This window comes from Aethalodelphis obliquidens, unplaced genomic scaffold, assembly GCF_003676395.1.
Source record: "Aethalodelphis obliquidens isolate GAN/ISIS:26980383/991018 unplaced genomic scaffold, ASM367639v1 scaffold2, whole genome shotgun sequence".
NCBI lineage: Eukaryota > Metazoa > Chordata > Mammalia > Artiodactyla > Delphinidae > Aethalodelphis > Aethalodelphis obliquidens.
This window is the reverse complement of record NW_020837946.1, coordinates 906,892-1,042,904: the sequence shown is the minus strand read 5'-3', so window position 1 is coordinate 1,042,904 and position 136,013 is coordinate 906,892. Positions and strand designations below refer to the sequence as shown.

The 136,013-nt window shown below is 61.2% G+C and overlaps 4 protein-coding genes and 2 long non-coding RNA genes across 22 annotated transcripts; 4 read left to right on the top strand and 2 right to left on the bottom strand.

Moving 5' to 3' along the window:
• Nucleotides 1–40,771: 40,771 nt before the first annotated feature.
• GPC1 (glypican 1) lies at nucleotides 40,772–70,163 on the top strand. Its single transcript, XM_027116766.1, has 9 exons — nucleotides 40,772–41,349; nucleotides 62,838–62,996; nucleotides 65,058–65,449; nucleotides 66,055–66,220; nucleotides 66,936–67,066; nucleotides 67,153–67,272; nucleotides 67,372–67,505; nucleotides 67,864–68,039; nucleotides 68,401–70,163. Exons 1-9 carry the CDS (start codon nucleotides 41,184–41,186, stop codon nucleotides 68,634–68,636), a joined length of 1,680 nt encoding a protein of 559 aa, XP_026972567.1. The 5' UTR covers nucleotides 40,772–41,183; the 3' UTR covers nucleotides 68,637–70,163.
• A 12,272-nt stretch (nucleotides 70,164–82,435) lies between these two features.
• Nucleotides 82,436–103,061, bottom strand: LOC113625787 (uncharacterized). 7 transcript variants are annotated; one of them, XR_003434869.1, is made up of 5 exons: nucleotides 102,315–103,061; nucleotides 101,687–102,025; nucleotides 96,249–96,691; nucleotides 94,979–95,189; nucleotides 82,450–92,436 (listed from the first exon to the last, which is right to left on the bottom strand). It is a non-coding gene; the product is annotated as an uncharacterized LOC113625787 (long non-coding RNA). The 7 variants fall into 7 exon arrangements; XR_003434868.1 differs by lacking the exons at nucleotides 101,687–102,025; nucleotides 102,315–103,061 and having other exon boundaries at nucleotides 82,436–87,188; nucleotides 87,278–92,436; nucleotides 96,249–97,508; XR_003434857.1 differs by having other exon boundaries at nucleotides 101,687–103,051.
• DUSP28 (dual specificity phosphatase 28) lies at nucleotides 97,881–99,580 on the top strand. Its single transcript, XM_027116717.1, has 2 exons — nucleotides 97,881–98,299; nucleotides 98,513–99,580. Exons 1-2 carry the CDS (start codon nucleotides 97,907–97,909, stop codon nucleotides 98,639–98,641), a joined length of 522 nt encoding a protein of 173 aa, XP_026972518.1. The 5' UTR covers nucleotides 97,881–97,906; the 3' UTR covers nucleotides 98,642–99,580.
• Nucleotides 103,062–103,437: 376 nt separating the features above from the next.
• On the top strand, nucleotides 103,438–113,561 carry RNPEPL1 (arginyl aminopeptidase like 1). Of its 3 annotated transcripts, none has more exons than XM_027116632.1 (11): nucleotides 103,438–104,083; nucleotides 107,467–107,607; nucleotides 108,134–108,285; nucleotides 108,809–108,925; nucleotides 109,105–109,340; nucleotides 109,567–109,680; nucleotides 110,062–110,174; nucleotides 110,566–110,674; nucleotides 111,610–111,840; nucleotides 111,913–112,055; nucleotides 112,588–113,561. In XM_027116632.1, the coding sequence occupies exons 1-11, from the start codon at nucleotides 103,556–103,558 to the stop codon at nucleotides 112,873–112,875; spliced, it is 2,172 nt and encodes a 723-aa protein (XP_026972433.1). In that variant the 5' UTR covers nucleotides 103,438–103,555; the 3' UTR covers nucleotides 112,876–113,561. The 3 variants fall into 3 exon arrangements, with proteins under 3 accessions (XP_026972433.1, XP_026972427.1, XP_026972439.1); XM_027116626.1 differs by having other exon boundaries at nucleotides 103,460–104,083; nucleotides 110,563–110,674; XM_027116638.1 differs by lacking the exon at nucleotides 103,438–104,083 and adding an exon at nucleotides 105,908–106,543 and having other exon boundaries at nucleotides 110,563–110,674.
• Nucleotides 113,562–116,648: 3,087 nt separating this feature from the next.
• LOC113625799 (uncharacterized) lies at nucleotides 116,649–120,551 on the bottom strand. 3 transcript variants are annotated; one of them, XR_003434876.1, is made up of 3 exons: nucleotides 118,497–120,551; nucleotides 117,683–117,834; nucleotides 116,649–117,384 (listed from the first exon to the last, which is right to left on the bottom strand). It is a non-coding gene; the product is annotated as an uncharacterized LOC113625799 (long non-coding RNA). The 3 variants fall into 3 exon arrangements; XR_003434875.1 differs by having other exon boundaries at nucleotides 116,649–117,834; nucleotides 118,497–118,649; nucleotides 119,161–120,551; XR_003434872.1 differs by having other exon boundaries at nucleotides 116,649–117,834.
• A 126-nt stretch (nucleotides 120,552–120,677) lies between these two features.
• CAPN10 (calpain 10) lies at nucleotides 120,678–132,021 on the top strand. Of its 7 annotated transcripts, XM_027116668.1 has the most exons (13): nucleotides 120,678–120,944; nucleotides 123,504–123,635; nucleotides 124,010–124,206; nucleotides 124,993–125,210; nucleotides 126,715–126,856; nucleotides 127,353–127,519; nucleotides 127,778–127,998; nucleotides 128,775–128,977; nucleotides 129,063–129,318; nucleotides 130,013–130,103; nucleotides 130,891–131,090; nucleotides 131,339–131,384; nucleotides 131,665–132,021. In XM_027116668.1, the coding sequence occupies exons 1-13, from the start codon at nucleotides 120,819–120,821 to the stop codon at nucleotides 131,700–131,702; spliced, it is 2,037 nt and encodes a 678-aa protein (XP_026972469.1). In that variant the 5' UTR covers nucleotides 120,678–120,818; the 3' UTR covers nucleotides 131,703–132,021. The 7 variants fall into 7 exon arrangements, 6 of the variants coding, with proteins under 6 accessions (XP_026972469.1, XP_026972495.1, XP_026972479.1 ...); XM_027116694.1 differs by lacking the exon at nucleotides 130,013–130,103; XM_027116678.1 differs by lacking the exon at nucleotides 130,013–130,103 and having other exon boundaries at nucleotides 129,063–129,351.
• The last annotated feature ends 3,992 nt before the right edge of the window (nucleotides 132,022–136,013 follow it).

Here is a 136,013-nt window from a genome sequence, read left to right as displayed (position 1 = left end):
CTCCTAGGTACTGGACCAGGAGAGGCTTCAGGGCCGTGGGACAGCAGAGCCCGCGAGGGGCCAGCTGGAGGTGTTGCCCTCCCCGGGTGCTGGCTGGAGGGCAGGAGCCCGGCCTCTGCTCAAGGCACCCATTCAGGGAAGGCTGAGCACCTCGACCCCCTTTCCCGCCCGGCCCGGCCCCAGAACTCAGTCTCCACGGGACTGGGCCAAATGGTTCTCCTGAGGGGAGGCAGAGCCGTGGGCCTCGCGGGCTCTGCGGGTTAGGAGGAGGGAAGTAACCAGGCTGGTGCTCATGAGAAACACATGAAACATGTGAACTTCCCCACTGGCATAAACAAATACTTGGGGAAACAAATACTTGTTTAAAAAGGAGAAGAGGGAGAAATAGATGGGACTAGATTAACAGGCAAATTTAAAAGCTCGCGTCTTCTCTGGAAGATCAAAAAGGCCAAAACCAGCAGATGGAAATCAGCAAAGTGCAAAAAAAATATGCCGAATGGAGCGCGCCGTACACCCCCTCCCCCCGCCCCGGCTTGGAGAGCCCAGCGCAGGTGTAGAGGGACGTGCAGCTGAGGGCAGGGACCCTGCTGCGGAGAGCGGACGGAGGGACCCCCAGAGGGGTCAGACAGGGGCACCCTGGCGAGGGGTAGGATTGGGGTGGGCCCCAGGGGACAGGAGGAGCCATGACAACGCCCTAGGGAGGTGGCAGGGTCCAAGAGGAACGGCCAACCCCACACCCACGGGCAGTCCCGGCGGCCCCTCCCGGGGCACTTGGAGATCACCAGGCCAAGTGGACCTGACCCCGCGTGTGTCCACACCAACCATGGGGACTGAAGACATGGCCGAGGTTCTGGGCGGGGAGAGACCCTGGGGACCCCAAGTGACTGGGACAGGCCGGGGAGGTGCCCAGGGATGCCTGACAGGCGTGTTCCCGCCCGGCAACGGCCTTCGATTTAGGTAAAACAAAACGATGTTCTTGCCCTTGAGTTTTGTCCAGAAAAGCCCCTTTACCCCCCCAAATAGAAAAGATTTCACTAATGGAATTTAACGCAACTGAAAGCGTGCCTACAGGAACATAAAACTTTACAATGTTACATACTTATATTTCAGATGTGTAACCCATGCTGAGCTCCACAGTCAGTGAACACACCTTCTTTGCCAGCACCCATACGCTTTCTAAAAACAGTCGTGTATCAGGACACGATGAGCATCTTGATAAATTCTATAAAAATCACTTTATATCAAAGAACTCGTATTGCACCGATTATTTTGTTTCTTGCTTCTTTTCTAAATACTCTGTTTTTTAATTAATAAATTTTATTTTTTTAGAGCAGTTTTAAGTTCATAGCAAGATTGAGAGGAAGGTACAGAGATTTCCCTTCTACTTCCGGCCCCCACACAGGCAGAGCCTCCCCTATTATCAACATCCCCCCGGATGGTGTATTTGTTACAACTGATGAACCTACACGGACATGGCGTCATCACCCAGAATCCGTCATCTGCACTAGGGTTCACTATGGGTGGTGTACGTTCTGTGGGTCTGGACGAATGCATGATGTCATGTGTCCACCATTACAGCACCATATAGAGTATTTTCACTGCCCGAAAAATCCCCTGTGCCCCCCCATTCATGCCTCCCCCTCCCCCAGCCTCTGACAACCAGGGATCTTCCTACTGTCTCCACAGTTTTGCCTTTTCCAGAATGGCATCTAGTCGGAATCACACACATAGCCTTTTCAGACTGGCTTCTCTCACTTAGTCATATGCATTTAGGGTTCCTCCATGTCTTTTCATGGCTTGAAGACTCATTTCTTTTCAGCGCTGAGTAATAGTCCGCTGTCTGGATGTCTCATAGTTTATTTATCCATCACTGAAAGACATCGTGGTTGCTTCCAGTCTTGGCCATTATGAATAAAACTGCTATAAACATCTGTGTGCAGGGACAACTCATTTTTTTAAATGGGCAAAAGACTTGAAAAGGCACTCATGAGAGAGTAAATAAACGTGGAAAAACAGTGCTCAATGTCATTTGTCATCATGGAAATGCAACGTTCAAACCACAATGATCACCAGAATGGCTAAAATTAAAAGGACGGACAAAACCAGGGGTTCTCACCAATGCAAGAAAGGGAAGCGATGCTTTGGGTGAGAGTGTAAACTGGTGCTGTAACTTAGAAAACAGTTCAGCAGCATCTTCTAAAGTTGGAAATACACATAGTCCACAGCCCAGTGATTCCATCCCCAGAAATGCTTGTATATATTCACAAAAGAACACCGGCATGGAGGCAGGGCAACGGTATTCATCAGAGCCCTAAACCACAAACATAACTGTCCATTGACAATACCATAGAGAAATACTTCCAAACAATTATATAGTCATCCAGTTGAATACAACAGTGAAAAGAAGAATGAACTTCTGACCGTAATAACCTGGAGAAATCTCACAACTAAAAGTTGAGCAAAAGAAACCAGATACAAAAAAGAGCACGTACTGTATGATTTCATTTCTGCCAAGTTCAAACCCAGATGGAGCTCACTGATGGTAATGGAAGGCAGAATAGTGGTTCTCTCTGAGGGGGTCAGCAACGGGGAGCTCTGTGCCTTTGTCTGGGTGGTGGTCTCATGGGTGTGCTCACTCTTTTAAATGCATCGAGCTGCACGTTTACAGTTTGTGAACTTTTCTGTACGTATATTACTCTTCAGTGAAAAGGTTTCTGAAAAAACCTTGTGCAGGTTTCTGAAAAAAACGTATGTGCAGCCTTTGAACTTCAGGGGTAATCTGCTCGCTGCAGGTGCTGCTGTGTTTCACCCAGAAATGATTTGCTGCCGGTAGAGACGGTCTCTCCAAACCTGCTGGAGGAGCCCATGGGCCCGGGAGATGCATGGGTCTGAATCCTGCGTTTATCAGCCTATCCTCACCAGTGCCTTGGAGATAAGAGAATTAAAAGGCTTGGAAGATTTTTCACATGCTGTTCTTGGCTTTTAAAATTCACAGTTTATATCCCCCGTAAGTTAGCTCTGGAAAGCAAGCTTTGCCCCGCGAGGATGAATCCGTCCTTTGGCTCCACGCTCCGATGAACCTGAAGATGAATCACCCTCAAGATCAACGCGTCTTGTTTGCAACCGCAGCCGGTTCTCGGAGACCACGTGCTGGCTCACGGGCCAGCTCCAAGCGGGGCGTGTGTGTCGCAAGCATCCTTATGGAGAAGCAGGGCGGCTGGCACGAGGGGGCTGAGACGTGGGGCGGGCGGGGGAGCCGTAGATGGGCACAGGGCAGCCAGGCTGCCCGAGGGCCTGCCATCCGTAGCAGCCCCTCACCCCCCAGGCCAGGCACCCTCAGGCCTGCAGTCGGTCAGCCTCTGGCCCTCTCAGCCTGTCTTTAGGTCACCATCCGGCCCTTCTCATAGCCAATCCCCACCTAACGTCAGGAAAGGGAGCCTCCCTGGGCACGTCTGGCTTCCTCCCCCTCCCGCTGCTGCGGCCCCACACCCGTCTCCAGAAAGCCACACGCTCACTGCTGCCGGGTCCCGGGACGCGGGGCTGCAGGGGTCGGTGTGGCTGGCCAGCAAGGCGGCGTCTGGGAGAGACTTGGTCGCCAGGAACAGAGCTCACTCACATGGCGTGAGTCAAGGAGACTTGAATGCAGGCAAGGGCCCTAGGAAGGTCCAGCGTCCCAGGAGGAGGCCTCTGTGTCCTGGCCTGGAAAATCGGCCGCACCACCTCCGCTGCCCCGGCAGGTTGCCCTGAACACGCTGTCTCTTTCTCCCTTCTGTTTTTCTTTCCTGTTTATGTCTCTCAGCTACCTGTGAGTCCCTGAGGACAGAGCCTGTCCAGCCACCCCTGGACCCGGCACCAGAGCCCAGCACTCCCCGGACGTTTCCAGATGAATGAACGAAGGGGTGAGAGAACGAATGAGCAGACGAAGGGCACGCCCAGCTCTGCCCCGCTCCTGGATCAGGCTGGGCCGCCGTGGGGTCCCTCCAGGTCACCCCTGTGAACAGCAGCGTGGAAACGGCCAGGAGAGCCCAGCTGGACACGCGGCACCTGGGTCTGGCAGCCGCTCCCCACCCCCGCCGTGCCCCCTGCAGGCTGCCCTGCCCGGTGGTCACGGGTGGGTCTCAGAGTCTCCCGGGCCTGTGGCAGCCCCTGCTCTGTGTGCTGCGGCCCCGGCATGGGGCCCAGCCCTCCACAGGGTGGACCGGGTCTGACAGGGGAGGCCCCATCCTCAGGGCCCAGGGCCCAGGGCCCAGGGCCCAGCTTGCAGCAGGCCCAGGGTCAGGGCCACCCAAGGGCCCTCCCAGTGCCCACCTCCTGTAGGGTGCGTCCTTCCCCTCCCCCTCCAGCACGGCCTGCAGCCTGTGAGGACTTGGGGCAGGCACTGCTCTGGGGGGACCCTGACCGCACCCTGATTTTCGGTAACTCAGTTAATTTGGCAGCATGCGGCCTCATGCTGAGCAGTGGGCTCTCACGGGGGACAGGCTGCTTTGCCCCGATTGCCAGTCTCTGTGCTACAAACACGCCCATCATGGCTGGTGCAGAAGTGGAAGGAGACGTGCAGTGGGCACCGCAGAGGGCAGGTGCTGACCTGAGGGCTGTACCAACAGACGCCTATGATGTGCTGCACGTCCCACCACCAGCCTTGACCCAGCACCGGGCCCTGCCTCCCGTGCCAGTTCTGGGTCAGGCCCTCAGCTGCACAGCCTGGTGAGGCCTCTTAGCTCTGCCCCCGGCCCCACGTGCGCTTCCCTGACGGCCCAGCTCCAGCCCACAAAGCACGTCCTCCTGTAGGAGAAGAACAGGACTTGGGCTGGGCTGGGCTGGGCTGGTCCGGGCTGGGCTGGGCTGGGCCGAGCTGGGTTGAGCTGGGCTGGGCTGGGCTGGGCTGGGCTGGGCCGGGCTGGGCCGGCCTGGGCTGAGCTGGGCTGGGCTGGGCTGGGCCGGGCCGGGCTGGGCTGGGCTGGGCTGGGGCTGCCACTTTACACCGCCTGAGCTTATGGGCTGGAAAAGTTCAAAGGACTTCAAAGGAAAAGTTCAAAAGTTCAAAGGCTGGCACGCTCCAAAGGCCACTGTGGGCCTGAAGAAGCTGGTGGCCGTGGGGGATGAAGAGGACTCGGGTCTGTAGGGCCTCAGTGGCACTCGCAAGTGTCACCCACAAGCAGGACGCTGCCTGCTGGGGTCTGCTGGCCCTGGGGCCCAGCAGAGGCCACAGGAATGTGATGACACTGAGTGGCTTCCACCAAGTGCTGTGGGGGACAAGGCCAGCCCAGAGGCAAAGGGAGCAGGAAGGAGACCCCAGCCCTGAAGGGAGAAGCAACAAAGGAGCTCTTGGAAGAGCTGGGCGGTGGAGGGCGCTCTTCGGAGACAACCCCCTGCATATTCCATGTGCTCAGGGAAAGCAGGCAGCCTTGAAGCCCACATCGACACGATACGTCCGGAACGGGCAAGTGTGCAGAGAGGGACAGCAGACGTGTGGTGGCCCGGGGCTGGGGAAGCGGGGGGAGTAGCAGCCGCCAGCCGTGGGGTCTCCTTCTGGGGTGACGAGGTGCTCTGGAATTGGACAGTGGTGAAGGTTGGCAACTGCGTGAACATACTTAAAAACCAGTGACTTGCACACCGTACTTGAGTGAGTTACATGGCACGTGAGTCATTTCTCAACAAAGCTGTTATTACAACAACACAGCAAACGCTTTCCCTGCCCCAGACCTGGACTCGGCCATTTCAGCAAGGATCCCTGAGGGTTCCCATTGGTGGGGCTCTGTCCAGACGCACATGTGGGCGCGTGTGCTCCCGCCGTCAGCTGTCACGGCTTCCCGCCCTTTCTGGGCAGTGAGCTGGGAAACACATCTGTTTGAAAAGAGAAAAGGATGAGTTCATCCTGATACGACTCAAGCCTGATAGTGCGGACTTTACTCAACTTCTTTTCTGCTTGCGTCTCTCGTCTTTTACACTAAACATCTTTGCTCCTAATCACTGAACCACTCTTGCATTCTTCTACGGCAGAAGTATAAAAACACGCACGTACCTGATAAACATTAACATATTACTTCTAGCAATTAAACTAAGATTCCTGTGCAGCTCTGTTACCCTTAGAACAGTCAAATAACCTGATGTCACAGATAAATGTAATCTTGGCGTTTCAGTCAATATTCAAATTTCAGTCGTATCTGGGTATTATGAATAAAGGAGGTTTAATATCCATTTGAGCATTTCGAGATTGATGAATCAGGACTTTAAAATATTTGAGTCATGCAATCGAAAATGGCTAAATTATAAATCTCACAGCTGCTGACTCATCTTCAATTGCTGAGTCACGATGTCCCCAATTCCAGAACCCCAGAGCTGGAAGGGACCCCAGAGGTCTTCTCCACTGGAGAAAGCTTGTCCAGAGGCTTCTGACCGAGACAGCTCCCACGCTCCTGTTGGCTGTGGTCCGACTGGGGAGGCGGGGGCTGGGGGGGCGCCCAGAGTGGGAGCCCTAAGGAGCACCTCCTGACGCACTGCCATCCGGGCTCCTCTGCATCCGCTGGGGCCCTGGGCACTATGCCCCTTTTGAACACACAATAGGAGCCTTCCTCGGGCTCAGGGAACGATGGGGCAGGGCACGAGCCCCAGAAGGTCAGGAGTACCTGTTTCTCCTATGGGACGTGGGCCCCTCCCAGCAGGGGCTGCTGGCCGACCTCCCCTTCACACCCTTTCACCCAGCCCACAGGCAGATCCTCCTGGGATCGAAGACGTGACCAAAGGCAGCCAGAGCTGCGCACCTTCCACAGACCACACCCCAGCACGGCCAGCTCCATCCACCCCGGAAAACAGCTAGCAAAACAGGGTTCTGGTCCCCTCAGCGGACACACAGGAAACCGGAGGCAGGCAGAGGGACAGACTCGCCCAGACCTCCCGTGGGGATGTCAGAGCCATGACCTGGAAGCTCAGCGCCGAGCAAGGCCCAGCCACCAAACCACCAACGAGGAGTGTGGTGTTCGCCGGGCCAGGGCAGCCCCGAGTGGTCCACGGCACCTCAGACGAGGGTGGGGGGTCAGGAGGTCAGGCTGCGCTGGCCCGGGTCACGAAGGGTCAAACTGGGCTCCATCCTGAGGGTGACCCAGGCCCAGGACTCAGCATATTTGGGGAGGACCTGTGTGGCCACAGCGTAGAGAGGGCCGGGGGCAGGGCCAGCCCGGGGGCTAAGCAGCGAACACACAGAGACGACCCGGCCTACATGAGGCAGGAGCTGGGGCCAGACGGGGGGAGGGCTCCTCTGGGGTCCCGGGGGTGCTGGGGAGAAAGCCTGGCAGCCACCAGGGAGATGTGTGGACAGCTAGGGAGTCCCCAGCCTCAGGCTGTCCTGGAGGCCGTCGGGGAGGGAGGGCTTGCCCAGGAGAGGGGCCCCCGAGGGACCAAGTGTAGCCCAGAGACCAGGCCTGGCTGCCTGCTGAGCACAGAGGCCTTGGTGTGGCCAGACAGAACGCACGGGATAAGCACCCTCCATCCTCATAGATCGCAGGGCCCCCCGCTTCCTCGGGGTGCCGGTCAGAGCTCCCCAGCCCCCCAGTTGCAACCAGGGAAGGGAGCTTGGAGAGCCAGCAGACTTGTTCTGTAAGACCGAGGCCCACAGGGTTGGGGGAGGAGACCCGCTAAGCGCTGCCCGACTCCATGGCTCTGAGCCGCTGTCCGGGCCTGGGAGACCCCCACACTATGTGGTCTGACGTCGGTGAGCCGCTGTGAGGGCTCTGGGTGGGGGCTTGTCTCTGGGGAAGGACCTCGGCTGCGGGAATGCTGAGCAGGGCGGGCCGGGGGGAGCCAGCCCCCTGCCATCTCCGGGTGGGTCCTGCAGAGTCCATCCCCGCCAGCCCACCAGGCGTCCAGACACCGGAGGAAGGAATCCTTGAGCACAGGAACAGCATCCTCAGGGAGACGAGCCTCTCAGTGTCCGGGACAGGCCTGAGCAGCTGGGGGGAGGGGGCTTTCCGGAAGGTTCTGTCTGCTGTGGTCACCCGAGGGAGGGTCAAGGGGGCGTCCAGTTCCTTGCCGGTGGCTCTCACCCGACCAGAGGCCACAGGGCTGCGGCATCACAAGTACCCCCAGGGCAGCGTCGCCACCGTTAGAAATTGCCTCATAAAAGGTCTAAACTGTACAGCATCTGGTCCCACAGCCATGTGTTCCTGAGTCCCAGAATCTGACGTCCTGTGGACGGAATGTATTTTATCCAGATCTTTCGTCTTGAACAGCTTAACGGATCTGAAAGTTATGCTGCGGAGCCGGAGACTGCAGAGCGGGAAAGGGCCGTTTCCCCTTCAGTTTAGGGAACAGACCGAGGCCACAGGCGACTCCAGGCCTGAGGTGTGTTAGGAAGGGGGCTTCCTGGGGCGAGGCCCTCCCACCCCCTCCGAGGGCCGGTGGGGTCTACACTGGACGTGTGACGGGCGCTGGGACTCTAGAGTTTGCTTTAATTCTAGAGCCCACGCTGAGCAACCAGGGGGCTGCTGAGGCCGGGGGTCTCGCCCCTCCCCAGCGACACCGACTTCTGCAGCCTCAGTGACTGGGGGTGACGTGCTGAGGGGCCCTAACACGGGTCCTGGGTCTTCTGACCCTCAGCGCCACCCTAGGGACACGCCGGAGTGACCCGGGCAGCTCATCGATGGGATCGCATCCTCCACCCACAAAAGGGACACACAGAGTGCAGAGAGCTGACGAGACCCGACGCCCCAGCCCCTGGGGACGTGCAGCCAGCCGTGTCCAGGAGCACCTGGCCGTGCCGCAGGCTACGATGTGGCCCCGCCGGACTGGACTCTGCACGTGCTGCCCGGACGCCCCTTCAGGGCCCGAGGGTGGGGAGGGAACCCAGCCCCGGCCCCGGGGCTCCCGGCTGAGGGCGACGGGCTCCCTGCGGGAGGCGCCTCCCCGCAGGTGGTCTCCTTGTTTGAGGCCCTTCCCTGGCCGGGCCCGACCCACCCACTCATCCATCCCCACCCAGGGAGGCCACGGAAGCGCAGAGGAAGCAGCTCCCTGCACACTGCTGCCCCTTCCCCTCCCCTCTGCTCCCTGCCCTTCACTCCTGAGCCAGCCTAGCTGAGCCAGGCCTTCTACAAGGCTACCCTGGCCCCAGGAGCTGCAGACGCATCTGTGGGTGGAGCAGGAAGGTGCCAGAGAGTACCTCCTCTCACCCTCAAGTATGTAGGCAGGGGCGGGGGCGTGCTGAGCTGTCTGCCGGAAAGGACACAGAAGACGCAGTAACACAGGGCCTGGAGCGGGGGGGTGGGGCGGGGTGCAGTGGCTGCCTGGGGACTCTAGAGCTGGGACCCCAGGGACCAGCAGGAGTGGCTCTGCAGAATCCCGAAGGGGGCAGGGACGTACACAGTGTGGGTGACCATGAGCTGGGGACGAGGCTGGCCCAGCGCAGCCCCAGCGAGGGGGCAGCGGCACCTCCTTGGGTCCAGGGAGCTGAGTGGCCTCCTGCTGGGTGGCCCTTTCATCCACCTCCGCCCATCGCGCATCTCCGCAGGGAACCTTCCCAGCCGCACAGCCAGCCCTGGCTGTTCCCTGCAGGGCCTCGAGTGGCTCCCCTGCCTGCCCGGGCCCCCGGTGGCCGCATCCCCGGCTCCAGACCTCACACCCCGTGGCCCACAACCCAGATACTGACCTCTGACCCCGGTTGCAGCAGGAGGCCCTTGAGCCCCCTTGCTTGGGTGGGAATCCTTGAACTCGGCTTCCAGGGTTCCAGGTGAAGGCAAGGTCTCTGGGCTTTCCTCTGGCTCCAGGTGAGTCAGGGATCTTCTCGCTGCCTTGATTCTGCCCCAAGCCGCCCCGAGGTCACATAGCCACCAGGGTTTGGGGAGGTGACTTACCGCTCACCCGGCAGGCAGCTTGGTCTCACACGTGACACTCATTTCTCCATTGCTGAGCTCCTCTGAGCTGGATTTCTGTCTTCAGGCAAAGATCCTTGGTCCTGCTGCAGACACAGGGGTGCAGGACAGAGGCCCGGCCCAGGCCCGGCCCTGCGGCAGACTGGGGGCTCCACAGAACCGCCCTGGGGAGACGTGAGGCCAGGGGTGCTGCCCCTCCGCAGAGGGGCCTTGGGGCCAGTTTACGAAGGTGGAGTCAGGGGAGGTTTCGTCCGAAGCGATGGAGGGCGTGCAGGGCTCCGGGGCAGAATCAAGTTTGGGGGCAGAACGTGGTCAGGGACGGTTCACAGTCTCTCCCTCCCCTGGACATCAGCTCTGAGGAGGCCAGCCAGTGCCTGGGCCCTCAGACCTGCCGTCTCTGTCTCCGGGGTCGAGGACCCTCACCCCAGGGGGACGGGCTGGGCAAACCCCGGACAGCTGATGGGGTACCCCCGCCCCATACGAGCGAGAGCAGGGCTGGGCCTACTGGATCTTGGGCACCCCCTGCTCAGCCTCGCAGCCCAAGGCCTCACAGGGCCTCAGGGGAAGGAGGGGTGTGGGTCCCAGCACCCCAGGCCACGGGGGCTCAGCCCAGGCAGGCAGCACCCGGGCTCTGCGGCTCCGCCCTCACACCTTCTAGAAGCAGGGCTGCCCGGGAGTGAGCGCACTCAGGGCCCAGCAGCAGGAGGGCCGTGGGCCAGGGCCGCAGTGACAAGGTCCAGGCTGGAACTTCCCTGCCCCGGGGCCACACCCGCTTCCAGAACAGGCCCCCTCACCCCCCGGACACCCGCACCTTGAGGCACCCCTCCAGCGGCAGCCCCCCTAGAATTCCCCCAGGCAGGAGCTGGGGCAGAAGCATGCAGTGGTGGACGGATTTCATTAGGAAACTGGTTTTTCTTCTTATTTCTGCCCACCTGTTCTCTCTCCTGCCTCCAGTGAGCGACGAAGGAGAGAAGGAGCTGGGGGCACTCACCCTGAAGCCCTCACCCTCCGAAGGATCTGCAATGCTGCCCTTACCATCTTTGGGGGGGGTGGTGTTGAGAGCTGGCGGCAGGGCGGGGGCTGGCAGGGCCATTAGGGCACAGGGCTGTCTTCACGGGCAGTGAGAGTGGGCAATCCCCTGGGGGGCTCTGCGCCTGCGCCCACCCGCCTGCCCACAGCGCTATCTCTACTTCCCATGGCGCCGTCCTGCCCAGTCCGCTCGTAGGCCCGGGTCCCACCTGGGAGGGGACCCCACCTTTGTGACCGCATCAGCTCAGTGAAAGGAGGAACCACGTGTGTGTAGCTGTTGACAGCACCCAGCACAAGGCGGGTTTGCTGAACTGCGGCAGAGTGGGGGCAGCTGCTGGAAGAGCCTCTGGGGCACCTCTCCTGGCAGCCCCGTCCCCATCTGGGCAGCTGGGAAGGTGACCGATCAGGTGCAAGTGCCCCAGGGCTAGCACCCTCCCGGCCTGGGTCAGGGGTGACCGTGGGAGAGGGGGCAGCTGAGGTAACTGACAGACTCTTGGGGAGACCCAGGTGCAGGTAGGGGTCTGGGAAATCATCACCAGCAGGCCCCAGGAGGGCGCCCAGAGGGTGGCCGTCGCCACAGCGGGGGCTCCCAGCTGGCCAGGAGGGAGCGCTCTCCCGTCTGGGGCTCCCCGCCCGAAGGCCCCACAGGGCAACGTCCCCCCTGCTGGTCCCCACCAGGCCCTTCCTGGGTGCGCAGCTCCTCCCCTGCCCTGCCCATTCCAGCTCAGAGGCCAGACAGGCTCAGGGCCCTCGGCCCGCGCCCACAGTCCATCCTTTGTTTGCACATCTTCAAAGCAAGCACAGGAAATGCCAGCCCCGCGCCCCTCCCTAACCCCCTGACATCTTGAACCACTTGGGGGATTCCAGCCCATCACTCACATTCACTCCCTGAAGCCCCAGCTCCCCGCGAGCTGCTAAAAATAGGGTGTGACCAGCCAGACCTGGATGGGTCCTGGGCTCTGTCCACCGACGCTGAGGAAGGAGGCCTCGGAGCTGTGCTGGGCCCGTCACCCACAGGAGCAGAATAAAGGAGCCTTGTCAGGGCGAAGGCCCAGTGGTAAAAATACCCCCAAGTGCAGCCCTGCTGGTGCCAGGCTGCTTGTTTTTCTCTTCTGTCTTTTCCAGATGTTCTGTAGCCGTGTTTGTGTCACTGCTACAACAGACAGGGGTACAGAAACACACACAGCACTGCAGCGCTGAAGGGACACCACCGGTGGAGGCCTGGCATCGCCTGGGGCACAGGAGGAGGCTGGGTGGGGAGGCTCAGAGCGCGCGGGGCCAGCTCTGCTGAGGGACGTCGGGGAGCCAAGGCCAAAAGACAGGTTTCCCGAGGGTCAGGGCCGGGCCAGCCAGGCCAGGGCATGGCCCACATCACGTAGCCCTGGGCCCGCTCCGTGCGCGCCCTGTGAGACCTCGGGCAGGCAGGCCAGGCGGGCACCCCCCTCCACTTGTGTCCAGATGTCCACCTGACAGGCCCTCCAGCCCCGGCCGCTCAGTCCTCCACAGACCCCTAGGAGACCCAGGCACTGTCCTCCAGCCACCTCTGCTCAGCCCTTGGGAGCCGGGAGCTCCAGCCGCGGCCTGCTCCCCAGATGCCCACCCCGCAGGGGCAGGACAGCTGGTGGCCTCAGGCCCCACCCTTGCCTGGGGCCCAGAAGGGGAGGCAGACTCGCCCAATGTCCCCTCCAAGTCTGCCGAAGGGCGGGGGCAGCCAGGCTGGGACTCTGCTGAGAGCCCCTCTTCAGAGCCGTGGTCATGGTCAACAGTGGGCAGAGGGGGCGGGGAGGCTGTGGCGAGAGCTGCACGTGGTGTCAGGCCGGCTGGGGAGATGCCAGCTCATTACTTTCCAGGTGGATGGCTCAGGCCAGAAGCTGGACCTCTCCAAATCCCAGCTGTGTCACGCAGCGGACAGCACTGCTGGCTCTCGGGATCTAGTGAGGACTAAAGGAGTCGCTGTGTGCAAAGCCCCGCTCCCTCCCCAGCACCCGTGGCCCCGGGAGGCCACCACCATCCTGGCAGGCTGCACCCACCGCGTCCCTCAGAGTCCTGACAGCCCGCCACGCCCAGCGCTGCGTGGGGCGCCTCGCAGGTGATAATAGCAGCTGTACAGACGCTGCTCACTGCCCCCCACACCCACCCTCCCTCCACCCTCAGTATAGCACTCTGATTTTATGGGGCAGCAATGTAAAGGCAGCTCCCAGCCTCCTTGCAGCTCGAGGGACCCAACAAGATGGAAGCAAAAGTCATGCCGAAGGGCTTCCAGGAGAGTTCCAGAGAGAAGGCCAGCTCAACCCAGAAGGCCCCCATTGCCCTGGGCCTGTCCCTTCCTCTTACCTGGAATGCAGGCGTGAAGGACGGAGCCCCAGCAGCCGTTTTCAACCATGGGGGCAGCCACGAGCCTGGAAGCTCTGTGCTCAGGATGGCAGAGCAGCCCCACAGAGGAGCCCCGGCCGCTGATGAGAGCTTGGAACTGCCACACGATCCCCAGCTTCTGCTTGAGAAAATCATCTCTGAATGTTTTTGTCACTGTCGTCAGAGGTCCGTTACTAGCAGCCACGTGCAATTCCTAATGGATTCACTGTCTGAGAAGCCCTGACCCCAGGCCAGGCACAGCACCCCCTTTTCTCACTTGTACACATCATCCAATTGCCACTACCTCCTGAGACAGTGGATGTTACCAACTGCTTCTACAGAGGAGGAAAGGGAAGTTCAGGTCCTGCGACTTGCCAGTGAGCCACAGCCAGGAGAGGGGCCAGCCCAGCCCGGGACTGTGGACCCCAGCTCTTGGCCGAGTGCACGCCAGGGGGAAGTCGCAGCTAGAGTCGGGTTCCCAGTACCTCGGGGTCCCCCTGGCCAGGCCATGCCCGGCCTTAGACACACAGGCTCCGCAGCACGAGGTTGATCCTAAGTCTGAGGGACATGCAGGAGTGTGAGAATCTGTGGGTGACAGTGGTGGAAGGGGCTCGGGCTTCGGAGCCCCGGGGGGGATTCTGGGCCTGAGCCCACGTGCGATCACACCTGGCCCACAGGAGGTGCTCCCCACACGTTCCCAGGCCCTTTGGTCCACAGACTCGCAGCTCAGACGGTGCCAGGGGACAGGCAGACACACCTCGCCCCACATGTGCCCTACCTCCTTTCTCTGGTTTTAAAGCAAATACAGGAAATATAGAAATTACAAAAATGTATAATAGCAGAAAAAAGGATTAAAAGCCTCCAGAAATCGCTGTTAATACAATTTGGAATATCTGTGATGATTCTAGTTAAAAATGAGACTGCACCATTTCTCACGCTGACGGCCGCTGGCACTCCTCCTGTGTGGACTCTGCCTGCGTCCGTCCCCGTTGCTGAAACACGGTGTGACTCTCCCTGTAGGACCCACTGCCTACAGTTCCTTCAGGCCGCAAGTGTCCTTTCCCACTGGCAGTGACCTCGTTCTGCTGACTTGTTTTCTGAAATACACATGTTTATTAGAACATGTGGGTTTTCTAATCTAACTTCTTTGTCTCCCAGTTTCTTTAATTTTATGAAGTACTTTAGAAGTCCTTCCAGAAGTTTAAATGTTGCATTTCACGTCACCGCTAACACACATGTGGAAGCACAGAGACACAGAAATGGGAGGAGACTCAGACCCACCTCCCAAACCCTGAGCCATAGGAAGTGTCCCCCGACCTCCCAACACAGGGCAGCCAGGGCGTGATGAAGCGGGACCTGGCCAGGCCAGCCCTGTGTCCTGGGCTTGAGGACGGAGCCCTCGTTCACACCCTCCGAACGTCCTGCTGCGACAAAGTGGTCACTGCACATGCCGGCCTCCCGCCCCCCCCCCCGAGGCTCTGGCCACCGCGCAGCCGCGGGGCACGGCCAGCTGCACGGGCTGTGGGGCTGAGATCGCTGTCCCTGCATCCTTTCTCAGGGTCGTGGCTCCGAGGTCTGGAAGATGAGGGGTGACCAGGCCGGTTTGGACAGCAGACACTGATGCCCGCCAACCCCCTGGGGAGGGTGGCCCCACTCAGGGGACAGTCTCACTTCCAGCACTACTCAGAGTTGGAAGCTCGACGAGACGCCAGCGCCCGCAGCTCCTCCCTCCAGAGCCCAGCACCTGGCTTCAGTGGACACCACACTCCGTGAGATGCTCCCCTTCCTGGTACAAGCCGTGCTTGGGCACCGCCCGGACAGCTGGCCTCGCGGACAGGAGAGGAGAGGGAGTGGCAGGAAGAACCAGGCGTGCTGTCCCCCAGGTGAGGCCACAGGAGCCGGAGACCCCTGCCCCAGGCCCCTTGCCCACTCTCCACACGTGAGTTCCCTTCTTTGGCCTCCGTTTCTCCATCTGAGGACCGAGGGCAGTGGGTGGACGGACTCAAGATCAGAGGAGACGAGGGTCTGAATTGGTGGGAGCGGAGGCTAAGGCCAGGCAACGGGCAGGAGGCCCAGCCCTGGTCCCTGCAGGGCTGCACCCACACCCCTGCCCTCCGGACCCACAGCCCGAAGGTAGGGCTGTCGTGCCTGCCCAGACAGGGCCCCGCCCGGCCAGGCCTAGGACGCAGGCATCAAAGGGGCCGGGCTGCGGGTGAGGGAGAAAGGCTGCAGCGGGGGCTGAGCTGCCCTGCAAGAGCTTGGCTGCTGTCAGGCAACAAGCCTGCCCCCGAGAGGGAGGGCGCCCAGCCCCCAGCACCACCCCTGCTCAGGCCCACAGGCTGGAGGAGGTGCAGAGACCCTCCCTGGGGCGGGGGGCGCGTGCTTCCTCAGGGCGCTGAGCCACTGCTGGGGCGGGGCAGGGGGTGGGTTGCCAGCCCGTCTGAGTGGACTGAGTGCTCCCAGGAGCACACGCGGGGCCTCAAGTACACGTTTCAGGGAGTGGCCAGGGGACCCTGTGCCTGCCCCGGAGGGGCCCCGTGTGTGTGGATGTGGACGCCCCCCAGCCCTGACCACACACACACACACGGCCGCGTGGGGACAGCCACAGGCGCACCATATGTGCTCGTCTGACTGCAGCACCCAAGGGTCTCTGAGACCCCCGCCCACGGCCCCTCATCTGTAGACAAGGACCTGAGGTGGCTGGGGTCCCTGGTTGGGTGAGTCCTGGGCCTCTGTCTGACTGCCCAGGGCAGGGCAATCACCTGCCATCTGGACGCCCTGCCTTGTGCGCAGCAGGGAGGCCAGAGGCTAACCCTGGGGGTGTGGAAGGGCTGGGAGGGAGGGGACACCGGGAGGGGCAGAGGCCTGGGCAGCAGGATGTCTGGGCGCCAGAGTCCCAGCCTCCAGCCTTAGAGAGGCTCAGGCCTGGAAGCTGAACATACACAGGCCTTTGATCCAGCCGTTCTACCCGCAGGGTGTCGCCAGCAGACAGCAGCACGCGTGTCCCCCGTGCAGGGGCAAGAAGACACTGGTAGCAGCCCCCAAGGGTGACAGGATACTGCCCCTGAGACACGCGCGTCCTAAGCCCCAGAACCTGTGACTGTGGCCCCTTACTGGAGAAAGGACATTGCCAATGGGATTAAGTGGAGGTCCTTGAGGTCCCGCTGTTACCACGTGGGTCCTTGTAAGAGGGAGGCCGCTGGGTCAGAGAAGGAATCAGACGTGGGGTGAGGAGGCCACGAGCCAAGGGATGCAGGTGCCTCTAGAAACTGGAAACGGCCAGGAACGGATTCTCCCCTGGAGCTTCCAGAAGGAACCAGTCCTGCAGACCTCTGACCTCCAGAACTGGGAGAGAGCGAAAGCGTGTTGTTTTAGCCACTGACCTGGCGGGATTTGTCAGAGTAGGTGAGATGGAGGAGAAGCCAAAAGCTGGTGCTGTTTGTTTTTAATTTATTTATTTAATTTATTTATTTTTGGCTGCACTGGGTCTTCGTTGCTGCGCGCGGGCTTTATCTAGTTGCAGCGAGTGGGGCCTCCTCTTCGTTGTGGTGCGCGGGCTTCCCATTGCAGTGGCTTCTCTTGTTGCAGAGCACGGGCTCTAGGCGCACGGGCTTCAGTAGCTGTGGCTCGCGGGCCCTAGAGCGCAGGCTCAGTAGTTGTGGTGCACAGGCTTAGTTGCTCCGCGGCATGTGGGATCTTCCCGGACCAGGGCTCGAACCCGTGTCTCCTGCATTGGCAGGTGGATTCTTAACCACTGCGCCACCGGGGAAGCCCGAGAGCTGGTGCTATTTGCTTCCCCTAAGTAAGTGCAGCCCAGAGAGCGGCGCACACCCCTGGGGGCCGGGGCGGCATCACCCGCGGGGGGCGGGGCGTGCCTGGGAAGGGCTCAGCTGTGTTTAGCATCTCAATCTGGGTGCTGGTCTCACGGGTGTTTCCTGCTTGTGAAAACTCACCCACGGGACACGTCAATTTCACACCTCAGGAAAAGTGAGCGGAAGTTCAAGGCCAGAGAGGGCTGGGGGGGCCGGGGGTGGGCGCAGGGGGCAGCTCAGCATGGTTTCTGACGGCCGGGAGGCTGACTAGGCACCTGGAGTCCGGGCACACCCCAGCTCCGCAAGGGCGCCCACTGCAGATGGACACAGGCTCCCACTTTGCGCCTGCACGGCCTCCTGGACCACGAGGGACACATCCCCACCCTCAGTCAGGGACCCCGAGGCGCCGGCCCGCGGTACAGCCCGGAGCCCGTGGGCAGGGGGCCTGGCTACCTCCCAGAGGCCGCCCTGGGCACAGGCGTTTAATCAGAGCCGGGGGGTCAGACGAGCCAAGTGGCTCAGGCAGAGTCTCCCCAGCAAAAGCGGGCTCCACCCCTCACACCCCAGGGGCCCTCTGTGGGCAAGGCAGGGGTCCCAGGCCGAGGAGAAGGAGCTCCCCGAAAATGCGGCCCCCCACCCCACGCACCTGGGTCTCCCCTCTTCCAGAACCCCTCACCCTCAGCCTCACCTTTCAGCCTCACACCCGCGCGAGCCCACCTTCACCCGTCCTCCCTGGTCTCCCCGCCCTCCTGCCTCTTTGCAGCCTCCGCAGAGGGCATCCCTTGTCCTGGGCTGGCTCAGCACCCCAGCCTCCGCACCCCCCCTCGCCCCAGCTCTCAGGAAAGGGGGAGCCGGTGGGCAGCGCCTGGAGGGAACGGGCAGCGTGGACGCAGCGCTGTGCGTGTGAGCCCCCTGCGTGCACAACCACGGCTGGGACACGACAGAGCGAGCACCTGAGATACAACTGGGGAGGGAGAAGAATCGTGCCATGACGTCCTTTGCTCTGTTATAAACTTCCTTCCAAAACGTGGAGCCCTCACGAGGCGGTGCACCTTGGGCACTCAGGAGCCGCGCGTCGAGCTGATAAGATTTCTCTCTGCGCCATTTTCAAGGAAGATTAAAATGACAGCTATTTCCAAAACACACAAAGTCGAAGTGACCCTGAGTAATTAAAGCGTCTGAGAGGTGGGAAACAATTCCCCATATCAAAGACGGAAAAAATTGGAGAAGAGATTTACAAAGTGGCGTTTTAACACCCAATGTGATCTCTTGCTATGAAACTGCTCTTTTCTGTCAGATGCTGTGTTTTCTAAGCAAAATTCAGACTGGCTACGCACAGTTACTAATGCTTGCCCAGAGTACCTCCACACACTGGGAGCTGTGACAGACTTCCTGGAGGACTTCTGGAAACGTGCGTCCAAAGTTAAAATAGGCAGACCTCTGACCCTGCATTTCTGAGAATTTTTTTCTAAGGAAATAGTTGTGCAAGGATGTATATGGCAGGAACCTTTGTCATAATGGTGAAAAACTAGCAGAAAAGCCACCGGAACCTGGCTGGTAGAGTGAATAAACGGTCCCCCCGTAGGGTGGGGTAGGCTCGGCCTGTGCACGTCTCCAGAGGAAGCTGCCCCTTGGTTCCAGAAGTTACAGCAAGATCTCAGTTGTGTTAGGACGTAGCAGCAGCTCTCAGCCAGGGACGGGTTCCCACCCAGCTCGCACAACCTGGGGACACGGCCACGTGTCCAGACAGCTGTGGATGTCACGATGTGACACGTGTGACTGTCACGACTCGGGTGCTCCTGGCGTCTGCTGGGCGGAGGGCAGGGGATCTGCTCACCACCCCGGGAAGCACAGGTCGTCCCTACACAGAGAACGTCGACAGTGCCAAGGTTGAGAAACCCCAGAATGCAGCCTTCTGAGTATCTGAAAGTCTGCCCGTCACACCGTTAACGAAGTTGAAACCTGAGGTGCAGGGCTGAGGGTGGAGGATTACGATGGGCCTGACTCTCTATATATTCGTTTGCATTTTCAATAAATTATGTTACGAGATTTGTCTCCAAAACGCCACTTTGAGTCCATCTCCCTCAAGGTTCCTAGTCGGTCACAGAGCACTTTGTTTCAAATGAGCCCTTACACCCTCTGCCCCCGGCTTGTCTCTGCCTGTCGGGATGATAAGAACGTGTGCTGAGGCCGGTTACTCTCCCCCCACCCCCGACTCTAATGGCTTTATTGAGCTATAATTTACATACCGTAACATACCCACAGCGTTGTGCAACCAATGCCACCGTGTAACTGTAGGACACCGTCACCCTCCCCCAAAGAAACCTCGAGCCCATTCGCAGCCGCTCCACACACTCCCCACCCCCCAGCCCTCGGCAGCCACAATCTGCTCCCCGTCTCCTTAGATTTGCCTGTTGTGGATACTTCATGTAAATGGAATCACATGACATGCGGTCTCGTGCGACTGGCTTCTTTCACTTAGCGTAGTGCTTTCCAGGTTCATCATGTTGTAACGCGGATCAGAACTCCAGTCCTTTTTGTGGCCGAATAATATTCCGTTGTATGGACAGACCGCGCTGTGTTCGTCCATCCGTCCGTCACGGGACTCTCACGTTGTTTCCACCTTCCGGCTGCGGTGAGTAATGCTGCTGTAGTCACCCACGTACGAGCTTCCGGAGGAACATGTGATTTCACGTCTCCTGAGTATATACTCGAGTGGAGTGGAATTGCCGGCTCATGTGGTAGCTCTATGTTTAACCTTTGAATGAACTACCGGACTTTTCCAAAGCGGCTGCAGCCGTTTCACTCCCCCACCGGCAGTGCACGAGACCCCCGTCTCCCCACCTCAGACGAGTCCTTCTACTTTTAAAGAGGAACCTTCCAGGAGCGCGGCCACTTGAGAGCAGCGGCCCTGCAGTCCCAGCAAGGGGAAATCACTTGCTACCTTCTCAAACTCTATGCAAATAAATGTGGAAAATGGATAACATGAGCCCTATCCTAGGAAACATAATTTGCTAAAACGAACAAGGGTGAGGGAGAGACCTAAATAGAACAATTGCCAAAAGAAAAGGAGAAGTGTGTCAAGCAGCTATGTTCCAAAAAAGTACGAGACCCGGGCAGTGTAACCAAGAAATTCTGCCCAACCCCCTCCAAGAAAAACAGATCATTCCAACATCATTCACACAGCGTTAGAGCACAGACACAGACAGGTTCTGATTGTATCCAAGGTAAACGTGATACTGATGTCAAAACCCAACGTATATTGTACATAAAGATGGGTCTCTTCTATGAAGACCCGTGCAAAGATCCTAAGTGAAGCGCGAGCAAACAGGTTCTAGCCTGTTCGCACTTCAGGAGCGTCAGACTCCATGAGAAGCAGGGCCTACTTCAGGGGGCAGTTACTGACGCAATTCGTGGATTTGATGAAGATGTTTCATGAAATGCAGCATTCATTCTCATTTAAAGTTTAAAAAGGTAACGAAATAGAAATAGGTGGAAACCTCCCTCACATGATAAAGACACCTCCACCCCACACAAGCATCATGCTTGATGGGGAAATATAGATATCTTCGTCCCTAAGACCAAAGCCAGACAAACCCACCATCCGCCCTAATGTTTGGCATTGCTGCACAGGTGAGAAAAGGAAAGAAACCAGGGGCATTCAAACTGAAAAAAGAAAGGTAAAATTAACACTATTTTCAGAGTATATGATTGCATACTTGGAAAAACAAATAAAATCAACTAAACGTTGTTATAAGCCAAAGGAGAATTCTGCATGATGACTAAGTACAAAAATAATATATAGAAACCTGTAGCTTTCATCAATACCCCTAATAATAAATTGTAGAAGATAGAAGAGAAGATCCCACTTGAAATAGCAACAAGCCTGATAAAATCCGAAGGAATAAACTCTGCATGAAGAAAATGTTTACACAGATATGTTTTGAATGAATGAAAAGTCAGACTATGCCCTTGCGTAGACAGATTCAACATCATAAAGATGTCAGTTCTCCAGAGCTTCATCTAAAACATTAATGTGATTCCAATAAAAACACCAAGAAGACATTTTAAATAGAAAAGGAAAAGTTTAAAGTAAAGCATCATAATTACAATGAGGTGGTACCGTCACGCGTGTAAGTAGGTAAATGCTGGACGAGGCGTTCCTGGTATCAACCCAAACACGCGGACCACGTCCTGTGTGGGGAGACCTGGGTTGTTCGGTGTATGATAGGCGATGTTGGGACACCTAGAGCTGGCTGGGGGAAAGCTTAGCTATAGATCTCACATTTGACACCAGAAAAGTCAAAGATATAAATACAATGAAAGCATGAATGTTCAAAGGATCCGTGGGAGACCATTACATTTCCTTATCTCAGGGTAAGGAGGGCCTCTCTACACAAGACAAAATCTGAAGCCGTAAAAACATGGTACAAAGTAGCTGCTTAGGGGGACTTTTCTTCTGCTTAGGATGGAAGAAGCGACAAGAGAATGTCACTCCCACCGTGACATGAATAAGACTTCAGAATCATCATTTTGGGGCCACTGGAGGAGCTGAGGTGGAAGGACAGCCCCGGGAGCTGAAATCCAGCCGACAAGACGTACAGCTGCCCCCAAGCTGGGAAGCAGAAATCAGCAGCATTTTGACAAGTTCTCAGGACCCCATGGGGCTGACGTGGCGGTTTGGAAGCCCCGGGAGTCCTGACACAGGGGTCCTGATTGCTTAGGCCACGCCGTGTCCGGGGAGCCGCCCCGGGGGCTTGGAGAGCCGCTCTGTGGTGCAGGGCACGAGGTGCCCATCTGGTGGTGATGGAGGGGCAGGTGGGCCAGGAGAAACCACCTGTGCCCCTGATTCTGTCTGATGCCAGGCAGGTGTCCTCTGCGTCAGGGGACAGTGACCAGCCTGCCTTCGGGACACCAAAAATGAGGCTGGGAGTGCTGCCTTTGGGAGTGGGGTGGGACTGCACGTAAACCCTGCACTGGGTACCATGGGGCGAAGGAGGGAAGGCAGCAGAGGGAACCCTGGAGGCCCAGCATGTTCCGTCCCGGGGAGCATGTCCTGTGTGTGTCGTTTAGTCAGTAGGATCCACCAGGGTAATTGTCAGTGTGGACAAAGGTGCTGTACCTTGCAGCATGTCAGCCCCGGGGGCAGCGGGGTGAAGGGCCTCCTGGAACTCTTCAGTAAGTCTGCAATCACTTCAAGATAAAAGTTGAAGAAAAACGACAGCAACTGAGAAGCAGTTTGCATGCTCTTTCCTTTCTGCATCCTCTATCCAGGGGGTGTCACGGTGAAACCTCGGCCCAAAGTTCCACCCTGCCCGTCAGGAGGGAATCCCTCTGCCAGCCCTGTGTGCCTGTGAAATGACCTGGGGCTGAGGGCTCTGGGCCCAAAAAACGGGAACACCCGCATGTCCACACGTCTCCGTGCGCACGGGACATACCGCGCACTGGGGCGAAAGTGTGCAGGGAACCGCAGTTGGGGCAGCCGTGTGCAGAGCTCCACGTGTGTGTGTCCTGGCTGCAAGTCCAGGTCTAGGTGTGCCCCACTACAGACGCACAAACCCTCAAGAGGACCCCAGGAGGGGGGACACCAGCGGAAGGAGGCGTGGCCCTGCACAAGCCCCGGCACCTCTGAACTCTGACCCGGGGATTTACTGTTTACTCAGAAACGCTACCTGTACACGTTTTAAATAATGCTTAGTGGTTCCTGGGGAGAGCAGGTTCCGGCTGGGGGACTCTCCTGGGGTTCACAGCACCTGGCACAGAGCAGGAGTCAGATAATGCTGGATGAATGAATGAAAGAAAGAATGAACCGGTAAAGAAACAATGGAAGGTCCCCAGTTCCCCCTCGAGCTCCCCAACCTGCCCCCTGCCCCGCCTTCTGCCACCCATCCTAGTGGCGCTCCTGGGCTCACCTCACTGGCCCCCCAGGGCAGGAACCAGCTCTCCTCATCTCCAGAGACAGAGCAGTACTCTCCCACCCACTCTTTCCTCTCCCACCCCCTTTCTTCCCTCCTTGCAGCCACCTTGGGCCCGGCTGGCCCTGGGGCCACATGCACACGTTTTGCCCTTGGGCCCAGGAACCCCAGCCCGTCTTTGTTGTGGGAAGCAGAGACCTGGGAACCAGGGACCCCAATTCTGTCCAGGCCATCCTGGTGGTCCCCCTGTAACCTCCTGCCCCTCCCAGGGTGCCCCTGAAGGGTCTGTTAGCTGGCATCTCCCCACCACCATCCGACCCCAGGAGAAGGCAGGGCAAGTGGGGTGCATAAGCCGCGGCTTGGGGCCCAGACACTCTGGCAGGGCTGGGAGCGCTGAGATGCTGCCCCGTGGAGGGGAGGGGTCTGTTCACCTTCTCCGGAAACGCAGCAAAGGCTGAGGCTGTGCAGCACGAGGGGACGGCCCTGCTCAACAGTGGACACCTGTGCACAGCTTAGTGCTGGGATGCTGTCCCCGCTTGTTGACCTTCAGGCGCTCAGGGGCACTAGCCTCCATGACCCCCAACCCCCAGCCCTACCCCGCTGCCTCCAAGCTGCATTTCTAGCCCCCCGGCTCTGGTCCGCGCCCCCCCCAGGTCCACCCAGAGACCTTCTCCGCAGACCCCCCACACAGCTCTACACGGTGCTCCTGGCTGGAGAAAGAGGGGTGGCCCTTCCGGGAGGGGAAGGGCAGGTCAGACCTGGGAGGGACAAAGGGCCCACAGGCCCTGCCCTGGGAGACTGTGGCCTGTTCAGACCTTCTTGTCCAGCTGCAGGTCCCAGGCCAGCCGGGAGGGGTTGGGGGAGCAGGGCACTGAGCCCCACTGGAGTCCGCCATGCTCCGAGGCCACACGAGGGCCATGGCATCCCAGACCCTCCACGGTGGCCACGTGTGCCTACCTCCCCCATCAGCACCCCACGGGGGCGCCCCTGTCCTCCCACATTTCTCCCCTTCCTCGTCCCCCGCTGGGTACGGTTCTCTGCAACCTGACGGAGGGAAGGCAGCCTGCCTCACCAGAGGTCTTCCTGGGCCGCCCACCGGAGCGCCCCTCGCCCCAGCCTCACGGCCGTCATGTATGAGACACGGGGTGGCCTCTCCTTCTCACCAGGCCGCAGGCTGTGGAGGGGCAGGCGGGCAGGCGGGAAGGTAGGTCCCAGCGGGGAGGGCGTCTCCCACAGCTGCAGCCACCCCTGATTCCCACCGAGCGCAGGCCCTGGCTTTGGGGCCCAGCCTCAGACAGTCTCCTGAGGGCCCTGGCCTGCCGCCCAGCCCTTCTCCTCACGGCGTGACCACCCCCCACCTCCCACGCAGGATGTGGCCTGTATCCGCGTCCCCTGCGTGTGTGAGGGGGAGGGGGGGCTATGTCAGGAACCCCCTGGAGTTCAGAACCTTGCTGCAGCCCTTCTCCACCATCAAGTTCCCAAGGGCCCAGGGGCCACGAGGTCATAGCAGTCGTCCCCACGAGACCTCGGAGTCGCAGGCACTGTCCTCGCCCTGCAGACTCTCCCCTTCCCACCGGGGCGCAGAGAGAGCTGAGGCCCAGCTGCATCTGCTCGCCAGCCCCCAGGGCAGGAGAAGCTCAGGGAGAGGCCGAGACCAGCTCACCAGGGATGGATGCCGGGTCCAAGAGGGGAGAGGGAGGGGCCCACGAGAGCAGAGCTTGGCTCCCTCGTGGTCGGCAGGGTGGGCAGCAGCTGGAAGGACTCGGGCTGAGTCTGAACCCTGCACCCCAGCCTTGCCCTCGCCTGCCCAGCCATGTGACCAGGTGGTGGCCTCACGTGGAAGGCGACGACACACAGGCCTCTGCCCTGGGATGTCTGCCATGGGCAGGTTTCGAGGTTCAGAGCCCTCTGGGGGCCGTGGGCCTTTGGGTCCAGTGTGGGGTGAGCCCCAGGTCACGCCACCGTGCCAGGGAGAGGCTCTCAAGACACGTCCTGGGCCGGCAGGGACTTGCATGGACCTCCACCCATCCCTTCTCTCTCTGTTATCACCGGGGACTGCTCCCCCGTGTGAGAGCTGAGGCTCCTGGAGGAGGGCCTGGTGGGGCGAGGGTCCCGGGCAGAGCCCCGAACAAGCATGGGGCCAGGGTGTGCCCAGTCCTCCCCCGGTCCTACGGTCTCAGTAAGCGGGGACGCCGTGGCTGTGGAGAGCAGAGGCGTCTGCAGGTGGTCCTGCTGCTCCGGAGCCTGGGCGTCCCGAGGGCAGTGGTCAGTTTACGGGACCCTCAGCTGAGCTTTGGTGCCAGTGACCCAATCGCACAGGAATCTAGGTGCTGCTGGGAAGCCGGCTGTAGATGGGCCAGCATCCGAGTCAGCTGGCTTCAGTAACGGACGTGACGCCCGTGACCCGGGCAGGCCCCCAGACATCTCCTGACTGATGGTAAAGGTGCTGTTGGTTCCAGCTCTCTGGCACGGCGGGGCTGCAAGGGCGGGGTGAGGGCCGCCTTCCTGCAACAGCCCGAAGAGCTTCGGGCCTGTCCGTTTTACAGACTGAGCTGGGGTCCAGGTAAGCTCTCCTTTCAATTAAGCATCTTCCGCTAAAAGTAAAGTTTGCCAACCACTGACGGAGCCAAGCCTCATGAACGCCCCGAAGGAGGCAGTGCAGCCAGGGGAGGAAGAGACCGGGCCGGTCAAGGGCAAAGCCAGTTGGGCGCAGGCCCACAACCCCTGCGGCCTCAGCCTCTCCCTGTCTGGGTCTGGCGCTTTGGGCCAGGGTGGGAGAGGGACCTGGCAGGGAGCCCCCTGCAGCCGGGCCAGGCAGCCCGGCCCCTCTCCCGGCATCGATCACTGGCAGGGCAGCCCCAGGTCTGTCATCAATCACCCAGGGTTGATGGGGCCTCTCTTCTGGAAGATTCCGGAACAGTCTGCTTCACCGCTCCCATTCTTTCTCCAGAAGCGGGGTGGCGTCAGGGAGCTGTTGGTGGCCTCCTCTTCCCCCGCCCTGCGCCGACCTGGGGTGGGGCTCCAGGCCATTCTCCTGAGGCTGAGCCCCACCTCCATCGCTGTGCATTTGGGACCCTGGGTAGGAGGGTTGGCTGTGGTGGTCTCAGGGCGTAGGGGGTGCTGCCTGCCCGCCGCCCCGCTGATGCAGAGTTGGACGCCACGGCCAGTCCTAGAGATAGGCCAACCCCAAACCAGGCCAAGGCCCCTGGGGCTTTGGAGCCCCCCGCACGCAGGCCCCCAGGGGTCTGTTCCCCACTCCCCATCCAGGGAACCCCTTGGAGGGTGGCCCCAGAGAAGGATTGGGGTGACAAGATGGAAAGACACAGGAGGCGGAGATGCCTCCGGAAAAAGCATGCTGGTCCGGACAGGAATCCCTCAGATGTGCCCCAGCGCAGGCCCGGGTAGCAGGTCTGGCCACGGCCCTGGCTTCCAGGAGGTGAGCCCTGAGCCCTTGGAAGGTACCACCTAGTGGGGGTGTCTTTGTTCACCTGGCGACCTCGGTGACAAATGTGATGTGAGGTGCAGTCTTGGGGTCATGTGGTATCAATTGACCTCAGGAGGGGCTGGACGCTGAGGTCAGCCACTTGGCCAATCCTGAATCAATCGATGAATTGTGCTCCCGTAGCGGAGCTCCCGGAGCAGCTCCAGACTCGGGCTGCAGTGAGCCCACGACTGGCTGTGCTCCAGGCCCTGATCTCACGTGGATGTGGGGAGGCCGGCCGTCCTACCTCCAAGAGAGGACAGTGGAAGCTTCCTGTCTGGCGTTTCTCCCAGGTTCTGCGCTCAGCTTCTCCCCATGGCTGCCTTTAACATGTCTCCTTTCCCGGGAAACACCATAACCCTGAGTGTAGCAGCTCGGGTGTGTCCTGAGAGGCTTTCTAGTGAATTACAGAACGTGAGGCTGGTCTCAGGGACCGCAGACTTGTCACTGATGTCAGAAACAGTCTTGTGTGGATTTTCCCTCCCGCCTGTGCCGGGTAAACTCTGCACCCCACCTCCCAGAGCTGCTGCGGGGAGACTGGTCCTGCTGTCCCGGGGGGCCCCCGACATGTGGAGGAGGTGCTGGAGGTCACCCACTTGCTCCTCTGAACACAAACGGCTGTGCTGGCAGGGCAGTGAAGATGGAGAAGGGTCTGTAAACATCTAAACAAGCTCTGGCCACTAGCCCTCTGGGACTCAGGTTCCTTAGCTGGAGAACGGCACAGCGGGGTCCGCCTACTGAGGGCCACACTGCAGCCACACGGGGGGCCGGGCCAAGGCTCCACCCCCGCCCAGCGGGCCATCTGCACAGACCTCAATTTCAAACAGAATCAAAGTCTTTTTAGAGTTTGGGCAAAAATCTTGTGATTTTTCTTCTTTTCAAATAGTTTGGGCTTGGCAAGTCCCAAACTATACTTTGCCAAGCTCTCCTTCCTCCTGTAATTTAAAGAAGAAAAAAAACAAGACGCCAAACCACTGTGCATTTCAAGGGAAACCCGGCCTGTGTGCCGCTTCTGCCGCGTCATCAAATTCACGGTTTGGAGAATTGACGTCGGGTCCAGCAGCCTCACAGAGCCTCTCCCCGAGTTTGGTCATTTTCTATTTTATCGTTTTATTTTTAATCCGTCCACAAGGTGCTGTCTCTGCAGGGATCTGGGAGCCGGCCAGGCCACAGCTGGCCAGGTGATCCGTGCCGAGAACCCCTCCCCAGGGCTGCCAGGCCTGAGGGCCGGTACCCGGGAGCCGGTGGGCCAGACCCCAGCTGTGGGCGGAAGCGGGACAGCCGGTGAGGGGTCCTGGGTTGTGAGCTGCCGCCCTCCGCCCTGCCCGTCCACTTCAGAGGCTAGGGACCCAATACCATCTCCCGACTCTGTGTGCCAGGACAGACAGACTTGCTGACACCACCCACAGGGCCCAGAGGGCCTCGGGGGCCTCTGCTCCATGCTCCGGGGGCTAACAGGGAGGGGCTGCTCTACCATGGCGGGGTCTGGGGAAGGATGAGGGCCTCGGGATCAGGGCTGCTGCTTGACCTGCACCTTGCCCTCTGGGGGTTCCCTGGGGAAACAAAGGATAGAAGGGTGGCCTCCTGGGTGAGCAGACCCCAGGCAGTGCCCTCAGCGGAGGAGGGATGCTGCAGGGCCTACGCCCTCTGCAGATGGGCGGGTGCCATGCCCCAGGGAGCCGCCGAGCCACACGCCTCTGTGTGATGACAAGGCACCAGCCCACTTACGGGGCCGGGAGCCAAGTGTCCACAGCTTTGAGCAGTGGTTTCTGCTGGATTAAGGGATGCGCATCTCCACTTCCACCACATGACCCGTTCTGCAGATCTGCCCGGGGGCACCAGCCTGCTGGGGACACCAGGCCCACAGAGTCAGGCGCAGGTTCCAGCCCTGGCACGGCGCTCAGCCGTGCGCCCCCAAGCTCAAAATTCCAAAGGACCTACTGTACAAAGATGTGCGGGGAGAGGCTGCAGACCCCTGGGTCTCAGCTGCTGGGCCCGGGGGGTTCCGGGGTGGGTGACTCCACCCATTTCCAGGCAGCCCCGGAAAGGCCACACCTGCCTCCCCAAGGCAGGACGGCGCCACCGTGAGCACGGGCGATGATGACTGGGGACACTAAGCACGGACAGCCCGGGGCAGGACAGGAGGGGGCCAGGGTTCTACAGCGAACTTTCCAGACTGTGGGACACACAGCACCAGAAGCTGCGTAAGGCAGGCCGGGCCCGGCAGGTGCTGCCCGTCACACCCTGGCTGAACAGCAGCCAGAGGTACACGGGGGCCAGAGCCACTGACGCCCCTCTGACCCCACAGTCACAGCGATGTGGCCGCCTGCCCCGAGCCCGGCAGGGAGCCCCGGGGCAGGAGAAGTCACCCGGACCAGCAGAACTGGAGGGCTTGGGGGCTGACTCAGCAAACCACAGCCAGGACGGGGTTGAAAACGCCTGCATCTCACGGAGGGTTTAATCCTGGGACAGAGGGACGGCTCGGCATCAGTAAATCTATAAATATAACCCACTGTGTGAAGAAGTGAGGAGAAAAAAACATGATCATCTTAAAGGTGTTGAAAGCATTTCATATCCTTTCCTACTAAAGTAAAGAATGGAGCAAACCTCCCTAACATGATAAAGATTTCTTCTAGAAACCTTCAGCCAAAGTCATGATTAACGGTAAAACTTTAAAAGCACCCCCCTTACAGTCAGGAGAACACACAAAGGTCTCCATCGTTACCAATATATTTTTTTAATAAAGTTATTTATTTATTTTTATTTTTGGCTGTGCTGGGTCTTCGTTGTTGCGCACAGGCTTTCTCTAGTTGCGGCGAGCGGGGGCTACTCTTTGTCACGGTGCACGGACTTCTCCTTACCGTGGCTTCTCCTCTTGCTGAGCGTGGGCTCCAGGCACACGGGCTTCAGCAGTTGTGGCTCACGGGCTCCGGAGCGCAGGCTCAGTAGTTGTGGTGCACGTGCTTAGTTGCTCTGCGGCATGTGGGATCTTCCCGGCCCAGGGATCGAACTCGTGTCCCCTGCATTGGCAGGCAGATTCTTAACCACTGCACCACCAGGGAAGTCCCACCAATATTTTTACAACATTTCATCTTTTACCAGTATTACACTAGAGATCATAGGCAAGGCAGTAATATATATACTTTAAAAAAAGAACTGAAAGCCATAAATATTTGAAAATAAAAAGATCAAGCCATGATTAACTGTAGGTGCTATCAAGAAGTCAGAAGGGGGCCAACTGAAAAGCTGAATTCCCTGGGGGTCCAGGGGTTAAGACTTGGCACTTTCACTGCCGAGGGCCCAGGTTCGATCCTTGGTCAGGGAACTAAGATCCCACAAGCAGCGCAGTACAGCCAAAAAAAAAAAAAAAAATATATATATATATATATAAAAATATTAAAACTAGTTAGATAATTCAGTCAAGTTGTGAGGTCACAAAGCAACATTCAATAGTCACTAACTTTCCTGTACAAGTCATGACTGAGGAAAATACATTGCCAAAAATGTCACAAGAGCCAAAACAATCCAAAAATAAATCCAATAAAATGTAAAAGGCCTAGATCAGGGGTCCCCACCCCCCGGGCCACGGACCACTACCAGTCCATCGCCTGTTAGGAACCGGGCCGCACAGCAGGAGGTGGACAGGGGGCGAGCGAGCGAAGCTTCATCCGTATTTACAGCCGCTCCTCATGGCTCGCGTTACCGCCTGAGCTCCGCCTCCTGTCAGCATTATGGGGAGCTGTATAATTATTTCATTATGTATTACAATGTAATAATAATAGAAATAAAGTGCCCAACAAATGTACTTGAGTCATCCCGAAACCATCCCTCCACCCCCAGCCCATGGAAAAATTGTTTTCCACATAACTGGTCCCTGGTGCCAAAAAGGTTGAGGACCGCTGGCCCACATGATAAAAATTATAAAACTTCATTGAAAAGAAATTTAAAAAAAAACTGAATAAAGGGAGAAATTTGAAATACGTAAGATTCTCAATTTTGAGAAAAGAAATCAATTCTCCCAAAACTAGCCTACACATTCAGGGCAATTCATGAGACTTAAGGTCGAGCCCAAAGTTCTTACAGAGGAGAACATTTGAAAGAATAGCCAAGAAATTTTGAAAATTAAGAAAAATGTGTCCTATTAAACTATGGTATTTGAAACCGTGAGCTTTTGGTCCAGACGGAAACCTGTGCAGAGATGGGAGGATGGGAGTCCGGAAGCCACCTGCGTGGGTTAGAATTCATGTGGACTGACTCACACGGCTGCGGGCGAGGTGGAATCTGCAACGGAGACTCCAGGTGAGACACCTGTCTTTGATCCATAGAGAGCTCCTCAGATATCATTACAGAAAGACCAACAACAAAGGTGGGAGATGGCAAAGGGCTCGGATAGATGGGCCCCAGGAAACACGCAAGGTGCCACGAACTTATGAGAACATCTCAACCTCCCAGTCCTAGGGAAGCACAGATGGAAACACTCGTGAGATTCACCTGTCGTCCAGGTGGGCACATGACAAGGGGCTTCACCTGGCCCGGTGTTTCGGAAGGACAATTTGGCCATGTTTATTTAAAATATTGAAGTGCACACCCCATAACTCAGCAGACGTGTTTCTGATCATCTGTTCTATAGAAGAACTCATGTGTGATCACATAGACTCACTGGTGGGGTTTAATGTCGATTTGTCTGAAATAACAGGACTCTCGAGCAGAGGCGTGGTTAAACAGGAGGAGAATGCAGCCGCCTTTCAGAATAAAGAGGAAACAGAAAGGACAGGGCGACCTGGACACACGAATGTGAAATGACCACCAGGACTCAGGGTTCAGTTCAAAACGCTCCACAACAATATGCCTGATAGACCTGAACTATTAGGGTCTCTCAGATGCCCAGCTAAGACCCAGAGAAAGTTCTAGAAGGGCATGCCTGCAGTGTTTCCTCCATTCTGGATGGAGGGTGTGATCTGGGGTGTGAACAGGAACTTTATTTTTCATCACACACTTCTGAATTTGGAGTTATAACAACCACGTGTACATGCGCTACTAGAGAATGTTTTAAAGTTTTTGGGAAGCTTTCGATTCTGGCTGCTGGTCACGCTCACTGCAGCTCGGCTGACAGCAGTGGGCTTCGGCCTGCTCGGCCACCTCTCACCCCAGCACCTCCGCCCACTCCAGCAGGGGCTGCAGCAAACAGTCCCCCTACCCGAGGCCCTGCGGTAGACCCTCCTTGGTTCGGACAGGTGGACCCACCTGTCCAAACCAAGCATGTCACCTGTAAGTCCCAAGATCCCGGGCCCTCCTTCTACCCCGTACATAGCTGCACTCCCGGCGCCGGGGGCACCCAACCCAGCTCCTGCCTGGTGTCCCCGGGTGTTTCTGACCACTGCGGGGGGTGGGCAGGGGGCTGGCAAGGTCTCTGGTTTTGAAGTGCATTTTCCACAATTGCAGTTAAGTCAGAATACCCAATCTGGACAGCCTGAAGGTGCAGACGTAGAAATGGTCATTTGGTGAGACTAGCTCCTTCCAGAGAATCTGCAGGGTGGGAAGGAACCTGAGGCTGGGGGTCTCTCTGAGGCAACAGGAGGGTCAGCAAGCAGGCTGGCTGGCGACCACCGCTCTGAGCCTCATTCTGAATGCGGTCCTGAGGGGCGTGTCCCATCCCCACAGGACAGGCCCCTGAGGATGAAGAAGCAGGACATCGGGGGTCTTCGTGGCCTGGACCAGGGCATGAGGGACATGTGCAGGGTGTGAACACTCAGGTGAGGGCCAGCCTGTGCTGGTCAGAGCAAAGGCGACTATCTCCCCGGGAGTCCCTGAGCCAGGGAGCCTGAGGTGGAGGGTCAGGGGAGGGGGTGTCGGGGAGCAGCCTCACTCACCTGTGGATGAAGGATGGACGCGCCAGTTCCTGTTGTGAGCTCCGTGGCCTGCTCTCCTGACCTGGCGGTGACGCGTCAGTGGCACACGGAGAAGCCTCTATGGGCACCTGACATTGCGACGACATTGCTCTTGTCTGCTGTAAAAGGGCAGATCCATTCCCAGTGGGTGGGAAACTAAAGACTCAGAGCTTGAGAAGCGCTGCTCTTGCCACGCACTTCCCCTCGCCACCCCTTCCCTCCCTCCCAGGGGACCTGCCTTCGAGCTGACAAATGCAGGTCCCCACCAGGGCTGGAGTCAGAGGAGGAAGCACTGCCCGCTTGCCTCCTTCCCTGTAACTCTGGTGTTCCTCGCTGTCCCCGCTCTGGAAGGAACTGTCACAACAGCTTATCACAAGAACGTCCCAGGAGGATCGCTCACGCCAGGTGTGCTCCTAGGCTCCACTCAAATTAATCAGACTTACAAAGAATGACAGCCCTGGTTCTTTTTGGTGGGGAGCGGGTTACGTAAAATTCACGTGGCATAAAATTAACCATTTTAAAGCATACAGTTCGGTGACATGTGGTACCTTCACAACGTTGTGCAGGCACCACCTCTCTCTGGTTCTAACACGTTCTCGTCACCCCAGGAGGAAGCCTCGCCTATTGGCAGTCACTCCACATTCACCGCCCGCCCCAGCCCCTGGCTACTACCAACCTGCTTTCTGCCCCTGTGGATTTCTCTCCTCCAGACATTTCGTATAGAGGAATCAGACAATGCGCGGCTTCTGCGACCGGCTCCGTTCACTGAGCGCAGTGATTTCGAGGTTCATCCAGGTTGTGGGCTGTGTCAGCACCTCATTCCTTTTCATGGGTGAATACTACTCCATCGTGTGGACAGACCACACGTGCTTTATCCACTCATTAGCTGGTGGACATTGGGGTTGTTTCCGCATTTTATCTGCTGTGAATGATGCTGCTATGAACATTCGTGTACAAGTTCTTGTTTGACTGCCTGTTGTCAGTTCTTTGGGGTATATATACCTAGGAGTAAAATAGCTAGGTCAAAGGGTAATTCTCTTTTTCTTTTTAAGGACCCACCAAACTGTTCTGCCCAGGGGCTGCACCATTTTACATTCCCATCAGCAATGTACGGCAGTTCCAGATTCTCCACATCCTGGCCAACATTTGTTATTTTCCATCTTTTTTATTATATCCATCCTAGTGGGTATGAAATGGTACTTCCTTGTGTTTTTTTTTTTTTTTTTTTTTTGCGGTACGCGGGCCTCTCACTGTTGTGACCTCACTGTTTCGAGGAAGTCCAATGTATCAATTTTTTCTTTTGTTGCCTGTGCTTTTGGTGTCCTAGCTAAAAGCTCATCGCCAAATCCAAGGTCATGAAGATCGACCCCTGTTTTCTTCTAAGAGTTTTATAGCTTTAGCTCTTCCCATTTAGGTCTTTGAGCCATTCTGAGTTAATTTTTGTGTATGGTGTGAGCTAGGGCTCTAACTTCATTATCCCAGCACCATTGGTCGAAGGGACTATTCTCTCTCTCAGTGAATGGTCTCCACACCCTTGTTGAAAACCAGTTGACCATAGACATGCACGGGCTTACTTCTATTCCATTGGTCTGTGTCTTCACGCCAGTATCACGCCATCTGATTACTGTAGCTTTGTAGTGGGTTTTGAAATCGAGAAATGTGCCTCCTTCAACTTTGTTGTCCCTTTTGAAGGTTATTTGGCTATTCAGGGAACAACCTTGCATCGCGCCCATTTTTCCTATGCGATAAGGCAGAAAGCAAAAGATGCAGTGCCCTCCTGGGGTGGCTCAGCTGTGTTGGAGGGGATGAGGGGAGAGGTCTCGGGGCGAGGCAAGGGCACTGGGGCTGCGGGCCGGGGGCTGAGGGCACAGTGGGCAGGCACCTCAGGCCACCCTCCCCGGCTCCAGCCCCAGCCTCAGGCCTGGGGAGCCCTTTGATCTGGGGCCCTCGGGAAGGGCTAGGCTGGCCCGTCTGTCCCCATCTCGGGGACAGCTTTGCCAGATTCTCACTGAAGGGCAGGCGCCAAGGTGACAGGCAAACTGGTCAACGTCACCATCCGGTCTAAGCCACCAGCTGCCTACGCGGAGGGGACACTTGACCTCCAGTGCCCCCCGCCTCCCAGCAAAGGTGGGCCATGGCCACGTCCTGCTCACCCAGAGCTGGCCCAGGTCTGGGACACTCAGGCTGAGCTTGGCTGTAGGAACAACCCAACAGGCCAGGTCATGGCTGCAGCTGTGGTCACCAGCCTCCCCTTTCTCACCCAACTCCTCAGCCGTGTTGCTCCAGCCGGTGCCTCCTTTATCCGTGGGGATGTCCCTGCTGTGCTGGGGGACAGGGGCCTGTAGCCTCCCGTGCGCAGGGCCAGGGACAGAACCCTCCCTCACCTTGGGTTGCACCCAGGACAGCAGGGCAGGACGAGGCCGAACCGCTCCCCACGCCGTCCTTCCCAGCAGCGCACCCCTGACTCTGGAAGCAGCCTGCCCCTTGACTACCCCTTCCTCCCACCTTCCGCCCGTTTCCAGGGGTAGGGGTCCCTGGTTCAGCGTCAGGTGTCCCCTCCCACCCAGGAGGCTTTTACTCCTGCACAGAGAGTCAGAGCCCGGCAGTGTCACTGGCAGACCACGGCGGCTCGAGTCTTCTCTCAGCCCCACCTGCCAGTGCCTCCCCTCGGGGTCCGGAAGACGCGAGTTCCCACCCTGGGACTCGGTGCACTGCCAAGGTTGCAAGACCTGCTCCTTGGACCCTGCAGGGCCCCCCAGGAGAAAGCGCTTCCCTGTGGGCCCACACTCCGTCCCCTGCCTGGCTCTGCCCCGGCCCCAGCTTCACATAGCGCATGGTGGGCTGAGCGTTGGGTGGCTGGGCCGGGTCCTGACCACACAGGCTGGGGGCCTCCTCAGCCCGGCGTACAGGCCCCGCCCCCAGCCCGTGGGCTGCCCACCAAGGCCGCTGAGGCCAGAGCCACCTGCCCACTGTTCTCTGCTCCTGCCGGGCTGGCCGACAGGGGCCCCAGCCTGGCCACCTCTCCCGTCCTCCCTGCCGACTCAGGCGGACTCCCTGGGGAAGACCCTCAGACCGACGGCCCTGCAGCCCGGGGCACCTTCGTCAGGAGCAGCAAAGATTGGGACAGCCAGTCAGAGAGAGGTCCGCTCCTGGAGCCCCACTCAGCGGCCGCGTGGTGCAGAGGAATCATCGTGTCCTGGGCATGCTGGGATCCTGGCCCACGAGGCGAGCACGGGGCCCACGCCTACAGGAGCTCAGGGAGCATCTAGGTGAGTGAGCAAGGTGACGCCTTGTAGATGCCGATCTGCCTCTTCCTGAAAATGACAACTGGAATCTGGGTCCACCTTCGGCCACGTGGCGGACCCTGGTGCTTCTGGGCCAGCTCCTCCCAGGGGCGAGTCCTCCACGGGGTTCTCAGAGGATGCCTCGAGCCTGACCGAGCCCTGGAAACTGCTCTTTGCTTTGGGGACCCAGCCCAAGGGCTCTCCGGGTGATGAAGGAATGCTGGAAGGCCTCAAGTGCGGAAGACCGACTTCCCTTGAGGTTCCGCGAGGTCTCAGGTGCTGCATCTGCGTGGACACATATGTCCTCGGCCCCAAACCTCTGGGGCTGGAAGCAACCTCAGACCTGCCCCAAGACGAGTGGAAGATTCCGGGAGTGAAGAGCCAGGCTTGTCTGGGGCGGAGGGTGCGGCCTGGCTTGGTTTAACGTGACGGTCAGCGGTCAGCCGCAAAGTGCATGGCCGGGGGCTCTCTGGCATCACCCTGCAGGCAGAGTCTTTGCGGGCTTTGGGTAGAAGCTGGTTCTAGAACCAGCAGCCCGGCCATATGGACTGGAGAGAGAAAAGATGAGAAGCCAGCGATGGTCCAGGAGGGAAGAGGTGCGGAGGGGCCCACGGAACCAGGCAGGGAGGGAGCCAGCCAGCCCAGCCGGAACGCAGCAAGCTTCCGGTGGCCTGGGCCGGGAGAGCTTCGCCCCAACACGTCAGGCTTACCCCTTCCCCGGGGACGGGCCAAGGAGCTGGGGCGAGGAAGGCGGCACAGGGAAGCGTGCGCCAGGCGGGCCCAGGGCTGAGGGTGGGGCCTTCTCCTCCAGTGGGTGCGCAGACCCCAGACTCGGCCGCCCCACCCGCGCAGCTCCTCCCCAGCGAGCCCCGCGTGCACGAGAGGCCTGCCCAGGCTGCTGGCGGATCAAAGGGCCCCGCAGAGCTGAGCAGGCTGCCAACAAGTGTGCCTTAAAGTCTGAGCCGGGCAGGGGGACAGGTAGGACCACCTTGCGGAACAAGAGAACCCGTGTTTCGTCTGACCTGCTGACCCCACGGTGCTCAGCAAGGGTCTCCTCCCGAGGCAGCCCCTGCCCCGGCTTGGGGAGCAGCTCGGTCTCAGAGCAGAGTCAGTCTTCTGGGGGGTGGGGACGAGGCCCGCGTCTGGGGGGCCTCCAGAGTCCCACTGAGTGTCTGGGCAGAGCTGGGGCCAACTTTGGGTCTCCACACTGGGGCGATCCCGGGGTGGCCTTGGGCCGAGACCCTGTATAAGGACAAAGACACATTCCCGAGCTGACGAGTGAGGGACTCTGAGTGTTCTCCCACCTCCCCACAGAGGCAAGGAGCTGCAGGAAGCCAGTGGCATCCACGAGGCCCACAGGGTGGCTCCCCCTCCCACCCCCAGGCTCTGGGGGCTCTGTCAGGGACCCTGATTCCGTCTGCAGACGCCCCGCCTGGCGGAGCCCCTGCTCAGCCAGTGTCACACTCCCCTCTATCAGCCACACCCCGTGGCATCTACGTCCTCTCTCAGGCTGCTGCCTGGGGCCCCCGTGCCCTACAGAGGCGGGCGGACCCTGTGTCCTCCACTGACTCCCAGGGCATCACAACACCTCCGGGGCCCCCGTGGGTCAGGGTGTGGCAGCCTAGCTGTCCTGCCCAGTGCCCTCTGACCCCGTGCCTTACTGCCAACAAGATGGGGCCCTCGTCAGGGACACGGCTGGCAGTGGCGGTCGTCAGCAGACACGTGGATGGAATTGCTCAGTCTATCGGAAAACTTGCTCTGGGGGCTCCCCTGTTGCTCCGCAGTAGCTGGGGAAGGGGAGCACGGGCCCGTGGGGATCCAGAGGTGGAGGCCAGCGGGCCGGCAGCCCTAATGTGTGGATCCGGCAACCCGCTCACTCCCCGTCCTCTGAGCAGCCGGGGCCCACCATGCCCTGACCCCGCCCTGGCCGGAGAAAGGAAGTGGGGGGCAGGGTGCTGCCCTTCAGGACTCGGGGTCACTCCTCGAGAAGACGGAGACGTGGGAGAGCACAGGCCCCCTTCCGAGATGACTCTAAATGGTCCCTTTCTTGTCAGCCCTCCCTTGGTGTAAGCACAGGGCAAGTCCACCACACACCCACTCGTTCAGGGACGATGCCACTTCCTTTTCACGAGTAAACCACTCACACCTTCCTCCCTTCCTTCCATTGCACGTCTGTGCCCGCACGCCTGGCAGACCAGGGCCCCAAAGCAGGAGGTGGTGGTCTTGGCTGGAGCCACAGCAGCCACGTGTGGGCTCACGAGGCCCTCCCCAGTGTGACCCGGCCCTGGCTCCCGAAGCCCAGGCGGTGTGGGGATCCCTCACCCTGGGCTGCCCCGGACGGGCACTAGATCTGAACGGCAGGGCCGGGGCAGTAAGCGGGGGCCTGGCAGAGGCAGCTGTGCCTCAGGAACGGCGGAGTCCCGGCAGCTGGCACTGGGGCAGCTCATCTGGGCTTCACGACCTGGGACGGGCCCCTTCCCTCGCCCAGTAACAGTGTCCACGTCTGTACAACATAAGCACTCCCCTGGGCGGGGCAGCAAGGAAGGGGGCTCTGCGGGCCGGGCAACTGGATGGAAGAGGTGAAGGAACACTGCAGGTGCACAGGCATCTCCTCTCCAGGTCCCCGAAGCCCCGTGACCTGGCGGAGCCGCCTCGAGCCGTGACCACCTAGCAGTCAGCTGCCTCCGCACCCGGCCTTCCAGCTCCTTGTCAGCAAGGCCCTCTGGCAGGCGCCGGGCCCTCCAGAGCCGGAAGGATGGTCCCGCCTGGCATCCCACTGGGCCACAGGCCAACACCGTGGCAGGGCCTTCATTACTGCCTCCTCCCAGGCCCTGAGAATGGGCCCCCAGGAGCTGGGTCCACGCTGGGCCACAGCAGCAGCATCCCCCCCGCACAGGCACAGACCTCCCTCCTAGATCCTCACAGAGGAAACAAGGAAACTGAGCTGAGTGCCACGTCCAGAATCACGCTGCGGACAAGTGGGAGGGCCGGGATTTGAACTCGGGTCTGTTCCGTTCGCTCCGGGACAGGACCAGGGAGCCAGCCAGGGCCGGATACCACGACGATGCATCTCCTTTCCTCACGGAGGCCTTCTGTCACTTTCAGTCATCAAGTGTCCTGATGATGGAAAACTGGCAAGAAACTGCACCTGGTGGGGAGGCACGCCTGTGCCCTGGGAAGAATCTCCGCCCCAGCCTGGCCCCTGGCCTCCCCTCGGCCCCCTCAAGTGCACAGAGGCTGAGCACCCACGAAGCCACCCGACGTGGAGGAGACCAAGAGGAACACAGCCAGAGCCCCGCACCCCCGGGGAGGGGAGGGTGCCCGGCTGCCACTCCCAGTTCTCCTTACAGCCATTCTCCAAAGGGACACTGCGCCCCTCACTTACCCGCCTCCCCTCGACGTCAGGGAAATGAGAGCTCGGATCCAGCTGGGGGCGTGTCTCCTCACTAGGGGACACTTGGGGAAGGGCCCTGGCCGCGAGGGTCGTGACCTCTGGAGGGGAATGACACAGGGACCTTGCAGGCAGCGGTGAGGATTTCTCTAGGGGATGGAGTCATCGTACACCTGGGAGGGGCGTGTGTAGGGGCCGTGCCCGTGACCACCATGTCCTGAAAACTGGCCACGCGAGCACGGCACGTGGACATTCTGGCCACACCCCTGTCTGGAGGCCCAGAAACGCACTGGACGCCGACGCCACCCTGAGAAATCTCCCCGTCTGGCCAGATTAAGAGGAGGCGACAGACCCGCATAACAACGCAGTAAGCGTGTGTGACTCCATCGAGCCTCCGGCCGTCTGGCTCCTGCCTGACCCGGAAGCACGTGGCTGGAGGCGAGCTCCTAAAGAGAAGGCGGGGGCAGGGGCCCGGCGGGCACGGGGGAGGCATCCAGGCAGCTGCACCGGGCACGGGCAAGCAGGGACGGGCTGGCCTGAGCGCTGCACGGGATCTGGGAGTCACCAGCGGGACCGGGCGGCAGGTGCGTGAGCAGGGCCGGGGCCAGCACGCTGGGGTAGGGGCCTCCCAGCCCCTCTCACACGATGACTCAGTGTCTCTGGGCGAGGGGGTAGAAGGCTGCAAGGCCCCTCTGAGGCTGCTGAGCCCAGCACTCAGGGAACCCCAGGGGAGGCGTGGGGCCCTCCTTCCTGCCCTGCCGTGAGGTGAAACCATTAGCCCCCAGGTTCGAGGTCTGGGCACCCTTATTGGCACAGGGTGGTTACCCTGGGGTCCTCTTCCAAGGGTGCCTATTTACTGCATTTCGCCCCATTTCAACCAATCAGGCACCCGGGGTCATGGCCTGGTGGTCTCTGGGGCCTTTGCACACGTATCAGGAGAGCAGGAACGGGGTGGGGGAGTGCAGCAGCCGGCAAGGAAGAAACGGAGGCGCCCTCAGCTCCCGTCCGCCCGCCCCGGTCGCTCACCTCACTTCCCGCGGCCCGCATCCCCATCCTCTGCGGCTACCAGCACTGTCCACCCGCCCTGCACGGTCCCCCGCCGCCTCACTCACTGTCACGCTCTCCTCAGCCCCCAGCGATCTGACCTGTTGTCGGCCCGACGCCATCCCTTCCCCAAGAGGTCACCTGCCACCGCCCAGCGGCCCAAGCCAACGGACAAGCTTCTGCCCCCCTCGCTCGCTTCTCGAGCATCCAAACCATCACGTGGAGGGGACACAAAACCCGCTGACGAGCTCCAACAACTAACTCGTTGGTTTTGCCTCTACGCAGGAACGGGCGCGCGCGAGGTCTAGACTCTTGGCTAGTTTCCCACGTACAGCCCCCCACTCTCCTCCACATTAAAAATCAAGTGTGAGCTGGAGCCGCGGGAGAGGAGGCTGAAATGGGCGCGGGGCGAGGGGCCGTAAAGGCGTGCAGGCCAGGTGCGGGCGGGGGACAAAGGGGACCAAGGCTGTGGAAGCGGACGCGCGAGGCACGCGGCCAGGGTGCAGGAAGGCACGGCCTGATCCGAGGAGAGAGAAAACGGGAGGGATGCCGACTTCGGCTGGGGGCGGGGAAGCCCCTGATAGGCGCGCGGAAGGCGTGATGTCACGTCCGGCGGGGGAAGCCCTGCCTCAGCACCCCCGCCCCCGCCCCCACAGGTGGTGCCGCCGCCCCGGGCGCTGGGAGTGGAGGGCCCGCCCTCGGGGACCCCGGACACGGCCCGCGCGCTCCGGGCCACCCCGCTTCCCTCCAGCAGTCAACAGATCCGCGCGAGCCGGGCGGCCCCGGGAGCAGGACGGGCGCCCCGTGCGCCTCGGATCGCGCCCCCGCGCCGCGCCCCGCCCCGCCCCTGCGCGCCCCGCCCCGCGCGCCCCTCCCCGCCCCTCTCCCGGGCCGCCGAGGGGCCGGGCCGGGACTGCGCGCTCGCCTGCCGCGCTCTGGGCCGCCGGAGAGAGCGGCCGGACCTCGCGCCCTGCGCGCCCCGCGCCCAACCGCCGCCGGCTTTTGTTGTCTCCGCCTCCCCTGCCGCCGGCGCCTCCGGACCGCGAGCCGAGTGCGCCGGGACCTTGGCTCTGCCCTTCGCGGGCGGGGGCTGCACGGGCCCGGCCGGGGGCGCCGCCGGCCCCGCCATGGAGCTCCGGGCCCGAGGCTGGTGGCTGCTGTGCGTGGCCGTCGCACTGGCCGCCTGCGCCCACGGGGACCCTGCCAGCAAGAGTCGGAGCTGCGGCGAAGTCCGCCACATCTACGGGACCAAGGGCTTCAGCCTGAGCGACGTGCCCCAGGCGGAGATCTCGGGTGAGTGACCCGGCGCTCCCGGGTCTCCCCTGCGCCCCCTTTTCTCTCCCGTTCTGCCCTCGTCCGCCCTGCGCCTCCGCGCCCCGAGCCGCCCTCCCTCCGCCCGGGTCTCCTCTGCTCCGCTCGGCCGCCCCCGGCCCCCAACACGCACACCGGCCCCTTCCCGGCGGAGCTCTCCTCGCCGGGCGGCGGACCGGGCGGTCCCCGGCTCGGTGCGTCCTCCGGGACAGGCAGGGCTGAGCTGCGGGGCCGGCTGTCGGGGCGCAGCCGACGGCGGCCATGGGCTGGGGACTCCCACCGGCTGTGCGGCCCTCTCCGGGAGGCGCCTCGGGTCGGCCCGGGGATTCCCGGGGGTCCCCGGCAGAGGCAGCCTAGGGGCCCCGGGGAGGTCGGGAGCGAACTGTGCGCTCGGGGAGGGGCGGGGGCGAGGGTGGAGAGGCTCGACCTCTGCCACCGGGAAGGGAACATCACCTCGCAGGGATTCCTGCCCGGGGAACTTGTGCTCGCCCGGCACTCAGGGCCGCCTCGGGCGGGGAGTCCAGCTGCAGGTGGTCGGCGCCTTGGATCCCGCCCAGGGGCCGTGTCATTTCTTTGTAAGAGCATCGCCGTCTCAGGCGGCCTCAGCCTGCAGCTGCCCGCAGTCCTGCCCACACCCTCCCTGCAGGCCTCTAAGGAGCTCTGGGGACTGGAGTGAGGGTGGAGGTCTAAGGATTTCACAGACACCCCCCAGGCTTTTTCCTCCAACTGCGAATGTGTCCAGAACCACCGTGGGTCTGCGCGTCTGTTCAGGGGGCCTGGGACACGGTGGATGAGAGCGGAGCAGACCAGCTTCCTGCCCTGGGGAACTCCTCCCAAACTGGGGCGGGGGTGGGGAGGGGGCATTCGAGTAGTGACACGGGGGACATGGAATGACCACAGCCACAGGAGTTCTGAGCGAGAGAGGAGTGTGAGGGGCAAGTCCATGGCCGTGTCTTGCTGGGGAATGGGAGGGGGCAGCCAGGCCCTGGACCCTGGCCCCCAGCAGGGCAGGACCCACAGAAGCCTCTGCCTTGATACCTTGACAGCCCCCTGCCCCGGGTTCAAGTCCCCCAAGGTAGGCCTTCCTGTGCCTCTGTCTGCTGGCAAAGCCCTGTCATTGTCAGGGCTGCCACCCTCCCTAGGGGACAGGTTTTGGGGGGCACATCTGGGTGCCTGGGGCCAGCACACGTTGGTTCATAAGCCCCGCCACCCGCCGTGCAAACAGAGGAGCTAATGCCCGGGAATCCCTGGCCTTTCGGTTGAATCCCTTCCCCTGGACACCAGGGTCTCAGGGCAGCTGAGCAGCTGCCCTCACCCAGCCCCGATCTTAGACGGCACTCCAAGGTCCCCTCGCCCCACAGCTCTCCTTCACACGTCCACTCCCACTCGGCCGCTGTGTCCTCGGGACCATCCTAAACTTGATCGCATCCACAGGCCTCTGTCCCAGTTAGGCTGAGAGACAGAGTGGCAGAGTCTGGGCAGCCGTCGAGGGCTAGGAGAGAGCAGGGCAGGCTGGAGAAGGTGAGGCGGGGCCGGCGGGGGGCTGGGTCTTGGCCTCCTTGGGCTGGGGCTGCAGTGGGTTGGGGACCCGGGACCAGCAGAGTGCCTTGCTGTGCACATGACCGGGGGGGGGGGGGCGTGGTGCGGCCGCCCAGCAGCTGTCCAAGCACCGTGCCAGCCAGGGCTTCAGGTGCTGCCCCCCCGGGGCCTGGACTGCGCCCCCTCCTGACCAGTGCCCGTGGCTTCTCCGTCCCAGGTCCAGGGGCTTCTGGGAAGCTGCTCTCCCCGACCCCCTATGGCTTCAGCCTCCCCCGTAAGCACCTGAACTGGAGAGTGCCCTGCAGCGCCCAGGCCCCGAGGAGAGTGCCGGTGCCACGTGGGGTGAAGGAAACAGGGTGACCTCCCAAGGCAGCGGCCAGTCCTGTCCTCTCCTGCTCGAGCAACTTGGCCGGGCTCCGTGGAACGGGCGCCCTCTGGTGGCCCCGTGGTGACACGCTGCTCTCGGGGATCCGGGCCTTTGGTCTCCTGTCCTGCCAGCCGGCAGGCAGACTTCTCCAGCCTGGGGAGCCCCCGGGGTGGACGCCTGGGCTGGCTGGTGGGGTAGAGACTCAACGCTTGCTAGTCGTTGGAAGGGAGGGAGGGCGGCCCTGGGTCTTTGGGTGGGCTTTCCGGCCTGTGCTGCCCGGGAGAGCAGAAATGGTGTGTGGTCACGAAGGAGGGACCATCAGTGCGCACGGGGCTCCCGCTCGTGACTGTGTGTAGCGTTTTGGATGGACAGCCAGGCGTGGCCGTGATGAGGACGATGGTCACATCCCCTCTTACGGGCTGCACAGCGCAGGTAGCCCTCCCTCCGGCCAGAGCGCTGTGTGGAAGGTGAGGGGGAACTACCTCTCTAGCTGGCTCCCTCTGCAACACTGGGGAAAAGCCCAGCCCCGGGCTGCATCTCACGCACGCACATGCACACACGCGCGTGCACACGCACACACGCGCGCACACACGCGCGCACGCACACGGGCCGGCCATCTTCTGTCTGCCTGTGGGGTGGCTTCTGGTCCCCAGATGTCTCCTGAGCATCTGCTCGGCCTCCTGACACTTGACACGGTTTGCCGTGTGTCTCTCTGGCCCTTCGCTGAGGCCCTGGGGGCAGAGGCCACCTCTGTCTGTGCTGTTATCTAGTAGCCACGGAGCCTGGCGCGGTTCCTGGCACAAAGTAGGTTCTCAGTCACAACTTGCTGGAGACCCGCACACGGCCTGCTGTAGGCCAGCCCTGGTGGGTGGGCAGTGGGAGACGGAGGGCCTGGGCACAGGAGAAGGGGCCTGGACTTTGGGGATGGAGGTCAGAGGGGAGCGTGGGCCTGTCAGTGCAACACGGACTGGTGGGCAGCCCCTCTGCTCCTGGACCCCGGCTGCCTGTGGATTCCCCACCGAGGACCACCCCTTAGCCGCCCAGCAGAAACCGCTGCTTCTCTGCGCCGTCCTGCCCGAGGCTGAGAGCCCTCCGAGTCTGTCCCTCGGCCGTGAGGCTCTCGCAGGCCGTCTGCATACAGCCCGGCCCCACACCAGACGGTTGTGCGCACGCTGCCTGTTCAGAGGGCAGAGGCCCCCGTGTGCCTGGCTTGGGGCCCCAGGGTGGTCCGTGGCCTCCAGCTGCTGCTGTCCCTTCACCACTAGAGCAGCTGAGGTTTCATCATCCCCAGTGTGAGGGCAGGATACGCCCCCCCCCCCCCGCTGTGGGGAGAACCACAAGTAGGGGGGCCACCTGCACGATGTGGCGGCCTGGCCCTTGCTGGTGCCGGACACGCCGCGTGCTCCTCCGAGGGGCGGGACGTCCTCCATGGGCCTGGGCTCAGAGGCCAGCCCTGCCGCGTCAGCCTCCCCGCCGCCACCACCCCCGACCTGGCTTCTCTGTGCCTCTGTTTCTTCACGTGTGACAACGGGAATAGTCACGACCACCGGAAGGCTGTAGGAGGGGTGCATGCGGACGCCAGGCACTCTGCGGCTGCCTCAGGCATGTCCTCCCTTCTGCCCCCCCGCCCTAGAGGCCCCTGGAGGGCCTGCAGGCAGTGGTGTCTGGAACTTGGGAGCCCTCAGCGTGGGTCCCTCCGCGTGACTGTCTAGCTGGTACAGCAGATGAGGAGGGATCTTTGCAGACCTGCTTCACAGAAAAGTAACTGAGGCCGAGAAGCCCCACAGCTTTCTTCAGGGGCCTCGGCCCACGTGGAGCTCTGAGGTCTAGAGCCCAGTCTGTTGACTCCAAAGCCGGTGGCATTAACTGCTGAACAGTCCTGGGCTCTGTGTCCTCTGGAAGCCTCGTGCCACCCCAGCCTGGAGGCCTGAAATGGGGCCTCGAGGGCAGGCCCTTATGGGCCACCAGCTGCCTTCTGGTCATAGACTCCACTGCTTAGGCCGGGTTAGAGCTCCTCTTAACTGGATCGCCTCCTGCGCCTTCTCCGGGGCCGCCCTGCCTCCACCCCGACTGCTGCCAGTGACTCGGCCTTCCATGTGGCCGGGCCTCACCCTGAGCTGGTCCCGGGAGCCTGTCCGGTGAAGGCCTGCCGCTCCTGCCCTGCTAGAGAGGGCTGTTCCAGGGGCGTGAATCAGGCAGCCCTGCCCGGGGTGTACACGGAGGATGGACCAGCTGTGTCCTGCTGGCCGACCCTAAGAGCAGCCCCTGGCGTGTCCCCAGCACCATGCTGGGCCAGGTCCCCCAGGAGTCATGGACAGATGCCCCATCCAGGGGTAGGTGAGTCCAGAAGACAAGGCAGGCCGGTCTTGGTAGACTGGTTCCATGCCGGTCCTAATAAGGGACAGCGTGAGCCCGTGGTGGACAGGGCTGCAGGGCCACTGAGGCCTCCCAGGAGAGGGACTGAGGACACTCCCGCCAGGCGGCAGGTGGGCTTCGGAGCCGCGAGGAGAGCAGAGGGTGTGTGGGTGCTCCGGGCCTGTGCTAGGCCACCCACGTGCACGGGGGGCAGGTGTCAGCCTGGCTGGTCCTGGACAGGGAGACAGGCCAGGAGAGGGGCTCACCCAAGGCCATGCCGGTATCAACTCGGGCCCAGGCCTGGACACGCCCAGGTGGTGAGAGGTTGGTCAGCTCTCCTATAAGCCAGACCCTCCTCCCTGAGTCCTGGCTTGGTTCAGGAAGATTTCAGACCAAGACTCAGGGCCCAGGCCTTGCCTGTCTGATGTCTCTGCCTGGTCCCTGGCACCAGCTGTGACCACATCTAGCCGTCAGCACAGCCCTGTGGGGTCAGGTCATCACCCACATTTGGGAGAGGACACAGGCTCAGGAGGGTGAGGGCTCCAGCCCGGGGCACCTACCCCGTGCCAGTTGGCGGCATTCTTGCCACGTGTCTCTAGGAACAGGCCTGGGCAGGTGCTCTGAGCTGCCTGAAGGCTCTGGGCGGATGGTTCAGGCGGAGGTGCTGCCGTCCTCCCCAACCCCAGGCCCTACGCCCTGTCCCCAGCTGTGGGGTGGGGGCTGTCCTGTCCTCCCAGCCGTGACCCCTGCAGTGGGGGCAGGGCCGGGGCTTCCAGCTTTCTCGACTGCTCTTGGTCCCGCCGTGGGTGCGAGGGGAGCTCTGGGTGTGAGGGGTGCACACTGGCTTTCCTGGCAGGAATCTTGGACTCCCGGGTAGATTTAGGAGCCCCTGGGGGGCCAGGCCATACCCACCCCACCCCTCGTCTGCCTGTGGCCTCAGCGTTGGCTCCCACCAGCTCCTGGCTGGCTCACCTTCCTGGCACACGCGCTCCCTCCTGCCAGGTCGGCCCTCCCCACACCCACCCTTAGCACACGCCCATCACCATCCTCCCTCCGGGGCTTGGCCCTGCTGCTCAGCTTCCCAGGCATCCCCAACACACCCACTGCTCTCCAGGGCTCTCCCTGTTTTCCCGGGGTGCTCCCCAAGTCAGGGCAACCTCAGCAGTAAGTACGCTGAGTGCTGCCCGTGTGGTGCCGGGCTGGGCTGGGTGCTGGGGGTCAGGCGTGTGTCCGCTTCTCCCAGCTGCTGGCACAGGTGCAGCAGGCTAGGCGGCCTCACAGCGGGAGTTTATTGTCTAGCAGTTCAGAGGCTAGAAGTCCAAGATCACAGGGCTAGGACCTCCTGAGGCCGTGAGAGAGAAGCTGTTCCAGGGCCTCTCCTGGCTCCTGGGGGTTGCAGGCGATCCTTGGGGGCCCTTGGTCTGTAGTCTCTGGGTTTGTCGTTATGAGTAGGTGTCCCTGTGCTGGTCTGCTTCTGAATTTCACTTTATGGAAATGAGGACACCAATCCTATCAAGTTAGGGGCCCAACCAGTTACACTTGCAAAGACCCCACACGCAAATGAGCTCACGTCCTGAAGTCCTGGGGGGCATATGTCAGCGTCCTGGGGGTTCATATGTCAGAGTCCTGGGGACTCTGACTTACGAACGAGGGCCAGGGTTCAGCCCACTGCAGGCGTGGCTCCTCACTCTCGGGTGCGTGCTGCCCAGGGCGGGGATCCTGGGCTCTGGGTATTTCGGTGGGCGGCTCCTCAGGACAGGCCCATGCCACAGGCTCAGGGTCTCGGCCCCGACGTGCACCGGGGCCTTGGTGCTGGAGTGACGGTGTCAGACCATTCTCACCTCCACCAGCCTGCAGGCTTCTCAGGAAAATGGCCAGAGCTCTGCACCCTGTAGGCCTTAACTTCTCCAACTCCAGCTGAGTCCGAGAGGAGGGCCGGGGGCCACTCATTCTGACATTCAGAGTCTGGTAACTGCCGACCCGCTGACGCATCTCACTGTGGCACGTCCCAGAGCCTGGCTGGGCAGTGAGGGGCTCAGCTGATGACCTTCGTGGGGGTCAGGGGCACCCGTTGGGAGAGTTGTGGCTCGCTGGCAGCAGCTTGCCGTGGACAGGCTGGGGGTCCCCCCACAACAAGTGCGAGGGCCCCTGAGCAGGGCACACAGCGTGCGGGGCAGGGTGTGGGGAGGGGAGGTGGGCGGGCCGCTGGCTTCTGGCTCCGGGGCCCAGCCGAGGACGCTGGCTGCCGATTTGTACGCAGTGCTCCCTGGGTTCTAGAGGCTTGGCTGGAGGACAGGCCAGGCCCGGCGGGCTCCATCCACCCTGCTCCCTCACCATCTGCCCTGACCTCGGGCCCCTGGAGGCCCAGCGCCCTGCCTGCCGCCCCTGCTGCATCTTGGAGGAGGAGAGCTGTGCGGGCTCGGGCTCCCGCGGGGGGAGGCCAGGCAGTTTGTGACCTGGTCGAGTCCGGGGCTGCGGGGAGGCAGGAGATGGAAGATGGGGTCCAGCATCAGGTGAGGACCAGCCAGCAGCACCGTGAGGCAGGCCTCCCATCAGCTCGCGCGTCTGCAGTGTGGCGGAGCCCAGGGCCCTACAGGTGGACAGGATGGACAGGGTGGCCACAGCCGGGCCTGGGGCCAAGGAGAGCACCTGGGCTGGAGCAGGCCAGCAAGCGGAGGCCCTGCGGGCCCCGCCTTCCTCACCATTCCTTCCCACCCACTGAAGTGTCCAGGAGCCAGCCCCGGCCTCGGTCCAAGGCCCTGCGTCCTTAAGCCGTGCCCTGGCCTCCACTGGCCCGTTGCCTGGCAACCCCTCCCAGCCTCCCAGAGCGGGCAGGACGGGGTGCCTGCAGGGCAGGCCGAGTACCACCTAGTGCAACCACTTAGTGTGCAGGTGGGGAAGCTGGGTCCCAGAAAGGGGTCCCCAGTGCTCAGAGCCCTGTCCCTGGAGTAGCTTCTCCTCCGTGGCCTTGCTGCCCTGGCCCAGGTTTGTCCCAGGTATCTGGTGTGGGCACCGGGCAATGGTGCCACCCATTGAGGGGGTGCCCCAGAGAGGAGGAGGTCAGGGCGAGCCCACGCAAGCCTGCCTCGTTGGGGCGCTGGGGGGCATCCGTGTGGCCCTGTCCTTAGGTGCTGGGCGTGCGTTCCAGGCTGCAGGGGTGAGGTCGGCCAGAGGACAGAGCTGGCGGGGAGGCCACAGAGCTCCCACAGGTACAAGGAAAGACGGGCCCTGGCAGGCCCCAGAGAACTGAGGGGCTCCAAGGCTAGGACAGGTGGGCGAGCCCCAGGAGGGGCTGGGTGGAGTGTCCGGGAGAGGAGCCGGCCTAAGAGAGGTGCACGTGAGGACTCGGGCTGCAGGAGGGCCCGGCCAGCCGGCCGGCAGGAGAAGACAAGGTCAGGCTCCGCTCAACTCTAGCCCAAACTCTGCCAGCCCACCACCTCAAGGAGGGCCTCCTAAGCTCAGAGCTGGTCCTGCCGACGGGCACCAAACGCCCGCGCCCCGCCGCCCCGCCTGCTTGGAAGGGACGAGGAGAGGCTGGCCAGGCAGGAGGCAAGGCCCTTCACCCTCCTACCCGTCCATCCATTCATCCGCTCTGTGCTTACCCTCAAGCTATGGGCCCCACCCCCGGAAGTTCAGGGTCTAGTGAGAAACCCCGCAGTCCGGAGCCAGGCAGCCACTGGCCGTATCCTGAGCCGCGTCTGCGACCCGGCTGTTGGCCCTGGGGGTGGATTAGGCTGCAGTGCTCCCAGCAGCCTGAGGGATAGGCCAACACGTCTCCCTCTCAGGCGGGCAGCCAGGCCCTGGACAGGTGCACCTGGCAGCGACTGTGGCCCCGTGTCTCCCTGGCGGGGACATTTCTTGGGCCCGCCATCAGCACCAGAACCTGTGGAGGTCTGTGGCCTGTGCACACCTTCGGACAGCATCCCCAGTGCTGAGGCCCACTCTCTGAGCCTGAGGGTGGCCGTACGGGCTCGTCTGTGTGTCTAAGCGCATCCTGGGGCCACCTGTGGACATCTGGGCCCTGTGGTGAGCCACGTGTGACGTCTGTGTGCGTCCTCGAGTGTCTGGGGCTACGGAGAGTACATCCCACCCACTGGGACCATCTGCAGGCCCTGGGGAGACAGGTGATGCCACCTGCTTCAGGACCGGCTGAGGTGTTCACTCCCACCTCCCTTCATCATGGAGTTCGGGACACACCGGACCCATAGGGGTATTTTAAAGGGACGAGGCTCTTAAAACGTTAAGCCCCGCCGTCCCTGACCCCCGTCCCCTGGCCTGGCAGTGGCCGCCCACAGGACACTCCAGGCGCCTTGCCGGTCTCCCTTCCAGTGACCTAACGCCCAGGGACTGCCACCTCCCCGTCACTGTATGTTTGGGAGCTGCTGCAGGTCAGACACACAGCTGACCGCCCCAGGATAAAGTGGGTGTTCCCAGCCGGGAGCCGTTCCCGGGGGACGTTTTTGGTTGTCACAGCATTTAGGGGAGGGGACAGGGAGGCCAGGGACCCCATGAAGTGCAGGACTCTCCTGAACAGGTGGGAGGTGGCTTCCCGAAACGCCAGTCCCACCCCATGAGAAGCCCTTGAACCGAAGCTCTAGGCAGGATCGAGCCAGCAGGGGAGGGGGCAGAGGGGAGGGGGCACCCCTCTGCTTTGGGGCCAGGATGGCCTTGCAGGGATGGTGGTGGAGTCAGCTCCAAAAGGATGGGCAAACTGGGGTGGACAGACGTGGGTGTGCAGGCAGGTCATTTGAGGCTGGGGTCCTTCACCAGGGTGCACCGGAGAGGCCCAGGTTTAGGGGTCAGGGAGTTCATGAACTTGACTGAGAAAGAAATTAATCTCCTTTTTTGCTAACCTTTAGCATTTATTGTTACTGTGAACAAGGCGACGATGACATTCTAGAATCTGGGACTTGGTCACCAGTGGAAACTGCTGATTTTTTCATGTCCCTTTACGTTTGTAGCAAATATCTCAAAGTACCGTTTCCACTCACCACAGCTCTGAGTCTCTGATGGGCATCAGGCCTGCAAGATGTCATAGGAAAGCGCATGGGCACCACCTCACGCACCTGTTTATAATGTTCCGACGGCTGCAGCACTGCAGCTAGCTTCCTTCATGATCCTCTGCGTAATTTTTTACTTCATTACTTCTTTATTCTGAGAACGGGTCTGCAGTCTTCGGCCAGCGGCCAAGGAGGCCCAGGGCCCAGAGAAGAGGAGGCCTCTGGGCGGCGGGCTGGGCCCCCAGCCAAGGCGGGAGGGCCGGTGGAGCGCCACGTCTGCCCCAGGAGAGCCAGCGGGCCGTCCGGGAACTGGGGCAGAGCGGGGGCCCGGCCAGCTGCCTGCGGGTGAGGGTGATAGGGACACAGAGATCAGTCTCTCTGAGTCACTCGGTAGTGTTCCTTGAGCTCCTACTGTGTGCCGGGCGCTGTCCTCGGTGCTGAAATGCGGCTGCAGTGCCATCGAGCGGGGACTGGAAGGGTGTCAGGCTTCACGTGAACTGCAGCTTTGCTGGGCACGGTGACCACGTGTTACTTTTGTAAGTTATAAGTAACGAGAAATAACGTGCGGGTTTAGACACACGCATGTGGTTTGGAACCATACATGTCCCCCTTGACCGCACAGCGAAGACCCCTCCCAGCCTGGGGCGGCCCCTGGCCCACGTGCCGCTCGGCCACTCGCTGGGAGCCGTGGCCTTCTCGCCCCATCCTCCCTGAGGGCTTGAGGCACTCGCTCGGACACAGCTCCCCTCCTGGCCCGAGGGTCCCACGCTGCTCTTGCAGGGCTCTTGCCTTGGGCCCCCCACCCCAGGCATTCCTCCTCTGCTACCTAGAGTTTTCAAGGCCACCCCCCGGCCCAGGGCCAGTGTCCTTTGGATCCAGTGGCCATTCCCAGTGGCGTGTGTCTTAGGAAGCAGGTGGAGCCCTAGCAGAAGCCAAAACCTGGTCTCCTGGACCCGGCCACCCAGCTGCCAGGTTTCAAGTCTGGCGCCGTGCTCCCTCGCTGTGTGACCTTGGGCCAATTACTGAACCTCTCTGTGCCTCAGAATCCTTTTCTGTAAAATGGGGATGGTAGCAACACCTGCTGTGTGGAGTGGTTGTGAAACTGGGTTCTCGTGTGGAGTGCTCAGCACGGGGCTGTGTCCTGGGGGGGCATCACGGCAGGCGGGGGAGCCTGTTGGAGAGACAGGCCCATCCTTTCTCCAGAGGTGGCTGTGGGGAAGAGTGCCCCCTGGTGGGGAGGGAGGCCAGCCTGTGCTGGCCAGGCCCAGGGATCGACCCCACCCCACACTGGGGGTCTGAGGGATCGGGCTGGAGAGGAGGGGCTCCCTGGTCACTACTGCTGCTTCCTGGGTGGCGCTGTCTCGTGGTGTCCCGTGTTCCCCCTTGGCTGGCCCTAGTCCTGAGAAATTGGGAACTGCAAGAAGAGTTGGCTGCAGGCCCCTGCTGGAGGGGCAGCCCGCGATGGAGGAGTGCTGCCCCAGCACAGGGCCGTGCCACCAGCCAGGAGGGCAGCCTGGGAGGGTGGCAGGTGGTATTCAGACATGAATCCCAAGCAGAGGCCCAGGGGCCCTGCAGGCTCTGCAGAGACGTCGGAGGGTGGGGGGAAGACAGCGCCAGCAGGACCCCACTCACGGCCAGCCCACGGCCAGCCTAGGGGCCTGGCAGCCCGCATCAGAAGGGACCTCTCCTTGCCCAGGTCATGTGGGGCCTGTCCCGCCCCTTTGACCCCTCTCTGGGGATGGCGCTGACTGCCCTGGGCGGGACCGTCCCACCTCGCCTGCTGGGTGTGGCTGAACAGAGCGGAGACCAAGACCCTGGGTGCCTGAGGGAGCAGAATTCCCGGGCTGCGTAGACACCTGGCCCTTCCCTGACCGATGCGTCAGCTCAACCACCCTGCAGAAACTGAGCTGGAGAGGTCAGGAGGTAGGCTGGCCCACCCGTTCCCACAGCCCCCAGGCCCCACAGGAGGTCAGGGTCCGTCTCTGGGGAGCCGGGAAGCGGGCAAATGCCGAGGTCACCCGGCTGCCCAGGTTGGGAGCCCTCCGTGTGCTTGGGTGGTGGGGGCCCTTTCTGGTGGGTTTGTGCTGCTGCGGGAGTGTCCCGGCAGGTGTCCCTCCCGTGCGGGGCTTGGGCGTGGCCGCTGGCCCCGTGGGCTCCTGCCCAGCTGCCTGACGGTGTTCTAGGTCTCAGCAGCTCCTGGCCACTGACGGGGTGGTGCAGGCTAGCAGGGTGGCCAGGCCACCACTCTGCCCTCATCTTCCAGGAGCCTTCATCTCCGTACCTGGGACCTCTGGGCTGCTGGTGGGCCCCCAGGTGCCCAGCACTTTCATTTCCTTCCCTTCAGTGAAGACAGGGAGGCACTCGGGCCAGTGGAAGGAGACCAGCACTAGGCAACACGTTTGAGACATTGAGCAAGTCTCAGAACCCTCCCAGCCTCAGTCTTCCCATCTGTGAGATGGGGATAACTGTATCTTCCTGTTGACTGAGACGGTGAGGCCCACCGTTCTCCAAGGAGGTGGGGGCTGTGGGAAGGCAGACCCTGCTCTGACGTCAACCTCTGCCCTCCTGCCGCTGGCATGGGCAGGGTCTGAGGCCCTTTTCCAGGGAGCCTGGAAGGCAGTGCACGTGTGAGCGTGCCCACGCGTGGCGGGGAGTTGCCGGTGGGGAGCCTGAGTGACTTCGGTCCGGCTTCTCCCCACGCCCCACAGAGGGCCGGGCCGCCAGACTTAGCAGATAAAACTACAGGAGACCCAGTGAAATTGCTATTTCAGATAGTTAATAGTTTCGTAGCGTGTGTCCTGAGTATTTAGGTTTCAAATAAACAACGAACACATTTGTAATATGAGTCCACTCCACATGTTTAGTATAAGCATGTCCCAGATACTGGGGAGCGGGACTGTGTGCTTTCTTGGTGGTAAAAGACGCATAATAAAATTTCCCGCTTTAATGACTTTCATGTGCACGTTCAGCGGTGTGAAGCTCACTCACACTGCTGTGCAGCCGTCACCACCATCCACCCGCAGAATTTCATCTTCCCCCACTTCGTACCCATTAAGCACTCACCGGCCCCCGCCACCCCGCTCTCTTCAGTGCCTGGGAATCACCATTCTACTGTCTATATGAATTTGACTCCTCTGGGGACCTCACTTAAGTGGAATCATAACAGTATGTGTCGTTTCGAGACGGGCTTCTCGCGCTCAGCGTATGTTTTCAGGGTACGTCCACGTGGTGGTGCGTGTCGGCCCTTCGTGACTCGGGGCTGAATGGTGCCCGTTGTGTGGCTGTGCCCCGTTTCGTTTATGTGTTCAGCCATCAGTGGACGCTTGGGCTGTTTCCACCTTTTGGCTCCTGCAAATAATGCTGCTGTGAACCGGGGTGGAAAAGATTCTGTTCAAGTCCCTGTTTTCAGTTCTTTGGGGCCAGATACTTTTATTCTGAAAAATAATGCATCGTTTCTCTGAGGTGCACAGTTAGCTGTGTCCTGGCTGTATCTGCGCGCAGGCCCTCCCAATCGTGCCTTTGGGGCTGGGCTCGGTGCCCCGACACCGGCGAGCTGGGTGTGTGCTGCGCACGGAGGTGCTGCCTGGGCGGACGTGCTGAGTCAGCAGCTGGGGACCATCGCACCTGAGAACTCCCAGGGCCCTCCGGGTGGCCGTCTGCATATCGCCTGCGGGCAGAGCGTGTCTGTTCCTGCTTCAGCCGCCACCCTCCTGCTCAGGAATTCCCCTGGGACTGGAATCAAGGGAGGTCTTGCGATGGGAGAGGCAGGGGAGGCCAGGATGCTTCTGTGTCTCTTGCAGCGCTCCAAGCTGAGTCGCCTGGGCATGTCACTCTAGCTCCCTGTGTGGCGCCGCCGGCAGCAGTAGAATGGGAGAGAGCAGTTGTCGGGAAGAGGAAAGGATTCTCAAACCCGGAAATGGCTGAGACCCTTGCAGACACCCAGTGAGAGCTCCATCTCATCAGGAGGTGGCCGGGGCCTCTGGAAGAATAAGGGAGTCCTTGTGGACTGTGACGTCACCCCGCGGCCCCCTCGCACCAGCGTGCAGATGGCTGTCATGCCGCCTCTGGGGAGGGGTCGGGAGGGGGAGGTCTGAGGCTGCGGCTCTGGGGCAGCGCTGCTGCGAAGCCCCTTTCCCTGGATGCCGGCGCTACACAGAGACCCTTTCTGTGTACGTTTGCCACTCAGTGCCAGGTCCAGCCTGGACGCTGGGCAGAGAGGCGAGAGGAGAGGAGGCGAGAGGAGAGGAGGCGAGAGGAGAGGAGGCGAGAGGAGAGGAGGCGAGAGGAGAGGAGGCGAGAGGAGAGGAGGCTCCCACCAGCAGGCCGAGCAGCTCTGCTGCTGCTGCTGAGAAGGGGGGCCAGTCGGAAAGCCCCCAGGGAGGGCTGCGCACGGTCGGGGAGGTTAGAGGCTAGGCAGGTGCTTCTGCCCAGAGGGACCTGGAGGGCTTCCTGGAGGAAGGGAGAGGTGAGTGGGCCTTGAAAGAGAGCAGGGCAGGGGAGAAGGGTGCGTGAGACCAAGGGGTTAGTGGAAGCAGCAGGTCAGAGCGGATGCCAGCAGGGATGGCCGTGACCTCAGAGAGGCTGCCAGGCTTTGTGGGGAGGTGAGCGGCTGAGCCCCTCTGTTCCTTCCCCTCTGCATTTATGGAGCCGGTGCTGGGCATGGGCCTGGGCCTAAGCCTGTCCCCGAGGGCTCCCTCAGTGGCACTCAGGGGTCTGCTCTATGTTCCGGCCCAGCTGAGCGTCTGTGCCCTCTGCCCGTTCAGCCTTCCCAGTGTGGATGGATGGCCTGTGTTGGGTCTTTGGGGGAAGCTGGCTGAGAGGACCCCTGGGCCGCAGGGTCCCCTCCTGCTATTCCAGGATCTCCTCGGTGGACACGGCAGAGGCAGGCGGCATCGGTCCATCTCCTAGGCTGCCCCCCCTGGCCCAGAGGTTGGGTGGACGGGCAAGCTAAATGGGAGAGCTGTACGGAGCCCAGAGCTCCCCCCGGGCCCCTGTCAGGGACGGCTGTGTAGAGTCCTGGGGGAGTGTCCTCTGCAGATGGGCTTGGGCCAAGGATGAGGAATCAGCGCTGAGCCTGGCCTGGTGGGTGAGGCTTCCAGGGAGCATCTCACTCCCAGGCCCCACGAGAGGCCTCCTGTCCTGCAACCAAGACCTGGGGTCGCGGGCACAGAAGACGCGCCTTCATCCCCAGTTTGTTCTGAGGCCCGGTGTGAGCCCTGAACCCTGAAGCACTGTGGGGAGGCCAGTGGGAAGAGGCCTGGCCTCTGAGCCAGAGCTGCTTCCAGGCCCACCTCCGGGGGGCCCACCGCCTCGCCAAGGCACCGCCAAGCCCGGTGCCTGCCGGCAGGGTGGCCTACTCAAGGGGGGGGTCCCTGAGCAGGAACCAGACAGCAGAGAGCGGCCTTGTGAGCTACCTAGTGGAACCCCCTTCTTCGGGGGCCCTCGGTGTTCTGGGCCGCCTTGGAGAGGGTACTTCGCTCCAGAGCTACCTGTGCGGCGCGTGTCTCCGTGTCCCTGTGCGGGCTGGCCGGGGTGGGGGCGGGGGAGGGGGGGACCCGGCGCGGCGGCACTGCGGGAAGGGGGACTCAGTGGGTGGTTTCTCCAGTGGGTCTGGCAGGCACGGCGGAGGCAAGGAGCAGGGCTGGGGCTGCAGCGAGTGGAGGGGATTGGTCCTGGGTGTGGGAGGGTGAGCCAGGAGGAGGAGGTGGCTGAGCCAGAGGAGGGCGTGGCCAGGCGCGGTCTGATATTTCCTAGGGAAGCAGATCAGGACGTTAGGACGGAGGCCCAGGTCCCTGAGGCCAGAGGCTGGGGGCTGGAGAGGGCGGGGAGAGGATACGGGAGTGACCGATGGTGGCCCTTGAGTGCCCAGACAGCAGTAGGGATCTGGTCGTTGTCATGCGGAGAGGGGACTCTCAGGCAGTGGGCTGTCACTCTCCTTCGGAGGAGAGAGCTGACGCCCCTCCCATCACCATTCTGGGATGGGCCCTGGCTCCCCTGCCCACCAGACTCCAAATGGGGCGCAGCCCCCCGTAGGGCAGGGCGGCAGGAGCCTGGCGGGCGCCGGGTGGGCCTCTGGCCGTGGGAAGCTCGGGGGCTGAGCGCGGCTGCCGAGCCGGCGGCAGGAGGGGTGCGGGGCGGCCGCGGCGGTTTCCTGGGAGACGGGGGCGGTGCCGAGCGCAGCGGGGCGGGGGCAGCGGGAGGAGGCGCGTCGCCGCGCGGGGAGCCGCCGCCCTCCACGGTGCGCGCCAGTGCGGCTGTAGTGCCGCCCTGGGAGGCGGCCGCGGAGTCCTCCAGCCGGTCCCGCTCGGCTGCTGTTCCGCGCACCTCCTCCAAGCTCTCCAACCCGATCCTGCTCATCCGCCTTTCCACGGGCGGACCCCGAGCCCCCCACGGGCTCGCACCCGGCGTCGCGCGCCGCCCGCCCGGACCGCCGCCGCCGCCGCCACCACCGCAGCTGGGGACGCCGCCGCCGGAGCCGCCGCCGAGAAGGGGTTTCGGGCTAAGCCCGGGCGGCGTCCGCGGAGCTGGGATCCAAGCCGGTGACCCCGCCCGGGCCCAGCCGGCCGCCCGCCCTATACCCATTTCCATCTCCGCCGGCCCACCGCATCTCCATCCGCAGGCCCACTACCCTCACCTCCACTCCCTCCTCCTAGCCATCTTCATCTCCAGCGCTGTCGTCCCCCATCACCACCGCCAGAACCCCACCTTCAGTCCATGCTACCCCGCCCTCACCCTCACCCTCACCCTCACCACAAGCCCTCGTCTGCGTCCTCATCCATTTCTCCATCCCCTTCCCATCATGAGCCCCCTCGCCAGTCTCCATGTCCACCCCATCGATCCCTCATCCTCAGTGCGCCCATCACCAACCCACCTCTCCTCCCCTCAGTTCCCCACCTTCACCCCATCTTCGCGTGCCTCCCGCTGTATCCCCGCAGCGCCCCTGCCACCCCTCCCCGCCCCCATCTCTTCCTGCAGCAAGCCCCCCTTCCTCTTCCGTCAAACCCATTCCCCTCCCCTTCGCTTGCGGCAGCCCCTGCGAGCCCCCTCTCCTGCCACCCCCGCCAGGGCCTGCCGCGCCCACTGCGGCAAGCCCCTTCCCCGCCAATCGCGTCGCCCTCCTGCCCGCCCCCCTTCGCCTGCCGCAGGCCCCGGCGGCGCGGCCCCCCTGCTCTCTGCGCGGCCGCGCCCACTGCGCCAGCGCCCCCTGCTCGCTGCGCCAGGAGCCAGGAGCTCGGCCGCCGCTCCAGACCCCCGCGCGCCGGCTCCTGCGCCGCGCCGTGGGGCCCTCGGTCCTTGGCCGGCAGCGACTGGCGCCCGGGCGCTCGGTCTTTGTCCCGCCGCCAGCGACGCAGCCCCTGGGCAGCGGGACCCGTGGCGAGCCTGAGGGGCGGGCCCCTCCCGCCGAGCGCAGAGGTGTCGCAGCCGAGACCCCTCAGTTTCGGTCCCCGTGCGTGACGGAGGCTCCGCAGCGGCGGCAGAGGGCCGCCTTGGTGATGCTGTCACGTGGCCGGAATGGTGGAGGGGCTTAGGGCCGGCGGAGAGGTGGCCGGTGAGGGGTAGAGAAGCGCGCTGGGAGCGGGGCAGGAGGGGTTACGGGTTTTGTTGCCGCGTTAGGAGCGGGGGAGGATGGTGGTTGAAATGTCCCGTCTGAGGTGGGTCTGAGGCTGCCCCCCTGCATGGACTCTAGGTGCTCGGGGTAACCCTGCGACAGAGACTGGCCAGGGACAAACGCTTCTTGGTCGGGGCCGGGGCGGGGGCGTGGGGCGGAGTGAGGAGATGAGGAAAGAAGTTCCGGAGCTCGGGTTGTGGGCGGTGCCCAGGGGACCTCGGGTTATTTGTCCAGTGCCCCCCCCCCCCGCAGCAGGGTCGTGCAGCGCCCACTGGAGCTGGAAGGGGTCCAGGAGCAGGAGTGGGCATGGGCAGTTGTCCCAAGAAGGGTCACGTGCTTGGGGAGAGCCTTCTGCACGCCCCACCCCCTCAGCAGGCCGGCTGGGGTCCAGAGCTGAGAAGAAGGGAGGGGTAGGGACGCAGCCCCCTAACTGCTTTTCCAGACCTGGGCCTCTCCCTCGTGTTTTGGAGGCCAGGGTACCTAGAACTGGCCACAGAGCTGCCTTCCAGCACCGTCCTGGGAGGCCAGGGCGGCTAATTGCCTGCACCGAATTGCCGAGAGTATTCTAGGGGCGGCAGGATTTGTCGGTGCAGAGCATCTGGGATGTGGCTTTAAAGGCAAGTTGAGCAGGCGGTCTGCGTACCCCCGTGTGAGCTGCAGAAGCTTCTGGAGAGACGGGCTTGGTGTCGCGCCATCTTCCCTCTGCAGCCTTCTGGGAGGGCTCTGGGGCCACCAGTCAGGAGCGGCTGCCAGGCTGGGCCCGGACAGATGAGGTCTGCATCCAGCACTGGTGATGGGGATCCCTGTTGGGGTGGGGTCTTGGGCTAAAGCACTGGGTCTGCAGAGCCGGTGGGGGGCCTGCTGGGTGGGAACGCCATCAGGAGGCTGCTTGTGCCCTTAGGAGGGCTGGGAACTGCGGCTGTGTCAGCAGGTGGCAGGAGGTGTGAGGCTTAAAGGTGTTTAAGCCATAGGCTGATGGGACTTGCTGAGGAGAAGCCGGAATCTGGGGTGCCCCCCGGAGGTCTGAGTATGGGGGAAGAAGGCGGATACGTGGTCTGCCATCCAGCAAGAAAAGGAACTGCTGGGGGGGCGGGGTAGGAAGCGAGTGCAGGTGTTTTAACCTGGGGAGGGCGGCTGGGGGTTTGGAGACTTGGGACCTAGGGGCCAGGCCTAGAGGAGAGGCTCTAAAGAGACTGGGGATGGGGGAGCAAACCTGCCATGAAAGAGCTTCCCCTCTTCCTCCCAAAAAACCTGGGATCTCGAGAGGAGGTGTCCCAAAGGCTGAGGGAAGGGAGAGTTCTAGAAGGATGTAGTCTGCTGTTGAAAAAGCAGCAACAGACTGAGGAAGGAAGGAGGGGCCGCCACTGGCCAGCTGGGGGAGAAGCCTCAGTGCAGATGGGAGGGGGCAGTGGGAAGAGGGACCAGGCTGATGCCTCCCAGTGGGGAGGGGAAAGGGCGGGGGGGGTGTGACCGGAGGGTGGGACTGGGCAGCTCTAAGATGGACAGGATGCCAGCCATGCCCTCCTGCCTGGCCCGAGTGCCCCCCTTTCTCCAGAGGTGAGGGTTTGGGGGTGGAGGTGTGAAATGACGAGAGGGGGATTTTATCAGTCTGCCTTGCACACTTCCAGGGTCAGGGAGCTCACCTCCCCTCTGGCAGGCCCCACCCCCCTCCAACCGTGCGGCTTAGATCAGGGAGCAGACTTGCTTTTTGGGAAGGTGCCCTGCAGAGCCCACCTCTGCCCGGCTGATGTCCAGGACCGACAGATGACCCGCGGGCCCAGGCCGAGCTGGGCCAGGGCCTTGCCCACCGACTAGCAGCGGCCACCGCGTCTGCCCTGCCGCGGGCTCGGGGAGCCTCAGCCCAGCCTGCCCGGGGCCTCAGGCCGGCGCCCGGGCTCTGGCTCCGTGTCTTCACTCCCGTGTGTGTCCGAGGAGGGAGGGAGGGACGGGGGCTGTGCTGGGGCGGCCGGAACAGCGCAGGTCACCGGGCTGGCTGGACGAGGTGGCCAGGCGGGGCTGAGGGGGCGCCGCAGGGAGGCGGCGGGGGCGGGGGAGGGGCGGGGGGGGGCGAGGGGGGGCGGCTCACGGCTGTGAGCGGTGGGTGGGCCCGACACTGCCAAGGAGCCGGCCTGAGAAAAGGGGGTCCTGGGTGTTTTGTCCTCGCCTCTCTCCTGCCTGCAGGAATGGAAGGTTCAGGAGGGAGGGCGGCCAGCCGGGGAGGCCACCTCGACAGCCTGCACCCTCCTGCCTCTCCTGCCTGCCCGCTGCTGCCCTGTGACCCATCCAACCTGGCCTGGGTGCCTGTCACAGCTGAGCCTAGGCTGGCACCTGCAGCCGCTCCCAGCCCCAGGGCACGTACCCAGTTCAGCCCCCGACCCCCAGCCCGGCACCACCACGGCCCGCTGGTCCCAAGCAGCAGGGGAGGGTCCTCGCCAAGGGTGCTCTCCCGGCCCCTGCCAGGGGGAAGGCGGTCAGGGCCCAGGCCCCTCCTGGCTGGGTGCACACGGCCCTGTTGCACAGCCTCCACCATCAGGGAGACGGGTCCACTGTCTGCCCGGCTCTACCAGCTGGGACGACGCCAGGTGGGGGACCCTCGTCCTGGTCTGTGAGCTGCCCCCTGCTGGCGATGGTGCAGGGCCACTGGTCAGCGTCAGCAAGGGCAGCCGAGAGGAAGAACTGTCTCTGGGGACGTCCTCGGGTCCCAGCCCTCCCCACCCCCCGAAGGAAGGAGGGCAGGGATGGGGGTGCTTACTCTCTGCCAGGCCCTGGGGAGCCAGGCTCTGTCCCTCCACCCCAGCTGGTTCCCGGGAGACCCGCACGTGGCCAGAAAGGCCTGACTCAACCCGGGGCAGGGGGCAGATCCCAGACCCCTGACTCCCCACCCCGCGGGCCTGGGGCTCTGCAGGGCATAGGCACACGAGCTCCGACATCTACCCCACAGTCAGCCCTGTTCCAGGGTGGAGACCACAGCGCCCCTTAGACAGCAGGCCCTGGGGGCAGGTTTGTGAGGGAAAAGGGGGAAGGAGCTGCGCTTCCTGCCTCTGCCCCCCGCCCTCCTTCCTCCCCACCGAGCCTCTTTCACGTCCCTCGAGTGCCACCGGAGTGTGCAGCACCCTTCTGCCCCCTCCCACCGCGCCTGGGGCACCGCTGCCCTCTCCTGGCTGTTACACTGATGGGCACAGAGCTGCAGACAGGCCATAGGGTGACTCTGTCCTCTGCACCTGTCCCTGCTTCCCCGGGGCGTGTGCAGGAGAGGAGGACGCTCAGACTTAAGTGTGACCTAAGCACCTCCCCCCCCCTCCCGCAGGCTCTCCAGGGTTAATTCAGCCTGCGGAGAATGACTTGGTCTTACCCACCCCTCTCCCCCGGGCAAGGCCTCCGCTGGAGGCCGCTGCCCACCCTGCAGGCCCCCCCCACTTAGGGCAGCCTCGGGACCCAGAGAGCTCTGCCCAGGCTGCTCCATGACCCCCTGCAACTGTGCCGGCCACACCAGGCGAGCCCTCGACTCCAGCCCCACACAGCCCCTGTCCGGGCCAGACCCCTGCGTCCACTTCCCTCCATGCCCTGCCCCGCTTAGAGTCAGGAATTGCGGCCTGTGGGGAGTGGGCCTGGGGGGCTGTGAGGCAGCCCAGTGGCCATGGGGGCCTGAAATTGAGCGGCCTGAGCCACTCGGCCCCTGACTGTGTGACTTCAGACAGGAACCGGCGTCTCTGCCAGCCTCAGTTTCCTGGTCTGTAAAGTGGGTTCACAGCACCCACCTCAGAACGGGGACCAGCACAGTTTCAAAGGTGCGCCCTGCACCACGAGAGTGGGGGAAGCGACCTCAGTCACGTCCCAGCGCTGCTGTAAGCAGTGCTGCCGGGAGCCCGCGCCCGGGCGGCGGCACGGGGGTGATGGGGGCTTTGAGGGTACAGAGGAGGGTGCGCACACCCGAGGGGGCTCGGTGTGTCCTGCCAGGTGGGTGCGGGTCTCACAGCAGGGCCCCAGCAGACCTGTGCCCGGGCTGTCCTGACGGGTGGGCCTCGGCCTGAGGGGCCACTGCCTCTGGCCGGCCCGGAGCTGTGGGTGGGTGGCCTGCAGGGGCTGCTGTCCTCAGTGGGAGCTGGCACCCCGCACTGGGGTCAGGGAGGGGCGCCGGGCAGGCCTGGGCACTTCCGCTGTGAGCCTCGAACCTGGCAGCCCCCCGTGCCCCCCCCACAGGACCTGAGGCCTCTCTGTGCTGAGGTCCAGGCGTGAGCTGAGCTGCTCAGGGCCCCTGGGGCGGCCCTCCTCACACGCAGGGGGCGTGGAGGAGGGCTCAGCCTTCCGCACTCCTGCTCTACACCCATCCCCACCGGGGCTTGCCCCAGGAGACCTGGAGGTGGGATTCTGCAGAGGAAGCCCTGCTCCTGTGCCCTGTGCTGAGGGCTGAGCGGCCCACCCCAGGCGCTGCCCCGAGCCGGGCCTGCCTTCCCCCCACCCTGGCAGGCAGCCCCACCCGCGTGCCGATCACGTCCCCTCTCTGCAGGAGAGCCCACCGGCTGCGAGGCCCGTTCTCCTGGTGCCCCGCCCCCCAGCCTCCCATAGCCCTCCTCTCCCTCACGCCAGCCCCTCCCCACAGGTGAGCACCTGCGGATCTGCCCCCAGGGCTACACCTGCTGCACCAGCGAGATGGAGGAGAACCTGGCCAACCGCAGCCGGGCCGAGCTGGAGACGGCGCTCCTGGACAGCGGCCGGGCCCTGCAGGCCACGCTGGCCACCCAGCTGCGGGGCTTTGACGGTGAGGGGCTCCGGGGCCGCAGGACACTCACAGCGGGGGGCTGGGCACTTGGGGACCTCTCGCAGTGAGGCAGGGTCAGAGGGGACGTAGTAGCAGAGCACTGGCCGCGTGCAGGGGTCTGAGCAGGGATCCGTGAACTGGGGGTCACCTGCAGGTCTCCGTGCACCCCAAGGCATGCACGTTTGGGGAGAGGCAGCCTGCCCCTTCCATCAGGCCCTCAGAGGGGACCCTCTGCCCTCCAGAGCTCTCCTAGGCACCTGCCACTGGCCACCAGGTGGTCTGGAGCTGGGGGGCTCAGCGTGAGGACTGATATCGGGGGCCAGGCCGGGGCTGCAGGGTGCTGGGTGGAGGCACAAGGAGTTCGGGGCCCCTGCCGTGGCCCTCGAGCCTCCAGGTCAGCTGTGTGTGTCAGTCACCTATTCCCAGCCCCTCACCAGCTCTCTCGTCGTGTCTGGGCCCCTAAACAAGGGATGGCGGGATGATGGCTGACAGCGGGCACCTCGGAGGGGATGGCGGGCGCTGGTGGGAGGGGCCCCAGAAGTGACAGCTGATGTCAGAGCCTGCACAGCATCCATTCGGGACACTAATCTGTTAAAAGCGACTCCTCTTCCGCTTCCAGGCCCACTTGTGCCCCCCCACCCCGAGAGTCCTTTCCACCTGCCCCTCTGCGTGCCGCTTCCCGCCCCGCACCTCAGCCCCACTGTCGTGCCTGCTCCGGCTGCCCCGTGCCTTGTACCCCGGGAGCAGTCCTTACCTGGCCACCAGCGGCAGGGGTCTCAGAGCCTTCGTCTGAAGTGCGCCTGGGACCTGCGTGTAGCAGGGCCTCGGGTGGCTGTGTTCCAGGACGCGGGGCCCACGCTCACGCGCCACACCTTCTGGGCCGGCTGCCAGCGTCCTGGCTCAGAGCAGGACCCTGCTCAAAAGATGGGGCTGGAGGCTGGCCGTGGGGTTGGGGGCCCCGCGACCACCCTGTGTGCTGCTGGGCTAGCGATGAGCTACAGACTGCCCGTTTGGGCTGGAGGCTGGTGTGGGGACCAGGACCCGGAGTCCCGCAGCAGGAGCTGGATGGGAGCTTGGACCATCCGCTCCTTCCCACAGTTCCCTCCTGGGGAGCTGCAGGGGCACAGCCGGAGCTGCGGGAGGGTCTTGGTGGGGTGGGTGTAGACACGGGTCCGAGAGCCAGAGGCCTAATGTCCACCACGCCTCAGAGCAAAGCCAACCTGGCCGTGTGTCCCTGGACACCCGAGTTGGGGCCTGTGTGGGGAGGGCTGGCCACAGCTCTCGAGGAAGCGTCTGAGTGGGCGGTCTGTGTGCTATGGACCCTGCCGTCTCCCTGCTGAAAGGGGCGGACGGCGTTAGGGGCCTCGTTCTCAGCACATGGGGCCCAGAGGTATTTCCCTGAAACCACAGGGGTCTGCGGCCCACGCTCATGCCCCGCCTCGGCACCCCCCTCCGAGACTCTGGGTGCATCCCGAGGGCTGCGGAGACCCTCCCCAGACCCTCAGGCTGTCCAGCTTCCAAAACCAGAGAGAGGGCATCCGAGAGAGATGAGGACGGAGGGGGAGGGCAGGAAGCCCAGGAGAGCCTCAGAGGTGGGCAGGGTGGAGAGTGCAGAGGCACACCCCCAGGGCAGGGGGCCTGGCTGGGTGTCAGAGGCCGGGGTACGGGGAGGGGGAGGGACGCAAGGAGAGCTGCTGAGAGGGAAAGCAGGCGAGGGACGCCCTGGGCCTTCTTCCCCCAGTGGGTCCCACCCCGACTCAGAGCACCCTCCTGGCCCTCCACACAGACCCTTGCCAGGTGATCTCGGGGGGCAGTGAGGCACCGTGTGTCCCCTGCTCAAGGCCCAGCTCAGAAATGGATTCTGGATGCCCAGGCCCCGGGCCAGGAGGGGGAGGTCTCAGAGCCCCGTGGGGGTGGGCACCCAGGGCCCGTGCAGGCTCTGATGACTCTCACAGCACCGGGGGTCCCCGGCAGAGCCCCCTTAATGCCGGTCGCGCTGCCACAGCACGCGGGGTGGGCAGGGGGCTCCGGGAAGGCCTGACGCCCGCCTCCCGTGCGCAGATCACTTCCAGCGCCTGCTGAACGACTCGGAGCGGGCGCTGCAGGAGACCTTCCCGGGCGCCTTCGGGGAGCTGTACGTGCAGAACGCCAAGGCCTTCCGCGACCTGTACGCCGAGCTGCGCCTCTACTACCGCGGCGCCAACCTGCACCTGGAGGAGACGCTGGCCGAGTTCTGGGCCCGCCTGCTCGAGCGCCTCTTCCGGCAGCTGCACCCGCAGCTGCTGCTGCCCGACGACTACCTGGACTGCCTGGGCAAGCAGGCCGAGCCGCTGCGGCCCTTCGGGGAGGCCCCCCGCGAGCTGCGCCTGCGCGCCACCCGGGCCTTCGTGGCGGCGCGCGCCTTCGTGCAGGGCCTGGGCGTGGCTAGCGACGTGGTCCGGAAGGTGGCCCAGGTGCGCGCGGAGGCCCCGCCCCCTGCCGCACGTCCCCGCGCCCCACCCCGGGGCCCTGGGACTCCCGGTGTCCCCTTCCACCCCCCACCCGGGCGGGTGGGAGGATCCAGCATGCGAGCTCTGCTCGGGGCAGCGATGGCCAGGCCGGTCCCGGGCAGAAAGGGAAGGGAAGAGGGCTGCGGCTGGTTGCTGAGCCAGCTCCAGGGGTCAGGTGGACGGGAGACGGGGGATGAGGGAGGTGTGTGCTCCGAGGCCGGGGCGAGGGATGCCTGGCCCCGTCGGGCAGCTCGCTCGTGTCAGACCCACCAGCGTCGGGTGTGGGAGGGCATCGTGAGCCACCTCCACCCCCACTGGGGTCCCTAACGAGTCACCTACAGCCCCAGCCTCCATCCATTCAGCTGCGTGGTGGGCGGTATTCCCGCTTCCCTGGGAGGGTTCGTGACCGCGGTGCCCCGGGGAGTCGCGGCACTGTGAGTGTATCGCTTATTAGACGGAGCCCCACCATGGCCAGCAGGCCTGCTTGGTCATCTGAGAAGGACCCGGGCGCGCCTTGTGGGGCTGCACACCTGCTGCGGGGTGGCGCTCAGGCTGCCTTGCCTCCCCAGGTGCCCCTGAGCCCGGAGTGCTCACGGGCCGTCATGAAGCTGGTGTACTGTGCCCACTGCCTGGGGGTGCCTGGCGCCCGGCCCTGCCCCGACTACTGCCGCAACGTGCTCAAGGGCTGCCTGGCCAACCAGGCTGACCTGGACGCCGAGTGGAGGAACCTTCTGGGTGAGCTCCCACTGCCGTCACCGCCTGCGGGAAGGGGGGTTGGGGGCGTGCAAAACCGGGCCTGTCCTCTGGAGCAGGCGGTCCCTGGGGCGAGGAACAAGCTGCCCCCCGAACGTCCCGAACAGACTGCAACGTGGGCAGCTGCCCGGGAGGGAGCCCTGCGGGGTCACAGTCCTGCCCTTCTCCACTGAGCGCGTACGTGCCAACACGTGCGCGAGTTAACGTGTGCGTTGCTGCCCTGGGGTGGGCCAGCTCTGAGGGGTGCCGACGTGACGTGGGTCACCAAGCAGCTGTGCCAACACAGATGTGCCACAGTGTGTACACCTGCTGCTGCGCGGTGAGCCCGCGTGCATCCACGGTGACACACGTGAGCTGACGGGAGGGTTCAGCGTGCCTGTATACCGAGATGTGTAAGTTCTAACGCGTGCTGACACGTGGGCCAGCCCACATTCGTGCTGAGACACGTGCTAACGTGGACGTGTGCTGGCATGCCTCGAGCCAACGTGAAAACTATGTGAGGTAACATAGGTATGTGGTGGGCCAGGTGTACGTGTGCCGACACACACAGGCGCTAACGTGTACACGGGCTGGCCTGAAGTGAGCCGACATACAGATATATCGTCTCGTACAAGCTGCCGTGTGTGTGGTAGCACGTGGTGAGCCAGTGCGCGTACGTACAAAGTGCCCCCTGTGTGTGTGCTCACGCCCGTGCCAGACTCCATGGTGCTCATCACAGACAAGTTCTGGGGCCCGACGGGCGCAGAGAGCGTCATCGGCGGCGTGCACTTGTGGCTGGCAGAGGCCATCAGCGCCCTACAGGACAACAGCGACACCCTCACAGCCAAGGTGCGGGCAGGGGCATGCAGTGGGCGAGGGTGGGCGCCCCGGATACGGCCTCGTACCCTTCCAGGACACTTGCGTTCTCCCCCCAGGTCATCCAGGGCTGCGGGAACCCCAAGGTGAACCCCCAGGGCCCCGAGCCCGAGGAGAAGCGGCGCCGGGGCAAGCTGGCGCTGCCGGAGAAGCCACCCGCGGGCACGCTTCAGAAGCTGGTGAGGGGCCCCTCAGCCGGGCAGGCCCTGGGGGGAAGCGGTTGGGGGTCCAGGGCAGGCTGGGCCGGGGCGCCCAGGGGCCTGACTGCTGCCCTGCAGGTCTCCGAGGCCAAGGCCCAGCTCCGAGATGCCCAGGACTTCTGGATCAGCCTCCCGGGGACGCTGTGCAGTGAGAAGTTGGCCATGAGCGCGGCCAGCGATGACCGCTGCTGGAATGGGGTGGCCAAGGGTCGGTAGGTGCCCCTGGCTGACACACTCCGTCCCTCCTTCACGGCCCCTTGCCAGTCTGGGGCACCAGATGTTGTGTGCATAGGGCCATACCTGACGCGGGACACCCAACGGGACCCAGAGCTGGGATGAGGGCTGAGTCCTCGCCCTGTGCCAGCTCCCCACAGCAGGCGCCATGCTCAGCGCATCCTCACCCCACTGCAGTGGCGTCTGCACGGGCTCCCGTCGGCCCCTGGAGCCTCTGGGGGGGTCTCAGGCTTGCCACCGCCCTGACGGGGGGAGGGGAGTGGGCAGGCATGCTGGGGCAGTGCCCCTGTGTGGGGAGCAGGGCAGTGACCCAGGGCTTGCCCTCCCGGCCTCCAGGTACCTGCCCGAGGTGATGGGCGACGGCCTGGCCAACCAGATCAACAACCCCGAGGTGGAGGTGGACATCACCAAGCCCGACATGGCCATCCGCCAGCAGATCATGCAGCTGAAGATCACGACCAACCGTCTGCGCGGCGCCTACAACGGCAACGACGTGGACTTCCAGGACGCCAGTGAGAGCGGGCCAGGGGTGGCCTGGGGGCTGAGAGCTGAGGGTTGGTGCCAGAACGCCAGGGAGAGCCCCCGGCCGGGGAAGGCTGCAGCGGATGGGGCCCTCCCAGCCCCCGGGCCTCCACAGTGGCTCTGAGGACGCTGCCACTGCCCGGTGTGGTCACAAAGTCCCCCTGCCCCTTGTCCCCGGGCACAGTTGTGACCCGGCCCGGACGTCCTCCCAGCCTCGGCAGGCCCAGGGGGTTGGGGTGCTGCGGTCAGGGCGGAGCTGGCGTCACTGGCCCGCGAGGCCCAGGCGGAGGGACGCGGCTCTCGGGGTCCCCAGGGCTGGGCGGGCCCACTGGAGCCGCCTCTTCTCCCCAGGTGATGACGGCAGCGGGTCAGGCAGCGGCGAGGGCTGCCCCGACGACGAGTGTGGCCGGAGGGTCGGCAGGAAGAGCTCCAGCTCCCGGACGCCCCTGAGCCACGCCCTGCCCGGCCTCTCCGAGCGAGAGGGTCAGAAGGCGTCGGCCACGGGCCGCCCGCAGCCCTGCACACGCCTCCTGCTGCTCTCCGGCCTCCCGCTGGTGCTCTCAGCAGCCAGGCCCCGGTGGCGGTAACTGCCCGGCCCCAGGGCCCGAGGCCAAGGACTGACTTTGCCAAAACCAGACGGTACAGGAAGGGTCAGCGAGGAACCGCGGCCGTGACTGTGCTGGGGGCCGGGCGAGGGGCTGTGCCAGCCACCCTGGCTTTTAGTTTTGTATGAGGCCCTCAGGTCAGCAGGGAACGGCGTCCCCAAAAGCCATGCATTTCAGGGACCTCGGGGATGCCAGTGCCGTCTCTCGCCCCCAGCTCCTGCGCCATCACGGCAGTACCAGGGCCTGCGAGGAGGCGGCCCGAGCAGAGTCCCGCCGGAGCGCGAGCCGCGCCTTCATCTCCCGCCTGCCCCGCCGAGCACCGGGGCCTCCAGGTGTCTGAAAGTCAGGCCCACCCCCAGCGCCCAAGAATCCCTGAGAGGGCGTCGGAGTTCCCGCCGTCTAGGGTCTAACGGGGCCTTTGAGATCACGCATGAACCTTGCCCCACCCCCCCACCAGAGCCACCTCTCAGCTGCGTCTGTGCGGGGCTGGGCCGCGGCTCCTGCCCATCCACAGGGGACTTCGGGCTGTGCGGACGCGCCACCTGCCGTCGTCCTGCCCCCTGTCTCCACCCAGACCCAGGGCCAGTCCCAGCTCAGGGCGACACAGGCCAGGGCTGCAGGTGACCCCTGGCTGTCACCTGGCCACAGAGATGCTGGGTGGCTGGTGAAACTTCAGCTCAGGGCCAGCGAGACCCGGCTCTGCAGGCTGGAGGGACATCCCTTCCCTGACCCCGCCAGCTGCAGGGCCCGGGGAGCTTTGACAGTTAAGGGCTTTTCCAGCCGTGCGTACTCTGCAAGCGCTTCCCGTCCTCTCACCTAGAGCTGCTTTCTCAGCTCATCCCCAAATGCTTTTGAAGGTCCCGGGCGACCTTCCGTGGCCCTGGGATCTGGGCGCACCCCCGCTCACTCAGGCTGTCCAGGCCCCTCCGTAGACCTGTGGGCCCACCCTCCTGGGCCCTACCCTCTGCAGGGCCTGGGGAGGGGCTGGCGACAGAGGGAGCCGGGCACAGGAGGGTGGTCCTTGAGGGTCTGGGGGATATTAAGCCACCATGACCAGGGAGAGTGGTCCTCACCAGCCCCCGGGCCCTGAGAAGGCTGCTTCGCGCTGCTTTGCTTTTCCTCACGGGGCTGGGGGGCCCCTGGCCACTGGTTAGGGCTTCTGGGGTGTGTGGGGTCCTGCACTCCGCCGGCAGCCCAGCCTCACAGGCACACCCACCCCATCGTAACCCTGTCGTGCCTGGGCAGGGGGCTGGGCCTGGGGCCTCCTTCCCTGCGAGTGAGGGCTAGCTGAACTCTCAGGGGCTCTGGGGCAGTGACCACCCGTGTGCCAGGACGGCCCCAGAGCGGCCTGCATTCCGGCCCTGCCCTACATGTGTCTCTGGAAGGGGCGGCCCTGCCACGGGCACTGGCCAGGCGGCAGCCAGGCCTGCCGTCTCCTTGTGCTGCACGGTGTCAGCAGGTGACGTGTGTTCTTTGAGTCCTCGTATGAATAAAAGGCTGGAGACCGCGTGTGGCTGCAGTGATCCCGCTGTGCTCAGCCCGGCCGCAAGGGTGTGCCGTGGGCCGTGCACAGCAGGCCGTGGCCGGTTGGGAGGTCAGGAGGGGTTCGGACACAGATCGCGCCTGGCGGTGTGGCCCACGGCTGCAGAGTGCTGTCCTGCCCCCAACCGGGGTCCCCCCTGCCGTCCACCCTCACTGCCCCTGCTCTGTACACACACATCCAGACACGTGTCCCAGGAAGGTTCCCGTTACCAGTTCCTGCCAAGTAGCCTCAGAGATGCCCAGATCAGGGCACGGGGACCAGCGTCTCCTGAGGCCGAGCCTGGCGAGACATCCTGATGGTCCAGTCAGCCCCCAGTGCTACAGAGAGCCCTGCCACACCTGGCTCCTCTCACCAGAGCACGGACCCCTGCCCAGCCACGCTGCCCTTCCCCAGGCAGTCCCGTGGGATCCCTGAGTGAAGCTGCCAGACCCACTTTTGCCCCCGGGGGGCCCTGCAGCCCCTGGACACCGGCCTCTGCAGCACCGCACCGAGTGCAGGGCCCGGCACCTCAGCCAGAGGCTGCAACGCAGAGGCGGCAGCCACCGAGGGTCACTTTATTTGGGTGTCGTAGCCCACAGTGGCTGCCGGTCAAATGTTCCGCAAAGCTTCTCTTGTCTCCTGGGGCCCTGGACCACTGAAGGACCAGCAGTCAGGACCCTGGGCCCCGTGAGTACAGGGAGCTGGGCCCCCAGCACGGGGTCGGGGGGGCCAGGCGGCGCACCCTGGGAGGAGAATGCAGCTCCACGGAGGGAGTCCTGCAGGGGTCGCAGCTCCTGCTGGGCCTGGGGCGAAGCTCAGGCCTCCCTGGACACCTGCCGGGCAGCAACTGCGTGCTCACCCGCCCACCCCTCCACGAGTCCTGGGGTGGTCCCCGTTCCTGCTGGCCCAGCTCCTCCTGGAGCCCTGTATAGGCAGGTGGGCGCCCAGACGCTCACTCGTGACTGTAGGTGCAACGTAAGCACCTCGACTTGCGTGGCAGCTTCAGGGTCTGACTTCTGTGGCTCGTCGCCACGTTGCTTCAAAGGTTTCCTTGTGAACAGAGCTGGATGTATTTTCCCTGTCGGGGGAAAGGAGTCCACAGGGGAGGTGACAGCCGATGGGTCAGGAGCACGAAGGGAGGGCGCCCACCTCGGGGGTCTCTGTGCCTTGTCCCTGCAGCCCTGGGCCCGGCCCCGGACCACCCGTGAGCGCCCAAGCCCTGCCCACCCCAGGCCAGGTGCTGGGCAGCGAGAGGCTCCCCCTCCTTGGCTCCTGGGCCCCGTTCATTCCTCATGGGGATGCAGGAAGCCACAGACAGCCTGACCGACCCACAGTGACGGGCAGAGATCAGCCAGCTCCACAGGGAGCTACCTGTGGGTGGCCTGGGCAAGGCCAGCGTGTCCACACGCTTGTGCGGACACCTGTCCCACCGGGGGGAGGGGGAGGGGCTCCTTTTATTGTTGACTTTTTAAAATTTCCAGCATTGCACTAGGTCGGATCCAGGGCCTTGAAGCTCTTATAAGGAGGTGGAGGGTGGTCTCTTTAAAAACAAGAACACAAACCACAAAGGAAACTAAGCTGGGAGCCTCCCCAGGACCCGGAGGAGGAGGAGGTAGCGGGTGGGAGGGGGGAGGGGCAGGTGCCCAGCTCCCCAGGCTCCAAGCGGGGGCTGGCGGGGGCTCTGTGGCCTGGAAGGAACCTGAGGTTCCAGGCACTTGTTTTCTGCATCCTTCCTGGGACTCACCCTGCCCCCCACCCCATCTCTCCAGAGCACAGAACGCTGGCTCTGGGCAGAACCCCAGCACCCCAAATTCCAGGCCCTTTATCTCAACCACCAACATTCCCGGCCAAATGCCACTGCCCTTTCCCCATCCCAAGGCCTCCTCCCAGGCTGTGCCCCTCTTGGGCTCCCCGACTCCCCTTCCCAGCTTCCGGGCTGCTCCCCAGACCTTATCTGGCATCCCTCGGGGTACTACCAACCGGCCTGGTCCCTCCGGCCCAGAGGCTCCGGCCCGCCACCCCCCACTGTCCCCTCCGCTCATGCCCTGAGAACATGGGCTCCCCTCATAGCATCCTCTTGGCCTGTCCCCCGCCCCCCTCCTCCCCCGCTCTAGGAGGGGTCCGTCAGCCCATCCGCACTCCCGCCCCTTCTCTCCCCCGCCCGCACCCCGCCCCCCTTCACGCACGCTCTCCGCCGTCCTCCCTCACTGCACTCCTGGCCTGCTGCTCTTCCACTGAGTCTGGACCCCAGAGGCCACGGCCGCCACCCTCGCTCTGAGGTCGCCCACGGTCCCCCTGGGCCACCGCCCCCCTGCGCCGTCCCGCCCCGCCCCACCTCAAGTGTCCCCGGCGTGGGCCTGGGGCGAGGCACGTGGCAGGGCCCCTCTTACCAGCCTGAGGGAGGACCCCAGCGTCCAGGTGGCTGGCCGAGAGGAGCCTGGAGTGGGGGGAGCTGCGAGCGAGGGTCGCAGGGGAGCCAGGGGGCATCCGGGCACACTCTTGAGCCAGAGGAAGGGTGGGCGTGGCTGGGGGGAGTGAGAAGGCAGGGGTGGGAGCACCTCGGAGCAGCCTCAGCAAACACCCCTCACGGCTGCCCGGCGACACAGCCCCCGGGCAGCCCGGCCCTCCACCTACTTGGCAGTGACCGCCTCTGCACACGCGGACACACACGGACACACACCCCCTCCGCAGCTGCCCGGGGCAGGAGAAATCCCACCGTGCTGCCTCCCCTTCCTGAGGCCGTGGGCAGTCCGCTCTCCCCCTCAACTTCTCGGGACACGCAGGACTTGACCCTGAGGCCGCGCACCCCCCCCATCCAGCCACGCAGCTCCAGTGACCGCCCACGGCTGACGCGTCCACCCCGGCAGCCCTGCCACGTGCTCCCGGCGCCAGCGTGCGCTTCTCTGCAGCTCCGCCTCCTGCAGCTGCCCAGGACTGAGCGTTTCAACGTTGAGCTCTGACCCTGCACCCCCTCCCGCCAAAACTTGACCCGTCACTTAGACCCGTCGATCGCTGCCTTGTGCCCCCCCCCCACACCGTGGCTGGTCCCCCTCCTGCCCTCGTGGCCCTGACACCCAGCACAGCCCCTGAGGGACCCAGCACCAGGCCCTCGGAGCTCCTCCCTCTGGGGCACCGAGGTCCCGGAGAGTCACCAGGCCTCGCACACCGTACTCCCTGGCCTCAGCCCACCCCCCGATGGCGGTCTCACCCCGAGCGCTGCTGCCCCAGCGACCTTGGACGTTCCCCTCCCACCAGCCTCCAGCAGGCGACCAGCAGTCCCAGCGACGCCACGACCCCTCGAGGGGGTGGGACCCACGAGGGAGGGGCGGGCAGCCTCCTCCAGGTCCAGGGTGTCGTCGGGGGCACAGGTCGGGCCCAGAGTGCAGCCTGGACACAGCCTCCCTAGCTTCCTGGGGCCCGTCTTCCTGCCGCGGGGCCTAAGCGACCAGAACTCCAAGTTCGCAGAGAGCCAAGGGGCCAGCGGCCAGCCCAGCCCACTGCGGCCGGGAGAAGGGAGGTGGGATTTCGGGGCACATCCTCACGCTCAGAGAACAGAAGCAGGCAGAGGGTCTCAGCAACATCACAGAACTTTCTGGAAAGGGAGCTTTGCTTTGCAGAAGCCCCTAGCACGGGGCCCCCCTTGCTCCACACACACTGGCAGTGCCGGGTGCCATCCGGCTCTGAGTCTGTCAAGGGGAAAGCTGACCCCAGGGACAGCCAAGAGCCCAAGCTACCCCTGTGTCTGAAATCCCGACCGGCGGCTGCCCGAGGCACCCGAGGGACCTGAGGGGGTGGCCATTGGCTTGGCTGTATCCCTGCTCTGGTCGGAGTCTCCGTGGACGGCAATGTGGGAGGGGAATGGCCGGCACGAAGGAGGGGTCCATGAGGCACAGCCTCCCAGACACTGCAGGAACCACCAAGGGCAAGGTGAGAGGTGATGGGTTCCCGTATATACTGGAGACGCAGCTGAACTTCCGCGTGAGAAAGGGGGAGAGGACAGCGCTGGGCCCGTGGCCTGAGGGTGGCGGTGATGGGGAGATGCTTCACCACACAAGTAAAAATACACAGAGGCACAGCATCCATTAGATAGATCAATGGAGCAGAGAGGTAAGATCTAAGCTGGGACGACCAAAGCGCAACAACCGTAGAATGGAATGCCGTGTATCCTTTTAAGAAATCAGTGGCTGAAAGCATTCCCTTAAAGTCACAGGTGGCCTGCCGCTGCCACGTCATCCAGCACCACTGCAGCACCGGCCAGCGCGCCGGGGAAGGGATAGAGAGCCACAGACGCCGGAGAGGGACGGACCCAGGCATGGCCATCTCCGGAGCCCGTGGCCGACCACCCAGAGAGCTGGGGGCAAGCAGCAGCCGCGGCTGCCCGATTTCATCCGTGGTGCGGGCACAGGTCATGTGTAAGACGGACGCTGGGGCCTGCGGGTGGGTCCCCCGTGGACGGTACTGAGGCACTGTTGTGGCACCTGCGGTTCGGCTTGCACACAGTTCCTTGTGGAGGCCGGCAGCCGTGGCCCTCCCCCACACAGCAGCTCTCCCTCCTGGAATGTGGGCCCCCCCAGGGCAGGGACCCGGTGCCCTTGTCCTCTGCGGTGTCCTGGGTGCCCAGAGCATACTGGGCAGCGGGGACGCACTCAGTGCACGTGTTGGCCCAGAAAGGAGTGGACATCGCAGCACCCATCTGGGGGCGGGAGGGAGGGAATGAACCACGTTTGCGGGAGGTCGGTCCAGCCAGAGGGTGGAGCCAAGCGCCAGGGTGGGTGTGGCGACGCAGCGGCCAGAGGCGCGAGGGCTCTGAGGGCGTGCGGGTGGAGGGCGGAGCTACATGGCCCTGGGCCGCACACTGAAGGCGGAGCTGATCAGACTTGCTGAAGATCTGACGTGAGGTGTGAAAGAGGTTGACGGTGATGCCTTTGTAACGGAAAATATCAAACTCAACAGCAACATATTGTTGCCTAGAAAACAACATACAGAAGATGCTGTCTCCCGATCAAACTAAACACTGAAAATAATTACAAAGTCCCAGCAACACATTCTTGAACCTAACAATTTACAATTCATCTGCGTACGGACAACAGCTAGTGCATTTCAGAGGGAATAGAACCCTGGTGGGATTGTCCCGGGGACAGTAGAGCCAGCAGCCTGGAGCACCCAGGAGCACGTGTGCCCGGGCAGCAAACAGAAGTGGACACTCGATCACCATTAATCCTGGGGGGAGAGGTTCAGCTAGGCGGCTCTCGGGTCCTGCACAAGAATGAATTCTAGTCTGATTATAAAATTACAGGTAAAACCATAGTGCAAGAAAATCGCTTGTAAAATCTGGGCACACCCTTGTATAATCTCGTCCAGGGTTGCTCCCTAAGCAGCCCAGCAAACCGGACCCTGAAGGACAGAACAGACGAAGTGAAGAAAAGAGTAGAAAATTCCACGTGGCCAAGTTCAACTGGGAGAAGGCCCTTTCCACAGGAGAGGGAGAGGGGATGTGCTTTAGGAAGAGTCCTCACAAGTCGGGGAGAGCAAAGCTCTCCAGTGAAAGCAGGGCAAGAGGAAAGACAAATGTTGAATTGGAAGTGTGCTCACACTGGTACAAGCATTCCCCAGGGGACCGGACAGGGCGACAGTGCCAGAGCCCGTGACTGATGGTGCGGTGTGGGGACACGCGCGGTGACCTCCCAGAACGCAAAACTAAAGGTGTGAAGAGCTAACGCCTGTGAATTTAGACAAAGGGGAAAATAGGCCAACGGTGTGTGTGCAGCACCCTCTCACAGGTGAACGGTGAACCCAAACGCCCTTCACAGGGGCATCGGGCAGACGTGCTCGGGTTCCTGCGTGCAAGTGACAGGACCACGCGGTGCTCTAGGAAGGCAGGTTAAAGTCGCAAAGTTCACCTTTGTTTCAATTAACATAAATGGATGGAGTGCATGATAAAGTACATGTGTGCACGGGGTGCTTGAGGACATACACGCATGTACGCATGCGTGCACAGATGAAAGTCTAAACACGTTCAGCACAGTTACACTTGAGTAGGCTCGGATGCTTTACGCTGAGTTCATCGTGCATAACCAGAATAAAACAAACTTCATCCGGGGAAAATGATGCTGCAGGCGAGCATTTAGTAGCATAGAGAGATGTTCGTGGCCTAGTGTAGAACACGATCGTGCTCCCACTTCAGATACGCATGTGCGTCTGTGCTGTGTGTGTGCTGTCTGTAGACACACAGATGAAGTTGGAAGGACACACAGCGCAGTGCCGACCATGGTAACTTCCGGGTGTCGGGAATAGTCGTCGTTCGCTATTTCTTACTCTCGTGCACCCACCCATGTTCTCTAACTTTTCAAGAGTCCTTGTTAGGACGTTTTCCTCTGGTGGATGCAGTGGGAGGCGGCCACACCCCCACCCCTCCCCTCCCCAGGAAGGCCCTCCACTGCCATGTTATGTGTCCCCCCGGGGGGCCTGCAGCCACAACTCGCCGAGGCTGCTACAAAGGCCCAGCCCCCAGCCTCCATGGAGAGCCCCTCTGAAAATCCAGCCCAGCTCCAGAGCGACACACGAGGTCATTTCTCACTCTGCCCACAGGCCTTCCTCTCCCCTTACAGGAGCATCGGTCGGGACGGCCCCCAGCACACCTCCCACATAGGGAGCCCCGTCTCCCGCAAGAGGCTAGGAGAGTCAAGCAAAACCACCACGGCTGCAGAGGCCGCCTTGACCAGCAAAAAGCCTGCCTGGTTGGGGTCCTCACCTGCGGGGCTCCAGCCCCGACTCCCTGCCCACTGCCATGCCCCGCCCTGCCCCACTCCCCACGGTTCTGCTCTCAGCAGCGAGCCCCCTCCCGCCACCTCCTCCCTGGAAACACCAGCACCTTCTTGCCCTCACTCCTCACCACGCCCTCCCCCACCCCCTTCCCCCCACCCCCTCCACGAGAGCAGACGCACCCCCCAGGGGCCCACCCTCCTCACGCTGTGCTCCTGGCTCACGGTCGCCCTCTAGTTCCTCCTCCGTCTCAGTCCACACCCAGCAGCCCCCCTAGAACACCCCTGGCAAAGCAGACACTCAGTAAATGCACGAGGAAGAAGTGAATGCGCTAGACACCAGCGGACAGCCTGGAGCCCGTGGGCAGAAACGTGAGACACCCAGCCCATCCCTTCTGAGCCCAGATGGAGAGCAGGGCTGTGGGTCCCCCACCCCAGCGATAATCTCTAGAGCGCGCTCCAGCCGCACCCTCCGGCCCTCCTGACAGACGGCCCAGGCCCACGGGCCCAGTGAGCTCGCCAGCACAGACGGGGAGCCCCTGGCCCGGGTAGGGGCAGAGAGGGTTAAAAACACCCCCAGGGGGCGCCGCTTTATTGGGGGTCAGGAGGGAGACCTTGCTACGCACAGCCCTACAGGCGCAGACCCCCCGCCCTCGATTCCTCGGGGCCAGGAGCCCAGAAGCGACCCCAAGGGGCAGCTGCCAGCAGGTGAGAACAGGCAGCCCGGCCCTCCCAGTGGAAGCAGCCTCGGCACCAGGTGCGGCTCCGCCACTGAGATCCTTCCACCCTCCAGTCCTCGTCCTTCCGGTGGCCCCTGCACAAGGAACCGGCAGGGAGGAGGAGAAGGTGAGGGGCCCGGGCCGTCCCCCGGGGGCCCGCACGCCCTCGAGGGCCGGCGGCTGCTGCTCCCAGAGCAGGCCCTGAGAAAGTACAGGCAACACCTGCCCCCCTCCCTGGCCCCCAGCAGGCCCCGGCCTCCTGGCCACGTCCCAGGGGACAGTCTGCACACAGCTCCGCTCGCCACCCGCCTCACCGGGAGCACAGGGCCAGCGGAGAGTCACTACCCACGCACCCTCAGCTCCCCTCGCAGCCCACCAGAGTGGGGTGGGGAGGGTGGGAGAGGAGGGTGCTTCTAGAAGCAGACTCCTGCTGCGACAGACACCCGGGAGAGCGGGTTAGGAGAAAACTTCCAGAAGCAGCCCCAAGGCCAAGTGCCCTGCAGTCCGGGGAAGCCATTGTCTACCAGGGCCTTCCGGTGTCAGCAGAGCCCCCAGGTGTCCAGCGGAGCCCCCGGTGTCACGTCACACCTCCAGGGAGCCACGGGCACACTGAGCGTGGCGTCGCCACCTTACACGGGGACAGTGCCCTCCCTGTCCCCGCACAGACCCATCTGGGAATTCTGCAGAGTGGCTTGAATTTGAGCAATTTCAGAGGATGATGGGGGATACTTGCCCGGCCACCCTGCAGGCCGGTGCCTGTGTCCTGGGAGCAGCCCGGCCCGACACCTGGACTCACCGATGGCCATCAGCGAGTGGCAATCCTTGCGGAAGTCGGTCCAGGCTTTGGTCTTGCAGTATTTGCTGCAGGTCAGGATCCCGTAGCAGCGGGTGCAGGGTGCGAGGCGCACCCCAGTGGAGCGGCCACACTCGTAGCAGAACTTGAAGAAGGGAACCCTGCAGGGGAGCCACGTGGGCCGTCGGGAGGCACCCGTCACCTGTGCCCGAGGCCCTGAGCCCCGGGGCCTGCCCTGTGTCCAGTGCGATGCTACTGGGAACAGGAAACAAGCCCCGTGCCCTGGAAGCCATCCGGGTGCTGGCCGGCCCGACTGGGCAGGAGACGACACCACACCATTTGGGGACCCGCATCACGGCGTGGGAGTGGGGAGGAGTCTGCGGTGGGGGGAGCAGACTCCTAGCGGGCGCGCCTCGGGAGTGGGCCTGGCACCTGCCTCAGGGAACAGTGAGTCCGGTGGGTGTGCCTCCCCCACGCCCCACCCCAGCCCCGTCCACCAGGGTTTAGTGGGCGGGCGCCGTCCAGGATGCCCACCGCCCGCAGCAGGGCCAGGCCACTCGAGAGCCGTGCTGTCTGGGGCAGCGCAGGTCGGGACCGGCCTGGCAGCACACCCAGCCCACCGCCACCCTCAGCCACTCGCTGCTCGTCCAAGCCCAGGCCCTCGGGCAGGCGGTGCCCTTCCGCTTCAGCCGGCGACAGGGGGCCAGCTCCGTTGCACCGAGAGACCGCGTTAGCCCCCACGGGCTCTCCTGGTCACGCGTGACGCCACACGCAGAGGGGGCTCTGAGCTGCCCACCTCGACCACCCTCCTGTGGTGGGCCCACCCCTGGCTGTGCGGCAAGGCAGGCAGGCGCCCCAAGCCTTGGACAGCCCCCAAGCAGGTCTGAGGGCGCAGAGTGGGGCTCCGTCTTGGCGGCGTCCCTCTGCTCCTGCATCCGGGCCCTCGGACCTGCAGCCTCCAGCCCCGGCTCTGTGTCCGCTCACCACGCCTTGAAAGGCCACCGGGCAGCACCAGGTTCTCTCCGGCCTTGCCTGGCGGCTCACACCCCTCTCTGGAGGGGAGACTCTTGGCTCTGCTCTCTGGCCACTGGTGGCAGGAGGCACAGTGGGCTGGGGGGCAGGAGGGCAGCGAGCCCCCCACAATAATCATCAGAGGGTCAACCACGTCCCTCCACCTTCTGCCCTTAAGCAACGCACAGTCCTCCCAAGAAAGGTCGCCTAGCCTCCGCTTCGCCAGCACCCCTGAAGATGCAGAACTTCACAAAGAAACACCTGCTGGCGAGTAGAGAAGAGTAGAGAAGGTGGGAGCCCCTCATCCCCGTCAACCGCCACGCCCACCAGCACCCAGAGCCACTCCCCATGCTGCTCTGGGGACTAGGACGTGGGTCAGGAAGCCAGCTGTGTGACGAAGTGTGCAGGGCCAAAGCCACCGTCCTGAAGACCACGTGGCACCAGGGCGACGCTTCTGGGAGGGCTGACAATAAAGCAGAACTTAAAAGTGGGTCTGATGGCTTCTCGGTGTCACACATCACCTCTTTAAAAGGAAACGGAAGTGACAAGAGGGCATGTCTGTTAGAACGCTGGGACTCTTGTGTGAACAGCTCTGTTGAGACCTAATTCCTATTCCATCCAATACCCCCATTTAAATATTCACAATCCAGTGGCTTTTAGTACATTCACAGCCGCGCAACCATCACCACAATCAATTTTAGAACATTTTCATCCTCCAAAACGGTTCCCAGCCCGACAGCTTTTATGCCCGATTCCCCTACCCCTCCATCTCTAAGCAGCCACTCATCTACTTTGTCTCTGTGTATTTTCCTGTCTGGACATTTCATATAAATGGAATCATATAATATGTGGTCTTTCACGACTAGATTATTTTGCTTACTATAATGTTTTCAAGTTCATCCATGTTGTAGCGTGTCTCAGTGCTACATTCCTTTTTATGGATGAATAATACTCCATGGTATGGTAGACCACAATTTGTTTATCCATTCATCAACTGATGGATACTTGGGTGGTTTCCATTCTTTGGCTTTTATGAATCATGCTGCTATAAATCTCTGTGTGGACATATGTTTTCATCAAATGTTTTTTCTACATCAATTGAAATAGTTTTTTCTTTCATTTCTAATAATATGGTGTATTACATTTATTATTTTGTTGTTTAACCACCCTTGCATTTCTGGAGTAAATCCCACTTGGTCATGTCAGATATTCAATAGTTCTTTTGACATGATGCTGAATTTCGTTTGCTAGTATTTTGTTGAAGCTTTTTGCATTTATATTCATAAAGGATATTTGTCTGTAGTTTTCTCATAATGTCATTGTCCGGCTTTGGAATCAGAGTAATGCTGGCTTCATAAAATAAGTTAGGAAGTGTCCCCTTTAATTTTTGAAAGAATTTGAAAAGGACTGGTGTTAATTCTGCTTTAAATGTTTGGTATAATTTACCAGCCATCTGTGCCTGGGCTTTTCTTTGTTGGGAGTTTTTTTTTATTACTTATTCAATCTTTTTAGTTGCTGTAAGTCTGTGTAGATTTTTTATTTCCTCTTTAATCAGTTGTGGTAGATCATGTGTTTTCAGCAATTTGTCCATTTCATCTCCGTGATCCAATTTTTGTCATAAAATTGTTCACAGTGTTCTCTCATAATCTTTTTCATTTCTGTTAGTTTGGTAGTAATGTCCCCTCTTTTACTTCTGATTTTAGTAATTTGGGTCTTCACTTTTTCCTGGTCAGTGCAGCCAGATATGTCAGTTTTGCTGATTTTTTTCAGTGAACCACCTTTTGGATTTATTGATTTTCTGTTCTCTGTCTCATGAATGTTTGCTCTAACAGACACACGTTTATCTGGCTGCTAACGAGCTTACTTTAGGTTAGTGTGCTCTTCTTCCACCAATGTTTTAAGGAGGAAGGTTAGGTTACTGATTGAGACTTTTTTTCTTTTTAATATAGGCATTTACAGCTATAAACTTCCCTATAATCACGGCTTTAGCTGCATTCCATAAGTTTTGGTAAGTTGTGTCTTCTTGTGCATTCATATCAAAGCATTTTCTAATTTCCCTTTTGATTTCTTCTTTGACCCCCTGGTTATTTAGGAGTGTGTTGTTTTATGTGATTTCCCCAAACTTCTTTCTGTTATTCATTTCTAATTTCACTCCACTGTGGCCAGAGTACATAATTTGTATTATTTCTATCCCTACAAATTTATTAAGAGTTTTGTGGGTTTATGACCTAGCAGCAGCAGACTCACAGGTACAGAGAACAAACTAGTGGTTACCAGTGGGTAGAGGGGGCTGGGGCAATATAGGGGTAGGGGACCAAAAAAAGGGTTATGGTGGGATTATATGAAATCACGTGTGTGAAACTTCTGAAAATTGTAAAGCACTATGGAATTTAAAAAATCATTCGATTTTAAATGTTTTTAAAAAGAAAAGAAAAAATGTTATAAATAATCCATGAAAAAAACTTTTTTCCAGGTGTGTTTTCCAGATCTGCTATTGAAAAGGCCTAAAAATAATAACCAACCAATGCAGTAGTGATGAGCACACAGATCGTGGTTTCTAACTATCACGTCCCACTAAAGGAGCCAGGCTCAACGTGTAAGCAGTCGACCCCGGGTGCAGGGCAGGAAGTGTCTGAATGAGCCCGGAACTCCTTGCAGAGCAGGGGGCAAGAAAGCTACCAAAGCATGCTGGTGTTGAGTCAGAATTGCAAGAACTAAACTAAAGAGGCTCTCCCTGACCACAGACGGGCCCTGGGCATCAAAAAGCATAATGACTGCAATGGACAGAAACATGTCACACATATTAACATCCAGGAGTTGACAAAGATACTAAAAAAAACCTAACCCCCACTGACCACCATTGAAATCTGTTAGGAAATCAATGTATTATTCTGAAATAAAGAAAGGGGAAAGATCATGTTATCTTGCCTTTCTTGGACAAACTACCTCAAGGTCACCGAAGAGTTGATGAAGGATTTTTTTTTTAAAAAAAGCAAAGAGGGGTATTTATTGGTTCACATAACTGAAAAGTCCAGGGGATATACTAGCTTCAGGCATGGCTGGATCCAGGGGCACAAACCTTGTCATCAGGACCCAAGTCTCTCCATCATTTGGCTCTGCTTTCCTCTGTACTGGCTTCATTCTTTGAGTGGTTCATTAGATATGGTTTGAGCTTTTCATCCTACAGAGCTAGGCAAACTTAGCAGAGCTTCTGAGCTTCTCCTCCACAGTTCACTAAACCTCTCAGGGTTGGGTATCACTGGACCAACTTGAATTACATGACCATTCCTGAACCAATCACTATGGTCAAGGAGATGGACTGTGCTGATTGATCTGGTCACTGGGAAGACCAGATATTGAAAAAGTTTCATGTCTGCTCATAGAGTTGAATGGTAACAGCTGGCATTGGTTCCTCCCTTGACAATAAATGTATCTGGAAAAAATCACAAGGAGCAAGTTTGTCTTCTACTCAGGAGGCTTGTAATCCACTTGAATGTAATAATCACGTCCAATAGCATATTCTGGGAGATACTATACAGTTCCAGTGTAAGTAAACTCAGTGGTCATGAGTTTGAGAGCCCAACTGTCTTGCTGACAGGCAGCAGGACAACCAGCCTCCCACTGGCAAATGGTTCTGTGATACTCATCAAGTCAGGGGTAAATTTTAAGCTCAGCGGGAAAGTCCTCTTATGTTCCTTTAAGGCTTTTGCCAAGTTGAACTGGTACATTTCTGTGAGTACTGGCAAATCAGATTCATCTCTGTATTACTGTAGAAGAGAGGAATGGACAGTGATTTCAATCTGCTCTACTCCTTCAGATCTGGTGGAAAGAGTCCCAAGTGCTGAAGATGATCTAATATATATAGGCATAGAGGCTTACTCGGCAGTTAAAAAAAAAAAAAGCTGCTGGTCAAGGAGTATACAGCACAGTCCTTCGTGTTGTGAACATTAAGTCCTGGTGGGTGAGGTGCAGACTGCTCTGTTCAGAACCCCTTGGTGGAACCGGGTATAAGAAAGACCGAGATCAGCTGTAGTCTTCTCAAGACAGCCAGTCTGATTGCAGCCATGTCAAAAAAGCAGGCAAGGGCTGAGTCAGGTAAACAGGCAAGTAGGTAAGGTACTTTCAGCAGGGCCAGCCATGTCAATAGGCAGCCCATGAGCTAGAAGAACAGGCAGTTTAATATCAGAGCTCTGTACATTAGTTTCAACCCTGAGTACTCCAGGGTTAGTCCACAGGGTTTATGGATTAACTGGATCTTAAAGGGCCAGTCAGGTACAGCAACTTTCATTTTCCTGCTCATCTGCCCAAGAACCTTCAGCGCAGGAGAAGGCTATCTCCTTAATCCAGACTTGCGGCTCTGTTTAGAAGCCCATTCTATATCTGGGAGCGATAGGGTTGGGAGAGAAAGGTTGGCCCTACTTTCTTTGGTAATCAAGTCTCCATCTTCTGTAACTCAGCCCAACTCTGAGAATCATCTCATCAACAAGTGAAGGCCTCAGACTGGTTGAATGGTACTGCTGAAAGATGAGATCTGAGGCGTGGAGATAGTAAGATACTAGGTTGGAAGTTTACGCTTTTTCCACCATCAATTCTTATACACAGTGTACTTCACACTCTTGAACAGACGATCGTCTTTACCTTTCGTCCCTCATTTTGACAGGATTACAGGGAATGACTGCCAGTGTAGATCAAGGTCTCTATCGGTCAAGTATAGGAGAAAAAGAAAATCGAGCTGACACTTTGAAGGCAGTAGAAGAACTGAGCTTGTAGATAACTTCTTCATTACAAATAACAGTTGTATATACAAGCAGGCTAGTCATCAGATTTTATTTGTTGAGGGTGAGCAGTACAGAGTAACCAGACTTAGGCCTTGTTTGGTGATTTATAGACTGATTTATACAGAGTCATAGAATCACAATTAGCCTAGAAGATAAGAGACGAAGACGTAAAGAAGCATTTCCGACATTTAACCAGCGCATTCATTGAAGCAGCTGAGGACAGCGGGTCCTCAAGTCGACACTGAAGTAAAGCAGCGTGGCTTTTCCCGTGGCACAAATCGAAGTCTGCGTGACCTGGTCTGGGAGTTCGTGAGTCAGATCCCTTCTGAACAGGTAAGCTGTCTTCATGCCTGAGAGTATTCCATGACAAGGAATGAAGTCAGCCACTCTGATTCACAGCACTGAGACAGATGAAATTCCATGAAAACATCCACAAGGACAGGGGACTGCGGTCTTGTGACATTAGGAAGCACCAGCAGGAAGCTCGTGAGTACTGATAAAATGTTTAGCTGCAGGCTTTGTAGATTTCAAGTCAGTCTCCATTTCCAGCAAAAAGGCAGATGATACGCAATGTGAGATGCCCCCCAAGTAAGCTACCACGGCCTGGTCAAAAGGCCTACCTCCAAACATCATTAACACCAACAGTTAATGGCACCAGACATCAAAAGATCCATCTTAAAATCTCTCATTGGCTGGAAGAAAATGTTCGAAATGGCCACATTTTAAATCACACACACGAGAAAGGATGTTCAGAGATTGTCTCTTGTGGCTCAGGTATTACATGTAGGTAGAGCTGAGTATTCATAATTTTGGAGAATAGGCAGATATGCCAGTGATGGAGGAAATGTTTTAGCGATTTTTCAACCGTTATTAGCTCATTCACCCTGGAAACAGCAGTTAAACTGAATAAAAACCAAGAAGTGTAACTGCCACTGGTGGAGTGATAGTGACATAGTTTGAGAAGATGAATAATGACCTGGTACCCTTTCAGGTAATGTTGCCAGTCTTTGAATTCTGCTTTCATAGTTTATGGTTAACCCTTGCACACGAAGTAGAGTACCATGGCTGAGGACGGGAGGTCCAACGTACAGTTGGTCTAATATGGCTTCAATGAGACATCAGCATCAACGTCAGCTCCAATACCTGGTGATTCACGTATCCAAGAAGGATCAAGACTTCAAGGTCATGTGTTTCAAGCACCACTAGAGCCTCTGGCGTTTGTGAAAGAAGCTGGGTAAGGGGGTTTGTCAGTGTAGAGTATAGATGAATTGCTCTCTGGCTATATCAAATCCAGGAATCACTGGCAGTCCATCTGTGGGTAGAGGGCTATTACTCTAGGTCCATTTGATACCACCTCTTCAGCCCATATGACTACTCTGGGGGGCAAAGGTATGCCCATCTTCCTGCACTTTTCTGAGTTTGCCCACGGTAACTATTCCTAAGAATGTTCAGCATCAACTGAACATGGACGGTGCTGGGTACAGGTACAGGACAGAATGCCATTCAGGTCGAACATACTGTTGTCTAGGGCAGTGGTTTTCAAACTGTGTTCTGAAGAATTCTAGTTGCTGTAAAGAAGTCTCCTTAGATGTCACCATGGTGGTAAAGTAAGATGCTTGTGGCAGGTTGTAGGCCCCCACTTCTGCTTCCTCCAGAGCAGCTTCACTTTTACTCTGGGCTTCCATAAAGTTTTCACTTGAAGGGCTTCATGGCCACAAAGACTTTGGAAAACCCACGATCTAATTGGTTTAACAACAAAAATAAGTTGTTCACAAAGCGCTGGATGTATCAAGAGGCGTTTTCTGGAATCTGATTGGAGCTTTGTGAGATGCTGTTAGGTAAACGGATTCCTTGGTAGAATTTCTTCCATTTGTGTGAAAAGTTCTGGTTCCTGAGTAATCTCAAAGAAGATGCTGGGAGTTCACTGTGCCCTTCTTTTAATCCCAGTGGGTCAGAACATCTGCTTACTCATTCAGCAGGCTACTACAGATCTGACACGGGAAAAGAATGGGGTGCAGGTTAGATATTGCCTGAATTTCAGTCTTTTAAGATAGTGGGGCATGGTCCGATGTGGTTCTCAAAAAGACGCTGCCATTCTTCAGACAGCGCTGACAACTAAACATCCCCTGGCCCAAATGTATTGTGTGTCTCTGAGGCTTTAACTGAAGAAACAAAACGCACGCTCATGGAAGAAATGGAGCCTTTGTTGATAAAATAGCTTCAGCTATTTGGCTTGAGGAGTTGACTTCCCTGCAAAGGGCTGTGCTGGATCCGGGGAGAACAGGACGGGAGTGGAGGTGAAGGCCACATCATGATTCGCTGGATGCCTCCTGGGTCACGTGGTCCACTGGAATGACGCCTTCTTCAGTAGTAAGGTGGCAGAATCACCATGGGCGAAAGTCCAGGGGCCACATCTGCAGGCGGAGTTCACCTTGGGCGGAGCATCGCCAGAGTCTGCACTGAGCGTCTGGCGAAAACTCAGGTCTCCGAATTCCCAGTAACAGCGCTGGCGGCAGTGCTTGCTGTCATTGTCTCTTTTCTCAAAGCAAGGACAACAGTCCCCAAATTCAAATATAAAAAAATCCAGCTCCCAAGTTCCCGTCACACTTTGATAATCTCTTCCAGGTCCCTGATCCAGTTCTTGAAAATCTGGAAATCTGGAGTCCACGCCGTGACTACACTGAAGGACATCTGTTCCAGCGAGAGCAGAGCGCTGTAGTGAAACCCTGTCAACCTCCTATCCTGGACAGCTCATGTTTTGTCACAGAACTTCAAGCTTTGAGTTCCAGTTGCTTTTTTCCTCCTTTCTCCTGAGGAAAGCATCTTATCAACACAGTCTTAAGATTCTTCTGAGGTACATCCAGATTTAATTACAAAGGAGCTAAAAGACCAACACATTTTTCTCCAAAACAGTCACTTCTCTGGAACCGAAATCCTTTGTCTCCGCCCTCTAGGTAAAGAGAACAGTCAATGGATTTTTTCCAGATGTTTGTATGAAAGAGCAGAACCGGCTAATACCTAAACAGACAAAACACTTACGTGGCTTTGTGCCTGCTTGCTTAGAACGGTACCACTGGTAGCACCACTCCACAAACTGAAAAAAATGTTTGAAATCCAAGTGTTCAAATTTCTCTAGTGTTTGCTGGATAATGGCCTGGAATTTGATAAAAGCAGCTGACAATGAACAAAGAAGCACGGACGGGCCTTTTGGCCATCTGAGTAAACACACTTGCAAGCAAAGCGAATACACAAAGCAGGCCGGGAAAAAGTGAAGGTTTGAAACACTTGCAACCTACTGATCTTGAGGTTCAGCAGAAGTTCTAACAAAAGTTGTCAGAGAATGTTAACCTTCGATTAATAAAGACGAACCCCCAAACATCTTCAGGAATTCCATGCCTGGCTCAGTTTGCCCAGTCAGCCAGCTTGCTAAAACCCACCTGCACCATTAATTAGCTGGACTTGGCAGCACCATTTAAAACTAAGCCTGCTCACTGCCAACCACACAAACTAAGAATACAAAACAGGAGGAACGATGGCAACGGTGGTCGTGGAAAATGGTCAGTGAGACAGTCAGGAAGGTAGTCAGGCACCAGAACATAAGCTGTTGGCCCAAAGATTAAACAGGCTTCGTGATCCTAGAGAACACATCCGCTCCTTCTTTCAGCTCCTTTATATTGGGGGCCACCGTACCATGTGCGTCAACCACCCCTCAGGCGACCCATGGGGAAAAGACTCAGAATAGAAGCCAAACAGTGGAGTGTCGTTACCCTGAATATGCAGAGAACAGCTCACATATCCCAGGGATTCAACAGAGATTTCAAATTGGCTGCGACGGGTCCCAAATGACATCTAGGCCTCAGTTTCCTCCTCGTGGCAAAGGAATTGTGGTTCTTAACTGTCCTGGGTCACAGCCCCCTCTGAAAACTTGCTGGCGATGGATCCTCATTCCCCTAAAATGCCCATTCCCACTAATTTTTGCACACAATTTCAGGGAGTTTGGGAATATGCGCCTCCCATCCAGGGTGCCCAGGTTCAGAATCCAAGGATCAGGCAATTGCTAAGTTTTCCTACAACTCAAAAAAAAAAAAAAAAGCCAACCATGAACAATAATCATCCCTTACATTCACTGATGCTTTATAGTTTCCAGATGTGATTTTTCACAAAGACGCAAAGGCTAGGCGGTGGAGAAGTGAGTCTTTTCAGCAGATGGAGTTGGAACACTTGGACGTCCACACGTGGAGGAGGAGGAGGGAGCCTTACTTCACACAAAAACACAAAAATTAACTCAAACACAGACCTACAGGTAAGAGCTAAAACCATAAACGCAGAAGAAGACACATGACAGTCTTATGACCTGGCAAAATTATAGGCAAAAACGCAACGGCTGGGTGCTGGGGGTGGGAGGACAGAGCTGCTCCAAGGGCACACGGGTGACGTTCCGGGGCTGCTGGGACTGTTCCGCACCTTGACTGTGGTGGTTGTCACACAGCTCTATGCTGTCAGAGCTTCCAGCTCTGTGTGCTGAAGCGGGGCTTTTCCTGGAATGAGTAAGATGGGGGCGGGGGAGGTGTCTCTATTTGCAAAACCAGGAATCTTCTCCAGGAAAAAGGGCAAGTCTCAAAACAGTAAGTGTAGCCTGAGCCAGTTTATGTGTAAAGAGGTAAATATCTTCGGTGAGTCTACTGTTTAACCTAAGGATACACAACGTGCTGCTAGCCCGTCCCTGCTCCGGGGAGCAGAACAGCGACCAGCTTTCATTTTTTCTCCTGTTGTTTTCATTTTCTTTTCACGCATCTTACGACTGTGCCTTATGACGATACTATTATACTCACTAAGACCAAGAAAGCTACTTCTCGTCAAACAAACAATCTTCCCCAGGAGCACCTGTGCTGCTGTCCGGTGGCCTGAACACCAGGGCCATCCCCTCACCTGGAAGAGCCTCGTCTTCAGGTATGTGGTGCCGTAGCCCTCTCAGGCGCTGAGGTAAAGCGTGCCCATGCAGCTGGAGCCATCCGGCCACACGCACGTGCCCAGGCCGTGGCAGTGGTCCCGGCAGAGCTGCCCGTGGCAGGACTGTGAACAGAGAGCTCCGCAGCGGCTGCTGGAGGAGCCGCCCTGCACCGCCCCAGAACCTTCCAGAACGCCCTCCCAGCTGAGCCTCCAGGCCTGGGCCACAGTGAACAGGGGCTGCGGGGCTGACTGGGCTCACAGGGGGCCGGGCCAGCAGGCCCCCCTCAAGTGCCAGGGGTCACCCGAATCACGCATAGCGGGTGCCAGGCGCTCGGCCCCCCGATGGCCACGCTCCCTCCTGCCCGGCTCAGGCGGGGGAGTCTGGGGAGGTGTCGGCACTGCCTGGGTTTGGGCGGGAGCTGTCTCCACTCGGGAGCCCCACGCCGGGCTCCGCTCTCACCCCGTCACCCCCGCTCAGGTCCACGTCAGCAGGCTGGCCCAGAGAGTGGGGGGCCGCTAGCCCCGGGGTCGCTGGCGTGGCCCTAACTTAAGACTGCTCGCTCCTGAGGCCATGGACGTGGGCCGTCTGTGCTCGGGTCCCGAGCCCCGGGCGGGGGGGTGAGTGTGGTGCAGGTGCCCCTCTACTGGGGCCCCAGGAGGAAATCAGAGCGCCATGTCCATTCCGAGCACTTTTCAGTCACTAGACTTGACTCTCACGCGAGTCAGACAGCCGCCTTCCCCACCAGAAGCAGGCGGCTGGGCTCTCAGGCGGCCGGCGGCCGTGCTCACAGGCCACCCTGCGCCTGAGGGACGGTGACTGCAGCCTGCTTAGCGCCCCTTCTCTTCCTCTGGTGATGGACACGAGTCCCCGCAGGTGGACGGAGGACTGAGCCCAGCCCCTGGCACACGTGACCAGGCCTGGCCCAGCGAAGGCTCCCAAGCCCGCCTCCAGCCTCGATTTGCGTCTGGCCACGGGACGCGTCCCCGAGCCTCACCAGTGTCCACTGGGGCCCTTTCTCTCTTGCAGGAAGGTGTGACACCGACACCACCCCCTTCTGCCTCATGGCAGAAGGTCAAACTTGGCTGTCCACATGGAGATGGGAGAGAGAGGGCCTGATAGAGTCACTGGAACCCCTGGACCCAGCCAAGCCTGAGGCTGCGTGAGCCCTGAAGGTGGACTTTGCAGTTACAGCAGCCTACAAGGGTCCTTTCCAGTCCCATGTGGGGGGACCTGGTCCTGCCAGTTACTACTCCTGACCAGTGCAGGGACACAATGAGCAGTGAGGCGCCGGGCGGGGCACAGCCCATCTGATGCCCACCTTCATTCCATTTGTATGATTTGGGGGGGCCTATCAGAGTCTATCCAACTGAAAAGAAGTCCCACGTTGCAGACCATTTGTGTAGAACTGTGAGGAGAATCCACCCCCCCGGGGGCTCGTCGGTTCGCCTGCAGGAGAGAGGGTTTCTGTCCACTCCCAGGAGGGTGCAGCTTTGGAGGAACCTCTCCATCCTTCCTCCACACGGTGCCGGAGCCTCATCTGACCAGCCGGACTGATGCGCTTGGGCCCGTTCCTCAAAGACAGCTGACACGTTTAAAGCCGCTGCTCTCGGCCTGCACGCCCTCTCGTCCTCCTGGCCTCTCTGGTTCAGGAGCCGCCATGGCTGCAGGAGCACCTGCTCAGTGGACCCAGACGTCCCCCCAGGCAGTGACAAAGCCGAGGCTCCACCTGCTGTGGTCCCCCTGCACGGCGAGGACCCGGGGCCAGGAGGGCCGGTCAGTGGGCCCCAACCTACCACGGCTGGGAACACAGGCTGTCTGACCACTGGACACCACAGTGTTGGGTAAAAGAGGAAGTAGCCAAGGACTAAAGAAACAGATGCTGAACAAAAATCAGCGCTTGGTCATCGGGGTCACGATGCCGTGCATTCTTTGGCAGAAGCTCAGCACGGGCTCGGGTCGCGGCCTCTGTCCTCACGTGAGGTCTGGAGGCTCCTCCGTGCTGGGGGCGCACTCCAGGGGGACTGGGCTGGGGGCCCAGAAGCTCCGCCTCTGCCTGCCGCTGCTCCTGCTGTCCCCTCCCTGCCCCCACCGCTCCCCAGGTTCCATCCGAAGACCCCCGCTCGCCTCCCTGCCCCGCTCTCCCCTGGACTCGGGAGACTAAGTGCAGGAGGTGAGGAGCTGGGCGAGGTCCCCCAGCCTTGGGCGCCAAAACCAGGTGAACCGGGGCCCCACAGGCAGAACCAAGCCTGGAAGAGAGAGGGGCAGAGCCGGAACCCTACACAGCCCCTAGGAGGTTGTGCCAGCCAGCGCCTGCTTCCCAGAAGAGCTTCAGTGCCAGGTGTCCTGCCCTCTGATGCTTTTCCAACCCCCCAAACGCACACACCCCTACAGTGCCTCCAGACGGTTTTTATTATCTGCAAGCAAAAGATGCACTTAAGTCTCCACTGAGTCACACAACCCTGCAAGCAGGGCAGAATCCTCCACCAGCGCACCTGCAGCACATTGTTGGGAAGCCTTCAGAAGCCAGCTTGCCCCTGGGGGAGGCGCACTAAGCCCCCAGGCCACAGCATACCCCCAGGTTCGCCAGACGCACGGCTGCTCCACCCTCGCGGGGACGCCAGGTGGCGCCAACAGCTCCTGCCACGGGCCCCTCAGAGTCCCCACTGAGGTCCTGACACCGCCTGCTGCAGGGGCGCAAAAGTGCACTTTCACTTTTAGGAAGATCCACTTTTTCTGTTTGAGCTTAAATACAAGGCAATTTCATCAATACAAATATACAACTCACGACAGTAATTCGCAATTTTAAAATATTTGCCTAGAATAAGAACTTATCTTCTGAAGTCAGTTTCCCGAGCTGCAGCCTGTGGACACCCAGGCGAACCTCGGACGTGATCTCAGAAGTCTCTCTGGGTGTTTCTCAAATAGGAAGGACATTTGCCTAGCATCCTTCCCATCGGTGGATCTATGAGCTCACAGCACGTGCCTCTCCGAAGGAGAGGGACAGGCCGTGGCTGGCTGAACCGGGGCCGGAGAGGGGAGAGCACCAGGAACGACTTGCCTCGCCCGTGGGCCGAGAGAATGCTCCGCATCCCAGCTTCATGTCCTGCTGAACTCTCCTCGGTAGACGCAGCCGTCCTGCCACTCCTGCACACCCTGGGCGAGCTCGATGCAGGCCTCCTTCAGGTCCTGCTCCCTAAGGGGACCCTCGGGCTCCTCCTCTTCCCCCTCTGGGGCCTCCGGGATGAATCTAGGAAGATGAAGAGCAGGGGGAGGGGGGACCAACGCTGGCTGAAGGTCTTAGGGCCACTGGGTACCGAGATCCACACACCATCTTATCTCAACCAGCAACCCCCGAAGCTGATTGCATAGCTATCCCACCGGGGCGCCCGGTGCCCCGCGGAGACGCTCACACCGGCTTGCTGAGCCTGGGCCGGCGGTCTCCACCTCGGACACCCATCTCGTGGTCAAGCAGAGGACGGCAGGTCAGCCTCCCCGGGGGAGATAGCACTAAAAGCTCCCAACGCCCCCCAGGAAGAGCGCAGAGGCCCCACGTGAGACCTGAGGACACTGAGGCACAAGGGAGTAAATTAACTTGTCCACGGTCACGTGCTAGCACACGGTAGGGCCAATACTTGATCAAGCCCTGCCTGACTCCAAAGCCGGTCGTTTCCGTTCAGTTAGTGTTTGTGGAAGGCACAGAGCAGGAGCTCATGGCTTTGTTGGGGAAAAAGACGAGGGAGGTGCCGAGGGTCACTGGGAGAGAAGGGTTAGCTGTCTGGACCGAGGGGTCACTGGGGAAACCTTTATGGGAGAAGAGTCCTAAGCGGGGTTTCAGAGGATGAGTAGGAGCTCTCTCAACAGAAGAGAGCGCATTTCAGGGAACTGGACTAGTACGTGCAAAAACACAAGGGTGGGAAAGAGCATGAGGCCTTTCTGCCACCGAAGCAGTTGTGGCTTCCTGGAGAGAGCGCGAGGAGGGGCTTTCTGGAGGCACAGGGATTGGGGTTCTCGACACAGACTGCCCCTTGGAACAGGGGAAAGGGATAAGAACACCTGACGACCAGGCCCTCCCCCACGAGCTGGAGTGGTGGGAAGGTGGCAGCTGTGCCAGGATCCCAGGGTTCCAGGGGCACTTCCTCCACCCTGCGATCTGTCTCCCAATTCACCTCTTTCTTCTCCCTTGCTCCCCTCTCAGCCCCCCAGTACCACCTTGGTTCCTAGGTCCCCTCTCTACCTCTTATCCTTTCCCCTCAGGTCCCGTCTTTGCTTTGCTCCAACTGCAGCTTGCGAAGCTAAGCAGAGACAAACCATGCTGTCTTTAAAATTTGTTTGTGAAGAGAAAGAAAAGCAGTCAACTAAAACTGCCTGTTAAACCATCCCACCTGCTGAGTTGAGCAGTGCCCCCCCCCCCCCCCCCAAAAAAAGATAAGTTGAAGTCCTAACCCCTGGGAATGACCTTATACAGAAAGTGTCTTTACAGATGCGATCAAGTGAAGAGGTCAGACTGGCTTTGGGTGTGCCCCAAACCAAATAACTAGTGTCCTTACAAGGAGAGGGAGATTTGGAGACACACACACAGAGGGCAGAATACACTTCCATTGTTTTCAGCCTATGGGTTTGTTGTAATGCTTTGTTACGTTGACTCTAGGAAACTCACACATCACCCAGAATAAAAGACTGACTTAACAGCAGCTAAAACTATTCGTTTCAGCAAATCTGACAACTTCCTGAGGCTGGCAAAACAATTCTAAATACTAACATGTGGCCCAAAAAAGGTGTTCTGGAAAATTCTATAAACTGGAAAAAAATGCAATATGAAATGCTGAAATTCTGCTTATGTTCTTAAGAATATATGCACTGGTATTTTTAAAAACCAGGCATACAAAGATTAAAAAGCCCTATTTCCACAAATTGATACAAGTCCTACAATGATGCTGAACAATATATTCCAAGAGAATGTTTTCATAAAAAATATATTAATATTCATCGACAATATTCACGACTATTAGTTTTTAAAGTTTTTGGTGAATAAACTTGGCAAAAATCAGCAAATTAGTAGTTCAGCAAACGGACCTTTAGGATGACTGGCTTTCAGCAAGTTAGCTGTTCAAATGACCGGTGATGGTGTTAGCAAATCTGAACCTGCGATTATAGTTATGAAATTTAGTGAAATATGGCTGCTGACTTGTGCATGGAGAAGAAGAGTGGCATTTCTATTAAAATTCAGTTGAAGTCAACAAAAGCCACTTAAAAATTGTAATCAGGGCTTCCCTGGTGGCGCAATGGTTGAGAGTCCACCTGCCAATGCAGGGGACGCGGGTTCGTGCCCCGGTCCGGGAGGATCCCGCGTGCTGCGGAGTGGCTGGGCCCGTGAGCCATGGCTGCTGGGCCTGCGCGTCCGGAGCCTGTGCTCCGCAATGGGAGAGGCCGCAACAGTGAGAGGCCCGCGTACCGCAAAAAAAAAAACCCAAAAACTGCGATCAAATTAGATACATGTGAGACACTGTAAAAGATTTGTGAGTAAAAGAATATTTTAAAAAATTCCAAAAGGACTCTACTGGCTGATTGCTTCTCAAGTGCTTTTAAGTTCACATGAAGGAAAGCAAGGGAAACTAGAAGTCATGGCCCGGCAGCGAGGGCCACTGAGTATCGCCTCAGCTGACCCACAGGAAAAAGTGAGCAGATGTATATGTGTGATCATGACTCATCAGAGGAAAGTAAGTGGATATACATGACAGGCAGTAGGTCAAAATACAATGTTTAAGGAAGTAGGTAAAAACCTTGCTTACTTTTTAGATCAACTAAATGATGGTTAGGTTTTTATCTTTTATCAGAATCACACGGAGGGCATGGTAACACACAGCTTCCTGTGTCTCACTCCCAGGGTTTCCGCTTCAGCAGGTCCTGAGTAGGTGGACTCCTGAGAATGTGCATTGCTACCAAGTTCCCACCACGCTTTGAAAACCACTGGGCCATGGTGTGGTGGGCAGGTGGTGTCGACTGAAAAAAGAAAAAGCACAACCTGAGAATTACGAGTTAAGTTTCTTGGGGGGCAAAATGAGGACAATACCCGAGGAGGCAGCATGTCAGATAGCTCGGAGAAACTGCTCTGAACAGGTAGCGGGAGGTCAGTACAGACGTGACTCTGGTGAAGGGGGAGGACATGCAATCAAGCACATATTTTTTGCAGGTTTCTGCTCGTCACGAGGAGCAGACGTCACCATGAGGGATTTTAGTGCCTTTCTACATAAGAGGAGAATCAAGAAGTGGGCTCATAAAATCTTCTCCTGAAAATATCTAACCATCTGAAGAACTGTTCTGCCAGTTTTTCCTAGAGTACGGAGCGCCACATTCCTGATCTCTGCCCTGAATTCCTGTCAGGAGGTGTTGAAGATCAGCAGCTGCATTTGCTCATAATTTAATCCTTGTAGAGGTAGATGGTCAGTGCCAATTTGTAGGTGACAAGGGAACAGAGAGAAAGGATGATGGACAGGACAAAGCAGGAGGAGCCTTGAACGCCAGGTTAAAAACAGAAGCAGCAAGACATTTTTAAACAGGAGGGCGGTGCAGTCAGATGTGTGCTCTGAGAGGTTTCAAGACTTTTTGCCTGGGACCCATTGTAATACCCCATTTCATATCATGAGCCAGTACAAACTAACTCAAAAAATGAGGAAAAACTCACTCTGCTACATGCACGCACTCTAATATTTTCATGTAGTCTGTTCTTTTCTATACCATTTTACTAAAAATAAAATATAGGTCATAACCCACAAAACTGATTTCACAACCCACTAACGGATCACAACTTGCTGAGTCAGGACCGACATTCAGAAAAGCACTGCTTTCAAAAGCGGATTCCGGCTCCAGTGAGGAAGGCTGGGAGGCCCCCCTCAGGAGGCTGGTGCCAAGCCCAGAAGAGGGTGGCCCAAAGTAAACACAGCATCAAGGTGGACAGAATGGATCTGAGATACGCAGAATGACTCGTTACCGATTCATTAACTCAATGGGGTGAAGGAGTGTGAGGTTATCAGTTAAGAGACCTTGGAACAGAAAATCCACCTCAAATATCCAACAGCAAAGGGTGATTGGATGGCTCAGGAAACCGAACAGTCCAGAAGCTGGAGGCTCTTCAGGTTTGGTTTGATCCAGTGGCCCAGCAATATCTTCGAGGACCGTTTCTTCAGCTGTGCCCAACCAAGGCTGGCTTCCCTTTGTGCTCATGAGGAGAGGACAGAGGTTTCCAAGCCCCTCTCTCCTCTCTGGTTCACATGGCAGCCCAAGCCCTTTCCCGAAGCAGTCATGGGGGTATAGGCGTCACTGACTGGACGTAATCAGAAGCCCGATTCTGGAGCTGGGGGACAGGGAATCTCCACCTACTTGGACGGCTCCCGTGAACTCTGGGAAAAATGGGAATCCCATCCCAGGAAAGTCAGAATCCTTCCTTAGGCCACAGAAGAAGGAAATGGATGCCGAGAAGGCCTCTATGTAGGTGATGTCTGGACCTGTGAAGACCAGTGAAGACCTGGTTACACACCAACGTTTGAATCTTTAGCTCAAGGGAGAACCCCAGGTAGCAAAAAAGATCTGACAGTTACCAATGCTTGGTGGCTCTGGCTAGAATGGAGAGAATCAAGGTCACCCAGAGAGACTGTATAGGTTCATTTTGTCAGGTTTATTGAGTACTCTGTGTGTGTGTGGGGGGGCATGGGTGTACTGGAGAATAATTTCTGATAGAACGGATTGCAAATCTTAAGTAAATGATGCAGATGAAGCAGAAAAAATGTTTTCATATTATTAGAATAGAATTGAAATGGCAATAACTAGATGCATGCAGGACTGGAAGACAGTTAACTTTTCACTGAAACCAGCCCCTGAAAGACACTGGACCTCAGAAAAATCTAGTGAAGAGGGCTTCTTACATGGCAACTGTGTAATTAAATGGTATTAATTCTTTAAAGTTACAGTAGTAATGCAAAAAAAATAATAGAGAAAAATAAAAACAAAAATATTGGTCTGTGAAAAAATGATGAAAAGCTAACAATAAGTAGCTTTATTTTATATGAACCATGTTTTACAATAAGAGGGAAAATAAAATGCAGAAATTACACAGAGTGATTTATTAGCAAACAAATAACAAAAGGGAATGTACATAAAGCTATACTAAAGGGCACCTCACCTGGCGATGCGGTTATAAGAGAATCAGTTATTAAGGGGCCTACCTACAAAACGATGTGGCGGATACTGGTCAGTGCCCAGATGAGAATCTGTGACAGGGTCGCCTGCTCCTCTGCACACCAGCCACAGCTTGAGAAGCGCACCTCCCCGAGCCCCGCCCAGCTGGAAACCTCCACGTTCGCAGGGACAGGCACCAGCTACTCTCAGATCTCCCGGCTTGCAACCTGCGGGGCTCTGGTATCCAGCGAGGGGAGGCCCATTCCTCCCAGCAACCCGAACCCGCCCACCTCACTGCGGCCAATCAGACTCTTCCGATGGCCACCAGGCCAGCCAACGGCCGCAACCCCCAGCCTCAGCCAATCAGAGGAGGCCTCTCCCGTTTAGACCTGACCAATGAGGAAGCGGCCAGGGCTTTGCGGGCGTGCCCGCTCGTGCACAACCACTACAGGGCCCACCCCGGGGGCCTCTAGGACCCGGGGGCGCCCGGCCGGCCTCCCGACGGCCCAAAATAGACACCCGTGCTGGGGGCCCGAGAGCCGGTCATGGACGCGGAGCAAGCCGGACGCCGCGGGGCCACCAAGGCCGCCCCGCCGCCGTTCGTGCGCGTCGCCCCCTCGCTCTTCCTCGGGAGCGCGAAGGCCGCGGCCGCCCCGGAGCTGCTGGAGCGCGCGGGCGTCACCCTATGCGTCAACGTTTCGCGCCAGCAGCCCGGCCCCCGCGCGCCCGGCGTGACCGAGCTGCGCGTGCCCGTATTCGACGACCCGGCTGAGGACCTGCTGGCGCACCTGGAGCCTACCTGTGCCGCCATGGAGGCCGCGGTACGCGCCGGTGGTGCCTGCCTCGTCTACTGCAAGAACGGCCGCAGCCGCTCGGCCGCCGTCTGCACCGCCTACCTCATGCGTCATCGCGGCCTCACGCGGGAGCGGGCCTTCCAGGTAGGGCGGGACTTTCTCGTGGCGGGGCTTCCGGCGGGAAGAGGCGGGGCCTTCTGGGAGGGGCGAGGCTCTAGGCAGGGGCGGGGGCCCGCCCGTGGGGGCGGGGTTTCGAGGAGGGCCCGCTCGTTGGGGCGGGGCCTCCGGGCGTTGGGAATGCCAGCGGAGCTTGCAGCCGACGCTGCGCGGTGTCTAGCCAAAGCCTCTCGTTTGCAGACTGTGAAGAGCGCCCGCCCGGTGGCCGAGCCCAACCCGGGCTTCTGGTCCCAGCTCCAGAAGTACGAGGAGGCCCTGCAGTCGTGGTCCCGCCTGCCCGGGGAGCCCTCGGGCCCGACTGAGCCCTAATGGGTCAGCCCTTGAGGACGGCCCAACCCCAAAGCGGGGCGCTTGGAGTTTCCTGCAGCCTCGGGGTGGGAAGAGGTAGTTCGTGCACTGACTGGGGGGTGGTCTGTCCTCTCCTGCCTCACGTCCCACGGATTTTTTATTTTCTGCAACTTCCTGAAGGTCTCTATCCCGCCTTGACGGTAGGGCTGGGGTGTGTCCGCCGAGGAGAGAACTGAGAACCGTACCGCCCCTCGTCAGCAGGTTTATTAGACAGAGCTTGGTCAGGAACATCAAAACCACTTGAGGAATTCTAGCCAGAAACACATTTACTACAGAGAGATGGAGGCCAGGGAGCCAAGGTCAGGAGATGGGGAAGTACAGGAGTCATGGAGACCCGCCACTCTGATGTGGGGGGCTTCTGGGGGGCTGCTGGCAGAACCTCATGCCTGCCACCTGCTCAAGCCACAGTGGCTTTCCCAAACCTCACACTGGCCCCATCACAAAACGCAACATGCGATTCAGGTGGTGCGGGCCCAGTTTCCAGACTTGTAGCTGCTGTGACACGTAGTGAGGGCTCGAGGCTGTGTGACAGACCACCCAATGTGGGCACCCTTGGGGGTCTCAGTGTCCGTACCCACCTCCTACCTTACTGGCCTCCCAGTTTCAGCAACAGCAATGAGTCCCAGCCTAACATCCTGCAGCCAAGGTCATGTCAACAATGCAATGACCACCCATGTCTCTGAGCCTGTTGGTTCCTCTTCTGGTTCAGAGGCACCCCGCCTGGACACACTACAGCCTAAAGACTATACTGGAAGACTAATCACCAACACTCCTTAAATAAGATAGTGGGGAAAGAGTAAAGGAAAAATTGGGTAACACATATGAGTTACAGATAACATAATTCCTGGTTAATATACAAATATATACATAACAAGGTTATGAATAAAATACTGTAGTTGACGTTTATCATTTTCCTTGACCCTCAGCCAATGCCTCAGGGCCTGGTCTTTCCTAGTCGGGTGTCTGATGAGCCCTGAGTGGTCCTGCCTGCACTGGCGCTCTGGCCTCTGTGACCTCTGCAATACAACCAAGGAGTAGTGGGTGGCATCAGGAGAATGCCCTGAGTTCCAGCATACTCCTCCTGGCCCCCCTGAGCAGCACCAAAGCCCTGCTGCCCCTTGAAAGTCAGGATCAGGGAATTCCCTGGCGGTCCAGTGGTTAGGAGTCGGTGCCTTCACTCCTGGGACCCAGGTTCAATCCCTGGTCAGGGAACTAAGATCCTGCAAGCTGCATGGTGCGATCAGTCACCTCACCCAGCAGAGCAACTCCCGATTTGAGGCTTGTGGAGCCCAGATGGTGAAGTGGTGTCTCAGCCTCCTGTCCAGCTGTGTCCCCACATGGAAGCATCCTACCTGCAGATGAAGGCCTCTGACCCAGCAGAGCCCAAAGCTGTGGGGATGGGAAGCTCACACTCTGCGAGTGACGCACTGGGGCGGTTGGGAAAGGGTCTTCCTCCTCCCGACCCTCTTGCACATCTGGGCTTCCAGCTGTGACGGTCCCTGGCTCAGAGCACACACCACACCCTGCAGGTCAGCACCCAGCCCGGTGCGATGTCACCAGTCAGCAGCCCCCACGTCCAAGAGCCACAGCCCTCGTCATAACCCAAATGCAGCTCTCCGTGGCTCACCCGACTTTCACACAGCTTTGGAAGCTTGCCAGCTGCCACTTACTCGCCACAAGCCCCTCATAGCTCGTGTCACTTTTCATCAACCCCATAAACAAGCTCCTGCTGTTGCCTCCACGTGGCAGGTGAGGCTCCGGTGGCTCCGTCTGTAACCTCAGGTGAGCTGAGCGGTTTGCCCAGCTAGGAGGTCAGGAGCCAGGACCTGAGCCCACGTTTCTACCCCGTGTGCTCATGACATCCTTGCTGGTACACCCCCTCACCTGCTGACCTGGTCCTGGGTGACAGGGCTGCCAGGATGTCAGAGCCCGGGCCAGGCTGAAGGACATCTGTGGGTCCCATCAGCCTTTTGTCCCACCAGCTCCATTCTGAGAACCATCCAGCTTCGGCTGCCACCAGAGGCCCAGGTATCCCTAGGACCTCTGACCCAGGGACAACACAGCCCCCAGCTGAACACCACAGGCTTCCTGGAAGCCCTCCTGCCTCCGTGTCCACCTGCTGGCAAGTGAGGCCAGGGACCCACTCCCCTCCCAGTGCCGGCGCACTTGAATAGGGGTACCTAGTCCACGTGCATCAGGGGAGAGCTGGGGTGCAGGCAGAGTGTCAGCTGCATCAGCCCACCCAAGCCAGCCAGCATTTGATCATCAAAAGGCTGGTGTATGAAAATTCCTATGGGAGAAGCCCCAGCCTCTAGCAGTCCCGGCTTTCAGGTTCCTCTCCCCTAAGTGGTTTGGGGTGGGGTGACAGGAGGACTACGCTGCAGCCACCCTGGACCTTTGTCAGCAGGCAGTGCCCCCGTCCCCCAGCACTGAAGGCGCTGTCCTCTGCAGGACAGGGACAGGGTGGAGAGTGGACACGACCCCTGTGGCCCGCACAGTGCCTTGGTGGGCTGCCTTTAATACCATAGAACAGGTCTGTTTGCTCCCGTAAGACTGGCTTGTGTTGGTTCCTTACAAAAATGTGGGGTGGGGCTTCCCTGGTGGCGCAGTGGTTGGGAGTCCGCCTGCCGATGCAGGGGACGTGGGTTCGTGCCCCGGTCCGGGAGGATCCCACATGCCGCAGAGCGGCTGGGCCCGTGAGCCATGGCCGCTGGGCCTGCTCATGCGGAGCCTGTGTTCCACAGCAGGAGAGGCCACAGCGGTGAGGGGCCCGCGTGCCAAAAAAAAAAAAAAAAAAATGTGGGGTGGAAGGCACCGCCCCCGCTGGGGGTGGGTGGGCAGAAGTGGTAACAGCTCCTCTGGACCTGCAGGACTGCCCCATTCCACCGCTTCCGTGTGCAGAACTGGCCGCTGGGAGGTGCCCAGGAGAGAAGGGATGAGACCCAATCCCTGCTCACCCAAGTCCAGGGGACCAGGAGGGCGAGAAGCCCCCTGATGTTAACTTACCCTGAGTGTGCAGGTGGCTGGTAGACCTGCCTGCGGGTCCCTAGGGCAGGCTAGTGTGGGTGCCCACACACAGCCCTCTTGAAGGTCTTCTGACTCCAGCCCCACCGGCCCCCCCAAAGGCTGGTCAAACTGGGAGTACCATCTAAAGCACTCTGCCCTTGGCACCTGGGCAGGCGCTGGGCCACCCGAAGGCCTCGAGGACTGATCAGACCCCAGTTCTCTTCCCTCTTGAGTCTCGGACGCAGGACTGAAACCCCTCCTCCAGGTGACTGGCGAGTTTGGGGTGGGGCCCCGACAAGGAGATTGTGTCCCCCCAGCTAAGATGGCACATAGGAAAAACTGAAGAGATGCCTCAGTGCAGGTGCTCTGAATCAGTGAACATGTGTCCTCCCACTCAGCCGTCCTTCCCACCCAGCCCCCCACCCGGGGAGGAGGGCAGGCAGGATCACATGGGTGACAGATTGGGATACTGAACCCTGAAGGATCAAACGCTACTCGGGGACGCCATCGAGGTCAAGTGCATTGTGAGTCAGGCCCCAACTTTGCCACAGGGAGACTGATCAGGGGAGAGAGGTGGGTGGGATTCCAGGCCAAAAAGCCCCTTCTCCCTAAGGGTCTGACTTCTTACGCGATGATGACAGCAACATCTTGGTGGCCCCTCTGGTTCCATGGCTTCGAGATCCCCCTGATGCTAGCTCTTTGAGCACCCTCGCTGGTCTGCAGGCATCCCCTCTGGGCCTAAGTCTCTGGACAGGCCTGGGAGAGGTGGAATGGGGACAGGCAGGCCAGGTCCTGTTACTGCCCAGCACTCACCTATACAATCTTCCTCCAGGGCCCCAACAGGCCTTAAGGCAGCACTGTCCAGCACAACTTTCTACAATGATGGGATATCTGCTCTGTCGAGGATGGCTACCACTAGCCAGACACTATCCTCCAAACACACACGGAGACCTTGAAATACGGCTAGTGCAACTGAGACACTGAACTTCTAATTTAATTTAAATCTAAATAGCTACAATAATCTGACAGCACAGCCTTAAGATTCTTGAGCACCGCCATGTACCATATGGCACGTAACACAGACCACTGGTCTCACAGGGGAGTGGGTCGGGTGTATGGAAATCATTCCATCATTCCATCATTCCCCGGGACCAGAGGTTCCCGAATGGACGAATAACACTGAGTTCCAGACGCCACACTTCCCAGCTTCCCTGACCCAGGTGTCCCAGCAGTCGCTGCCCCAGGAACCTGGCCCGCAGCATCGCTGAGGGATCGGGCATCCTGACTCCCGGGGTCTCCCAGACGCGAGCCGGGTAGGAAGCGCAAAGGGGTGGGGAGACCGCAGGGCCACTCCTCCGCCCGGCGCGCCCCGGACCCCGAGCACACAGCGTCCCGCCCCTCACCCCCGGCTCCCGCTTTCCCCACCCCCCAGCACAGTGCCCCGGCCACCTGCACACGGCAGCCGCAGCCCCATGCACCGCACCCGGCTCTCGGCCTCATCCCTGGCACAGCGTCCGCGGCCCCAACACAGCGCCCCCGGCTCCGCTGTCCCCCCGCCCCGCACAGCGCCCCGGGCTCGCGGTCCTAGCCCCGCTCTCGGCTACTCGGTCTCCCGGTTCACAGCGCCCCCGCTCACTGCGCCCCCGGCTACCCGGTCTCCCCGCGCACAGCGCCCCCGGCGGCGGCCGAGCGGAGCCCGAGCGGGGCGGCGCACGGCGCGGGGCCGGGCCGGGCGGCTCCCGGCGCGACTTCCTGTTGTGCCCTCGCCCCGCCGCCGCCGCCGTCGCCGTCGCCGCCGCCGCCGCCCCTCACCCGCTCCCCGCGGCCCGGCGCGGCCGCCGCCCATGGATTTCACCTAGCGCGGCGGCCATGGCGGCGCAGTGCTGCTGCCGCAAAGCGCCCGGCGCCGAGGCCGCGCCCGCGCGTCCGCCGCCCGAGCCGCCGCCCGCCCTGGACGTGGCCTCGGCCTCCAGCGCGCAGCTCTTCCGCCTCCGCCACCTGCAGCTGGGCCTGGAGCTGCGGCCCGAGGCGCGCGAGCTGGCCGGCTGCCTGGTGCTCGAGCTGTGCGCGCGGCGCCCCGCGCCCCGCGCGCTCGTGCTCGACGCGCACCCGGCCCTGCGCCTGCATTCGGCCGCCTTCCGCCGCGCTCCCGCCGCCGCCGGCGAGCCACCCTGCGCCTTCGCCTTCGCTGCACCCGGGCCGAGTCCCGCGCCGCCGCCCCCGCTGCCCGCCTTCCCCGAGGCGCCCGGCGCGGAGCCCGCATGCTGCCCGCTGGCCTTCAGGGTGGACCCTTTCACGGACTACGGCTCCTCGCTCACCGTCACGCTGCCGCCTGAACTGCAGGCGCACCAGCCCTTCCAGGTCATCCTGCGCTACACCTCGACCGACGCCCCCGCCGTGAGTCCCCCCCCCCCGCCGGGTGGGCGCTGGGGCGGTGGGCTGGTCGCCGGGTCGTTTCCAGGCGGTGTCTCCCCGCGCTGCCGTCAGGCTAGGGGGGCGTTAATGTGGGCTCTGCGCCTGAGGCACCTGCGGAGAGATGGGGCCGGCCTGGCACTTCCCCACCTGGCTCCGGAGTCCTGGCCAGGTGCCTGCAGTGCTTCCCAGCTGGTGCCCGGGGAGCCCTTAGGAACCTTGGACCGAGCGAGAGCCTGGGTGCTGGCCCTGGACCGTGGGGACAGGGGACAGCATGCCACCACGGGAAGCCTCTCCTTTCAGGTGTGCAGGGGCTGTCCCTGCCTGGGGACAGGGACAGCTTCTGGTGAGCACACGCCAAGCCATACATCTGAGGGAGCCTGGCACTGAGAAGCAGGCCAGGCAGTGTCAGATGTGGAAGGGCCTCCGTGTGACCTGGCCTTCAGAGGACTGTTCCCTGGAAGTGGCAAGAGGGACGGACCTGCCGGAGTGGGAGGCGGAGAGGCCCGGGTTGGCTCTAATGCTTCAGGCCCCGTGGGGACTGGCGGGTGCGGCGGCAGGGTTGCCCTGTGTCCCCAACACAGACACACGTAGGCTCTGCAGGGCTTTGGACGTGGAGCATCTGCCGCCCCAGGGGCTCAGCAGGAAGGCTGCGTGGCCCAGGCTGGGTGCTGGTGCTGCAGCACCCCTCCACCATAGGAGGGCTTTCAGGATGGAGCAGGGCCTTCCGTTCTGGAAGCATGGGGGTTCCTGGGTCTCCACGTGGACAGCACACTTGTGACACTGCTCTCCCTCCAAACACACACACACAGCATACACGTAGCTCTGGGAGGCCCCGGAAGTTTCCATGTGTCAGCGCCCACGGCATGTAAATGGATATGGTGAAGCACAGGTGGCACAGAGGCACCAGGTCAGGAGCCATCAAGGTGACATCTGGACAGGAAGAGCCTAGAGCAGACACACACCTATGGGCTTCCTGCATGATTCCCAGGAGCTCTCAGCTGCCACCTCACCTCCTTTGTGAGCTTCCGTGGGTGTGCTGGCCTGGCCCCTGGCCTGCTGGGTTGGCACCTGCTGGGGTAGCCTGGATCTCAGACAGCGGCACGTATGCCTCCCACCACAGCCGCGAGAACAAAGGGGTATGATCCTCCCGGACCTTGATCTGTGAACTTGGAGCTCATGTGTCTGGTCCACCCAAGACTGGCAGAGTGGTGGGACTAGGGCCCATAACAGGCCACCCTCGCTGGCCTGACCGTATCCCCAGCAGCCTGACCACGGGGGCCTGTCCCCAGCATGAGCCAAGGGCTACCTGCAGAAGCACTGCGGGGGGAGTCTCATTAAATGCAGATTCCTGGGTCCCAGCCCCAGGAAGCTCTGGCAGGGCCCAGGAGTCTGCATTTTTGAACAGGCTCCCCAGACAGGCCTTCTAAACATCTGGGGCAGCCCTAGGGGTCAGCAGAGAAGGAAGATACCACTGCACACTCCTCACCGTGAGAGGACAGAGACATAGCGGCCCGAAGGAAGTTTTGAAGACGTCCGTGAACGTTGACAGGGGTCTGGCTGGGTCTGCAGGAACTGGATAGGCAGCCCTGCCGAGCCCGGGCATCTGCTAAGATCTGGGGTCTGCAGGAGAGGCAGCCCCCTCCTGGGTCTGGGGTCTGGGGTTTGTGGGGTAGGGAGCCCCACTGGGTCTGGGGTCCTCCACCTCTGTGGTCTCAGCATGGACAACTCCCAGTGGCAAGCAACTATGGATACCATCAGCTGTGGTTTGCTCAGACCTGTCACTTGCAGGGGGCTAGGGTCCTTCCATAATGGCCCTGGGAGAACCTGCGTGCGCTTGGTCACTGAAGTGGGGACACGGAACAGTCCAGTTGGCTTCCATGATCGTGTCGTCCCAGCAGAGGGGGCGTGAGAACAGATTTGGGGCCCCACAGAATGACTGCGGTTGGGTTGGGGGAGCTCCCCCAGGCTCCGTGCTGACCTTCCTGGAGACCCTGGAATGTTTGGCCGGAGTTGAGAGGGGGTGTCTTGAAATGGCCCTAGGGAGGCTGGGGGCAGTGGTGGGCACGAGGGTGCGAGGGAGGGCTCCCTAGTGGGGGTGGGGCCTGGCCTTGGCATCTGGGGGGAGGTTGGCTGAGAGGGCGACAGTGTCTGGCAGGCGTGGAAGCAGGTAGGCGGCACGGCACCAAAGAGCACCCCCATCCTCGGCCCCCCGTGGCCTCCCTGGGCCACCGGCACTGTGCGGTGGAGGCATCTTCCAGGCAGGGGCCGTTTCCTTGCGCAGAAGCCCTGAAGGGCATCCTTCCCACTCCTGCCCTGAGCCCACGCCCACCCCCGATGGCTGCCCTTCCCGAGGACACCGTGTGTGGTGTCAGGTCCTGTGCGGAGGTCCCCGTCCATCCTGCAGATGAGCGAGGCACCCACCAGTGCCGCCCCGCCCGGGAGGTGGGTGGCTGGGCGCTGGTGGCCGCTGCGGGGTCTGTCCACAGTGCTCCGGCCGTGGCCCCAGCGGCCCTCCCCCCGGGCTGCTCCTGTACCACGCGTCCTCTCTGAGAGCCCAGCCTGAGCTCCCTGCCCACGGGCCCTGGCCGGGAGCCCTTCTCCCCGTGGGGGATCCCTCCCTGTGAGGCTGCCCCATTTCCAGGGGTGGCCCTGGGCTCAGGCGCACGTGGGGGTCACCAGGAAGCACTGCTCTCCCCACACGTCCACATTCCCGGCTCCCCTTCCCTGCTGAGACCGGGTTCGCGCCTGCCTGTGAGAATTGGACTCAGGTGCTCTGACCGTCTCAGTTTCCCTCTGGCAGCTGGTGTGAGGGGCACAGGCTGGGGGACTCCCTGAGTGCCTGGCCTCCCACCTGGAGAGAGGCCTGGCCCTGGTGGCGAAGCACAGGCCACACTCTGTGTCAGCCGCCCTGCCTGCCCAGGGTGGGCAAGCGATGGTGCCCAGGAGCTGCTGTTGGCCCTGGACGAGCCCAGTCGGGCCATCCCCTCCTGGGCCCTTCCTCATGCCCTCCCTCTCCAGCCGCTGCCCCAGCAGCCCTGGGCCTGGAAGCCTGAGCAGGACAGGGGGGTTGGGGCCCACTTCCCAAGGCCTTGTCCTCTCCAGAAACTCTGCCTAGCTTTCAGGAATCAAGGCTGGGCTGGCAGGGAGGGGTGTTCTGGCGTCCCCACGTGCTGCTCTCTGTGGGGCAGGGCCCCCAGGCTCCCCCCATTCCCTGTGTGCCTCAGGTGCCCCCGCCTCACGGGTACAGTGAGGGCCGTCAGCCAGCAGCCCTGGTCTCCAGGAGGCCTCAGCCCACGTGATGGGGAGGGCGTCAAGGGCCAGAGCCCAGGGTCGTCGGCTGATACCCTGCCCACCGCCCGCTGCAGATCTGGTGGCTGGACCCAGAGCTGACCTACGGCAGTGCCAAGCCCTTCGTCTTCACCCAGGGCCACTCCGTCTGCAACCGTTCCTTCTTCCCGTGCTTCGACACGCCCGCCGTCAAGTGCACCTACTCGGCCGTCGTCAAGGTCAGCGCCCACCAGCAGGCCCCGCTCCGCACTCTTACCTGCCCGAGCCTGGCCCCGGTTGCCACCGGGACCACTGCTCTAGGAGGAGCCCACCCTCCTCACTGTGCAGGAGGGGGCAGCCTGTTAGGGTCGGGGTCCTGGACCCAGGATGAGCCAATAGGACCCTGACGAGGGGAGGGCACAGACGGAGTCGCTGGGTCCCAGGGCTCCTGGCCTGAGCGTGGCAGCACCCCTACGCCCACCCGACTTCCGACTGGGGCAAGAGATGTGCAGACCAGCAGCGTGGGGTTCCCCGAATAGTGTGGGGGGACCCCTGATGGGGCTGAGAGGGTCCCCGACAGTGACGTGGCTACCTGATCCAGGTGGCAGGGCTTCCCGTCGGGGACGTGGCGTTCCCTACCATGGATGTGGGGCTTCTGACCGGGCTATGGAGTTCCCAGTGGGGACACGGGGTGCCCTGACAGGGCGTGGGGCTCCCCATCGAGGACACGGGGTGCCCTGATGGGTGGGGCCTCCTCGAACACAGGCCCCGTCGGGGGTGCAGGTGCTGATGAGTGCCACACAGAGCACCTACGTGGAGGAGGAGGGCGTCTACCGCTTCCACATGGAGCACCCCGTGCCCGCCTACCTCGTGGCCCTCGTGGCCGGGGACCTCCAGCCGGCAGACATCGGGCCCAGGTAGGGCCGCCTCTTGCTTCCTGCAGCTGCTGCTGCCCGGAGTCCAGGCCTCGGGGAGATCCTACCGTGGGCTGGGTGTGCGGCCCGCGTCTGCAGCCACCCGCCAGAGGACCCCACGTGCCATGTCGCCACTCCCCGGGGCCGCCCCTGTCAGTGAGAGAGGAGCCCGCTCACTCCCGTGCACCCCCAGACCCGGAGGCTGGGCTTCCGGCCTCCCCAGTGCCCTGCGCAAGCTGGTCCTCCTGCCGGCCGGGCCGCCGCTGGACGTAGCCTCACACCTGTGCGGGGTCCCTCGACTCAGAGACAGGAGGAGCCAGCGGCCCCTCGCGTGTGGCCCGGCCCCCACTGCGGGAAGGGCCTGCGTGGTGGCAGTGAGTGAGGCAGGGTGGCGGGCAGCAGCTGGGCGGTGGACCAGGCCAGACTAGGTGCAGGTGGTGTTCGAGCCCAGAAGCAGAGGAAAGGCCTAGTGGGGTGAGAGGGATGGGGACTGGCCGGCTCCCACCCACCCTCGCCCCTGTGACAGGAGCCGCGTGTGGGCTGAGCCATGCCTCCTGCCCACGGCCACCAGCAAGCTGTCCGGCGCGGTGGAGCAGTGGCTGAGCGCAGCCGAGCGCCTCTACGGGCCCTACCTGTGGGGCAGGTACGTCCTGGGGCCCCTGGGAGCCTGGCTGACTGTAGGAGGGCTCAGAGGGCAAGTCCCCACCCTACCGGGAAGCAACGGGAGCCCATGGCGGGGGGCCTTGTCTGACCTCCTGGGAAGGAAGTGACGCTCACTGCCCGGGCCCCGGCCCTCTCACGGTTACCCCCCACCCTGGGCAGGTATGACATCGTCTTCCTGCCCCCCTCCTTCCCCATCGTGGCCATGGAGAACCCCTGCCTCACCTTCATCATCTCCTCCATCCTGGAGAGTGACGAGTTCCTGATCATCGACGTCATCCACGAGGTGGCCCACAGCTGGTTCGGCAACGCCGTCACCAACGCCACATGGGAGGAGATGTGGCTGAGCGAGGGCCTGGCCACCTACGCGCAGCGCCGCATCACCACCGAGACCTACGGTACCACCCGGGCTGGGGCAGGGGCGGCGGGGTCACCGCCGGGGCCTTGTGCAGGCTGGGCTACCGGGGCCATCCGGGCACTGTGTGAGGGGCTGGGAGCCCAGCCTGGCCCCCGGGGTGCGGTCCCCCTGCCGTGCATGTGTCCAGCTGGGTGGCCAGGGGTCGTCTCCACAAGGCTCAGGGCAGGGAGCCGCAAGGGCAGCAGCTTCGCACCTGCCCCGTCCAGGTGCTGCCTTCACCTGTCTGGAGACAGCCTTCCGCCTGGATGCCCTGCACAGACAGATGAAGCTCCTCGGCGAGGACAGCCCAGTTAGCAAGCTGCAGGTCAAGCTGGAGCCAGGTACCCACTCCCACCGGCCCTGCCCCGGGCCCTGGACACGTCATCCTGCAGGGCCTCCTTGCCCAGCCCAGGCTAACTCTGGCCGGGCGTCCCTGTCCCCACCGTGGCATCCCCGCAGAGGCCAGGTCAGGGGCCCCTCAGCCTGTCACTGCCTCTCAGGGGCTCTGAGCACCCGTCACCGTGGTGTGTGGACCGAGGTCTCCACCGAGGCCCCCCGGGTAAGGTGGGCCCCGTCTCCACACTCCTAGGACATCTAGATGTGAGGGACGGCGGCCCTCAGCGCTTCCCGTTCCACACAGCACCTGACCGCCATCCTGCCCCCGTCCCTCGGGACATGGGAGGGTCAGGGCACCGACCAGAGCCACGGTGTTCCCCTTGCAGGGGTGAATCCGAGCCACCTGATGAACCTGTTCACTTACGAGAAGGGCTACTGCTTCGTGTACTACCTGTCCCAGCTCTGCGGGGACCCCCAGCGCTTTGACAGCTTTCTCCGAGTGAGCAGCCGCCTCCCCGAGACAGGCCCCGAACGCCCCCGCTTCTCTGCCCCGACTCCCAGGGCTGCCCTTCTCTCCTGGTGGTGAGGATGGAGTGGCGGGGGCCTGTGGGCGGAGCTGGGACGTGGCCTTCTCTCCGGGCAGTGCCTGGGGTGCTTCCTCCTCTCCGTCCCTCCCTCCCTCCCTCCCTCCGGTTTTGACCACTTGGCAGGGCCCATGTGGCAGCAGTGGGTGCCTCCGCGCCGCCCTGGGCCCTGCACACCGCTCTGTACAGACGCCTCAGTGCGGTGGCCCTTTCCGGCTGTGCAGGCCCCAGCTGTGGCGCGGGTGGTGGGATGGGGACGGTGTGCCCAGTCCCCAGGCCTGCCGAGCCCTGCCCCTTCCCCAGCAGGCCTACGTGGAGAAGTACAAGTTCACCAGCGTGGTAGCCCAGGACCTGCTGGACTCCTTCCTGACCTTCTTCCCGGAGCTGAAGGAGCAGAGTGTGGACTGCCGGGCAGGTGAGGCCCACCGCCTGCCGCGGGTCCGCAACCGGCGAGCCCCTCGGCCTGCCAGGGAGGCGGCGGGTGTGTGGGCTCCACCGCACAAGATGACGCCTCTGCCTGGAAGAAATTCCCTCGGGTTCATCCATCCTTCCTGCAGCCACGCTTGCTGGACAGTGTGGGCCTCGGGCTGGACACCGTAGGAGCAGAGAGGAGGGTGTGCTTCCCAGCATGGAAGCGGTACTTAGGCCAGGCAGACCTGATTAAGCAGTCCCAGAAAAAGGTCCCCGGAAACTGTGCAAAGGGCCTGGAGCAGGATCTGCGACACGGAGAGAGGTTTGCCTGAGAGCTAGCTGAAGGCAGCTGGCCTGCTTGTGAGGCTCGTGGGGCTGTGCCTGGTCCAAGGGCTTGGGGGCCAAAGAAGAGACTGGAAGGTCTGACGTCTGGGAGAAGCCAGGGCTTGCTATAGGGCAGTGAGGTGTGGCTGGGAGGTGTGGGCAGGGGGACCCTGTGTTTGGGAGGGTTTGGTAGGTGCTCCAAGGGCTTTTGAGAGCAGGCGATGGGCAGAACCTGCCCCCACGGCTGCCCAGCTCCAGGGTTTTAAAGCAGGAACATCCTTTGCCCACGGTGGTGTCCCCTACCCCCTCGTGGGGCAGAGCCTATCCCGCCACCTCCCCTCCAAGGGTTTACAATGCCTCGTTGTCTCCTACCCAGGAGAGGCGTGGAGGGGCCGGGGGTCCCTCAGTCACCAGCTCGAGCCTCTGTGTGCCCCTTCGCCGAAGCCACCCCAGTGGTTTGGAGTGGCAGGAGCTAGAGGTGACCCCGGCCGTCCCCAGACGGCCCCCGCCCTCAGGGCTCCCAGGCCCGGAACAGTCACACCCAGGCACACCCTCGGGGTCTGGTGTCTCCCGGGCAGGCCTGCTCGGGACCCCAGGGTGGTGTCTTCCCTGCAGGGCTGGAGTTTGAGCGCTGGCTGAATGCCACAGGCCCCCCGCTGGCCGAGCCAGACCTGTCTCAGGGATCCAGCCTGACCCGGCCCGTGGAGGCCCTCTTCCAGCTGTGGACCGCGGAGCCCCTGGACCAGGCGGCCGCGTCCGCCAGCACCATCGACATCTCCAAGTGGAGGACCTTCCAGACAGCGCTCTTCCTGGACCGGCTCCTGGACGGGTCCCCGCTGCCCCAGGGTGAGTCCTGCAGCCGCCGGGGTGGTGGGGGAGGGGAGGGGCCGGCTGGCCTGACCTGCCCGTGGCCGGCAGAGGTGGTGATGAGCCTGTCCAAGTGCTACTCCTCCCTGCTGGACTCGATGAACGCCGAGATCCGCATCCGCTGGCTGCAGATCGTCGTCCGAAATGACTACTACCCCGACCTCCACAGGGTCCGGCGCTTCCTCGAGAGCCAGGTGCAGCCACCAGCGCGGGCCCGCCCCACCCCTCCCCCCACCCCTTCCCCACCCCTCCCCCCACCCCTTCCCCACCCTCCCCCACCCCTCCCCTCCCCCCCGTCCCCACCCACTCAGACTGGGCATCCCAGAGAATGGGGTGGGGAAGACGTGGCGTTGGGGCTGGCAGTGGGGGGAAGAGCACAGACCCCACCGGGCCTTGGGGTGGCGGTGCCCGAGGGCCAGGCCGGGAGCAGAGTCCGGGGTGGGGGTCTGGGCCCACTGGGCCCTGGGCGTGGACAGCCGGCGCATCTGAGCTCCTCAGAGGCCCTAGGACCCCAGGCCTGCCGGGGCCCGGCCTCCCCACTCCCCAGACCTGTCCCCCGGCAGTGCCCCCCTAGCCCGAGCTCCCTGGAGACGGGGCTTCTACAGAGGCCTGCAGTGGTGGAGGCAAGGACAGTGGGGCCCCCGCTGCGGCAGTGTGAGTGCAGCCCTGGGGCCCGCGGGCGGCAGGGGCCGGGGAGCGGCCGGTGTGACAAGCGGCCATCCACAGATGTCCCGCATGTACACCATCCCGCTGTACGAGGACCTCTGCACCGGCGCCCTCAAGTCCTTCGCCCTGGAGGTCTTCTACCAGACGCAGGGCCGGCTGCACCCCAACTTGCGCCGGACCATCCAGCAGATCCTGTCCCAGGGCCTGGGCCCCGGCACAGAGCCCAGCGTGGAGCAAGGCGGGGCCGGAGCGGACTCGGAGGCGGACACAGACGCACCAGCCCTGCTGCTCGGGGACGAGGCCCCCGGCAGCGCCATCTCTCTCAGGGATGTCAACGTGTCTGCCTAGCCCTGACTGCTCGACACCACGATTGTGCCTTCTGGGCCTCGGCCCACCGTGACCGTGCCCCAGCCTGGCCCACGCACCCCTCCTGCAGGCTCTCTGGGGGCACCCCCGGGGCCGGCCAAGGCCCGGGGACCTGGTCCCCGCAGCCCTCTTGCACTGCAGGCCTGGAGCGGCCAGCACACGCCACACCCTCCTGTCTCAACACTGACTGCCAGGCGCTGCCCCTGGGTCGATGGCGACCGCCACACCGTGCCTTACATCTGCCGGGGGCCTGGGCCATGCTGTCCCCCCAGCGTGCTTCCTGCCCGCGGCCCCCGCACCCCACCCCCGGGGATGGCAGCCTCGGTTGGCCTCCGGCAGAGGATGCAGACATGCCCTCCGCGTGGGGGGCAAGGGACACCGAGTAAAGGGTGGATGTCCCTGGGGAGGGGCCCCCCGGAAAGCCTTAGCTCCTCAGGGAACACGGGATCCCAGGCCCCAGGGGGAGTGGGACAGGACAGTCTGTCTTGAGGCTGCCTGGGGCCAGTGCAGCAATAACACACAGGGAGGGGCAGGCGGCGCTGGTGCTCCTTCTAGGCCCACCCTGCCGGAAGAGGCCTGGGGAGCCCAGTGCCTAGAGCCGGGCCCCCCGGGGGACCACTGTGCAGGGTCGCCGTGACTGTCCCATTAAACCTCCACTCTGCAAACTACCTCCCGGCCTGTTCGTCCAGCTCCTTCACACCTGCCCAGCTGCCGGGGGGCGGGGTCCTGAGCTGGTCACCACCAGACACGCAGGCCAGAGGCCGGAGGGGCGGGGTACTGCTGAGGCTCTTCTCTGCCCCCCAGCCCCTCCTGACCATCCTGGCTCTGCCCTCGGAAGCCCCCGATCCTGCCCGGCAGCCCTGGGGGTCTGAGCACCAGCGGCACCTTCCACCCTCCCCAGCCCCTCCCCCCCACCCCGGACCCCCAAACACCAAAGCAAGGAGGCCACTTGACCACCGTTGCTGCGGGCCTTTCTCAGCAGTGGTCCCCCATCCCAAACTGGAGTAAAGGAAGAGGTGAGTGTGACTTCGGGGGATGGAGAAGGAAGGATGTCTGCAAGCACAGGTGCGGTCGAGGCTGCAGGTACTGGTGGGGCTGGAAGAGGGAGTGAGGTCGGGGACTCCACTTGGGGCATCGCCACGAAGGATGGCCAAGCTGTGGACGCCGGGATTGATGCAGCCACTGCGACAAAGGGCAGCAGTCGGGCCCTGGTCCTCCTAGTTGCCCGCGGGGTTGGGCTCACGGGGTGGCACGCCTCTGGTGTGGGTCTCCCACCAGCATTACGCGCTCTGGCCCTGCAGTGACACGTCACCTGACCAACTGGCCGGACCCAGTCACAGAGCCCCCCACCCCCACCCAAGGGGCCAGGGCGAGGGAGGACCGCAAATGGTGGGCCAGCAGCCCTGGCCCTGCCACATCCGGCCCCCAGGTCACCAGATGTCCCACGGATTCTCCTTCCTGCACTCAAGATGCAGCCCCTCCACCTCACCCCCTTGCCCCAGCCAGGAGGTGACTTGGCCCCACCCAGTTACGGCCCAGGGTCTCGGGGGGCTGTCCCAGCACCAGGGCCTGGTGGGGCTCCACTCGGCCCAGCCACTCGCGAGCTGGAAGGCCAGTCACCCGCCCGCGGGGAACAGGGACAGGGCGGCAGCAACAACACCCCTGCGGAGGGAGAACCACGGGGGACCAGCAGCCCCCGCCCCACAGCAGTGTTAGAGGCCTGCCAGGGGCCCCATCCTGGGCCAGGCTCCCCAGTCCTGGGTTCTCTGTGGCCCTTGGCTCTGCCCTGGGAAGGGTCTGCCCTTCTGTCTAACTGGTCACGCCTGATCATGGCATTGGCCAAGCCCTCTTTGGGGGCTGAACTGCTTCCTCGGCCTCTTCTCCACCAAGACCATTTTCAAGTCTCTAGTCACAAACTTTTTAGTCCCAGCCTCCTGGTTTCTTCGGCAGTGCAACTCTCAACAGCGCTGTGGTCCCCCAAGGTCCTGCCGTGGCCTCTGTGGGCGTGCAGCCACGCCCGAGGTGCCTGCTTCGCTCCCGCCCCCCTGGCCTCTCCCGGCCTTGCGAGGCTCAGAAGCAAGCCCTACAGTCTCACGGGAGCGACACCCACAGCTCGGTGTCGTCCTGCCACATGGTCCTGACTGATCTGCCCTCTGGGATGAGCAGGTGGCCTCTCACCCCCACGAGTCCCTGCGTTCCTGCCTTTCTCGATTCCTTTTCCTCCCAGCTTGCAAACCGGGCATGTGTTTTCAGGCTATCTCTCCCTCGTGGTATCTTGCCAAACGCAGCCTGTGACCAACACAGGCTGCCAGGGTTTCCCAACCTCTTCCACCAGACCTGTGAGTTATTTTGGACATCGTTTGCCTCATGGGTCGTCACGGTTGAGTTTTACCAAATGTTTTGTGGCTGCATACCACGGCTTCCAGGGATGGGCCCATGCCAGCCCCCGGCCTGCATCGTATGTCCTGATACAGCCTCACACCTATTCTGGGGCCGATGTCTGTGCTCTGGCAACAAACAGCTCTAAAATACCAACGTTTTATTTTATTTTATTTATTTTTTTAATTTATTTTTGGCTGCGTTGGGTCTTCGTTGCTGCGCGCAGGCTTTCTCTAGTTGCAACGAGCGGGGGTTACTCCTCATTGCGGTGCATGGGCTTCTCATTGCGGTGGCATCTCTTGTTGCGGAGCACGGGCTCTAGGTGCGCAGGCTTCAGTAGCTGTGGCTTGTGGGCTCTAGAGCGCAGGCTCAGTAGTTGTGGCGCACGGGCTTACTTGCTCCGTGGCATGTGGGATCTTCCCGGACCAGGGCTCGAACCCATGTCCCCTGTGTTGGCAGGTGGATTCTTAACCACTGCACCGCCAGGGAAGTCCCTAAAATACCAGTGTTTTAAATAACGAAGTTTTATCTCTCACTCGTGCCTGTGTCCCCTTCAGGCCAGGCGGGGGTGTGGGCTTCCTGTCTCTCGTTCCTCAAGGACCCATGCTGATGGACGAAAGCACCTCGTCAGAGATGGGGCTGTGAAGGGGCTCACACCAGCAGTCAGACGCGCTGGGGCCATGCGCCACGTCTGTCTGCTCCTGCCACGTGCATGGAGGTGGGGGTTTTCGGCCAGTGGCAGTACTGACCACCATAGGGGCTGAGGGCAGTGCTGGGAGACAGAACTTTCGGGACAGAGAGGGGAGCAGTCAGGCAGGAGAATTGGGCCGAGGAGGGTGATGTCCAGGATGGGGATGGGAGTGGCCGTGAGCATCGGATCTGCTGGGGCCAAGGAAGGCGGGGCAGCGAGGAGAGATGGTGTGTGGAGAGCTGACCCGTGAGGGTTTGTGTATAGAGCCCCGCGCTGCCTGGAGCCTCTCTGGAGTCCAGGTACGGGCGTCTCGAGTCCCTCAAGCCGTGTCCTGTGTGGTCCAGACTTGCCTTGGGGGCGCTTCTCTCCCCTCCCCCACTCTTACTGGGACTTACTGGAGGTAAGCCCCCATCTCTCAGGCCAGGTGCCTTGGGCAGAACTTCAGATGTAAACATGAGGCGAGTCAAGCACCCACCCAGGAGAGCACCAACCACGTGCTCAGCGGCCAACACTCCCCGGCCCAAGCGGACCCCCATGGAAGCAGGGCTGACAAAGTAACCAGACACAACTAACGTCTCAGCCACACGATGGCGGGGTGGGGGTGGTTTGAAATAAACCCTAAGACGGGAATAGGCACCTGTGAGATGACCAGGAGTCAAGAAAAAGAACCAGTCAGGGACCTTGGAAGTTTCTTAAAGGGACAACTTTTTAAATAAAAAAAAATGCAACCCGAGAAGAATGGTCACAGTGAAGACGGGACTCACGGACTGGAGCATCAAAGAGCCCTCCTCGCGTCAGCAAAGGCCTGACGAAGGGAAAGAACAGAGGAAGCGCGAAGCGGTAGGATTCGCCCAAGCCCCGGGGTCGTGGAAAGACTGGGCCGCACAAAGAAGCTCAGACTGATCAAGGCATCCTCGCTCTCAACACATCCGGGACTCCAGCCTCCTCTCCTTAGCCATTGCCCCCCTCTACCCACCATCAGACCTCCCCGGCCAGGCTGGGCCACCTAAGGCCGCCTCCCCCAGGCAGCCTCCCTAACCCACATCCCCTAACACAGGCTGTCCTTTCATCAAGAGGATTCTGACGGCAGCTGTTACGGGTTTTGTTTTTTGTTTTTTTCTTCACTTTCTCTCTAAATAATCACCAGATGCTGGGAGGGTGAAGGCCAAGCGCAGGGTGCGCCCTGAACACGGGCTGTGCCGAGGCTCCCACAGGGCTATAGCCCAGCATCCGGCAGGGGCTCTCAGCACAGGGCAGGGTGGAGAGCGCTACCGCCCACCCACCCAGGCCCAGATAATCCTTCCTTGTTCAAAAACGCACGAGCAAGCAGAGAGGAATAGAGGACGCGACGCCCGCAGTGCAGAAAATATCCCGCTTGGAACTCCGGTCACCTCAGAGCAGTGAAGTCAAGAAGAAATTACCTGTATTGTGTTCAAAATAAAACTTAAGAACACGTGACCACTTTGGAGCAGTAGTTAAGGGGGAAAGTCCTATCAGGAGCGTGTATTATTTTTAACAATGAGGTTAAAAAAAAAAACCCAAACAATCTAAAACATCACCGCAAAAGAATCCATTCCTCTGTCAGCAAGCAAAGCGACCTAGGCCTGCCTGGTTTCGGAACGCTGGCTCCGTCCCACGTATAGCTGTGGGGTCCTGGGCTGCCCCCTCCTCCCTTTGAAGTTAAGGTTCTTTGTCGTAAAATGGGACGGTAACACCTACCTCTGAGATGCGTGGGGATCATACAAACTCCGCGTCTCAGCGTTGTCAAGTGCATTTGACCCTTCAAGCCCTTAGGGGCGGGACCTTCCTCACTTCTGTTGAACTGATTGCGGGTTGCAGGAAAGAGACAGATGGCTTTGTTCCAGCCCTGCCTGGGGAGATTCCTTCAGCTGGAACCTCCAGACAGGGGCAGGGGAGAGACCCACGCTTCCAGGACGCACTCCCGCTCCGCTCCAGCGAAGACCGTCCCACAGGGAAACAGTCCACATTCGTGGCCCTCGCTGACGCCCCTCGGCCCAGGCCCAGCCTTGTTTCTCACGTAATCCTCAGCCCACCCCAGGGTCTCTGCAGCTGGAGACGGGCCCAGAGAGCAGCTGGGACAGCCGCCCAGCAGGGCCAGGTTTCCAGTGATTCTTGCTCAGGTGACCTCAGGGTGCTCCTGGCTCGGGGGCCCTGGACTACTGCTCTGCGTGCCCCCGGCCCCGGGGGGCGGACACCCGTGCTCCCACCGTCTCTCGGTGCTCAGAGGCCAGAGTCAGCTCTGGGATGTGCGCGGTGGAGGCTGGTCCTGTGCACCCAGGGCCTTGCTAAGGTAGGGGACCTCCCACCTGTCCCGTCCCCTGAGGAGGAGAGTCCCGGAGAGAAGGGCTTGCTCAGAGGGACAGCCGCCCCACCGCCCACAGGCCCGGGACACGAGTCAGCCTCGGGCTGCCTGGGGTCGGGCACGTGGCCTTCACTGTTCTGCGGGCCTGAAACTGCCTTGCAATTCAGACGCATCAATGCAACTGAGAACGTGTCTCAAGAGCTTCCTCACCTGAGGGGCCCGAGGCCAATCCTTCTGCAGCTCTACGGGGCCTCCCCATGTCCCACTTGTAACCGTCAAACAGCGCTATGACATGGAGCTGGTGTTCCCGCCTTACAGCGAGGGCCCTGAGGTCAGACTTTAAATAACTGCCCATCCCGGGACCTGCGGTTGTGGAGACGGGTTGTGCACCAGCAGCCCCCAGAACACCTCCTCATTTTCCCACCCCAGGCTGCCTCCGTCGCCTCCTGATACCCCAAGCCAGAGGCTCCACTCTGCACAGGGCTGGGGGGTGGGCCCAGGAGGGAGCGGGGACTCCTAATTAGCCAAGGGGTCAGCTCTGCACCCAGAGGTGGGGAAAGGCACCACAGGGCTTGTGGGGTAAGTGTGGCCCAGGAGGAGCTGTGCCCGCAGGCCGACAGGAAAGATGCCTTCATGCCGTCTCGGTGTTGGTCACAAACCAACACTGCAGGCCTGGGCTGCTGCCTACCCAGCACCAACTGTCTGCTGGCCCCTTCTCTGGGCGTGGGCCCAGCTCTGGACACCGACATGCCCACAGGACACTGCCTGCTCTCCAGAGCTTGCAAGCCTGGGTAAGTGGCACAGCAGAGGCCCCCACTTAGAGTCCAGATCCTGGACTGGCCCCAGCCCGCTGCTCACCACCCCAGCGTGTTACCTGGAGCAGACCAGTCTCCCAACACCCCAGGTCAGGGAAGTTTCTCTTAGTCCTTCAGGACACCCACATGAAGCAGGGCCCAGGCCATTCCTGACTCCATCCAGCTACGGTGCAGCCTCCAGCCTGCCATAAACATCTTCTGGGAGAGTCAGCACCACGGGGGCAAGGGTCATGAAATGAGCATCCCAGAGAGAGATGTCAGACGATGCGGTTACTCCCCTCTCTAGAACCTCAGCAGAGATGAGGACCCTAGGCCTCCAAACCCCCCCGTATCATGCCACCACCAACAGCTGCTCCTCATGCAGGCCTTGCTGGGCCTCTCAGAGGGAGAAGCCGCAGCTGTCACAGCAACTGGGGGCTCTGGAGCAAGAACGCCGGGGCAGGGGCTCCTGGACCAGGCTCCGTTTCTCATCAGCATGGATCAGACTGCAGAAGGGCTTCGATCTGACCACCCTTCCTATCTGGGAGGCTGGGCAAAAGCGGCCTGCGGATACAAAATCTGAGAAGCTCTAGTAGGTATCAGAGAGCTGTCCTAGAAGGATTGTGCCCCACCCCACCCCATCTCCTCCCCTGTGCGGCCCTCTGTGAAGGCTCCAGCCACAGTGAAGCAGGCTTGGAGAGGCAGTCAGAGAATAAGCCTCTGGCTGGCTGCCTGCCTTCCTTCCTAGGAATGGGGACGGGGAAGGGCAGGCTCCTGCAGCAAAGGTGAATCCTTGAGCAGATCCTTAAGTCACTGCCCTCACCAACCCGCAGCACTGAGCGGCCATGAGCTACAACCGCAACTCCAGCGGGTCACTGTGCAGCCCACCAGCACCGGATGCCCGGCCATCTGGGGACCCGGAGGATGCTCCAGCCTCATCGCCTGCCCGGCTCAGGATCTAGCGCGTCTGATCCCAGCCTGCCCTGAGACAGCCTCCCAGGCCTGGGTAGGCCCTCCCGGGGCCGTAACATTCCCCAGGACCCCAGCACACAACCACAACAGTGGCGGACACCACACGGTCCCTGACGGCCCACAGCTCCCCTTCCCGAGTCTCTCATTGGCTCTCCCGACACCAGGTGGCCGGACCCACCGCCCCCGCCGGAAGAAGTGCATTCTGGAGGCAGCACGGCATGCTGGGACCTGTAGTTCGTGGCCCGACCTCGGCCGAGACTGCCTCTCTGGTCCCTTCAGCCTCAGGAGGCAGTCCTGACGCCCCGACCCGAACCACACCGGCCCGAGGACAAGACGCTGCCGGCTTCCCAGGTGTGAGTCTCCGCTGAGACACCTTCGAGCCCCCCGGCCCTGGAAAGAGAAGTGCAGCCAAGGCGACTAACCGGCTTCGCTGGAGCCTAGCTAGAGAGCCACGCCCCCTGGGGGCTGGGAATCTGGCGCGGACTTCCCAACGCTCGAGTGGGATTGGGCCGTTCTGTCATGTGATCAGGGGCTACGCGCCTGGTTGGCTGCAGCCTAGATCGACGGTTACCGGGGCGACGGAGCGGGCGGGCACCGGGGCTGGGTGGTACTGTGGGTCCAGCGGGGCTGGGGGGCCGGGCCGGACGGGGGAGGCGCGAGGCAGGCGGGACCGCGGCCGGTTCGCGCTCCCTCCGGGGCTGCGCGCCCCCTCGGCTGCGCTCGGCACCGGGGCGCGGGCAGCAGATGGGAGCTTGGGGTGCCCAAGATGCGGGCGCCGGCCAGGGAGCTCTTCCGGGACGCTGCCTTCCCGGCCTCGGACTCCTCGCTCTTCTCCAGCTTCTCCACGCCGCTGGCCCAGTTCCGGGAGGAAATCACGTGGAGGCGGCCCCAGGTGGGGCAGGGGGGCGCGCGGGTCTCACGGGTCTCGCGCCAGGCCTCCAGGCGCTCCTTCCTGCAGGGGTGCGAGCGCGGCGGCCGCGGTTAGCCGGGGCTGGATGCACGACGGTCGGCAGGGTCTGCCGCCGCTGTCCTCCTGAGTGGGCTGCCAGGCCCCCTCCCCAGCCCACTCGGGGTGTGCTGGACCCGAGTTTACGGCCCCTCCTTGCGAGAGCTCTGTTCAATAGGAGATTCAAGCCACAGCGAGAGGGGCGTTTTAACAGACGCAAACTCAGCCCCACTTGCGTCTGCTTTGAAGAGCTTCCAGTCTGCATGGCTCTTCTGGCCACAAGCGGTCTCGTTCTGTTTCTCATTATGTTCTGGAAGGGCCAGGCTGAGCCTACAAAGCAAAGCCGTTTTGCTCTGCGCGTTCCTGTCTCGGACCTCGTGCACTTGCACTTTCAGATGTAATTATTTCAAGGTGGCAGTTTAGGGGGATGCTCCGGCCTAGTGCTATGCTGGTATCTTTAGAAATGGTGTATCAGCTGAATAAGACTGTCCAAGGAACCGTCTCTCCCTGAGTGTATGCAGTCTTAGTGGGGACATCTGTGTGCACCAGCCCTGGAAGAAGGCCAGACCTGGCTCTGCCTGTTGAGGTGCTTTCCGTGGGCAGCACTGAGAGGGCCTGTTTGGCATGGAGGTGCCAAGGGCCAAAGAGCCTGACCGGCCGTGCCGGTGGAATTTGGGTTAAAAAAAAGTGTGGGGGGTGGATTTTAGGGACAATGGGAGGCCATTAGAAGTAGAGGAGTGATTCGATTTGATTTACGTTTTAAGAAGCTCACTCTTACTGCCAGGTGTGAAATGGATTGTTGGGGCAAGAATGAAAGTGGCCATTGCAGTAGTCCCGGAGAAAGATGAAGGAGCTCAGATTAGTGTGACAGCCGTTGGGATGGGGCTTTGGAGTGGATGGATTTGAGAGATATTTTGGAGGGGGGCTTGATAGGTCTTAGTGACCGATTGGAAACTAGAGCTGGGTTCGTGGTGGTCAGGAAATGGGAAGAGAAACTTATATTTACATAACACTCATTATATGCCAGTAAAGGCTACAGGTATTCTGTGTGCACAGAATTTATGCCCTTGATTTTATTTGGTCCACCTAATAATTCTATAAGGTTGGTACTTGTATCTCCATTTTACAGACCAGGAAACCAACATTAAGTCAAAAGGTTGCCCAAGGTCTCAGGACTAAGAAGTGGCAGAGGTAGGTCTGAGACCCGTTTGTCTTAGTGACCGATTGGAAGTAGATGTCAGGATGAAAGAGGGACCAAGAATGACTTCTAGATTTCTAGCCTGAGCACCTGGGGGATGATGGTCCCGGTTGCTGTGCTGGGGAAACTGGGAGGTGGGGGAGAGCTAGGGGTGGAAATGTAGGCTTGGGTTTTGCTCTCACAGGTTCAAGCGGAGCTGACAGTAGGCAAGTGGATATGAGAGTCGGGAGCTCAGGAAGACCTGGCCTAGATGCTCCACTGGGAGCTGGGACTGTAACAGATGGCTTACTGTCCAGGGTCTGGAAGGGTATCTCAGGAGGAAGTATGGGCAGAGAAGAGGCGGCTTGGAACCGAGCCTTGAGGAACCGCAGGTGCCTTGACAGGTAGACTTGAGAAGTGGCAAGCAGCGAGGGGAAAGGACAGCCAGAAGCCCTTGGAATCATGGAAGCCAGGAGGGGACTGCCGGGGTTGGGGGCAGCCACTGCTCTGATGCTGCCGAGTGTTGGGAAAGACAAGAACAGAGGATGCCCGTTGGAGGTGACGACACAGAGGTGACATTGATAAAAGCAGTTTGGGGGGCATGGCTGGCTCAGAAGCAACGAGGTGTGGCAAGGAGCCAGAGGGAGGAAGTAGGGGCAGCAGCTCTTTCGAGAAATCGGTCAGTGATGGGCCTAGAGAGGAAATAGTGCCCAGGGACAGCATCTTAGAGAAGAGGAGACATCCTCTCCCATGCCTTATGCTGGTGGGATCCTCCCTGCAGAGAAGGAAGGAAGCGGGGATCGTGGGAGGGACCAGATACTGAGGGCAGGAATGGGGTCAGGTCAGGGGGCTTCTGATGGAGCATCAGGTGTGGCCATCCGCTCAGAGGGGCGAGGGTGTTTTGAGAAGAGAAGGAGGAAGGAGAAGGGGTAAACTAGTCAGGAGTGTGGAAAACTGAGCCTTTTAGAGAAACAGTATAGAGGACCCACAAATTCATACTTGCCTGTATGAATTTAAAGTGAAACCGTTTTCTAGACCAACCGTTTTATGAAAGGCAGGGTAGGATTCATCCAGAGTTGGGAGTTTTGCCAATTAAGGAAGGTGGACAGAGACAGGGACCCTGGAATCTTAAGTTGGATGCGATGATCTGAAGCCAGGAGGGGCTGACGGATACTGGCTGCAAGAAGCCAGCTGCTTCCCGTCCCCTCTTAGGCAATGTGGATGACCAGAAAAGCTCCTCCCCAGCCCCTGTCACATAGATCCTGTGTTCTTAGTTTTAAAGCTAGCCACAGGCATGAAGTAATTCTGGACGATTTTCTTTATTTCAGGAAATCTGCGCCACACCCCAGCTGTTTGCAGATCGCGCTCAGGAAGGACAGGTGAAGCAAGGGCTGCTAGGGGACTGCTGGTTCCTGTGCGCCTGCGCCGCCCTGCAGAAGAGCCAGCACCTCCTGGACCAGGTGTCTGCCACAGCGCGGCTTCCCCTCCGGCCCTTGCTTCCTGTCTGCCCGCGTTGGAAGGAAGCAGGAGGCAGCCAAGCTCTTGCCCTGTGGGACTCGGCCCTCGGGGGCTCCGAGGCGCAGATGCAGTGACCCCCTCCCGCAGGGGCCAGCAGGGCTGCTTTCTGCCCTGCTCTGCCATCTCCCGAGCCCTGGGTCAGGCAGGCATTTGGAATAAAAAGACAAACGTGCCAGCCAGGCGTCGGGGGAGGTGGAATCCTTTGCGCGACGGGAGGGTACCGTTCCGCACGGTCGCGCTCTGCTCGGGATGCTGGGAGCGCGCCGCGTGGTGGCTTCTCTCACCATCTCCTTTTGCCTCTCCCCACGCGCGGCAGGTCTTTCCTCCGGGACAGCCGAGCTGGCTCGACCAGACGTACCGCGGCTCCTTCACCTGTCGAGTTTGGCAGTTTGGACGCTGGGTGGAGGTGACCATAGATGACCGTCTGCCTTGTCTTGCAGGGAGACTCTGCTTCTCCCGGTGCCAGAGGGAGGATGTGTTCTGGCTTCCCTTACTGGAGAAGGTCTACGCCAAGTACGCACGCTGCGGGTGGAGGGGCCGGGCCAGGCGGGCTGGGGGCCTGGGAAGCACATCTGCTCGCCCTGGGCTGCAGCATCCTTGTCAGCAGCTAGGGTCTGGTGGCCAGTCCTGGGTGGGGCGACCCGTCCAGAGACAGAGACTCTGAGACTTGGCCTGTGGTTTGCTGTCCCCTCTGCCCACTCCCTCTTTCCCTGCCCTCATTTCAAAGTCGGGCATGAAGGCCTCGCCTCCAGAAAGAGGGTGTGTGTTTTCCTCTCTCTTTCCTCAAACCCAAGCGAGAGAAATGTCTCCGTCTATCTGTGTCACCACTGGGGACAGGCGGCCTCTGTGCAGGTTGCTGGGAAGGAATGAGGCCACCGAGGTACCATGCTCGTTTATCGTAGTCCTGAGACCAAGGACTTCCTCCCCGAGTGTGCTGATGGCCGTGCTGAAAGGCGCTGGGCCCGTAGGCAGGCCTCCGCGGTGGGAGTGAGCCCTCCACTGCTGCCGCTGGCGGGGCCGAAGGCCTTGATCATGAGAGACGCAGGAGTGAGAGCTCACAGCCTCCGTGCCCGCCTCCCGCTGGTGCCCCACAGGGGCAGAGGCCGCAGGGCACTGCGGGGTGCTGTCCCGTATGGCCTTGGAGGCGAGCTTGTGTCTGGACTTGGTGAGGACAGGGTGGGAGGGAAAGAGGCGAGGAAAGAGAGGCGATTGAGGTGGGTAGAAGGCAGACCACAGGGGACAGGAGAGGGGCAGGGGGCCTGGTACCGGAGCCTCACGCCTTCCTGGCTGTCTCCCCAGGGTCTACGGGTCCTATGAGCACCTGTGGGCGGGACAGGTGGCTGACGCCCTGGTGGACCTCACTGGTGGCCTGGCCGAAAGGTGGAACTTGAAGGACATGGCAGGAGCCAGCGGCCAGCAGGACAGGCCCAGGGGCGCGGAACGCAGGACTTGTCGGCAGCTGCTCAGCCTGAAGGACCGCGGTCTGCTGAGCTGCTCAGTGCTCAGCCCCAGAACAGGTAGGCGGGAGCGGGCGGCGGCATGGCAGGCCTGCACACCTGAGCCCTCTCGGCCTCCTGTACAGAGCTTTTTACTGTGGTCCTAGATGGGCTAAGCGGAAAGGAGGACCTTCGGAACTGGTGTCTGAGTGTGTGACCTTCCCTACTGACCGTCCTTCTCTGGAGGGAAGTGTCCCCTTTTCCCTTGACCAGGGCTTGCTGCCATGGGGAGGCGGGAGCCTGTATTGGGGTCGCTGGGAACCAGGTGGCGGCACCATCTCTGGCCCAGCTGGTAACCTGGCAAAAGCGACAGTCAGGTTTTCACTTTAGTAATATACCTGCTCATTGAAAGAAATCCGTTGAAAAAACAAATCACTCAGACTTGACTACTTTTGACTTTTTAGTCCCTTCTCAGTTTTTTTTCAAAAAGATGTATATGTTTTATATTCTGTATCATATGCCATTATCTGTGTTGCTGTGTAAACTTTGTCAACGTCTTACGTTATCAGTGTGTCTGCTGCACTCTTCTTAACTCTTCCCTTGATGTTGGGTATTCAAGGTCTTTCCATTTTATGCTATTATAAATAGCACTGCAGTGGATATCTTTATGCATAATTGTTTTCACATTTACGGTTATTTTCCTAACGGGCTTTTTGTCCAAAGAATAAGAACATCAAAATAAACTGCCACGTGTTGGCCGTCGCGCTGCCCGGCGGCGCGCGAGCGTTAGTGCAGCCCCGGGCTGGTTTGCCCACCTGCAGGCCTCAGGGTGGGGCTGGGGAAGCACACTTCGGGGGTGAGGGGAGCCCACAGAGTGCTGTGCTGGGACGCTGTGCGAGACACTGCCTCAGAGGGTGGCCTGTGTAGCATCAGCTGCCCCCAGGGTGGGGTAGGACTAACTCTGGGCACTTCAGGCTTTGGGGGAGCCCACAGGCAAAGATGGAGAGCAGCTGGAGCCCACCGAAGTGGCAGGGGGCTGGGGACGTGGGCGGGACACCCAGAGTGGCGGCTCCAGTGCCTTTCTAAGCAAAGCACTTAAAGACATTCCAGGAGTTTCTTCTCCTGTCTGGACCGCCACCCGCCCACCAGTCTCTGCTTGGCCCCTTCACTTCTGCGCCTGTCTGTCCCAAGGCCTCTGGCCACGTGGAGGGTCTCCCGCGGGCCTCCAGCCCTCCCCACCGGTTTCTGCTCAGACACTACCTGGTGCCCCTGACACCTTAGCAGGCCTCGCCGAGAAGAGGTTTCTCTAGTTTCTGGCGTCACAGACCCGCCCGTGACCGTGCTGGGAGCAGCCCTTTTGAGAACCTCCCTCATCATCCTCAACGAGGGCCGAGGCCCAGAGAAGGGAGTGACTCGGCCACTCCGGAGCTGACTTGTCGGCAGCGATCAGGAAAGGAGCCCCTGGTGGCCCGCGGGGACCCGGGTGCCTGTGCAGCTGCGGTTGAGTGGGCTGGGGCGTCCCAGGGAAGGAGGCGGACCTGTGTATCTGCTCGGTTTGAGGACTTCCTGGCTGTCCCTCACCCAGGTACCAGGGCGCTGGGGGAGTTTCATGCTTTCATTGTCTCGGACCTGCGAGAGCTCCGGGATCGGGCTGGTCAGAGCATCCTGCTGCTGCGGATTCAGAACCCCTGGGGCCGGCGGTGTTGGCAGGGGCCCTGGAGAGAGGGGTGAGTGCGGCGAGGTGCACTCTGGGTCATTGCGCTGGTCTTGCTGGGGGAGGGGTGCGGGGCCCGAGGGGCAGCCCAGAGTCGCCTTGACCGCGTGTGCGCCTGGTGTCCGAGGCCGGGCCGTGGTCAGGACAGGGTTTGGTTGCTCTCCTGCTCGTGGGCCACCGTGCTCTGTGCTCGGCCCCAGATGGCCTGTTGAGGCAGCCTCAGTGCTGGGCCCTGCGACCCAGGCGCCCGGGGCGGTCGGGGCCTGTCCTGGGTCAGGGGCACCCACGGACTGGTGGATGCCTTGCCGGGCTGCGGGCGACAGACCCACGGAACGCCTGCACCCAGTCATCAGCTCAGCGTCAAGACCTGGCCCAGGGCCGCTGCCCTTCGCCGGCCCAGGGTCGCAGGGCGGGACCAGCATCCCCACCCCCACCCCGCCCTGCCACCTGCCACCCCCGTCATCCGCTCAGCAGGCGGGAGGCCTCGGCTGAAGGGAGGTTCCTTCCAGGGGTGAAGGGTGGAACCGGGTGGAGTCCACGGCCCAGTCTGAGCTGCTGTCACAGCTCCAGGAGGGGGAGTTCTGGGTGGAGGAGGATGAGTTTCTGCGGGAGTTTGACGAGGTCACCATCGGCTTCCCCATCTCGGAGGCTGGCCACCTGCAGAGCCTCTGCTCAGGTAAGGAAGGCCTGCGCCCTGGGGGAGGCCTCGTGGCTCGCAGTGGCCCGGACGACTGGCCTCTGACGTCCGGGGCTGAGCAGGCCCCGCGTCCCACCGCGGGGTGCCTGGTTGCCCCTTGGCTTCTCTTCAGGGCGGAGCGGTGGCTGCACCCCCACCTGCCCTGGGGGGACAGGTGGCGGGGTGGGGGGCCCCTGCTCGTGCAGGGAGCAGGAGGGGGACCCCGTCCCTGCAGCTGACGTGGGGGTCGCCACCCAGGAAGGGCGCTGTGCCACACTCAGGAGCTGCCCGGGGCCTGGGTCAAGGGCCAGTCGGCGGGAGGCTGCCGGAACTACAGTGGCTTCCCCAGCAACCCCAAGTTCTGGCTGCGGGTCTGCGAGCCCAGCGAGGTATACATGGCCGTCCTGCAGAGACCGCGGCTGCGCACGGCGGGCCACCCAGGCAGGGACTACCAGGCCGTGGGCCTGCACATCTGGAAGGTAACCCACCCGGGCCTGGCACCCCGCTCTGTGGGATGCAGGCACAGGGGTGAGGAGGCCTGAGCCCCAGGAGCCCCCGACGTGCCCCTCGCCCCGCCCCGGCTGTGTTCCCACAGACCCCGCTCAGATCTGAGTCCACAGGACTCACCTCCCTCCGCCTAGCCCAGGGTGTGCCCTTTGGCCAAAGGCAAGCTACACAGAAGCAGCCGTTAGCAGAGCTGGCAGAGGTGTTAGGAGGGCTGCTGGGGGCAGCCCCGGACCTCCCTACAGAACAGGGATGGGGTTGTTGTGCTCTCGTGGGTTGTCTGAGGTACCCTCGTACCTCAGGGTGGAGGTACGTGGAGACCCCTGTCCTGCTCTCCGAGGGGACACCTGGTGGCCGACAGAGGACCGCGCTGCCCGTTGGCTCGCCCAGTTGCTTGGTTGTTAACCCTGTGTGTCCTGACGGGGTCTGACAGCTCACATCACACTGTTCCCCGTCTCTGTGCGGCCACGGCCTGCCTGGTGTTGCTTTCCTCGTGCAGAAACTGCTAGCAAGCGTTTGCCTGGCAGTCCCCAGGTTGCATCAGCCTCCTGCCTTTGCAGGCGCGGCCCTGTCTGGATTTGTCTGTCTCCTCCCGGAGCAGAGGAGGACTTGCAGGCTCCCATGTGGGATGGAGTCACTGACCCCAGGGCTGAGGGGAAGGCCCGGGTTCACCGGGGTGCGGGGGACCCGTAGACCTGGGTGCTTCGAGGGGGGCCCTTCTGTGACGGGTGCACACGGGCCTCCCCTGCAGGTGGAGAAGCGGCGGGTCAGCCTGCCCAAGGCCCTGTCTGCGCCCCCCGTGGCGGGCACCGCATGCCACGCGTACGACCGCGAGGTCCACCTGCGCTGTGAGCTCGCCCCGGGCTACTACCTGGCCGTGCCCAGCACCTTCCTGAAGGACGTGCCAGGGCGGTTCCTGCTCCGGGTCTTCTCCAGCGGGAGAGTCTGCCTCAGGTGAGGGTGGTGGGCAGGCCGGGGACTGGGGCAGGGCCGCGTGAGTGTGCGCCACGGCCGCCTCCTGTGCTTCTCTCCCCGGCAGCGCCATCCAGCCGGCAGCCCAGAGCGCTGTCCCCCGGGAGGTCCTGCCCATGGGCGAGTGGGAGACCGTGAGGCTGCGGGGCTCCTGGAGAGTCGGCCGGACGGCGGGGGGCAGCCGGAACTTTGCCTCCTACCCCACCAACCCCCGCTTCCCCCTCTCGGTGCCGGAGGGCGCGGGCCCCCGCTGCGTCCGCATCACCCTGCGCCAGCACTGCCGTGACCACGAGGGCCTCCCCATCGGCTTCCACGTCTTCCAGGCAGGCGCCCCTGCTCCCGGGCGTCTGGGTGGGGTGAGCCGGGGTCGGGCAGAGAGGCCCCCGGGGTCTGTCCGCGTCATCCAGTCACACACAAGACTCATTTCTATTCCTAAAGTCCATAGCTCACTGGGGGTCACGGCTCAGCTCAGGCAGCCCCTCGTCCACTCGCCCGGGCTCAGAACCACTGGACACTTGTGTCCTGAGCTGCCCCCAGCACTGCACCTGCAGCCGGGAGGCCCGACAGGGCGCAGAGGGTGCCGTTGTCCAGCAGGAGCCGCCCTGAAGCCGCGTGAATCCTCCCCGCCCCAAACCCCGTGGCTGAGTCTGGAACCAGCGAGGGCCTGGGCTCTGGGGACCAGCAGGAAAGGGACGGAGGGGAGGCCCACACCCGCTGAGACGTGACGGATGGTCGCGCCACCGAGTGAGGGTCTTCTGATCAGAAAGAGAAGACAGAGCTGGGGGTAGGAGCTGAGAGCGAGGCCGAGGTACAGGGCCGCATCCCAGGCAGCAGGAGGGTGGGGCGGCCTTCGGGAGCTCGGGGAAGTGCGCCAGTTGCCCCCGCAGAGGAGAGGCTGCCTCCCGGGCTCACGTGGGCATGGGTGGCAGGAGACCGTGGAGGCCAGGCGAGGGCCAGGGCGTCACAAACGCCGCCCCGAGCGCCTTCCCCGGCCTCAGTCAGCTCTTCCTCTCCCAGCACGTGAACAGGATGCACCTAGCGACGTGTAGCTGGAGAAGGCGGGGAGGTGAAGTGCTAGAGGTCAGAGGTCACAAACCCAGATCCCATGGTGAGGCGTGGCTCCCCTGCTCCTTCTGGGGACCCCGCTTCAAGATGGGCTTGGACAGTGGCAGGTGCCCGAGGACGGCATGGGCTGGAGGATGGCCCGGAGCTGTGCCGTCAGGGGCCCGTCATGGGGCTGGGCACGCTTAGCCTGCGGTGCAGACGACGTGGGGGAGCGGAGGGTTGGCTCTTCTCTGAGAAGGTTCTGTGCCCTCAGGATCCCAACGGCTGAGGACGTACTCTGGTGCCTCGCTCCACCGCAGGCCACCCCTGGGGTACCCCCCCGGCGCTTCGAAAAAAGTGCCGGTGCCGGGGCCAAAGAGATGAGTCCTGGGGCAGGGGCTTGCGCAGTGGGGGCCTCCTGGTGCCCTGGGTCTTAATTCCCCCACCCAGCTCCTCCCAGCGGCCACCCTGAAGGCTGGGCTGTGCCCTGGGACACGAGGTGCCCTGGTCTCTTCCCCTGAGAGCCCCAGGCAGAGCTTCTCGGGGCCCAGAAGCTGGGGCTGCAGTGACAGTCGCTGAAGGATGTGAGGGCGGGCCTTCTGCTGGTCCCCAGGCTGCGGCCCTCGGGTGGTGGGGCCCCGGTGAGTGGCGAGTCCAGCTTCGGGGGCCTGGCATGTGTGACGGGGTCCAAGCAGACTGCACTGGGCTGCTCCCGACCCAGGGCAGTGCTGCCTGGGAAGGGAGCGAGGCCAAGGCTGAGACAGGGGACTTGCCTTCGCCGTCCTGGCGGACACAGCCGATTCGGTCCGCCCACGGGCAGGCCGCCCGGTCTGAGCCCAGGCCTCCCCCAGGTCCCAGCGGACGGCGGGGGCCAGGATGCGCCCTCCTTGCTGCTCCAGGAGCCTCTGCTAAGCTGTGTGCCGCACTGCTACGCCCAGGAGGTCAGCCGGCTCTGCCACCTGTCCGAGGGGACCTATTGGATCGTGCCCTCCACCTACCTGCCAGACACAGAGGGGGCCTTCACAGTGACCGTAGAGACCAGAATAGACAGGTGGGGCGCCGGGGCCGTGTGTGGGTGTGTGTGTGTGTCGGTCGGGGGGCCGTGGTCCTCAGCATCTTAGCGCCCCTGGTTCTCTCCCACCTGTCGCACACACCCCAGCTCTCACTGTGCTGGCAGAGCCCAGAGGCCTGTGGGAGGAGAGTGCGCTGTCTAGAGAGCAGACGGGCCTGGAGCGTGGCTGCCTCTCCAGGTGCGCGGGGAGGGACCCAGAGGGGTGAGCGCGGTGTCTTCTCCCACAGGCGCTCCATTCACAGCCAGGAGATGCTGGGGCAGCTCCTCAAGGAGGTATGTATGGGGCCTGGGAGGGCCCAGCTCACTCTGCTTTGGGGCCTCCTGGTGCCCTGTGTCTTAATTCCGCTGCCTAGCTCCTCCCAGCGGCCACCCTGAAGGCTGGGCTGTTCCCTGGGACACGAGGTGCCCTGGTCTCTTCCCCTGAGAACCCCAGGCAGAGCTTCTCGGGGCCCAGAAGCTGGGGCTGTCGTGACAGCCCCTGGAGGACGTGAGGGTGGGCCTTCACCCCTCGAACCAGGGCAGTGCCGCCAGCCCTCGCCATCTCCTCCCGCAGGCCTCCTTCGTGGCAGTGATGAAAGCCTAACCGGGTGATCCTGTGTGTCGGCTCTGGTGACCAGGGGTCTGAGGGGCTCCCAGTGGCCCACACGCCAGGGCCGCGGCGGCCGGCCTGAGCGGGTCCTGGCAAAGAGCCCCCGTCCCTGCAGGTGCTGCAGGAAGGGCAAGAAAAACTCAGGGTGGGCACCTTCGTTCCATGCCGCTGAGCCGACAGAGCCTCCCTGAGATCCTCCACGCCCTGTCTCCCTGGCCCCGGAGAGAGGCCTTACGGCGCGTCGGGACAGATCTTGTTTAAAACTATTTATTAGAAACGTTTTTAGGATGTAACTTTATAAATAAACATCAGTACTGAGCAGCTTCCGGCTGGCTCCTGGTTTAGGTAGCCAGCGGCTTCATTGGCTGTCACTGGGGGAGCAGGTGTGGGGCTCCCGCCTGGCTGCTGAGACACGGGGGGTGACCAGGTGGCCCGAGCGGTGCAGGGCTGGTGTAGGGAAGGAGGAGGTGGGTAGTGAGAGAGAAAATTGGAGGGGCGGCACACAGCAGTCTGCAAGTGGCTGAAGCGGCATGCTGCCATCAACTCCCCGTCCATGCTGGGCCCCCCACCTGGCTGCCTTCTAGTCATCTGGTCTACCAGCCGACGGGCTCTGGTGCGAATGCTGCCGCCGGCGCTCAGCGGTCTCCTGCTTCCTTCTAGGAGGTGCGGGATGAGGTCCTCTGCTCTTGACTTGGGAGGGGATAGCCTGCAGGCCTCTGACCCCTGGACCCCTCAACCCCTAACCATTTCTGGTGCCCCGATCGTGGCCTGGTTTGTCTCCTGCCCCATCTTCCTCCTCTGACTTCAACGCCGTGACATCACCATGACTGGGGCGTCGAGCCAGTTGGGTCTCTTTGTCCTGTATTACAACACAGTCTGGAAAAAACTGCCAGTGGCCGTTCCATTGCGCGAAAGTGCGGGCTGGTCCTCGTCTCTCCTGACCTGCACCGTCACGGAGCACTGCCGGGCCTGATGCTGCCCTCGGGGGGCAGGAGTTGTCCTGGGAACCCCGAGTTCTGAGTCACGTGGAGCTGGGCTGGGGCCGCCACTCCTGACGGGACCACCCGGGGTCTTCGGAGGCTCAAGGGGGGGGGTGTCCCAGTCTCCACCCTCCCCCGATGTACCGTTTGCGATTTGTTGTCTGGGGTGGGTGATGGTTTCAGCCTCGCCCTTGGCCTTCCTGACTGGCGTCTCTGACCCCAGAGAGGGTGTTGGTCATTTGCACATGTGAATCCCAGTTACATGCTTGGAGACCAGGAAGTGACGCCATTGCCCGCTGGGAGCCGGTCCTGGCAAGATTCCACTGTCAACAGCCTCCTGTGTCCCACCCTGGCAGGGCCCGTGAGGCCGTGCCAGAGGTCAGTGTCAGCTCAGGACCTGAATGCCCAGTGGTTCGCAAACGTCTGGACGTCCCCTCCCTCTCCCTGAGCGCAGCCAAGGAGTAGAGGGCCTAAGGGCCAGGTGGGCGGGGGCGTCTGGGGGAGTCTGTTGTGCACACCTGCTGTCGGGGGAGGGTCCTTCCTCTTGGAGCCCAGCCACCTCTGCAGTCCGTGGGCCCAGGCCTGGCTCTCTCTGCCCTGCAGCTGGAGCTCCTTCATGAGTGACCAGAGGCGGCCTCACACCTGGCCCCCAGCCACCTGCCCTGTCACCCTGCTGTCCGTGTATCTCAAACCCCCGGATGGGACGAGACCACCACCTGTGCCCAGAGGCAGGCCCCTGTCACCAGGCGCAGTGGGTGATCCAGCTCCAAACCCCATGGTATCAACTCTTCTTGGACCTCGGAGGCGACACGAAAACAAGTTTGGGGTGCAGGATGTTTATAAGGGAAGGAGGGGAGGTCTGACACGTGCATCCGGAGTCCCTCATGGGGCTTAAATGCAGGGTGTTTACACCCCGCCTGGCTAGGTCTCCCCGGCAGGTTACCCCGTGGGTGTCCTTAGAAGAGGTAGCAGAGCTTCGCGTGAGGACACGGAAGGCGGCCTTCTGAGAGCCAGGACGGGGGCTCCGCCAGGAACCAAATTGGCCAGTGCCTTGACCTTGGACTTCCAGCTTCGAGAATTGGGAGAAATCAATGTCTGTGGTTAAGCCTCCGAGCCTGCGGTGTTTTGTCCCGGCAGCGACCGAGACAGGCTGCTCCTGATTCTTGAGCCGCGGCCGCAGCCTTCCCTGGAGTGGACTTTCTCTCTAAGCCTCCACAGGGTGCGTGTGCTCTCTGCAGCTGCCACTGCCTTGAAGAGCTCGGTCCCGAGATCGGCTGGGGCGTGGAGGGGTACCTCCAGACCCACACGTCCCTGCCCAGCCTCAAAGCCCTTCTGCAGTCGGCCAGCTCACCCGATGGCCCTGCCTGGACGACCAGCTGTGTGCTGGGCACCTCTCCCTCGGGCCAGCCTGGGGCTCCCTGCTCCACCGGGGCGGTCTGGGGAGGCCTCCGGGGGGCGCACTTGAGCTGTGCCACCGCGTCTGAACTCCTGTCAAACGCTGACCCCTCCCTTCCCCACTTGCTTCGCTCTGAGGCACTTCATGCACGTGAACACAGAGAAAGCCAGTGCACTGTCTCACCCGTGAGGGTTCAGACAGGGGCCGCGCGGAGCGCCCCCCTTCCAAAGGGGCCTGAAAAGTAAAATGCTGTCAGCTGCCCCAACACCACTGGGCTCCCGCCCCGGGCAAGGCGCCAGGACTCCCAGAACCCCAGAAGGCGGGGGTGGGCCTTCCCGGGGCAGAGGGTGGGACGCTGCCGGCTTCTCCCCAGGAGCCCGTGGGGTGACTCACGGTTCCCCTCGGCCAGACACCCTCGCTGTGCCCGTCTGGGGAGAGTCCTGGTCCCTCGCTGGGTGAGGGCCCCGTCTGGGTCCCACGGCGGGGTCGTTTGAAGGCCAGGACCGCGGCCGCTGCAGATGGGAAGGCGCCCACCACCTGGGCTTCTAGGCCACAGCTGGCGCAGCGGGCGCCGGCCTTGTTCACTGAGCCAGAGGAAGCAGAGTCTGGGCACTGAGAGGCAGGGCGCCGTCGGGGGTGGCCTCCGTGCCCCAAGCACCAGGCCGCCTCCTGCCGTCAGCCCCAGGCTTGCGCCAGCTGTTACATCATCCCTTCACAGTGGCCAGCCACTGGCCGACTGAAGGGGCCCTGCACCAGGCCAGCCTCAGGAGCCAGGCAGGCCCAGTTCCACTGCTGCCTCAAGCCTCCACTATACTGACTGACACAGACTGGGACCCTACTCTGGGCCCACCTGGGCTTCACGGAACCCACACCAAGCTGAGTGCCCTGTGCTGAGCCCAGGGCTGTGTCCAGGGCCAGGCCCTGCCTGGGGTCCCTGTTCTGTGGACATGCCACTGGGGGCCTCCCTCCCATGTGCCGTGGCCCTGGAGGGCCCAGAGGGGCGGGCCAGGGGGTGTGCAGGTGAGGACGCCTCCTTTCCCGGGCTTTCCCAGAAGACTTTGCCCTGAACCGTCTGCTCGGGTTTCGTGGTAAAATCACTTCCTGCTCCAGGCACAGCAGCGCCTCCTCGGTGGGGCCCGAGTCCTGCTGAGCCCTGAGCCTGGACCTTCTCTCTCACCATCCTCCCTCCCTCCCTCGGCCTGGCCAGCTTGGGGGCGGCAGAGCTTCCGGGGTGAGTGTCGGGATCCTGGTGCTCTGAGAGCGGTTGTCAGGGAGGGCGCCCGGCGGGGCAGGGTTCCCGAGCAGCAGGCAGGATGGGGCCGGAGTGCGCGGGCCTGGCTCTCAGACGCCCCAGGCCCTTTCTGTCTGTCTCTACGTCTCTGTCTCTGTCTCTGTCTGCCCCTCTCCGTTCCTAAGCAAACCCTTTCTCTCTGTCTCTACGTCTCTGTCTCTGTCTGCCCCTCTCCGTTCCTAAGTAAGCCCTTTCTCTCTGTCTCTGCCTCTCTGTCTCTGTCTGCCCCTCTCCGTTCCTAAGCAAACCCTTTCTCTCTGTCTCTACGTCTCTGTCTCTGTCTGCCCCTCTCCGTTCCTAAGCAAGCCCTTCCTCTCTGTCTCTACGTCTCTGTCTCTGTCTGCCCCTCTCCATTCCTAAGTAAGCCCTTCCTCTCTGTCTCTGCCTCTCTGTCTCTGCCTCTCTGTCTCTGTCTGCCCCTCTCCGTTCCTAAGCAAGCCCTTCCTCTCTGTCTCTGCTTCTCTGTCTCTGTCTGCCCCTCTCCGTTCCTAAGCAAGCCTCATTCAGTGTCCCGTTTATGGCTCTTGTAGCGTTGCTGAATTTCTTTTCTTCCCTGACGTGTAACAGATTTAACGGAGCTTTTGCTGCCGTTTGAAGTGAAGGGAAAAGGCACTTTCTTCCTGGGGACACTTGAGTTTTTATGACA

What these genes read in the sequence shown, in the direction of transcription:
- GPC1 (XM_027116766.1), top strand. Translation starts at nt 41,184, where the DNA reads ATGGAGCTCCGGGCCCGAGGCTGGTGGCTGCTGTGCGTGGCCGTCGCA. An exon ending in CGAGTGGAGGAACCTTCTGG is followed by an intron (nt 66,221 to 66,935) that starts GTGAGCTCCCAC and finishes CGCCCGTGCCAG; the next exon opens with ACTCCATGGTGCTCATCACA. An exon ending in CGTGGACTTCCAGGACGCCA is followed by an intron (nt 68,040 to 68,400) that starts GTGAGAGCGGGC and finishes TCTTCTCCCCAG; the next exon opens with GTGATGACGGCAGCGGGTCA.
- DUSP28 (XM_027116717.1), top strand. Translation starts at nt 97,907, where the DNA reads ATGGACGCGGAGCAAGCCGGACGCCGCGGGGCCACCAAGGCCGCCCCG. An exon ending in CGCGGGAGCGGGCCTTCCAG is followed by an intron (nt 98,300 to 98,512) that starts GTAGGGCGGGAC and finishes TCTCGTTTGCAG; the next exon opens with ACTGTGAAGAGCGCCCGCCC.
- RNPEPL1 (XM_027116626.1), top strand. Translation starts at nt 103,556, where the DNA reads ATGGCGGCGCAGTGCTGCTGCCGCAAAGCGCCCGGCGCCGAGGCCGCG. An exon ending in CCGGCAGACATCGGGCCCAG is followed by an intron (nt 108,286 to 108,808) that starts GTAGGGCCGCCT and finishes CCCCTGTGACAG; the next exon opens with GAGCCGCGTGTGGGCTGAGC. An exon ending in CATCACCACCGAGACCTACG is followed by an intron (nt 109,341 to 109,566) that starts GTACCACCCGGG and finishes TGCCCCGTCCAG; the next exon opens with GTGCTGCCTTCACCTGTCTG.
- CAPN10 (XM_027116654.1), top strand. Translation starts at nt 120,819, where the DNA reads ATGCGGGCGCCGGCCAGGGAGCTCTTCCGGGACGCTGCCTTCCCGGCC. An exon ending in TCACGTGGAGGCGGCCCCAG is followed by an intron (nt 120,945 to 123,503) that starts GTGGGGCAGGGG and finishes TCTTTATTTCAG; the next exon opens with GAAATCTGCGCCACACCCCA. An exon ending in GCCAGCACCTCCTGGACCAG is followed by an intron (nt 123,636 to 124,009) that starts GTGTCTGCCACA and finishes CACGCGCGGCAG; the next exon opens with GTCTTTCCTCCGGGACAGCC.